Here is a 103,009-nt window from a genome sequence, read left to right on the forward strand (position 1 = left end):
GCCATGGCTTGCCCTGTTTATGAAAGTGTGTTCATCAGGAGTTCTCATTTTTCAAAGTATAGAGTAAAGAAACCAAATTGTGTGGGGGGAGAAGCCGCAACAGCTGAACTTTCCAGCATAAGCTCAAAGGGATTACTCATGTTCCCAGGCATGAACACAGATTCCTAGATGGAATTCCTGGACTGGGCAGGAGGGGACTTAGCAGAGTTGGTGCAAGAATTGGCTGTAAGGATAGTTTTGTTCTTGGTGAGTTGATTTTTGAGTCACGACTGAGAGCTCCCTCTGACAACCACTTGCATCCACAAAAAGCAAACAAAGCCACGTGGTCATAACACGATCAACCAGGCACATTTTTGATTTATTTTCTTGTCCTGAATGTTAAAAATGGGTAAACACATGAGAAAGAATGCTAAAATGAAAGAAGGGTAAGGTTTGTAGCACTGTAAAGTAACAAAAAGAAAAAGCAATATGGGCCAGACCCACAGTAGCTGTTGCTCTGTCAGTGACATAGAAATTCTGGGTAAGAGCTGACTGCTTTGTAGTGAGATGGATGTTCCTAAGAAGTCAAGGGAACGAGCAGGTGATAATTTCTCTGAGAAAGTTAAAATCACCTTTAACCGCACTTGTAAAATTCTTTGTGATATGAAACATCTCGATAGTGCAGAATTTTTTATTGTTACAGTGATTTAATATCAATAAATTGGGGTGGATCTGTATCAAGAGTTCTAGTTGGGATTTATGGTGCACTTCTGAAGTGCTCAAACATCCCTTCCTGCTTTACTTTATATTCCAAAGTGGTCTTGAGTGCACAACCTGGATTTCTCTAAGATGGAACTGTGTGTCCAATCCACCAAACCAGACTACAGTGAGTTTGAAGTGAAAAAAATGTACAGTTACAGTGTGGAGAGTCAGACTGACCCTTTACCTGCACAGATCCACTCTTGCTGTAGTGTATGTGGTTGTATCTAAGCGGTCTACACATCTTCAAGCACATTGGGAGGGCTGGATTTTTTCCACTATACTAATTTTCTATTCTTCAAGTTGTATCCCTTTTTAACATTAAGATAGGCTGTCTTGATGCCCCAGGCCTTCTAATCTCAAATCCACTGATTTTATGACTGGGCTTGCAGAGGCAAATCAGGGAGGCCTGTCCATGCTCAGCAGCACTGCTGGCAAGGACTGCCTTCCCATCAGGAAGTACAGGAGGCAAGTCTTCCTACCCCGTGTTACAAAATATTTGAGTGACACTTATTTTTATGAATTTTATGTTCCCTGAACCAAAATTGTGTTCTGTGGAAGCTGGTGATAGAAAACACAATAGATTTTCCATTGTTTAAATGGACTTCTATTCCAAGAAATAATCTCTGTGTTAAAATAACTATCAGAAGTTGCAACATATGAACTAAAATAATTCTGTCAGTCAGAGAAGCTTCAGTTTTAACTAACCCTTGAAGATTTACCCTCCCTTCAACTGCACAGAGCCCCTTAGCAACATATGGCTGGAGATCCATCCACTCATGCATCATTAACTAAGTAGATTATAAGATGAGAAAATGTATTTACTGAATCTCTCTGTTGCCTGCTCTAATCAGAAAAATAAAGCCAAACTGTAAATCCCAGGGGCATTGCAATAAAACCTCTGTCATCATCATAAACCAGTTAATGATGGACCCATTTAATCCCATCAGACATGGCCTTGTTTTACTATGGTCCTCATGTTACAAGCTGCAAGGCTACAAGCACTACTTTCCAAATGGATTCCTCCTTTTATTGTACCAATTGCACACCAGGATAGGATCACTGAAATAAATGGAAATCCAATAGTACAGAAATAGTATAATTTATGGCAAAGCAGACTCCAGAGACCTTATTTTACTTTCTTTGTCTCAATGTAACATATTGCCTGGAAGAGAGCCGTGTACAAATATGACCATGTTTTCTTCTTCTCTCTTTCCTTCGTGGAGCTGCAGGGTGAGAGTGAAATAAGTAGATAAGCCTACGCGCTTATGAACGTGCATTTATCTTCCTGGATCTTACTATAGGAAATTCTAAACGAAGGAAATATCCACCAACAATTCCGTTGCTCACAGCATTTTTTATTTTAGCTTAGTAATGCTTTTGGGAAACAGATCTAGGTGTTTCTGGACTTCACGGTTTGTCTCTGTCACAGACCAAATTTCCCACTGCAAAATCTTTGGCTAACCCTTAAAACCTAGTTTCCTAATTCACCATGTCTCTTCCTTTGCATGCAGCTACTTTTTGCTTGTGTAACTCCTCCTCTAACTCGATTGTCTTTCTACTGCGAATATATCTTGTTACAAAACTGATGGTTTTTGCTATATTCTGCACATGTTCTGTTTAAAGACTGGCAATATTTCAAGCCACAATTTAGTTATTCTGTGTACTTTATGCATTGATAATTCTGTATATTCAGATCTTCATGGCATGATGTATTAGAGTGATATATGGGTCGACATATATTTTTATCTAACCAATCTGATATTATTCATTACATCTACTCCCCACAATATCATTATGCGTAAAAGGTCTCCACATTACTGTAACTGGATTTAGGGGAAAAGGGTTGCTTCCTTTGCTATCTTTTCTCGGTGTTCCAAAACCAGATTCTTTCACCTCTAAGTAATACAAGTGTAATTCACTAAGAGTGTATGGGAATACCATCTATTTATATAAGTACTGAGTATTACCTAGCAAATAAAAGGGATGAATAATTAGGGGTTTGCTATTTATGTCCGCAGTGTAAGAATAGATAGGAAAAATGGCACAAAGTACTAAAAGGCTGACCCCCTCAAAGGTTCTGTCCATATGGAGTCATACTGAGAAAGCAAATACAATTTCTAGGACGCACTTTTTCTTTTTAGTTTGTTTTGTGAATGAGATGTACACATTTCGTGTGCACATTAGCAAGTTTCAATATCAGTAGTTAATCCCCCCCAAAGACCACAAAAATTAAGAAACCTATGTCAAAATACTGCTAAAGTGAGAGTGACTGGGATTGAATAGTTACACAATTATAGGCATTTTAAAGCTCCCGCTCCTGTTCCCATAAAAATTGTTTTGTTTTATTTTACGTGGGCTGCCTGTTGACACTCCTGCGTTTCTGCTGAGAATATTACAATTAAAGAATAACCCAAAGGTACGCACAACTACAGCACTTACACGTTTCAATCAGTGTTACTTCAAAAACGTAATATGTGTTTTAGTCAGCATTTAGTTGTTGGCTCTGCCACAGATGGTCCCCCCAGTGTAAGGTGAACAGTGACGTGGAATTTCCATGCATGGGACATGATACTGAATTTTTAGTACATCTGTACTGGTTCTGTAATTTTTCCTACCATGAAGACTCCTCATCACTCTCAGTAATCTGTGTAACAGCTACAGCCTCCAGACCCCTAAAAAGCTCAAATGGGAGTAGCCTGTCTGTACTTAGTCATTAGTTACTTGCTTGACTTAACATAACAAAGCAGCTCAGGAAAATAGTGTCTACCTAATTAAGGATTAGCCAGCAAATTGCTGGTTCCCCTATTAAAGGGAGCAAAACACTTCAGGAAAACCAATTTATCTGTATTTTTAGGAGGTAGTATCTCTAGAACAACATTCAGGTTGTATCCTTAGAACATTAATCAGCTCTGATGAGCCAAAATTGGCTTGCATCATACAGACACAAATAGAGAATCATCATGCTAAGGCCTCCTTTTAATATTTACTTTGAGACATTTTGCCAGAATTTAAAACATCATTGTTTGACAGCTTGGACTGATCCGAGCTGTGGAACGCTTGAGCTCTTTGCACCCTCCTCAGAAGATGCAGCTTGCAGCAGCCGTGTTTGGGCAGCCATGATCTATGTAATTTCAAGCGTGAGATTGACTGGAAAGTTGTATTGACCCCACAAAATGATGAGTTTCCAGCTGAGTTGTCTCCCTGGACTGTTCACTGTGTCTTTACCAAGGATGAGGTAACAGATGACAGTGACACCATTGGAGGCTGCGCCGCAGCAGCTACTGTCACACGTTCTGTTATGCAAAGGAAGTGTGAGGGAACTCGAGGCAGTTTGTCCTCATAACTACATCAAAGTGTGCAAAGCAGATTTATTGAGCATTAACCCTGTTGCACAGAAGCACTCTCTCACTCCCATTGGATTGAGACTAAATTTGGGTTTCCTGCTACCCACGACTAACCCAGTGCCTTGCTGTAGGCAGATCTGCACAGCAGGGAAAGCTGTACAGACCTCACTGCAAACACTCAGGTAATAAACATTAAAAACCCCGCAAAAATAAAGCAAGCGGTTTAAGACTTAAATGATATTTCTCTTACAAGTCTAAGGGTATCATTACCTGATTTCCAAATATATACCCAATTCCAAATTTTATAAGCAAGCAACAGTTTATGTCAAGCCTCTTATGCTCCACTCCAAAATCCAGTAACTGTTGGAAGGTGAAGACGAGTGTCCCTTAGGTGGTAAGTTTATAAGGGATCACAAAGCAATCTTTGGACAACTACCGTAATAGACCTGCCTAGAGAAAATTCTTGAAGCGTCAAAGATGTCTCTAACTAGGCTGGATATTCTTTGTGCAACAGCAAAGGTCACTAGAACTCTATATACTCAGCAATTTTGTCTGACAGCTCCTGTGCCCAGGCAGGGAGCTGATGTTCATCTCTCCCTGCAGGACTTCACAATCATATGCCTTTGACTTTATTATCATTTCAGTCTGTATGTTTGTTCCTGGTATACTGATTTCCAGAAAAGTTCTGTTTATTACTTTTATTTCTTAGTGGAAAGATTGTTTTGCCGCTGGCAACCAGCCACTGCCGGCTTTGCTGGGGCTGTTCAGCTCAGTTCTCATTTATAACATGTACACTGGTACACGGGGTTTTGAGTGCGCTGCTTCATCCTCTAAATAGAAATACTTTAAAATACAATAGCAAATAAAATTCGGTTTTCAAGTAACGCTGTCTGGGCTGCACAGTAAAAGTCACTAGATGGCACTAGATGAAGGGCTTTTAAAAGAACTGGGAGAAATTTGTTTTAAAATATTTAAGTATCCACAGACAGAGTAGTAATTGCAGACTTCATCAACGCAAAAGGAATTGAGTGTTTAGAAGCCAAGCTTCATCCCACTAATACGACGTACAAACCCTTTCCTAAGGGAACACAACCGCTGGACACCCTCAGCCAAGAGGGCAGAGAGAAGCAATGAGATTTCTCGACATTTAGAGTGCCATTTCAATCTCATTTTTCTATTTTTGGTTCTACCTTTGCCTCCAGTAGGACACGCGTACACATCCGCTGCCGAACGGCAGCCAGCCTTGCACAGCACCACTGGCAGCAAGCCGCTTCACTGTCCAGTGTTGTAGGCGCAATAGGGAAAAGCATGCAGCAGGGAGGACTTTCTGTGCCCTAAACTTTTATTTCTCATGTAAGTAAAGCTGCAGTAGTCTCCACGCAAAGCTGATCAAGGTACAGCTTTTCGCCCAAAGCAGTCTGGTGTGCCAGAGGCAGCTGCCCTCATGCAGAGCCCCTGCCTCTGCGAAACAGCGCAGCAGTCGGAGGGCGAAGGGAAAGGGAACAAAAAAAACCAAACACGGCAAGGGCGCCGCTGTGGCAACCGCCCCTGTCCCACGACGGACTCCCTGACCTCAGGGCCCGCCCCTTACTTCTGACCTCTCCAGGAAGGGCTTTCCCCCCCCTCTCTTCCCATTGGCTCCGCCGCTCCCCGCATGACCAAACACGGCTCGTCTCATTGGCTACAGCTCGGGATAAAGGGGCGGGGCGGGCGGAAGGTACGGCTGCGTGTGGGATATTTCCGGTATTGTGCGCCCGCTGGCTTCCGGGACGGTCGCGGCGGTCGCGTGAGGTTCGGGGTTTTCCGCGCGCGCTCCCGCCACCTCCTCTGCCTCAGACGGCGGCGGAAGGAGCGCTGGTGTCCGAGGCCCAGTGAACGGGGCAGGATGAGCGGCGAGGATGGAAACGAGGAGTTCTACCGGCAGCTGCAGCTCCAGCAGCAGTACGAGGCCAAGCCAGCCGAGGGCGAGGGCGAGTCCGACCCCTTTACCTACGTGGACCCGGCGGACGGGGCTGCCTATGAGTGGGACTTGGAGAAGAAGGCCTGGTTCCCCAAGGTAAGTACAGGGGAGCCCCGAGGAAGGGGGAGAAGAAGGAGCTGTTGATGCCGGATCTCGTCGGTACGCAGGTGTCCGCATTCACCCACCCAATCGTGTCTGCTGCGATTCTCAGCAGCACCAAAACATACCTTTTTACAGGCAAAACGACGGTGTCGTCTCCGTCCTTGACCGGCTGCGCTGTCGTGAGGAGCTGCTCGTTGGCTATGCGCCTGGGCAGAGAATCTGTAGAGTTGTTCGGGTCTGGGATGAAGTCACGGTTATATTTGTGGATGTTGATCAGAGATGGGATGTGCTTAGGTCTCTGTAGTTCACCGCTGTAGTCTCACTACAGTAGCTGTGGTGATCTCTTTGTTGCCAGTGTGGAAATGAATTAGTATGTTACAAAGTCTAGATGAAAATAGAGTAGTATTATATCTCTTTTATTGTTATCTGAGAATTATGTGGGATGTGTTTTTCCATCTCCAACAGTCTTAGAAGTGCACTTGAAAAATAAGTGTATTTGTCTTAGTGGTGTTCCACAGCATGCAGTTTTTAGTTTTTAAAAGTTTTGTTAAATGTTTTAACTATGAAGTATGGTCTTGCTATAATAACATGGATCCTCAGGGGGCGAGTGAACATAAATTTAATATTTTGAGCCAGTCTACTGATTTGCGAGTAACATAGTAGTTTTCTTATCATATAGCAATGAATGAGGGCAATTACTTAATTTAATATTAAGACATTTTATGGCATCTACTTGATGGATGTAATGTGCCAATTCTAGTTTGTGACTGTGAATTCATTGCAATCCAGAGAATTTGAGTGAGAGTGAAGCCTGTAGTGCCAAGTTTGAATGCGTGTAAACCTAGGAAGGTGTCTGTGGAACAGATGGCTTATGGAGGTGTAAAAATGTAAAAAATCAAAACTCAGAAAGTGAAGCAGTGGAGAAATGAGCATTTCTGACTCCGTGTGGGGTGTTATATCCAGTAAGTACAGTAATTTGTAAGAGGGTTCTTGTTGTTTTGCTCCCATTTCTTCCCCTTCTTCTTGAAATGTGTTTCTCTTTTGAAATGTGTCTCTTCTTACTAGCGTTTATCCTTCCTAAGTGCTTTTCTTGTCTGTTCCGTCTTGGAGAGGAGATAGCATTAAGGGTTGGACAGGTTAAATAGGAGCAGAAAAGTTCACTAGTGAATATGATGTGTAATAGAAGTTGGTGACCTATCCATGACCCACTGTTCTCCACAAAGATTCTTTACCCAGCTGGATGCCATAGAGTTTTTCTGATGATTACTAACAGAATTTTTTATCCAGATAAACTGAGGAGACAGTTGTAACCAGAAGCTGTACTTCTTTCTCCTTGGGCAGTTATGAAATTTTTAATCTCTGTTTCTTGACAAAAGATGAAAATATTCTGACTGGTCTAAGTAATTGTTGTCTATAGACTGGGATTGCACTGCTGCTCTGCTTTGGGAATACAGTGTCTGCTGAACTTCCACTAAAGCAAATTTCAAAGCAGTGCAAAAAGTGAATGATATTATCTGCCAGCATTCCCTAGAAAAAATTGGAGACAGTAAAGTATTTAACAGAAGCAATTGCGGCGTTGTTTATTATTTAATTATTTTTTATTTCAGTGGTACTGTATTGATGAATGCCAACTTTTTTAGTGCTTCACAGACATAGCACAAAATAACATGTGAAATTTATCTGCTGCTTGCATCACTTGCTGTGAAAATACAGACATTGGCTGTCATCTTCAAGCACAGGGTATCTGTTTTTCATTTGGTTATTCCTTTCCATTTCAGTGGCACCAGCAGTTAATTACACACTCACATGTTCTGTAGTATTGTGATTCTTTTTCTATAGGCTTAATCACCCCAAACTGCATGACTGTGTGTGTGTGTAGGTAGGACTGATCTCTGTGATGTGCTCCACCAGAACTGGATTGAAGTCCCCAGTAAGTAGTTCTGTGTCTACTTGTTTCTAGTGCCATTGGGTATGACAGGAGTTCCAATAAAAGCCTTGATATGTGTATAAACTCCTCTGTGCTTGTAAAAAGACATTTTTAAGGTGAAGTAGTGGTAATGGTTATATGGATGATAGTATTTTATGGTTTTTTATAAGAAACATCTTTGTTACAGAGTGGCAAAATTTTATAGTCTGTGGTAGATAATTTGCTAAGAATAAATGGAGGTTTACACAGAGTGCAGGTCCTCCAGAAACTGAAAAATAATGCTTTTGCAGGTTTAATCACTAATTTATGAGTAGGTTCTCTGATGTAAATTAATAATGCTGTTCACCAGCAAGTACAGAAGCTTCCTAATTCTCTGGATCTCATCAACTGTGGCGCTAAGGATTTGCTAAGATGGCTAATGTCTAAGATAATGTACCCGATTAGAGCAGAGTCTTCTTTTTTTCACTAAATGTGGTTGTACTTTGTCTTGATGCTGTGCTATGTCATACCTGTAAGAGCAGCCATTTACATTCTTCATTGAGGTGTGTGGCAAATCTTTAGCCTACTAGTTATTTTGTGTTAACCTTTAAGGTTATGGGACTCCATGGCATCTTACATTATTCCTGACAAGCCTGTTACTGTCAATTTTGCATTTCTGATTTGTCATAATGAAATTTTAAAGCTTGAACATCAAGTTTCAAATTACTGTGGAAGATAAGAGATTACATTTTCATCACTGACACTTGAAATTGCTCTCTTACAGTAGCTTAATGGCACAAAGTTTTGTTTCCTTTTGAATACAAATGAAGCAAGTGCAGCAAAGGTCAGAGTCAGATGAGATTTTTCAAAGGTTAAGGCTCAGTTTTGAGAAAAAATATTTCAGAATGTGCAACTTCAGAAATTACTCCATTACTCCATAATGTGGGGATGCTGACGAAAGCAGCTGTGATGTATCTCTTAGCCTGAGATTGCCAGTGGCTGGAAGTACTGTGTATAATTTGTGCGTTTTTTCTTTTATTTTTATCTCCAAAGAATAGGTGTTGGTCCATGTAATATTTTATCCAAATATAGTTTCTCTCTATCTATTTGTAGGATTTAATGTAATGCCTATTACCCTAGAAGCAATTTGTTAACATCTCTGGTTAAGTGCGATATTTACTGCCTGTCAACACAAATATGTGTCTTCTCTGGAAATGATTCCACAAAAAGGCAGATTCCTGCAATGTCGGTCATTCATCATCTGTGGATAAGTTGTTTGCTTACCATCAGTATCATTTTAGCACTTCACCACAGCCAGGAGCACTTGGTTTCTGTCCTTCAGGCAGATGCAACTCACATGGAAAGCAGAAAGCTTTGTTTGAAAAATGGCAGAACTTGTGAAATGCTTGTGTAGAAACTACATATGCATATGTATGGAATTTGTGCTTTGGTCTAGTTCAGGTAATGCCTGAACTGATTGTTCTTGTTGTATGTATGTCTTTGCAAAGATAATTTAAAAAGTTTTAAAATACTGTTATTTCCTATGTTGCCAGATCAGAAAATGACTGTCGCCTACCTAACTTTAAAATGCAAACCTGTATTTATACCTCTTTGAAATTTTATATTATATTTCCTAATTTCTTTTCAGATAACAGAAGATTTCCTGGCAACCTATCATGCCAACTATGGCTTCCATGCAGATGAGACAGATACTTCATCTGCTTCTGGTACAGCCGCTGAAAGTAAGCAACCAGTAAGTTCTAAGAAATCAGGAACACAGCCATCAGCCAATGAGACAGGACGAAAACAAGCAGATCCAAAACAAAAATTGGAAAAAAGGAAGCTAGAGCCAGGTAAGTGACAAAGCACTTCCCTCTGCGTAGGCTGTGACTTGTATTGTACTGAGGGAAAACTGGCAGTTGATTGTTGTTACCTGGTATAGCAAAGATAGGGTTGTGCTGGTAATTTGCAGAATGGTTCTAAAATTGTGTGGTGCTTCATAGGTATCCTCCTGAATCTGTATAGAAAAAGAAAAAAAACAAGGCATGTTCAGAACTTCTCTGTGAGCAAGCAAAAATTCTTATAAATCTGATGGAATATAAACATTTATGCTCCTATGTTTAATGTATTGCCATAACTGAATTAGACTCTTGTATTTAGGGTGGTTTCACGTTGAAGAAGATAGGAACACAAACGTTTATGTGACAGGTAAGTAATAGTGTTTATTTGTCTACTTTGAGTTAAAGATGGTAAAAAACTCATATATGTCTCTAATATTATCTGTCACTTGCAAGCTACTTAATGTTATAGTCATGATCGAGTAATGTCTTTGTGACCTTTAAATTGCACATGTGGGAAAGAAGTAGAATGGATGGATTCTATGCTTTTATCTGTTAAATGGGGTATTCTCTGAGCTGAGTCAGCCAAGGCACCAATTTATTCTTCTGTAAGAAAAACAGTTTCTGCAGGCTTTTAAAGGGTAGGATAATGACAAGTTTATGATGAGACAGCAGCTCAACTATATGCATCACTTAAGCTATAATTTTAATTTGCTCTAATAAAGAATTATTAGGTAAGGAGTAGGAAACAGTGAAAAAATGTTGGGAACAGAGTGAGAATTTCCATTTGAGCTTTCACATTACTATCTGCGCACTTATTTATTATGGTGTTTTTCTACCTCTTTTGGATGGTGGGGTGCTATCTTTAGATGCATATACTTAGCTACACTTGGTGGTTGTGAGCAGTCGCAGGAGTGCACATACTTGCATTTTTCACGATCATTTTCAAAAAGATTCAAAAATCTTCATGCAGGCCAAACTAGCATGGGACATCCACATAATTTTCTCATCCATTTTGGTTTTTTCTTATCCTCAATTCAGAGTTCAGTTCTTAAAATCTTTATACATTATCAGCTACTCTTTTTATTGAGTTTGTGAGTGAAGAAAACAGTTGTCTGTTCATAGGTTGTGTTCTTATGGGTTTGTTTTTTTTTTTGTCTCTGATGCCTAGAAGTGCAGTGGAACTTGAAGCTTGGGCAGGAGAGTTACATTTGCAGAGGCCTTTGTGCTCACTGCAGTGTTGATGATGTGTGACAAGCAATCTCTAGGTGTGCATATTAAGGAGCATGCAGACTTTTCTGTGCATTACACCTATTATAAAGTAGAACGATTTTCAGAATACTAGTATGAAGTAATGCTTAGAAGGTAAGGCCCAAGGGCAGTACTTTCTTGCAGTGTATGTAAGTTGTTGTCCTTTTTGATATCTTTAATTTGAATAAATGCTACGGGAAGATTTGTTCTAATGAAGCTTTTTTAAGAATAGATCATACTTAAGCCTTCTGTTTGAATTTATTTTGCAGGTTTACCTCCAGACATTACAAAAGATGAATTTGTACAAGTCATGTCAAAATGTGGTATCATCATGAGAGATCCTCAGACAGAAGAACACAAGATCAAACTGTACAAAGATAAGGAAGGAAATCTTAAAGGAGATGGCCTCTGTTGTTATCTGAAGGTCAGTGGTACACCGAAATGAAGTTTTCCATCGCTCTAAAGGCACATATGGCCATTGTTCCAGAATCACATTCAGAAGATTCTTGAAAATCTGAAACACAGTTCGGAATATAGCTGTCTGTTTTAAAGATTTACACAGAAATGCCCACTTAGCATCTTTCCAGCCTCACCCTTCGCCTGGAAATGGCCGTAATACCTACTGAACATGTTTCTACATGCTCCTGTCTTGGGTGCCAGAGATGATGGGCTGAAATGGGAGGATTTTCACCTTTTACTTTGAAAATGTGCCACTGTGTAACCAAAACCAGAGAAATAATGAGCCAGGAAGAAACGTACTGTAGTCCTATATTTACAACTTTTAATTGAGAACTGGCTTGGTTCAGAACTGTGCTTTCATTCTTTATTAACCCTAGATTAGGTTGCAGTACTATTTCCGTATGTGTTGCACTTGTGAATCCTTTTGAAAGTTGGTGATTGCATTTGCAGACTGCTTTAGTTCTGCATGAAGCTCAAGGCAGTAGTAAATCAAATGGCTTGTAGTCTGTGCTGTTTTTGTAATTGTAGTAGTTAGGACAGTGGAGTGCACAGGCATAAACACTGTCTTCACTCCAAAGGACTTTTAGGAAAACGTTAAAAATTACTTAGGAGTCTCAACATTTGCTGTTCTTGGAAAAGTGATGCAAGTTTTGTAGGAACTCGATCCACTGAAACCTTTTTATTCTTGCTTTTCAGTTCATCAGCTTGCTTAGATATTGCAGATTCATGTCTGTGACGTATTTGAATGAAGTATGCATCTTTTTTCCTAAGTATTAATCAATTACAACAGGAGTGAAGAAATACTGGGTTTTGATCAAGAAAACCAGTGCCAGCTGTGGCAGAAGACAGCATTATCATTTTCAGTGATAAGGACTTGATTATTAGCACAGTACACTTAATGACACATTATTGGAATACAATTTGATTTTGCTATGTGCTTTAAAGTTTGTACTGTGTTTTATCTTCAAATAGAGAGAATCAGTTCAACTTGCTTTGAGGCTTCTGGATGAAGCAGAAATCCGAGGCTATAAGTTGCATGTGGAAGTTGCAAAGTTTCAACTGAAGGGGGAGTATGATGCAAGCAAAAAGAAGAAGAAATGTAAAGACTACAAGAAGAAGTTGTCACAGCAGCAGAAGTTTGTATTTTTTATTTCAGTAAAATATTGCTTGACTTCTGAGTGCTATTAGTAAAGCAGTGCTTTCTTTCAAATATAGTGCTAAGTTTTGCAAAGGTTAAAGTCTTATCTGACGGTGAAATAGCTTAACTATAGCACATTTGAAGGAGGCAAACTCCTAAATTAAGTGTTTATAAGATGGACTTCTTTGTGATTCACACATTGAATTAATACACAGGGAGCAATGGTGCCTTCAGATGTAGAAGCAAATAATACTTCTGGGGAAGTAAGGCTCTCTTCCTCTTCAGTGGATGAGAGCGTGCAAGTCCTGTCACAATATCTGGGCTTACTATTGGAAGGTCATAACACTCTGGCTGCTCGCATATATTTAGTGCCATACTGCGGTAATTGCAAATGGCAAGAAATGTTTGCTGTTAGGAGCAAATACTAAATTATCTCTGGGGAAAAATGTTTGCTGTTAGGAGCAAATACTAAATTATCTCTGTAGATTTCCCCAGACGTCTCTCTGTTATAAAATATACTGGGTTTTGAGTTGTACCTTGATTAATTTTGACTCTTAAAAATTGTTCTTCTGCCTTTTGGAGCCAGGAAGATGCCGATTAAAGAGGAAAAAACTTTGAATATTTTTGATATTTCAGTGAAAGTAACATTCACTAAGCATTGTAAATAGTAATGGAGAAATAGTTAAGGGGAGCAAGGCTGCTTGATATCTTATCAGTTAAAGCCAGAAATATATCTGCCCCAAAAATACACTGATGGTTCTTGCTGTAAGAAATCTCCGGTGTGTAGACGAGTGTATGAAAATTATGAATTTGTATTTGACAGCAATTTGTGTGAATAAAAGGACTGTGTTCCTTTTGAGTTGAAGAGTTGAATTTACTGGTATAACTACTCTCATTGGAAATCCAAGTTTTCTTCAGCTAAAGTAGCAGGTACTTAAGAAGAAACTTAAGGTTTCCCCACCCCAGTGTATGATCTTGTGATTTAAAAGTGTAAGTGAACGTGTGGGGGTTTTTGTAATAGGATATGAAGTAGGCATTTCTATGAGAAGATTTGCTGTGAGAAGGCAAAGTCCTAGAACAGATGTGCTGGGTTATGTGACTAGTTTGTGTTAGTGGCTCTACACCGGGGAACAAAATAAATCTTGTAGTAATACCAGTGTAAGAGTTGATGTGTTCTTACATATTCTTTTAAATAAAAGCAGTTAAATTTTATCTAGGGGAATAGTGGATCTCATTTTTTCCAGAATAAGTTAGCAAAAAATGGTAAAATACTGACATTTTAATTGCACTTGAAAACAGATGGTTCTTTTATCTGAGTTGATATTAGGAAGGAATTCATACTTCATACATATTTTCTCAGTGTTTAAAAAATACTGATAATTTTTCAAAAATTATTTATATTCCCTCTATGAGCCTTTAAGTACCTTAAAACCTCAAATACTTTGTAGCAATAGTAACCTGGGTAATTACTGTGTTTTTTTAGAAGAATAACTTAACACTTTGTGTCAAAATATATATTAATATAGTGCAAGAAATGCGGAATTAATGATTTTTTTTTTTCAACGAATACTTGTAGAAACTGAAGAGGGCCGCAACAATATCTTCTTACTGTTGCTTCATTTCATTAGACAGCTGGATTGGAGGCCGGAGAAGAAAGATGGGACAACTCGAATGCGGCATGAACGCATCGTTATTATCAGGAATATGTTTCACCCCAAGGACTTTGAGGTAGGAAGATGCTGTTTGCTTCTGTAGATTGTGCTTTTAGAAGTTAACGTGTCTCAACTTTCTGCCATACAAATTGTAGCAAAATTCTAAGTGGATGAAAACAAAATTAAGCAAAATTAAATTGTTTGGGAAAGGTGTTCTCTTGTGCCAAACATCTGCTTTAAATTCATTCATCTCTCTGCAAAAGCAAGGAGAAAATGTTGATAAGAACGTGTTTTTCAAGTTGGAGTTTTTCACTGTCTGAAAAACTATATATCTGGTAATACTCTTGTCTGGGATGGAAAGGGGAGTAAACAGCAGTAATAGTTAGAATGGAGAAATGAGCACACAATAGCTTTATTTACAAGTAGTATTTATTAAATGCAAGTGAGAGCTGTCTGCCAACTTCTGGGCAGCTTTGAAAATGTAGCATAATAGCACTTAATTTATGGACTTTTAACACATGGACAGATGTGTACCACTGCTGATGGAGCTAAAATAGAGCTGAGAGAAGAGACTGCTTGTCTTTAGCTAAAGCTGTGTAATTGCTTTGTAGGAGGACCCTCTAGTGCTAAATGAGATAAGAGAAGATCTGCGGACGGAGTGTGAAAAGTTTGGTCAAGTAAAGAAGGTTCTCATATTTGATGTAGGTATTTTTATATGTTGCGTTGGCAGAATTGATGTAATGTGCAAAGGTGCAAAATGTTTAGGCTGCTGTAAATATGAGTGGAGCATTCGTTTGGGTGTGTTTACTTCATGAAAACTTGACTTAATCTTTCAGTACTTGAAAACTTTTAGATCTTAATGTCTAAGCACCTGTATACTTCAGCCTATGTAAAGGCAAGTAGCTCTTCCCAGGAGCTTGGATATATGTTATGAGTTTGAAAGTATGGATACATTATTTGTAGCTAAGCTAGCTGAAATAATTTTTGTTTTCTGTGTTCAGAAATTGTGTTCTATTTGCCAGTAGAACAACGTATGGAAACCTGAAAACTGAACTTTTCAAACATGATTATGTATGATCAGAATGGAGCTATATTCTGATTGATTTTATAAGACGATATAAAGGGCATTGGAATGAATGCATTAGTTACAATGTTATTAAATGCAAGTTGCCTGTCCTTACAGAGGCACCCTGATGGCGTGGCTTCTGTGTCATTTAAAGAAGCAACAGAAGCTGATTTGTGCAAGCTGACTCTAAATGGAAGGTGGTTTGGTGGCCGTCAGCTCAGTGCTGAAACGTGGGATGGCGTAACGGATTATCAGGTAGCTTTTTGTGGTTCCATTTTATCCAATGTCTTCCACGCAGTAAATCTCCTCAAATTCTAGGAGTCCTTGGCATTCCTGTCCCCATACCCTTCCCCTGCCCATGTCTGGGTTATCTTGCTTCTCTTCAAAAGCTGTAGAATGTCTCCAAAAATCATTCTCAGTTATTCAACTTAGCAAAAAATTAGAGGACCTGTTTGAGTACTGAAAACATCAACTTAGAGGATTAGCCACTGGATATACAGATCATTAGTTCACAGTCAACGTTGAGGTATTTCTGTAATATAAATATTTGTTTATTTTCATCTGTGTAAATACTCATTTTGACAAGTATGACTCTAATGATGTGTATAAACACTTCTTTAACAGGTGGAGGAGACTGCACGAGAAAGGGAAGAAAGGCTCAAGGTGTGGGAGTCATTTTTAGGGGATCCTGATGCAAAGGAGCAGCAGACTACATCTGATTCGGATTCTGCAGCAAGTAGTGTTAAATTGCCTGAAGGGAAACAACCTCCAGAGGTTAATGACACACCTAAGGAGGATGCAAATGATGAAACTCCTAAGAGGGAGAATAATGGTGGGGGTATTAATGAAGATGGAGCTCCTTCCACAGACAGCAGCCTTGCAGGCAGTGATGGTGAAGCTGATACATAACATCTTTAATGCTTTATGAAAGCATGATTTTTAGGGTGATGTTTGAGTGTATCCCTTTCTTCAGGGTGACTTCAGGCAAAATTCATACGAATATAGGTGTATTAGAATGTCATCAACTGTGTGCTTTGAAGTTTTCATTTAATGGGGTTCTAAAAGTTTGTATTAAAAGGTGAAGTAACTCAAGTTTTCAAGAGCACAGTAAAATTCATCAGGCTTCTTTTGTTCTAACTATGCTTGTCAGTGTTTCATGATGTGAGTGTGAAATATGTTCCAGCCCTTAAGTTTATGTAACTATACGTAACTTATGTAATGCAAAGCTTTTGCAGGATTTGTGGATTGTGCTGTTAATTTTCCTGTCAAGTTCCTTTGGAACTCAGTATTTCAATAACTTGTGTTCTGGTACGTTGGATCGTTTCATGGAACATGTGCCGGGATCCGGATAGGGTGAATGCATTTGAATGTGTTGCTATGTATTAGGTGGCAGATGAGTAGTATCAGGTCACAAGCTTAAAGAAAGTGGCAGACAGTGTTGCCACAGCAACCCTAAGGGAAACTGAGAGCAGAGAGGTTATTAAATCACAGCATTCAGCGAATGAAGTTTTCCTTCCCCTTTTTAGATCTTCTCTTGATGTTAGAGGCTGGAATTGTCTCGAGGAAACTAGGTGTGCATGAACACTTGTATTCTACGCCATAATAACATTGTTTTTACACTCTCATGGTCTGTATGCAGTAGGTATCAATATAGGCTTTTGATTTTTTGGTGGCTTTATTATTCTTGCTTTTATATTAAAGGTGTTTTGTAAACTTCATTAGCATGATGAATGTGAGTTCTCAACATTTTCATTTAGCTCTGTATGCTCTTCACAGTGGGGAGGATCTTCGATCTTTCATAAAATTTAAATGCCTTTGGCAGCTCAAACTGCAATTTATTGTGCAAAAGTTAGAATACTTTAAAATGTGCTTTTGAAGAATGCTCTTATATGGAAAAAGCAAGTGGTAGTCCTCTTCAAAATATTTCCCAAAGCAAGGACTTAGAATATCTTCTAACTTAAGATATTTTAGTAAGTGGCAGACTTTCAAAAATAACTGGGGGGAGCTGTTTTGGGCATAGTCATTCTTAATTTAGAATTCCACTGTTTTGATAAGTAAGGATAGAAGAACATGGATTTAGACACTGAACAATTAAAAATTCATAGTATGCTGTTTATATGGGTGACTACTGGTACACATTTGCAAGGAGGATCCTTTTAACTTTTTAAATTCATATTGGATTGCAAGAAACTATAGATGCTGTGTTTCCATTATGAGGTAATCAGAATACTCTGAAAATGTTATTTTCAAACCTTGTGCTCTGAGATTACCATACAGATTTTTTTCCTGAATTCTAGATGGTTGTCTAAGTTTATTTTGTTGGGATTTTTTTAATATATAGTCAATATGTGTGGGTGGCTATGCCAACAAGAGCATCTAAGTTAACACTGCCATTGTGGTTAAAAGTTACTTCTTTTGTGACAAAAATAGTTGTCATAATTGAATTTAGGAGTTAAAAGTCTGGGGTCTCATAATACGCTGATATGACAAATTTCCTATTTTGAGTTGCATTATAAAGAAGAGATGTAGCTCTTGCCAGCTACATCTAAAAAAAAGTCCATTTTCTCCTCTTCCCAAGTGTGTGGATTGTGTGTTTCAGTAAAGCAGGTGTTTGAAGAATTCAGGGAATCTGAAACACTGCCTGGTTAGCAGCTGCCCATAGTAGTGTGTTCAGACACATTCCTGGGTTGTGTTGGTTCTGCCTTAATTATTTTTATTGGTAAGAAGCACCACAGACCTTTGAAAGCTGGAAGTGTTTGCATATGAGGAGTGTAGTTTAGTGTGGTGAGTATTGGTTTCAGTGCTCCTTTTTTCCTTCCAGCTTCTAGATCTCTTACTCTTGCGTTTTGTTTGCCTTTTTTTTAAGGGAGCCCAGTTGTGTAACACTACACAGTTAGATCACTTGTTTTACAGTGGAATTACAACTGATACAGGGAAACATGTGGAAATATGTGTAAAACTTGTAAAGTTCTATGAAGTCTTACTGTGGTATCAGATATGGAGAACAAGGTTAGTGTTAGTATTTGAAATAAGACTTTGAAAAATAAGGAATTGCTGTATGTGCTGTATGTTCCTCTCTCCAGCTGATGTGCAAATTTGGTGTGGAAGTTCAGTGTGCTCTTAGTCCTTTCACCTTTTCCTTTAGACCTCACGCTAAAGTAGAGAACAAAGACTGAGACCAAATGCTTTACTGGCTTTCCTATTAACTAGGATTCTTAAGTAATAAAAGCTCTTTTTCCATGCAAATATGTTGTTCTCAAGTGTGGAATTATACTCAAACTTGTATTTTCCTTTTGTCTACCTCCATTTTTCCCACTAAAATGTAAAAATATATTTTTATAAACTATTCATTAATTTATTGGGGTGTCTAGTAATCTGAGGAGAGGTTAATGCAGCTGTGAGTCTTTTCAGCAGATTTTCATTAAAACCAAATTCTTTAGATATATTCTTTTTTGAATTTATTTATGAAATTATTTTGAATTTATGAAATTTGTATAAATCAGTCTGAACAAAAATCAAGAATTTTCACAGAAGTTAAAATTGCTATTTTGAGCTATGATTATGAAATTCTTAGAGTATAGAGCAGTAATGTTTAATGAGAAATCTTAACAAATCTGAGCAAGCAGAGTTGCTTTTTAAGCTTAAATATTTTTCTTAGTGATCAGCATCATACATAAATTGCTAAGAAATTAAAGCCCTAAAGGAATTCTCACTTTTTTTTTTCTTTAATTAAAAGTGTTTTCTATTTACTTTCCTTGCTCATTAGAAGTGAAAAAACAACCTTTTTACTCAGTTTCTAAGGGGTTTTTTTAGGTCCCGTTCCAGTGTTTAAGTATACTGCATGTTCCTCCATCCCTGTGCTTTTGGTGACAGGTTAATTTTAAGAGAATCTGTCTCCTTTCCTCTGTATATGATGGAAACAATAACTAGCAGCAGGCTGAAACAATTTGCGGATAATTATTTTTGCTCCGTTTTGAACTAGAGGAATAGATGTTTCTACCAGTTTTCAGTTTGATAAAATGGATTAAAAGCCACTTAAACACAATACGACACAGTATTAACTAATCCTTCAGCATAATTTGGCAGAATCACTTTCTGAACCATCCAAAATAATTGCTTAGCTTCAGGATAAATTGGTAGTTTGCTTTAAAATCAAATGCTGTTCAGTGGTTTGCAGGAAGGAGTTTTTATGGAGTTACAGGTATTCGCCAGACATGATGTGGCTGGAGGAGTATGGCCAAGGTAGACACCTGGAGACAAAATGCCTCAAATTAAAAGGCTTTTTAAAAGGTTTTCTCTTTTCTTTCAAGTTCTTGAATGTTCGTATACTGGTGTAAAGAGGGAATTAGTTTCATTTTGCATCAAAATGTTTATCTGTTTCTCCAGCTGGCTTTTTAAAAAATTTTTAATTGAATTTCAGTCCCTTGTACAGCTTAGGTTTTGTATAAGGATTGCAATTCACTTAAAATCTTTAGTATGTTAAATGCAGTGCATTTTAGCTAAAACATGTCCTACACATTATTCAGTTAAGGTTAACATATATTAACAGTTACAAATAATTAGCTTAATTCACTCAAGAAAACTTGAAGGTGTTTGGATGCTTCACAGAAACCCAAACTTGCCTTTCATCAATATTCATAACTGGAATTCTTGAAACTAAACAAAACTAAATTTGAAAAAAAAAAAACATTCCTATAGATTTTAGTTGGATTTTAAAATTCTTATTTTTACTTCTGCATTTGAGAAAACATACTGCGGTATGGTAAATGAATTCTGTGAGTTGTGTATTTGTGTTGATTTGACTTGTGTGTATTGTAGTGCTCATTATAGCTTGACATCTTACTGTCAGAATACTCTGAAAGTTCTGTAAAATATTTATAGAATTATGAAATCTTTTGCAGCAAACTGTTTTTTTGCTCATTCTGTAATAAGAAAAGTATATTGTTAGATTAAACTTTTCAGTAAGTAAACTCAGATTTTTTTTCCTGACAGGTGATTTTCTTTCAATAAATTAATCATTTTCATTTATCCTTTAAAAAGGCAACATTACAAAGCAAATGCTATTTGAATAATGTCTAGGATTGTGACAGCATCTGAGAATACCCTTTCTTTGTCTTTGATTTGTTTCTTAAAGGGGTTGTGTTTTATACTACCTTTTTAATAAACAAACTCATGAACAGAACAAGTCTGTGCTGATTAGTTTCAAGGTAATGTATTTGTCTTTTTTTCCTCGGTAAAAGATACCATAGCATTTGGTGCACAGGAGCTTCAGTTTGTTACGTATGTTAATGTGCCAGAGCTTCCAGCTGGACCCAGTAGACATGTTGCTGGAACTGTAAGTGGGAATATGGTATTTGTGGGAATATGGATTTGGTCTCAGCCTTCTTCCTGGCTTGGGATGTTAATGGACCTTCATGGAGAGAAAAGGAGCAGGAGGGATCACTGCAGACGCTGTAGTTGAAATTGAGATTGTGAAGAAGTTTTTAATAAGGATAAGTAGAATTTTAATTTTTATTCTCAAAGGTTTTTAAATTTTTTTTCTTCAAAGTTTTGACACTTTGCTTCAAAAGCACTGGAAATCAGTCATTCAATTCCTGTACTGAAGAATAGGGATGAAAATCCCATTTTACCATGTAGTTCTTTCTAGGAGCTTTAAACTGATGCCATCTTAACCTGAGGAGAGCTTTAATTGTCAGCATGAGAGGAAGATCTCAAATAAGGTCTTGAAAAGCTTTAGTGGAGGAAATCTCTGCCATATGAGGTGTGGAGAGCAGTGGAGATGTTGAAGACTCTTGCCCTGCTGGTGGACTGGAATCCAGTCTGTCTCACAATGAAAATGTGTTTGCGCAAACAGTGTGTCAATAGAAGACTAAGCACCGTCACGGGAACTCTCCCAGCCTGGTAGTTAAATTGTTCTGGGAAGGGCAGAGGGCGGATTCATACCTATTTAGACAGAGGGAATTGGATTGTGTTCCAGCTTTCTGGGTGAGTAAACAAACTCCTAAGCTACTCTGTAAAAGACATAATGTCACCAGTTTGTTGACTAGTTCCTCAGTGTGTTTTTTCCAGCTGAGACTGGCAAGTTTGCCCCTGTTTCAGCATTTCTGGAATGGCTGGAATTTGCTAGTTTTGGTAAACTCGCTACAGAAAAAAAAAAAAAAAAAAAAACCAAACAAAAAAACCTCTTTCCTGCTACAGCCCTTACAGAACAAGAATGATTTCTTTTTTTTTTTCCCTTCCCTGTAGTTATTAAAACAGATCCAGCAAAGAAAAGTGAGAAAATTTATTATCCCGTTTATCTGGGTTGAAAACAGGTGTTTGTTGTTACTAATTTAAGAGTGAATATTCTGTAACATAGGAAAAATCTTTTATTGTCCTGGACAAGCTTGGTTTATTGCCATATCTCGTTTATCATCTTACTCCAAACTTTTCCAAAGTCCACAGTATCCTCTTTATTGTATGCACATTGTCATAAAAAAAATAAATCCAAACAAACCCAAACCTACTTACAATCCTATTTTCCTCATTCCTGAAACCTCCTAACCTGGTTGACTCGTTGGAGTGCATTTCATGCATTCTTAGCAGATAGGCTGAAGGAAACGCCTCGTTCCGTGCAGCTGGAGGCTAGAAAGTGTGGGGAGTTCATGAACGTGGCTTGTCTTCTGCCGCAGTCGCTACAGTGCACGCAGAGCTGGCCAGGCCCAGGAAGGATCCCGACCTGCTGGACACAACATGAGTGTCCGACATCTGGAAAATCTGACTGACAGTGAGTTAAGGTAGGAGAATTCACTGACTTCCTCAAATGTTCCCTTATTCAAGGAGTAACTTGATGAGAGGGAATGCTTGCTTGTTAAATTGTGGTTTAATACTTGAGAAGTGGGAGTTTTCTTGTTTTTAAAACTGGTTTGAGCTACATGAAATCAAGAATGAAGAGTTCCCTGTCAGATGCTCCAGTGCTGCTTAGTTAATATTGCTGGCAAGCATGGGGAATGTGGAAAATACTGTAAAGTATTCGGTCTTGTGGTGAGCTGTCAACAGCCACCACTCACAAGCCTGTGTTGACCGTGGGTCCTTGTCCACTTGAAGGAGAAATAACTTGGACAAATACTTGCACTATTTTGCCATTATTAACCCATTCTAAGAGTAGCGAGATACAAGCTGAGTCCATTTCATCCTGAGCTCCACTTCTGCTCTATTTTGGCCATGGTTTGTGTCAGACACAAGTTGGAAGGATTTCTGCCTTTTGCAGACCTTGTGCTGGGTGCTGGAATAACAGGAAGTTCAGGTAATTGCAGATAATGAAGACTACACTGCTGCAAATTCAGGTCCTGTCTCCTGGGACATTAGAATCCTTATGCCCATATGATCACTGAGAGGACTGAGATGTAACCTAGGTTGTACCAAGCCTTCCTCTGCCTACTAGTTGGAAAGCACAAGAGATTTTTAAGGGAGACACTGGGGAAAAAAAGAGATAAATGACCTTTTTTCCTTTAAAATACTTTCTTTTTCCAGTATTTTAACTGGTCACAATCACACAAGCTGCTCCACACAAATAAACAATGCTAAAGGAGCCCGGAATTAATGTCAGGAGCTAGTTAAGCATGTTAATAAAGTGGTACAAAGACATAATGGCTTGTACTGATTGAAGAATGGGAAAAGTGATCCTCTGGGCCAGTACTAATGCTTCCTAAATTTTAGGTTGATGTGTAGGGCTGGCGCAGAGTAGGAAAAGCTGCTTTGCTTATTGCTGTCAAAATGACTTCTTGTCCTTTCTCAAGCCATCTGGTTGCTCATGTCTCTGCCAATTCTTGGATTGGAATTTTCAGTGGCAATTTTTGGCCACTGAAAATTCCAATCCAAGAATTGGCTGAGCTGAGCAATCGTAAAGTTCCCTAACCCAAATCGCAAGATGCTTTCTAAAACAAGACTGGGGAAAAAACAGCATCTCTTCCTGTGCTCAGTCCTTCCAGTTGTGTGGCTGGGTTGTGCTAGTTCCTGCTTCCCCTCATGACCTTGGAAAGGTGCCTGTACATTGGGAGGAAGTGTTTCTTTAGGTTTTCTATGTCTGGGAAAGCTGGGTCAGTTTTAAAGTTGTGAAATATTGTCTTCTGAATCAGTGTGTGACCTTGCAGTCCTGCTCCCACTGCTGTGTTTAGGTAAATCTAGGAGGATGGAGCAAAGCAATAGAAATTCTAAAATAAGGACTAAGGAGCTTTAATCCTGAGTTTGGACATGAGTTAGCAGTTGGTGATAGGAGATTATGGCTGGCTGAGCAAGTGACCATGAGTCGGGGAGAATTAAACAGAGCACATGGTGAGAGATGGAGGTAAACAAGCAAAACTAAATATGGAAGCAAATAATAAACATGGACAAGAAGTTTTTAGGTGAAGGCTTAAGCATCAGAATGGGGATAGATTATGGTTTGACAACCTTAATCCTCATGTTTCCTAATTCTTTCTGAATACTTGCAGCCTGAGCAGTTTTTTTTCATGTGCAAGAAAATTCTGAGAAACCATTTGTAGGCAAACTTCACAGGGACTTCAGGGTATCCTTTGAGACACAGATGAGTGCAGTGTTTATTGGGAAGTTTCTGAGGATTAGGGAATGTATGACTAGGAAAGAAATCAGATGAATGCATTGAACTGGGTTAAGCAGTGGTGTGCATTGCAGAGTTAGTTGGTTGGAAACACGTATCTAATGATTTGTGAGGTTTTATGTGGTACGGCTGGCTATTGGCTAAAGGTTGCCCTGATCTCTGAAAAATAACAGCCTTCCTTTGGCTACCAAGGTAAATCACTTATGCTATGCAGTGTCATGAGCTGACAATGAGACTAAAAAATTGAATAGAAACAGCAGGCACTTCGCTGCATTTGTAGCCTGAGTCTTGCTAAATATGATTTTGATTAGAGCAAGACCTGTGAGCTCTGGCTGGGAAGTTGCTCCCTTGTGGCCAGAAACTGTACAAATGCATGAAAATTATGCTTCTCCAGGGCATCCTTGTCCTACTCTTACCGTACCTGGCAGCAGAGATTTTTAAAGAGAACAAAAAGGAGCCTTATTCTGTTGACTTCCTGCAAACTATTTTAGTAGAGTTCCTGCCTTAAATCTGTAAATTCTGGTCAACCCACAGTGTGTGTTTTAGCAGTCTTGCTCCAAAGTTTTAAGCAGCTGGCAGAACCACCATGTTCCTAGGTAAGTTGGTTCAAATAAGAAAAGGTTTTTTCTTTTGCTGTTGTTTTGTGACAGTTTTTTGCTTGAATTTGGCATGATTTGAATTTCCAATAATTTAATCTGAATGTCTTTTTCCAACAGGTGAAGCAACTAATTACTCTTAGAAGTCTTTTTGTTTTGGAGATCTGTGCTGACAGTGATTAAGGTACTTCAGACTTTACCTTATCTAAAAATTATTATTTTCAGCTCTAATGTAGGATAGTGGGGTTTGGGTTTTTTTTGTTGCTCTTCTTTTAGTTTTTTTTTTCACTTTGTCATTGTTTTTTGAACAACAAAAAAACCTAAATTGGACAAAGCATTTTGATAACTTCACCCCAAACTTCATTCAGGGATAGTGATACCTCTGAATAATTTTTTAAGGTGTTTCAGTTCTTCCAGAGGGCACATTCACACAGTACTATGTCCTAAGCCCAGACTTTAAAAGTCAGGGTGAGAAATGAAAGCTGGTGGGTAGATATGCCCATTCTGTCCAAGTATTTCATTTTAGAAGTATCTAACAGGGAAATCAGTAAAGAAGAAGTGCATGGAAAAAGCAGAAAATAGAGAATCTATTCCTACTACTAAGTGTTCTTCTGGCCCCTACCATTTTTGGGAGGAAGCTGGGCTCACCACTCACTAGGCAGTTGAAGCTGAATATTGTCTCTTTGACCTGTCTAGTTTTTTTGGTTTGTGTTTTTTGGGTATTGTTTTCTTTGTCTGTTTTTGGTTGGGTTTTTTTTTTTTTTCCAGGGACTGTTGGTCATTGAAAATGGAAGAAACAAGGAAGCTTTCGCCCAAGCTGACTAAAAGCAAAGAGCCTGTGAAAACAGAATGGGGATCTCAGAGCGTGGTGTTCACTTATTTCCAAGGGGACATTAACAGCATGGTAGATGAACATTTTTCTAGAGCTCTCAGCAATGCCAAGAACCCCCAAGACCTGAGCACAAAGCACAAGGGTGAGACTCTTGTCCTGAAAAACAGTGAGCACCTTTCCATTTGTGAGCCTGGTGCTGGATGGGGATGACTGGCTTTTACGAAGGAATTTAAGATCCCTTGAGCTTAAATTTGAAACTGTTTGCAAACAGAAAGCAAGAGAGTCATCCTTGTAAAGCCCTAGTCTGTGTAGCTGGGAATTCCTGGGTAAATCCCTGTGATTGCTGGAGTGATTCCTAAGCTTTCCATGGGCCTCTTGGCAGAACTAGGTCATCATTTTCCAGCCAAGTGTCCCCATCACTGCTGAATGCAATAAGTACATTATGACTTTAGGGGTCATCTTCACAAAAATATATTTGTCTGAGCTTGCAGCTGTCAAAAACCTGCCCAAGTTGGTGGTTGTGTAGTACACATACTACAGTAGAAATACTTACTAGAAAGATTGGTGGTGGTTTAATCTGCTTTTATTATAAATTTGAGGCTGATTTTTTTAAGATAAGCAGCACTAAAGTGATTTTCAGATTCTGTAAAAATGAATATGCAATCTGGTAGCATTCCCTTAGAAGTCTGCTGGAATTTGCCTTGAGAAAAAAGTAAGAATTGATGAGACTCCAGATGCTTTTTTTCTCTTTTTAAGTAGACAGCATGTCTCCCCAGCAGTGGAATTTCTCGTCGCATTGCTACAAACCATATCCATCATCTTCAACAAGCATGGCAACTTCTGCTCTGAGTTTTTCCGCTGCTGGTGTGGTAGGCCAGTGCCAGCCATCATCTCTGCGGAGTCGTCCAGCTCAACCTGCAGATTTATGGCCCTTCCCTCCAACTGGGACTCCCAGTGTCACTGAACTCCCAGGTTCAGTGTATCCTCACACCCTCCCTGACCTGCATGCAGCTGATGAGCTGATCTCTGACAGGAAATACAGTTCTCTTCTTGGCCTTCTGCAGCAGGAAAGGTGCTTAACGTCCATGCAAGAATGCACCATGAAGCAACACTCAAGTTCTGCTTGTATGACTGGACCTGCGAGGTTACAAAATATCAGTCAAAGTTCAGCTCCTGGGGGAGGTAAGAAGATACTATCACTTTATTCTTTGATGACATCTGATGTAAAGTGACAGAATAATGCCATCTGTCCCTAAGCTTTCCAAGCTGGATCCAACTTCTGGCAAACTCTCAGAAATCTTTTACAATAGATAACCCTGGTGTGTACTGTGGTACTTGGAATCAATTAGCCATATAGTATGGGTTAATCAAATAATGTGCAAAAAATTGTGCCTACTCGTACAATATTTCACCTCTGGCTTACATTGGGGAGACATTTTAAGTGACTATAAACATTATTCATAGTGCTATCTTAATCTCTAATACACCTGGGTATTAGGTGTGGTGTACACCAGATGCTCCCTCATTAGGACCAGAAAGGGATGGCCAGGAAAGATCCTTGAGCAGCCTCTCTTACTGTGCAGGCTGTTAATTATGTTCTGAGTACAGGGTGGGAAACTGCAGCCCTTACCAGCATGGCCAGGGGTTTTTCCCCCTCCCAGTCTCTGTCTGTAGCTGGAATGGTGAGGGTACAGGGGCTGGTGGACCAGCCTTGCCTTGTCTTCTGGCTAAGAGCTCCCTGCCATGAGGTGCTGCTGCCCTGCCTGCCAAAGGCTATGTCTGCTCCCTGCAGATATCCCGAAGCTAATGCAATTCACACAGTGATGATTGTTGCTTATTATCCACAATTACTAGGAATCCAAATCCTAGGTACTACCAGTGCACAGCGGAAAGATGCCTGAAGTTAATTTATGTCCCCACAGCATCTATATCTGCTGCATAAAATTGTTCTCTTGTTAGTAATTCTGCCTTTGAGAAGGTCTCTGGGGTCAGGCTTCCTGGCCCAAGCAGTGATGCCTGTTGGGGTACATCTGCACTGCTGTTGCTGGACATTCCCCACGCAGGCAGCTTGACATTGGTCTGCAAGGAAAAGGGCTGTGAAATTGTTTAGGGAGTCTGCTGGAGAAATACAGTGCATCCTTCCTGGTGCTTCTAAACAAAAAACATTGGGCATGTGAAGAAGCAATCCTGAGGCTTTGGTTTTGAAAAATAAGCAGCTGTGAAATACCTCCTGGATACCAAGTTTCAAAACTGCATCTGCAGGAATTTGGCAGAATGTGGGCTAAAGATGGCCTGCAGATACAAGCAGGAGTTTATCTACAGGTCCTCTTATGAGGATACAACAGATCTATGTTGTTATGAGGACCCTGATCGTATGTGTTTTGCTAACTCATTACTGATAGCATGTCTAATGCCTGTCTGTTCATGTTAAAGGGAGAGTGGCTGTATCTTCAGCTGGAATGCAAACTGTCTGCTCATGGTATATGAGCAGAGGTTTTCTGTATATGTTGCATAGGCACTCACCCTAGACTTTGTGTAGGTAGTGAATGAGAGTTTAATTTCTTTAAAGACACTGTCTGAACTGGGATCTCATTTTAAGAACAAGGTAAGGTGCCCTCTTCCCCCAAGGGGGCAATGCAAGCCTATCAAGGCTTGGGAGCCCCAGGAACTGACTCCTTCAGAAAAAGAGCTATTTTGTTAAATTAGTCTTGTGTTGATATCAGGGAAGCACTACTAACAACAGTGGACTTTTTCCCAAAAATTCAGAAAGAAAATGAGTGAGGAAAAAATTGAAAATGAAATTGAACAGTTCAGTGTTCTCCAGCCATTAGCAGTTAAAGCTCTTTCTTTCAGGATGTATACAGGGCCTTTCTGGATATTCAGGAGCCTCTAAGCACAACACATCTAACACATCGTTGTGATAATCAAATAACCCAACAAGGATCTATAAGAAATGGCTGATCCATGTTCACAAAGAGTCTTTGGCAAATCCCTAGGATGTGTACATTTAGTTCAGCTGTAGGAGTCCTTGTTTCCTGGCTCTATCTGTTAAATATACTTCTTCTTGCTCTTGTGCCATGTTTAAGAACAGCTGATATTTATATTTATGGAAGTGTATGTTACTGTGCCAGACAGTACAGAGCTCCTCAGCACCTGTGCTATAGGCTGGGCTGCAAAAGTGCAAGATTTCTTTAGTAACTACGGTCTACTTTTAGCTCTGTGCTGAATCTCTGCCCATCCCCAGTATTTTTAATTTTTTTTTTTTAAGAGAGGAAAGCAAGCTCTTACCAAGGCTCAGAAAATCCCAGTGTAAGCCATGCCACTGCAGGTGAGTAAAGAAACCAACAGGTTTAGAACAAATCAGACAGCAGTCTTGCTTATGCATGTAGTATTGAAGATCTTTCTTGTTTGCTTTTATATTTCAAAAGCTCATTTCCCCCCCAGATAGAACCACCACCTCCCATAACTACATTAACAAAGAAAAAAAAAAAAAAACAAAAAACACAAAAACAAAAAAAAACCCAAACCACTACATTATACTAAAATGAGATACATTGGGTTTTTTTACCCCATCCACCTTAGTTTTTGTGCTCATACCTTCAGGCTGCCATTTCACAATGCCTGTTTTGCACTCGCTGTCCAAGTTTCAGATCTCAGAAAGATAAAACAGCCCTTGCTTTATACCTCAAGCATTCATGTGGTAGCACTGCTGCAGTTTGCACCAACAAACCGACCATACTCCTGGGTGAGTTGTTCTAAGAAATTATTCCCAAAGCATTCAGGCTTCCTTATTTTTATTAGTCTCTTGGTACTGGTCATACCCTGTTGTTGTTTCTTTGATGTGGAATGTTTTGGGGATACTTTGAATAGGTCATTCTGGTTATTCTAGTAAGGGTTCTTTTGCACCAATCCCAAAGGTGCGATTTTGTTTGCACGACATCTTAAGAGATTGCAGGGACTGTGCTGTTTGACTGTCCTGATGCTGCTGTGTCTTTCAGGTATTCAGATTCATGACAGAAGATGAGATTTGTACTTCTAGCAACTGAATGTTTCTACTTTGTTCTGAAAGAGAAAGTTATTTCTGTGAACTTTTATTATTTGCAACTGTGAATCAAGAAGAAATTTACTGCAGCTATCCTGTGTTTTTTTTTTTTTTTCTCTCAGCTGGAAGAATACATGTACTATTTACTGTCTGGGGAATGACAAAATAATCCTTTTCTATTCAGTAATTTCTATACAATAATTTCTAATGTTTGTGGTATTAACATGGGCAGTATGTTTGTTGTGGCCAAATATTGTCTATTTAAGGCTTTTCATGTAGCCTTCTTGAAAGGGCTCCTGCCCTTTTTAATCTGTGTTCATTATTTTCCACCTCCTGATAAGAAGTACAATTCTTATCAATGCAGCTGATAACCTGAAATACAGGGATGCAGTTAGCATAAATTCAATGCTGCAACTTCTTAGCTTGATTTGATATCTCCATATTGTTTAAAATAGTCTAGGCCACTGGCAAGAGACTTCAACAACAGGCCAGCAAAGCACAGTATTTATGTTGTGAAAGTGATGCAATTTATGACCATACTTGCAATTCCTAGGGATACTCTTCAGAAAGTATATAATATACTTATGCCTGAAGGCTCTGTTTTGCCCTCTCACTAATGTATCATCATCCTCTAGAAAGCAGTGAATGCATAGTAGTTCTGAGGAAACCTTGATTCTTATTGGGTGCAATTAAAATACCATTCAACAAAAGTCTGCAGGTAGGACTGTTCTATTTTCCCGGCCTCTCTGCAGGTGTAAGAGATTCTTTTTGTAAATAAGCTCTGTGGGTTTATCTTTTCCTTCTTCATTGGTTATACATTAATATAATAGAGCATGATTAGCTTTTTCTGACAGCTCTGTGTAGTTGCTGAAGGCAATTTGACCTTTGAGATGGCAGAGCTTGTGATTTTTATAGAACAAATCCTAAACTGCTATAAATGTTTATGACTGTTACATCAGATATCTCTGCTGCCACAGCTCCAGTTATAACACCTTGTGTAATTTTATAAATAATATGAGTTTAGCAACATCAGGTGTTAATGGTACTAATTCAAAAACTGAAATTTTTTTAAAGGGATTATTTTTTATATTTTACAAGTTTGCTCTAGCAGTTACATGTTCTACATCAATCTGAGATCACAAGGGGAACTGTTTTAACTAAACTAATAAAAGATACACCGATATCCTGTCTTGCTATAGATAAATACTGGAAAAAAACCCCACTCCTTTTAAATATTTCTACAAAAAATCCCCTTCCTCTCTTTTAAGTTTACAAATATTTATGCAAGTAGTTCTGTTATCCATAGTCACTTAATTACCTGATTTTTAAGGCTACATGGTAATATAATTTGACTTCCTCTATGAGCCACAGCAAAGATTTCCAACCTGTATTGTTTACATCTGTCATACTGGCATATGCTATAATTCTATTGAATTTTAATTCTATTACTTAAAAATATTGATTTGTTTTTTCCTCCCTCTTCCATCCCTTCCAAAGGAAAATGCTTATATAATTTCCCTGCAAGGTCTGAAAAGACAGTCTATTTAAATGCTCTTAAATGTAGTGCTTCCCTTGGGAGGCTGGGAATATTCAAGATTACTTATAAAACCCTTGTTTCTGGTGAATCAGGCAAGTGGGATTGGACATTGTGGGGGGGAAAAAACCCTTTGTTTTTAAATGTGCATCCCTTATTGCAAGAGCAGGAACTATCAGTGGCTCTGCCTTGACAGAGTCATGCTGAGCCATTGCTGCAAGGTTTGCGTCCCCATTGTCCAGCTGTCTGGCAGACCTGGGGAAAGGGAACAAGTGTCCAAGTAGCCCAAAGGTCCCTGGACCCCTTGCCAGTGCAGGCTCCACACCAGGCACATGGGTGCTTGCTTTCTTCCCTGACCTTTAGAGGAATGAGGATGGAATAGAGGGCTGTGGCACAGAGGCTCTGCTGTTCTGGAATTTTGTCTTATACCATGTCAGCACCATGCACCAGAGTGTGCCTGGGTTTATGGCATCTCACTTCTCTTCTGCAGTAAACATGGTTAACCCATCACTGCAATTTGCCTTTAATGATTTAGTATAAGAGAGTTTTGAACATTTCACAGCAGTTTCCTACATCGGGTAGGCTTTTCTTTGTACGTGTATAGATTAAAACAATATAGATATACAGAGAGGCTCCTCTAGAATACTGGTTGTCTGGAGTGGAGTGTTTCTTGCATTCAAGCCCAGGAGGTTGCTGTGTTCCTGTGCTGCCCTGGTGCTGTTATACTCCAATGACTATCTTCACTCCCATTCAGCATGTACTCCCCTTGCTGGCAAGGACTTGGCAACTGCGATGCTGCATCCAGCAGCTGCCATCTGGTGTAGCATCCTATGAACTCTTCCCCCTTGGTCAATCCCCAAGCCCTCAGCCTTGGAAACGTTAACTACTTACCATTAACTACTTCTCCCAAAGGGAAAAATAGTCTTCTCCCATGGACTTGGCATCGCAGCTTCCTCGGGTTTCTCCTTCCCCTGTCACCGGCTTGGTGCCCCCACTGGCCACCCTTCTACCCCTGGTGGCCAGTCCCCTCTCTCCACCCTTAGCTTCGCCCCCCCACCCCTTCCCCTTTATAAGCTGCCTGCTCCACGTCGTCCATCCTTTTTTCCCCGGGTTTGTCTTTTGGCAACTGTGTTACTCTGCTGGAATAAAACCTTGGAAAAGAGCATTTCTTGCCTCTATCGCTGAGCCAGCTGTGGTGAGTGTTGAGTGGTGTTTGACTGCATTGCCTGAATGTTAACTCAGCCTGCCTTTTGACAGGAAAGGCTTGCTGGGGACAAGAGATAGGCAGCAGCGCCTACCACTTTAACACCCGCGTTTTTAATCTGGTACTTCCCAGTTATCTTCGGTCCCTCCTCTGAATGCAGCAATCCTGGAGGTGATGGGAGAAGGGATGCTGGATGTTCCCCTTCCAACAGCTTCTGATCCCCTGAATGCCAGTGGACCTCTGCCAAGACTATTCCGAAGGATAGACAAGGGGCCAGGTGTTACATTCCTGTAAGTGTTCCTAAGGTGTGAGGATGGGGCTTTGGAGCTGTGGTTTAATGGTAAACACAGTGATGCTGGGTTAATGGTTGGATTTGATGATCTTGGAGGTCTTTCCAATGTTTTACTAATGACTGCTGACTATAAGTGTGCAAAGAACAGTCAGGCATTATTTTGCTTGAAAAGACAAAGGGTTGCTGGAAAAACAGCATTAAGAATTGTGCCACTTCTGGGTGCCCAAAAACTGAGTTTGCTGCATAGCACAAAGGTGAGTGTTTTACTCTGAGTAAAAGAGCAGGGGCAGGAGAGGCTGGGCCTGTCTCCACTCTGCTCCATGTGGGATTTAAGCACCCTCTTGCTGACATCTACATTTGCAAGCAGAGCATGAAATGATTACTCAACACTTGGACGATTTGGACTGTTTTTCTGGGTTTGTTCAAATCTGTAGGACCAGGATCATGGCTGCACCACTGTTTCCTACCAAAAAAATGATTACAGAGAATTCAGTTTATTAGATGGATTTAAGGCATAAAATCTGCATGTATCACCACTAAGGTGGTACATTGAACAGAGTTGGTCTGTGGGACTCCTTCCTCCTGCTCCACCCCAGGCCAGGGCTGATCTGCTGATAGGGCATGAGTCAGGACAGGGCTGGAGGATGAGCTAGGTCTGAAGAGGAGGCTTTAGGTCTGCCCTTCAAAACACACTGTTGTGGGGCTTGTCTTGCAGGAACACCTGTGGGATGCTGGGACAATAGGGAAGATCAGGAGGCAAAGTCACAGTGGAGCTCACAGACGTGGGCAGACAGTGAATCAGGGTTGTGTCTCATCCCTGCAAGGCATCCTGGGCAGCATCCTCCTGGCATAGGCCCAAACAGAAACCCTGCCTGCCCAGAAACCTGTAGTCTGCCCACAGACTGTGTAGAGGTATCCCAAAAAGCAGTTGCATTTGTTTGGGGTTTGTTTGGTTTTGATTTTTTTTTTTTTTCTTACTTCACAGGAAAGCAGCCTGAAACTACTGTTAAGAAATGACAGTTTGGGAAGCAGCTCTGGAGTCATCCTGCAGGGTGCTGATGCTGCAGCAGGCTGCCAGGCTGCTCTGATTCCAGGCAGTTTTCCCACACTGACAGGCTGCAGGGCACAAAGCAACCGTGTAAGAGTGACTAATGAGAACGGCTGCCTGTCTTTATGAAGAAGCTTGGGAAGGGGGGAGGGGTTTCAGGGAAATAAGAGCCTTCTCTATTGCTCCTCCTTGACTGGGAAAAATGCTTTCTGTCGTTTTGCAAACTGGGGAGCACAAGAGCCAGATTTATACCCCTGTACAAATCCAAGCCCTGGTCTCTCATGCACACATCTGCAGCAGGCACAAAAATCTGCTTTAATACAGGCTGAAAAGCCTAGGATTTCCTGGCCCGATTCTACCTTTTATGCTTATGGGGGCAGACACAGGCTCCCTCAGATGCAGTGGAGCATCAGGAGCTGCAGCTGTGGCATTCCTGCACATGCCTCTGAATTTGTTTAGGTCGATAAGAGTAGGAATGTTGCACATCTCTTTAGGAATGATCAAAGGAAGAAATTATTGTCCCTTGTCTCTCTGGCTCAGTTTGTGCAGTTCTAGGATTGTGTTCATTTTTTTAGCAACCTTAAAAGGAGAGAGAGAAATCTATAATTAAATCAATACATATGTAAATGAGCATCTGCCTCAGGACCACTTTTACTTCTTTGTGTAAAACATGCATTTCTGTTGATGCGTTATTTGTGACATAGTCTTTGTATATAAGGGTGTCATTACATTGGATTTTGGCTTGATTTAAGCAATTAAACCAGTCAAACCATTCTAAGCATTTGCAGGATTTTTTTAAAGCTGGTTCATTGGCTCTTGATGTGTCTTCTTGATGCTGTCTCAGCTGACAACTACTTTGGTGATTTATGGTTATTCAGAAGTAGGTTTGGATGAATTATTCAGGTAATAACCAGTTTAATGTGGTTGGATGTAAAACTAAGAGCCCTTCTTGCTAGCCTGCATTCAGATCTGGTTTGTTTCTGAACTTCTCTTAGAGCCCTTTGGAAGCAATGGCTTCACTCAGTTAAGTCTAATTCCTTGGTGGCTCTAAAATCAAGTAGCTCTATTTAATTCATCTAGCATACAGGAAAAATACTGAGAGTGTATAGTCTTTATGCCATGAAAGAAGATACTGTTATTGCCCATTTAGGAAATTAGTCTGGTCTTGCATTTTTTCTGAATGCTCAGTGCTGCTGTGTAACTGAATATTCAGGGATAAATGTGATCCATTATTTTTGGTTTGTTTTCAGAGCTTCGACCTCCCTAAATCTCTCTTCAAAAAATTTGATGTATTCTTAGCTGGTCTCTTTGGAAAAAGTTAGAGTGTTGGTGATTGTGCTGTCTGCGATTATTTATTCTGCAGGGACACTCCAGAGGTTGCTGGGCTTCTGTATTGTGCCTGGGTGCTGCTGGTGTGTGGGCAGCAAGGTCAGAGGATGAGCATCTCCTCCTAACTTGGGAAGTCCATCTGTGTCAATATGGCTTAGTCGGGTAGGTTGCTTGATCTCATCCTGTTATTATATGTATTTTTTCTGCAACAGGTCTTTACACTTGTGTATAGTCCTCTGTGTCATTGGATCAAGCAAATGCTGCATCTCTCTTTGCTTTCTGGGGTTTTTCTCTTTATCTCCTGCCTCATGTTACTTCCACCTCTAGGATGGAAGGAAAACAGCAAATCCAAATGTCTGACTACTTCTGCATATTCCAGCACTTGGCAATTGCTGCTCTGTGTGCCTGAGGGCATGCAATGTATTTGCCTCTGGTTTGTCAGTGTACTCCTGGTGCTTGGCAGAGATGCACGTGCAGCTCCTGGGTGACAGATGCCATGTCATGATGCTGGCATGTTAATTCCAAGAGACTCCATCCAGACAAACCTCATCTGCTGTGGAGATGTTCAGAATGAAAAGATGCTCAATGAACCCAAGGACTTTGACATTTGTCACTCTCTACTACTGCTGCAGTCTTTAAACAGTATATTGGCTGTATAAACAGTAAAAGACCCAAGAATTAGTAATGGTTTAGGGCAAGGAACACAAAAAATATCTTTTTGCCTTTTGATAAAAGAGGAAGATATTTGGTAAAGCCACCGGCGATGCCCAGTGGAAGAGGAATAATGCAAAGTTCATTCCTGCTCGAGGCACAGTGCTCTGCATATGCCTTAGTCCTTGAAAGGTGACAGTAACAAACTGTAAGCAAGCCATATCTTCTTCCCAAGGTCCAGTCTTCAACATCTACCATTGTTTCCCAGGGAGCCACATTGTGTCCCAGAGCTGCTGTCAAACAGTATAGTGTGGCAGACAAACTTTCCATCAGGTTCAGCTTGGAGAAGTGCCACATTACTGCACTTAATCAGTAACAAATTCTCAGGGCTGAGGAAATGAAAGTTGTAGAGCAGCTCAGCAAGGATCAGACTAGGTGAAGTAAAGAGAAAGAAGTATTTCTGTTGCAGTGTGAGACCAAACTGTGGTGCTTCCAGCTCAGGGCTGCTGTGGGGGACAGCAGGAAGCACAGGTCTCTCTGAAATGCAGCTCTCTAGATGTAACCCCCAGTGTAGGAAGTTACAAGCAAACTTTGATGTGCACGAATCCTTAATTTCCTTGGTTATCAGCTGCTCTTGGAGATCAGAATTGCATCTTTGATCCTAATGTAGGATGGGTTTTATGCCTTGTGTCTCCTGAGCCTCCAGCTGGGCTGGGCTGGAATCATACTCCAGCCCTTGCTCCATGTGATGGTGTGTACTGAGCATCATGCAACCCCATCTCACATCCTCTGATGTTGTGCGTGTGGACCAAAACCACTGGGCGATGTGCAGCCAATCCAGGTGGGAGCTCCTGCCATCACCACACCCTGCAGGAACACAGAAATTCAGGAATTGTGTCTGGACAATTGTGTCTAGTTCTTCCTTGGTCTTAATCACATCCCAGAGCATCAAATGTTTGGGTTTCATACTCACCAAGGCTGCACATTGGACAGATGTATGAAACCCTCAAGGGCTCCTCATAAATTTTGTACATTAATATCTCCAAGACAGCTATGGAATTTCAAGAGCATTTAATTTCCCAAGCAGAGTTCTGGCCTTTCTCCTGCCTGAGGCATAATTTTATGAAGGACTCACTGGCATGTGGCCACCCAGCAGGAGCCACCTCGTTGCAAAGGATTGTAGTGGTGGCGGTTAAGGAAGAAATGTCCTCTTCATTCTGGGGTCAAGCAGAAAGTTGCCCCATCCTATGAACACAGATTATCCACAGGCTATGAAGAGGACATTTCAGTGGAGGTTTCCAGGAAATATTGCTTCTCCTGTGCCATGAAAGCAGGGTGGCATGCCCCCACCTGTGTGAAGGGATTGTAAATTGTGCTTCTTCCCAAGTCTGGAGAGATATATATCAGGGTTTTGGTAAATCTGCTTGGAGCAAGGAGTGATTATCCAGTTATTTTCTTTGTGATAGTGCTTTTAGCAATGACCAAAGAGAACCTGATATCCACACCAAGTGGGGAACCTGGTGTGGATATCAGTGGGGACAATGTTTGGCAGCTCCTGAAATGGGCTTAAAGGACATAGTTTGTCTTAGAGATACCTGTTGCCTGCTGTCAGTCACATCTGATCCTTCCAAACAGTTCTTTCCAGGGCACCTTGGACTTCAGCTCCATTCTCCTGAGAAATGCCTGTCTTTCCTCACCAATCTGGGTGGAAATTTTGCTTTATGTCTTCTCCCTGTAATCTCAGGTATGTGAAGGAAGGTGCTGTGAGAGCTCTGAGTTTGTACAAAACTCTTTCAGGATTATTTGAAAACTGGGGCTCATTCTCAGAAACCTGAATCATATGCTTCTACCCTCTAGGACAAGCTCAATGGGTTTTTTGGCTATTGCAGACCAAGAGGTCCTTTCTACCTAGAGTCTCCTGAGGCTGCTGTAAGCAGCAGCCAGTGCTCAGAAAATGAACCTAGTAAACATTGGAAAGAGATTGTGTAATTACCTGGTTTTGTGGTTCTTGATAGTTTTGCATGGGTGGGCACTGTAGTGTGAACCTACTTTCAGTTCCATTGATATTTTTGCCCTGCAAAACTTAAAAAATCCCCACCTGACTCCTCTTTTCAAAGACCCCCAACAACCACTCCAGAGGTTGCATGCTCTGTTGTTATGAAGGGAATTTGGGGTAAATTTGGCTTCCCACACCAAATCCAGGCTGTGACTTAGAGAGTCTCTCTGCATCATGTGTCAGTGCAACAGAGCTTCACAGCTGTATGCTTGTGGCAGCACTAAGACCCAGCATTGCACTACATCATTAATAGCTGTAGTGATTCAGCTCAGTTCTTGGAAAATTAGGATGAATTCCTGGGTAAGGAAGTCAGGAAGAGCAGTGATGTTCCTCAGGAGCTGCATTGCAGAGTAGGAACTCAAGGGTAGCTCATGGGAGGGCTGAGACCTTGTGGTGGGTTGCCTTGCTGCCAGGTGCCCACCCAGCCACTCAACAAGTCAGTGGAGGAAGATAAGATGAAAAAATTTTGGCATAAGGGCTTGGATATGACTCTGGAATTACCATCATGTCCAAAACAGACTCAGTGTGTGGAGGAAAAAAATTTTTTGCTTATCCTGCAGCCTCACTTCGAGATACAATACACTTTGAAATTATATTGTTCTGCAGATTAGAGCTGGCATAGTGATTATTTTCTATATAGGCTGAATCTCTTTTACTGTTTATATCTCTGGATCTTTACCCAGCAACAGAGATGCCTCATTTCACCAGTGATGAAACTGAGACCAGGTGACTTTTCTAAGATATCATAAGCAACCAGACACAGGCAGCAAGAGAAAGTGAGTGTCCTGCCTTCCAAATCTCTCCATCTATATGCCCAGATCCCAAAGGCAAATAGGATCCACATCCTGCCTGGCCCATGGCCTGCAAGGGGATGCAAAGAGGCTGATGCTGAGGGCACAAATTGGGATGTGCTCTAGGTTTGCTCTCCTTCCTGTCTGACCACTGAACCCAGTTTCCGGTATGGTTCCCCCACTTACTGTCATAGAGATGACAACACAATACTTACGTGGGTAAATTTCCTTGTGGCTCAGCAAAATGGTGATTGTTGCATGTTCATCTTCCCCTCCCTGAACACTGGGGAGAAATGGTCCTTTTTTCCTTGTCCTTAGGCTTAGTGCCAGGAGTGTTTCCCTTGAACAGGGTGTCTGGGGTTTTCCTTTCACTATATTTTACAGCATCTGGCCATTCCAGCATTCAAGCCTCTCTGACTGCATCACCTCTGCGTAATACTTCCCTCCAGCTGTGCAGGGGGTTTCGGGCCAGAGACTTTCCACTTTGAAATAAGGTTGCTTTCATGCTAAAAGAGAATTAGAGCCCCTGGGGTTTGGTGACTCATTCAAGCGAGTGAGAAGAAATATGTCCAACAGCTTGGGCTTATTAGGGAGCTGCTCTGGAAAATAAACATGTGTCCTGAAAAGCACCTGTGTGTCCCTGGGCCAGGTCTCTTCAGCCAAAGCAAGGGCATGATTGTTCCAGGGGGGTGTGGGGATATACTACTGGGGACTCTGGATGAGCCTGGGCACCAGCAAAAAAGCTGAAATCCCATGGCCCAGCAATTTGATGTGGTGATCTGGACCCATAAGTAGCATCCACTCATGAGGCACATAGCCCTGTGTCTGATTTATTGTGCATGAGTTATGTTTGCAGGAGTCTTCTCCATGTGAAACTTGTTCTTCTGGTGTGACTTCATCCTGGGGGATCTGCGTGTGGATAATCATCTCTGTTTTGGGGTTTTTGGGTTTTTTTTAGCACCATCATCTCCTGAAACAGAGTGCTTGAACAAGCTATGTTTCTCTGATTTTTTCTACACAATTTTTTTCACATCTTATGGGAACGCTCTAGCAAGGATGAAGCAGCTGACACGTTCAGGGGTTTCCAGCCACCAGCCTGTCACAGCCTGAGTATGGTGAGAGAGAGGCAGGGCATGGGGATACAAGAAGGGCTGGTGTTCTGCAGATGCTACCTGGATGTACCCCTGTGATAAATACAAGATGAGCTGAGGTCTCCAAGCCTGTGTAAATAGACAGTGTGCTCCAAGAAGCACCCTCTATCTGCCAGTAAGAGCCTCTGGTACCTGGAAATTGTAGCGGCTTTGCTCCCATCATCAGCAGGACGCAGGAGCTGGGGCTGCAGCATCTTCCTGGAAATGACCTGCTTTCATGTCAGAGCCTTGCTGGCTGGGATCCACCCAGGCTGGAGCTATCTCTGATGGTTCTGTAGGATATTGTGCTGCTCAGATGTCTGTACTCAGCCCACAGTCAGGAGTTTCTACAAAAGGGAGGACATTCACTTCTGTCTGGAGGCTGTCTGTGCTCCGTTGGCCATCAGCAGAACCAGCTGAGCAAGGTCAGTGCTCAGCCCAAGCCCAGGCTTTGCACCCCCTGTGGTCAGGGTGTCAGGGCTGCCAGGCTGGCTTGGGGCTGTCACCCACTCTTCCTCACTGTGGCTGCTGGTGTTTGGGCTGAGCACACACTGAGCTAGCCCTGCTCACATGGACTGTGGCGAAAACCATTGTGAACCTTGACAAGGCACTCACCAATCATGAGGTGCCGCTTCCTTGCAAAGGAAACCTGCACCTGAGGTCTCTTCAGACAGAGGAATTCCTGAAACAGCCGTGTTTCATGGAAACCAGACTTCTTATATTCTCTGAGCAGGTTTTGTCCCTGGCATGAGAACAAAGAACATTGTTATGTGAGCAGCAGCTTTTGCAGTTTTACTTTGCTCTTTTCACCTCTGCAGCCTGAACTGTGGCTACATCCCTAGGCCCACTGGGCAGGTGAGGCAGGATGTGTGCTTGACTGCAGGGCTTCTCTGGCGTTTCCTGTGGCATCACATTCCAACCTGGAGACCCTTCATTTTTAGCCACAGTTTTCCAGATGGCTGTGTGAGGCAGCGAGGGAGATGTGGACTGAGCAGGGAGAGGAGCTGGAGGAATCAGTAGATGGCAGAGTTGTTCTCTGCTCTCTGCTGTTCCTCTCACAGGTTCACAGGGATTTTATGGGGGATTTGGTACCAAGATGATGCCCCAGAGCCGTAGGTATTCAGCCTGGCTAAGGAGCAAGCTCAGTCTGGAGCTGGGTTGAGCATTCCCATCATCATGCCACAGCTGAGACATGTAGGGAAAGGACTCCATATGATGCCAACATGACCTGCTCAGAGCACCCTGGCTTACAGCTCCGAGGCAAAAGGGCTGTGTGATACCACTGCAGTGTGTAAATGTGCATGGAAGGCAGCACTGCTCTGCCTTTGCATTGCTTTGCAAGAGATTCAAGACTGATTTTTCTGCCTCTGACCATGCATGCAGTGTCTTGGTTAGGCTCCCAGACTGAGATGGCTGCATGTGAATTTCCACCTGCCCCTGGTGCTGCCTTCTCCATGGGGTTGGTTAGTCCCAAGTAGGGGCTGAGGATTTCCTCCGCTAAGCTCTCAGGTCAGAGCAGTGTTCCTGCACACCTTTGGCTGCTCACCCTTCCTGGCTCATCTCATGCCACTGACAGCAGTGTCACCCGCTCTTGCTCACCTTGGGGCCATGTGTGACCCCGCTGGGATCCTAGTTATCTAGAGGTTGGAGCACAAGCCCCCCAGGAGATCCAAAGATCGACAAGGAGAGAGGATAAATGACAGCAAAGACTGAAAGGGGAGGAGTGAAGAGCCACAGATGTGATTCCCATAGCAGTGAAGAAAGCCCTGTGATGAGAGCCTTGTGGAGCTTGATGTGTGAAGGGTTTGGGAAAAGATGGGTAATTTGCATTAATATTTCCGCGGCAGGGGGATTGTGGTGTAATGGAGAAGAAACAGGCAAAAGATTGAAGAAGTGGCTGCCAAATCTGCCTTGGGAGATTGCTCATATCTTGGTAAGTTTCAATCAGGATCCAGATGATTTGCTGCAGGATGTGTCACTGTCCAGCCCCAGTGGAATAACCAGGCATAGCTAGCCCAGGACTCAGCCATGGTGCAGGCTCACTGCAAACCTCCACCTATGGTGGGAGGGAAAGGAGAGAAAGACTGAGTGGAACAACAGCTGATTCAGGTTGTGTCTTACCCACCTCCCAGGACACGAAACACGAACCCCCACGAAATCATTGGGATCCCATCCATCCCAGAGCTGCACGTGACATCTCCTCCTGGACTTTGGTCAAGAGCTATGAAGCTATCCAGGAGGCTCAGTGCCTTGATCCACTGACATGTCCCAGCCAGTGGCCAGGGACCCTTGTGGGGTGGTAGGAGCTGAGGTGGCTCTGCTGTGGCAAGGCTGGGTAGTGGTAAGGTTTATCTGTGGAGCCCAGTAAGTGCTTGGAGCCAGTTGTAGTCATGGCTGGACTGGGCTAAGCCCCACAGTGGGGACAGGAACAGCAGCATCCTCCCTCTCCTTCTGAGGCTTTTGTTTCATTTGTGTGTCCCACATTTATGCTGAACAGGCAGTTCTGTCTACCTTTTTGTCCCAACGGGACAGGCAGAGAGGAAGGAGAGATGCAAAGGTGATGCTAGGACCCTCCCCACCCACCTATCATGCCATGCTGTGGGAGGCAGCACTGGTACTGCCAGCCCTGCAGCCACCCTGGGTTTTGCTTTCCCCCACTCCTCCCTTCTCCTTTCACAACATGAAAAGGCAGAGCCTTGCCAGGGCGTTTCACTGTGGTTTTGATGGGTGCAGGCCCCCGCACCCCATGCAGAGAGAGCAGCTTTCAACACTTGACCGAGAATGGGGGAAGGCAGGGGATGTTCTGCTCCCTTCCGCCATGACTCAGGCAAGAGGGGCTTGTTTGGCAGGGCTGGGGCCGTGGGCCTCCCCACACTGGGCTCTATTTTTAGGAAGTTGGGAGAAGTAGGTGCAGTCTTCACAACAAGAAGTTTCTAGTGCCATTTGTGGTTTCGCAGCTACAGTAAAGCTCAGCATCAGCAGTTCTGAGGCCAGGTGCTCTCTGTGGCTCAGCACAGCAAGGCTGGCATTGTCACCCAGATGTGGCATGAAAACCACATGCCCTTCAGGGCCCTCCATCCTCTGTGGGGTCACTGGGGCTTGTTTCTTTGCGGTTCCCTGCTCTCTACCCACCTCAATTCCAACTCAGGGGAATAGTCTGGCTCGGGGTGCAACCATGGATTGTACAGAAGGGCAGGGAGGTGAAGGGGTAAAGGAGGGAAGGGGGCACAAGGGACAGTGATCCTTGGAACAGGGTTGCTCAGAGGAACAACAGCACCCCAGTGCCACCCCCTGTTGCTCTTTTTCTGTTGTTCTTTGCTGCTCTGGATGGTGGCAGAGAAGATGTCTGGAGGGGCAGATGTTCTCTCACATCTGCAGGGAAAATGCAGTAGAGATGACATTGTACATCTGATCTGATCTGATCTACCTTCTCTGTTCTCATCTGGTGGAGCTTGGAACTTTTGCTCATCTCCACATGGGTTTCTCTGTGGCTGAGGACCATGGCAAGCAATGGGGCTGCAGCCTACCATTGCCACCATGGTGGCTACAACCATATTCTGCTCTTCTCTTCCATAGGGGTATGTGACTTTCATGAAGATTGACATGTTTTTCTCTCCCTGAGACTGCTTCTTGCTGCTCTGTACTCCAAGAATTTTATCTTATTTGACTGAGGTAGATAGTGAACAGAAAGCGTAATGCAACCTTTCCTTCTCTGGATGCTGGTGGTTTTCTGTGATGCTCTGGCTATTTCTGTTCCCTCTTCCTCTCTGATGGCAGGGTTGTCCTGGAGACATGACAGCTCAGAAGGTACAGGAAAGTGAAAAATCTAAAGAAGTGAAAAAGCAAATGGCAGAAAAATTCAAATTTCCCTTCTGCCCCTGGCCCTGGACTGAAGGGACTTAATTTATGTTTCTCTCTTTGATTCCTTTCTGCATCCCTCCCACGGCATTGCAGGCAAACTCCTTTTCTGACTCAGAATAAGATCTTCTTTTCGAGTGTATTGTTCTTAGCACTGCACAACACCCAGCTTTTGTTAATTATAAAGAGCATGTGCAGCAAGCATCACATTTTAAAAAGCTAGTCAAGAAACCACAGCATGTACCCAAAAAAACCCAAAAAATCACTCTCTTCTCAGCAGCTTTCACCTTGCTGCCTTCAGAGATGCTCCCAGGCTTTGACAGATCACAGGGTCAGGCAACCGGATATTTTCTCAGTAAACAAAACTCAGAACCCCAAATACAAATGGAGACAATTTGCTGATCAGTGGAAATACCACAACTTGGGCAATAGGAATGCAAGCAATGGATCACATTTTCCCATCGTCTTACCCAAGGGTTATCTGGCTGGAGGAACTGTACTGGTTTGGGCTCACAGGTGGGTGTGTATGGTTACGTTCAGAGTGTTTGGGACGTGAAAGAAAACCCGACTGGTTTCTTGGTGATAGGCTCATCACCAGATGAAGATGTGACTTCATCTTCCCTGGGATTATCTCATGAAGGCAGACTGTTCCTTCTGGTGTTGGGTCCTCTCTTCCTCGCCCATCATCTCTCTGGATCATGTCCCGCTTTCCCTAAAACTGTATTCCCCGCTTTGCTACACTCCCCCATGTTCCTACAGCAGCCAAACAGTCAGGGATATGCATCCCCCCATCCCTACTATTCATTTGAGGTGGCAATAGAGCATGTCCCAAGGGGCCAACAGCCCCACATATCCTGCAGCAGGTCCCTGGGTTGCCTGGCTCTGAACCGCCACAGTGCCAGAATGGCTCATTGGGGGTCTGCCTGCCACAGGGCTTGGTCAGCTCCTTCTGCCTGATCCAACACCCCTGCTCTACAGCCGTGGTGGTCCAGGTTGAGCCACAGAAGCCTCAGGACCAGGTGCTGCAGAGTGGACAGCTCACAAGGGTTGCTCCCCGCCAGTTACAACAGCAAGGGGCTGGATTGCAGGTGTGGAGCAGTGGTTTCCTGAAGAGGAGCTGCTGCTGAACCTCTGCCAGGATCCCCACTGTCATATTTTCCACCTGGTTTCTCCTATCAGGGTGCTGCCAAGGAGCAACTCAGTTTCCTGGTTTGCAGCACCGGTGGCCAACGGTGATGTTCTGTGCTGGGTACCCAAAACTGGAGCCCTCCCCCATCCTCCTCACCAAACTTGTCAGCCCATCTAAGGCTCCAGCCTCCATCAAGGAGCATGCAACAGGACCAGTGGCATACTTGGTCTTTTCAACATTTCCTACAGGCTCTTCTCATTTCAGTGAAGCAGGTAGCTCTACAGAAATGTCTTTGGAAAGGTTTTGTCCACTGGAGAAAGCCAGGGCTCAGGAATAGCTGTGCAAAAACTCTCTGCAACACTCAGCACTGTGGTTTCACACGTTGTTGGTTGCCTCTGTCCCAGCACATTCGGGAACAGTATTAAATGATGACTTGTCATGTAATTTAGTTTCACATGTAGTGACTTCCCCCAGATGTGTTAAATTTAGAGGAAACTCTAAAGAGCCCTGGAAAATGCTGGTGTGATGGGTATAAGGCAAAGCATGAGAACCTCGGGGAGCTAGTGTTGCTCCCCACTGTGGCCTCGTGGCCCCCAGCTGTCTGGAGTATTATTGGGGATTTTCACATGGCTTTCTGCCTATGGCAAACTTGCCATGATAGGGACAGTATGCAGGAGCTTGATGTCAGACCAGATGCCTGAGAGGAGACCAGGCTGGGCCTTTCCAAAGATTATGGCAATTTTAAGGCAAAAAGAAATAAAATCAGGCATCTGGCAGTGGCCCCAAGCTGTGTGTGGGCTTGGTCCTCTGCACAGCAGAGCTGCATGCCTGAGGGACCAGGTCCAAAGGTCAGTGATGCTGAGGAGACCCTCTTTGGAGACACAAGTGCTGTATCCCCAGCACAGTTTAGGTCACCTTGTTGCTGCTGGGAGGACATTCCTGAAGAGACTGGAAAGCCCTGAAAGAGACTGGTGAGCTAAGCAGCAAGGCAGCCTTTGGATGGTCAGGGTGTGTGGGCAGCCCTCAGAGTATGGGGGAGGGGAGGGACTTTAGCAGTTACTCTCTCCTCTAGGAGGCAAAAGGGGAGCTGACCTCTGAGCTGGCAGTCTCTTCCCAAAGGATGAGCCCTACCCCTCCCTGCAGAGGTGTGACAGTCCTGGCAAGCTGAAGGGTTACATGACTCCAAAGCACTAGCCAGGGCCTCAACCCCATGGCATCCTCTGTCCTGTTACTCAAATGCTGCCCACAAAGACCCTGGAGCCATCCCACACTTGTGATTAGGATGTTACACTTAGGAGCACAAGTGACCTGCTAAGGTCAAACCCTGATTCAGTTGCAGAGGAGTTTGTGCTTTGTTACCAGCATTTGCATTTGCAGCTCACAACACCTTAACCACAGAGGGCAGGATGCAGGAGAGAAGGCAGATAGGGAAAGCAGATGCTGGACTCCATCCTGCAATGCTCTAAGCAGCCCCAAAAGGCACTATGTACCCTCCTCTCCTGGGACTGCTGGCAAGCAGGACCTGTTCAGCACCCCCTGCCAACAGGATCCAACCCTGTATTAGCTGATAAGAACATCTCCTCTAGAATACCACTTTCAAAACAACTCTACATGATGGTTGCTGAAGCCTTCAAACCAGTGCTCCAGTCCTCCTCAACACATTCTTGCAGCTCCACCCCTCCTCTGCAACCCAACAAACCCCCACATTTATTCTCTTTACGCGGAGAAAATTAGGTCTGTCCCCTGCTGCAAGCAATGAGGACCCTCTGGTATTGGTATATTATTTTAGCAGCGTTACATGTACTCATGAATGTTGGATTCCTGAAGAGCCGGGGGGCAGGACCTTACCTCCCTGCAGCCAGCTTGAGAGGGGTCGGGGTGTAGAGGGGACATGGGTTTCTCAAAGTTGCATGGCAGTGATGCTGGGAGGTCAGAAGCTGGCTGGAGTATCTGGCATTCCCAACAGCCCTTTTCATGCCTAGGTACATAGATAGAGGTAACAGGAATAAGTTGTGCCCTTGGGTACAGGGTGAGCACCTCACTAGGGTATCAAGAAAGCTGCTTAAAACTTGTCTCTGCAAACTAATAGCCATGCACCAAGCTTGAAGTCCCATTGTCTGCTAAGGAGCATAAAAGCTGTGCCCACACCAGGGTTACACTGTCTGTACGCATGGTCCTTTCTCCCAGATCATCCAGCCTACCCAAGCAGAGACATCATCCAGGGGTAGCACAAGGGAAAGCAGAAACCAGCACAACCCGCCTGCCTCAGCCAAACATCTTCACTGCAGAAATCATCCTTCTCTTAGAGGAAATCAAAAGGAAAAAGCTATTCTTCCCCTTTTGAGAAACAACCAAATTTCTGACTGCTTCCCAGCCCCTGGCAGCCCACAGTACTGCTCAGCAGCTCTGTACTCGTATTCAGTGTACATTTCTTTTAAGGCAATTTGCCACAGAACTTTCATGCACAACAGTAAAAAAAAAAAACCCACCAGGGAATATTTTTGAGTGATTCAAGGGCAGATATGAATATACAAAATAAGAACCTTTCTCTGTTTCTGGTAGAACAGTAGGAAAAAGCTTGGAAGTGCAACAGAGAAGAAAGTCTAAGCAACTTTTTTGTTGTTGTTTGTTCTGGGAGATGGTAGTGAACAAACCTACCCACTATGAAGAGCTTTTTCCAGGAAGTGTAGGTTGCTGTACCCTGTATCCCCTGAGCAGCAGGCGCTCGCACAACAGTTCTCATGCTACTTGCAAGCAGCGCATTTGGAGGAGCCCCAGCAACGTGCACGGAGGATGAACGAACCCTATGGCCCTGAGGCACCCCGTCCCATCAGCAGCACATCTCCTGGCATCATGAAAATGTTCATGGGCTTCCTCACTGTATTTATTGTAGTGCAGACCGTTGGGACTGTGCTCTTCTGTTTGTATCTTCACATGAAGATGGATAAGGTAAGCAGAGAAAGTTGTCTCTGTCCCTGCTGGATTGCTGGCATGCTTTGACTTCAGGTCTGGTGAGATCTGCTCACCAGGAGGATGAACATGGTGGAAAATTGTGCTGACCACTGGATGGAGGCAGCAGTATCATTTATGACACCCATGTTCTCATTTCTGCTTTAATTTGCCATGAGACGTATATGGGAGATCTGTTCCCCTTGCTAACAAAAAGAGAATGACCAAGAGAATCTCCAAGACAGACTTAGAATAAATCTGCTAGCTGATGGCTAGTCTGAGGGCAAGAGGGTGTGGCTTGTAGCGCTTATTAGTGCAGTGACATTAACTGAGAGAATGAAAGGTCCAGAAATAAAATTTTTTTCATGTTTCAGTGATTTTATCAACATCTCACCTCAGGTGCTGTCATGCAGTTTAGGGACGAAAAGACTGGACCCTAGTACTTCTTCAGTTTTTGAAGGTACACAGTACTAGTGATCCTGTCCCATACCTGAGACAGTATCTACCAAAAAGTTAAAGTCCAGAAAGCTGTTTTTGAGGTTGGCATGGCTGAGGCTGCACTGCATGATGCCTAAAATCACCAATCTAAAGCTGCTTTCCTTCAAGCAAGAAATGACTGCCTGCTAAAAAAATATGTGCTTAAAACCCAGAATGCACTTTTCTTACCTGATACACGGATACGGTGGATGTTACTGATTTTTACATGTGTCGTTTCAACTTAAATTGAAATTTAGATGTGTGGTTTCTGATCTACAAGGGTGGAGAACAATGTTGAGCTAGAGGGGCTTTAATAATAGAGGGCTTGAAAGGGACTTAACTACATGGAGGTTGCAGGCTCACACGAAGGAATGTGTGAAGGGTCTCTGGCAAAGGGAAATGTGACTACAGGGGGACATGGCCCAGGATCAGAGGCAGCTGAAGTGCAGTCACAGGTGGCAAAAAGATTTCAGTTGCCTTCAGAACTTGTGGCAGGGCTTAAAATCTGATCCTCCATATCCTAGTGCTGCCTGTGCTGTGCTCTCTGCCCAGCTGTGTGTCTTCATGTCCAGCTGCACTTCCTCTTTACCACTTAACTGAATGTTAGGTTTTTACAAGGAACAAAAAACCAACAAAAAAAACCAAACAGGTGTAAATATAAAAATCAGTGTTTTGATGCATGTAATTATTTTCTTATTGGCTTTCTGATTATTTTTTTTTTCAGTCTGAAGATCTTGTCACAATTCAGCCCCAGCCTACATGTTGTTTTGTTTTGCTGGCAATGCTTTTAGTCAATAAGCTAGAAGAAAAAATTTTAAACCCCTCTGAGTGGACAAGGTGGTGAGGGGCTGAGTGAGCATCCCAGCTGCCTGCTGAGGCCATTGGGGATGGACCTGCAAAACCCCTGAGCCACCCACTGGGATTTTTGTTTCTTTAGGAAAAGTTAGAGATGGACATTTAAATTAATTATCAAGGTGATAGAAGATAGATCCTTATCGAAAAAGCAGGGCAAGCCTGACAAAGGCAAGAAATTACGAGGCGCATTCCATCTTATCAGAAGGCTAGTTAATTACTTTATTATACCATATTGTTCTATATTACGTTACATCTAAACCAAATCTGCACAAGGCACTCGGCTGCACAGAATCTCATGACTATCTGTCAACAGTCCTGACACACACACATGAATTCAATTGGTCAATGAATCCAAATACTCACACCAGAATCCAATTACCAATTTCCTTCAGGTAAACAATCTTCCACAATGCATTCCACTTGTGAACAACAAGAGGAGCAGCAATTGAGATAAGAATTATTTTTTTCTTTCTTTTCTTTGCTTCTCTCACTGATTCTCTCAGGTTCAGAGAACGAGAATCCCACAGATCCTGAGCAATCCTCCTGTCACCTAGCATTATCATTCAGGGTGAGCTCCATGGGTTCAATTCCCAGTGGATGAAGGCACAGATGCTGTGTTGGGTGTCTGGTGGGAGCTCTTGCTGCCCACGGTTTGTCTGCCCACCTCATCCCAGTTCTGAACATCCAACCCCAAGCTTCCCAGGCTGGATTTATTGCTGGTAGGAATGTAGCATGGCTCTGCTGCCAGCTGTTGCAGGTTTCCTACTAACATCCCATTGACCCTCCCTTCTCTCCTCTGTTTGCAGATGGAAGAGGTGTTGAGCTTAAGTGAAGATTACGTCTTCCTGAAGAAAGTACAGAAATGTCAGACAGCAGAAGGTCAGAAGTCGACATTATTGGACTGTGAAAAGGTTATAAAGGGCTTCCAGAACATCCAGTGCAAGGTACATGCTGTTGGGTGGATAAAGATTTCACTGAAGAAGGAGGGGGTCCCAAACACACACAGAGCTTCACCCCAAGCTTTTTTTTAAAACCATGGGTGTTCCTTACTTTTAGGCTGTGTAGCACATGCTCTTTTTTATACTGTATTCTTTTTACACTGTATTGATATTATTGAGAAATCTTAATTGATTTTTTCCTAAAATGCTCTTAATCAGAGCACATCTAGCTGCAACATGCCATGGTGTGTTTGTGGCTTGTGGTGGGCAGGATGGACCTACAGCCACCTTGGCACTTCTCCCTGATACCAGTCTGAAAATTATTGATTTTCTGCTGTCTGGCACCTTGCTCCAGTCCTCTGCTGGGTGGCTGTGAGGATGCTTGTGGCCACCTGCCCCTGGGAACACATTTCTGCCCACTTTGCCCAGGTGTCAGTGCAAGGCTTGGGCCAGGAAGCAGCTACTGGCAACCAGTGAGGAGGAGCATGAGGGTGCTGTGCAAATTGTTTATCTTTTTGTTTGCAATAAACTTTACCCATCATTTTGATTGAATAAAACCTAAGACCATAAACCCTATAAACTCCTTGCTGCAAACAGCCCATGGTCATATGTGAAGCTGGGGAAGGTACAACAGGGGCTCTCTGGCTTCTGATATCCTCTGTCACGAGCTGACAGGGCTGTTGAAGCCAAATATCACCAACCTTAGCAATGACCAGAGCATCTTTTATATAGAAACTTTCAAAATCATTGATTTTGAAAAAAACCATATATTTTTGCTGTTGTAACAGGATGGACCCCCCAAGGAGCAGCCCAAGTTTGAAATGCAGAGAGGTGAGTTTCCTGGTGTAGCCAGTGCACTCATGGCTTGCTGGGGCAGGAGGAGTTCCTTGGCCTGGGAAGGGGTTTCCTTCAATAGCCCGTGAGTTTCTCAGGGCATGGTGTGGAGGCAAGGGATGGGTTGGGGTTTGGAGCATCCCCATGGGTGTAGGACTGAGCTCGGTGTGGGCTGGCAGAGGAGGACACTGGGCATGGCTATCTCCCCAGGGCAGGCAGTTCTGGGTGCCAGAGTAGGCAGTCTCAAGTTGTTGAAATTGAGCTTGAAATTAAATCTGTGGCCTTTTTATATCGCAGGTCCTGAGCACCATGAGCATTCCCATGTGACTCACAAGAACGAGACATCTGTGGCAGGTGAGGTGTGGGCACATCCAGCTCCTGTTCCAAGGGTGGGCGAGGTAGCACCATCTCCTCCACCAGCTTCATCCATCAGGGGCTTTACCTCAGAGGCACCTGCAGGTCTTTGCTGAGTGCAGTCCTGCCTCACTCTGGGCTGGGGGTGGAATCTTGAGATGATGTCTTGGCCTGTAGAGGAACATTAAGTGCTGCAGTCCCTGCAGAGGAGCCCTGGGGAAACAGTGAGTGCCAACGCATCAATAACACTGGCCTTTCTAAATTGCAGCAGAGAAGAGGGAGCCAATTGCAGTTCACCTGGCAGGTCAGCAGAGCATCAAGGCAGGCTCAGGTAAGACAGACTCACTTGGTCCTACCTTGACCAGGGAGCCAGAGAGACACAACAGTGTGCATTCCCAGTCCTGCCCATGGCTCTCTAAGGGCAGGGAACGGGACAGAACAACTCCGGCACAAAAGCGTGTCCCCAAAACACAGCAAACCTCCCAGTGGCCCCGTTGCCACGTGCACCTGTGCCATGTGGGGTTCGCGCATCCCAAGTGTCCTCAGTAGCCCTATGTGTGCCCTTCCTCGAAATGCACCACAAGGGCTTAATCTTTCCAGTGTTTTTTATGAGTAGAAGACTTTTTAGCGTTGTATTTAAGGAAAGCAACCTCCCAATTTTCTTTTGTTCTTAAAATTGACCTTGTTGCTCTCCTGTCCATCTCTTGCTAGGGTGGCTGCTGCTGGAGGGCTCTGCTTGCATTTGCGTCTGCTGATTTAATCCTCTTCTCACCCATAGTACTCCTGGTAGTAAGATGGGCTGGCTGAGGGCTTTACAGTTGCAACATAGGACTCCAAACTGGTTTAGTTAAGGTGCAATTATTCACAGCCATGGCCACATCAGGTTTGAGAGAAACACCTGAGTCCTTTTGCATTTGTGCATCCCACTGTTTCGACTGTGGTTGCTCTTGCTGCTCTGTCCCTTGGCTTAGCCTTAGCTGAGGGACTTCCCACAGCAGCAAGGCTTACCAAAGTGAGTATGAGCTTGCAAGGTCGGTTACTCCATCTGGCAAGGATTTCACAATCTAAGCACTTCTGATTTAATTCTGGAGTAACTGACAGTAATCGGCAACTGCTGTTTCCGTCTCTGATGCAACATTTCGCCAGTGCTCAGTCTACCTGTGGAAAGCTTAGTGTTAGATAAGATCAGGGAAGTGAGAAACTTGCTGTATTTTAAAACTCCCTGCTCAAACACTTGTTGAGCCTATAAAGCAGGATCCAGACAGCAGCAGTTGCTGTGAGTTCAACTCTGTGTGGGAAAATATCCCTGTGGGATGCTTGGTCAGGGCCCATGGGCTGCGTGGCTCTTCCAAGACTACCCATGGGGTAGTCGAACTCCTTATTCCCCTTGGAGCCAAGTTGCTCCCCCTGGCTGCTCTTCCAGGTGTCTCTGTAGGCTGGGGAAAGCAGACATTCAAATTCCAGAGGTCATAGCTGAGCTCAACCCCTACAGCCATGGCTTCCAGGTCTCTGTATAGGCTTATCTGCACTAACCACATGAGCTACTGTGATGACACCAAAAGTGTCCCCAAATCCACGGCATCACCTGATCTGTGTGGGCCATGGTCCTGGCAATGGCAAGCAGCACTCACTATGCTAAGCCCTTGCAGCTCTGCACTTAGGCAATCTTAATTTTTGCACTTCCTTGGTAAAACCTTGCCATATCCAGAGGCCGAGAGGAGGAAGGACTCTAGAGGAAAGGCAGCCCCCAGCTGGGAAAAACTGGGATGGGAGGCTGAAGAGCAGAGTTGCTGCATATTTTGGTAGTGCTCTGAGGGCTTGGAGGGTGTCCTACTAAAGTCCATGAAGGCAGCAAATGGAAGTGACACAGTGTTCGGTCTGTTCTGGTAAACACAGGCAGTCTTCCTCCCTAAGCATTTCCACTTGGCTGGATGAAAGAAGCTAAATATACCTCCACTCATGTATCTAGTCAAGGCTGACAAAGCCAGTGATCAGCAAACAAAGGTTAAATCTGCTCTGGCCTTGGGGAAGGGTCCCCGCTCCCCTGGGCTGGGAATGGTGTCCTGGGCTGGGTACCCCACTAACTGCACCTCACAGACAGACAGAGGCTTTGAGGCTGGATGTCTGCGTGTGTCTCCCCAAATCAGCCCGCCAAACTGGAAGTCTCCTTCTCTGAGCTCACCTGCCATGCTCTCTCCCTACAGTGCTGGAGTGGAGGGAGACCATGTATGGCCCCACAAACAGCTTGATATCCAACAAGGAGGGGAAACTGAAGGTGGAGGAAGCAGGGCTCTACTACATCTACTCCCAAGTCAGCTTCTGCACCACGGAAGTGTCTTTGGCACCCTTCACCCTCTATATTTATTTACATATCCCCAAGGAAGAGGACCGGCTCTTGCTGAAAGGACAAAACACACTGACCTCTTTGAAGACGCATGAAGAAGAAAGACACTTGAAGACCGTCTGTGGACTCCAGTCCATCCGTGTGGGAGGTGTCTTCAGCCTCCGAGAAGATGACATGGTCTTTGTCAATGTGACAGACTCCACAAAAGTGAGGTACAGCCACGGCAACACCTACTTTGGCATCTTCAAGCTGTAGTGAGGAAAGGGCTGTCCTGAGTTGGGAATCCAGCTCAACTTTCTTGAACAAAGTGCCTTTCCCTTTTTCCCTTATTTATATTCCTCTGCCTCTCTGTTTTTCTTATTTCTTAATTTGTATATTTTGTTATTTATTAATGAGGGCCAAGGGGCCCTGAGAACACAAATGGAACAAAGTTTGAAGCTGTTATTATTTACTTTCAGTTTTTTTTCTTTTGCAGCCAGTGATTTGGTACATGCTGGTGTTGTGTGTCTGGGTCCACTACATCCCACATTCCTGGCAGGGTTGATGTCCCTGTTATGTCATAAGAGCTTTTTTTACCAAACTCTGCCATCAATGTTTCTTTCCTAGAAACGTAGGATGGCTCAGGGTACTTCAGCCAAGCTAGGTGCATGCATATCTCTGGTTCCAATCTGCTTACAAACGTCAATGGAAAAACATTTAAAGGCTTAGGAACATCTTCTTTAAAGGAATCAGTAAGCCCAGCACTGATAGCTGCTGGTAAGGCAGTGTTGCCACCCCAGCTGTCGGCTGTATCTGGAGAACCCCCTTTTTTCCATCCATGCCTGTCTGTGAAACTCAACCAACTTCCTCAGGGTGGCACTGCCTTGGCTGGGTTCATACTTGGTGACAATCGCTCCACACCAGAGGGGTGACTGGTGGCTGAGGGAGGACTGCAGATTTCAAGGCAGAGTTTCTAGGGCACTAGTGGTGGTCTGCTCTTGGTGACCTGAATCAGTTCACCAGACTGTCCTCCCACCTCTGCAGGCAGAGGACCCTTTGCCTGTGGACAGTTTCACTACCCTGTGGAAGGGGCACTGGGCACCACCATCAAAACTGGAACTGCATCTTCTCCTGAGACCCCTCCTACCCAAGGAGGAGGACCAGGAAACCTGCCAGGGGGTGGCAGGACCACCTACTTCTTCCCTCCAAGACACATGTGCAGAGCATCTTCTGATTGTTCTCAGTGAGGACGTGTCCACAGGGGCATTTTTCCTGGAGCTCCAGGAGAGCAGGACTGTGCAGATGCCCCCTTGGGCAGGGGGTACCTGGGTGACACTGCACACTAGGGTCTTCTCAACCCTATTCTCCAGCTTGGTCTGCAGGGAGGATGATCAGAGCACAAGGACATTGATTCCATTTTAAAAAACCTTTGAAGATGACACATGTGACAAGCCTGGGGTTTTTGGTTATACCGGTCACACTTAGACTGTCAAAGTTTGGAAATAATCTTGGATGCCAACAAGTTTGCAAATGGAAGAGCTTCTAGATTTGGACAGTCTTTAGGCTTTGTTGTGCTGGAGGCTGCAGGTCTAGTCCTAACATAGTGCCCAAATGGCACCACTGGTGGGACAGAAGGGGCGTTCTTTGCACAGCTCATTGCAGAGCTCGGTGCCCAGCACAGCCTCCTTCAAAATCAGTAGAGCTCAGGGACTGTTTGGTTTCACAATGATTTAGTAAGTATTTTTTGGATGTTCTCCAAAACTACCTAACTTTTTTAGGGGATGGACCACTCTTGTCTGACATCTTGTATGAAGACTATTTAACTAAACCCATCTTATATTTGTAACCAGAGAGACTGAGTGCCAGAGGACTGTGCATTATGCTGTGTTTTGCAGCATAATTCAGGGTTCATGGTTCCCCCTTCCACAGTGTGGGGTTCCTTCCACTGATCACCCCACAATTAATACAATTTATGGATTCAGACATAGGTGGCTCTGTATGTTTTGAACACTGCTCACCCTTCTCAAACCCAGGCTGAGATTTCACAGGGTCCTGCTGGGTGTCTGGAGACCAAGAGGGCAGTGGGGTGGCACTGGGGGTCACAGTGGGGACAACCAGTCCCAGAAGCCTCCAGGGCCTCACCACCCTCATAGAGAAGAATGGCTTTCTAATAGCCCATTTACCCTGCCCTCTGGAAGTTTTGGACTTCATTGTTTTTCCATGATGCACCCAAGGCTACTGTTTCTTTTTTTCCTTGTTCTTTTTCCTACTCTGAAGGCTGTGTTTGGGGAAGGAGAGGAGGATCCAGCCTTCCTGCCCTTGATCCACCACTTCTGCTGTGGGCTGAGACCACAGACCATGGCATATCTCCACCAAAGAGTTAAAAAACTCCCAGCCTGCAGGAGACGTCCAAGTGGTGGTAGACCAAAGGAAATCCTGTCACCACACCTAATTGCCAGAAAAAAACACACACTAACTAAAAAAAAAAATAAAATCTCAAAGAGGCAGGAAGTCACTTATCTACAGCAACTGCCTGGTGCAGCAGAGCAGTCTGTTTTCCATAAAGCATCCTTGTGAAGAGAATGCACGTGGGGCCTGAGGGATGGAAATGCATCTCTTGTCCCGGGACCAGGTGCCCTTGGCCTACTGCAGGTATGGATGATGATGGGAGCAACAGTCCAAGTGCCAGCACCACCTTTCACACCAGTATTTCCACCAGAAAATCAGAGAGGTATGATGCTGCCATGGCATTTTGAGGAAATCAGTGATGCACAGAGCAAGCACTGTCTTTGCTTTCATGGCAGAAAGACAGGAAGCAGCTCCAAGGGCTAAGAAGTGACTTTTATCCTTTATTTGTTGAAAATGTCAATTAAAAAACTGTTCAAAATAAAAACATGTTAGAAAAGTTGAACTTGCATAAGTAGTTTACAGTAAATAAACCTACATGACAAAGATACACTGGAAGGCAGCTGACACAACATCCATCTAAAGACAGACTCACTGGAACCTATTTACAAAGCACTGTAAACAAAGTAAATATGGAAACATTGCTGTCCATCTGGCATGGCTTCTTTTCCTTTTTATTTTATTTTCTTGTCTTTTTTTGGCTTCTAGCTCTTGAGAAACGCTTGATCCAAAAAGTCCCAGTGTGCCCTGCATCACATTACATCTCACAAACATGCATATGTACATAGCATGGGTTCCAACTGAGCCTGGGGGCAGTGAGGACACATTTCCACCCTCTCCCTGGAGTGTCAGTGGCCTTGGTTTTCTCTGCATGTCAGCAGCCTAGTCCCCAGGCCAGCTTGGAGCAGGCAGCAGGGCCAGGCAGTACCCAGGGGTCTGGGCATGGCCTCCCCAAGCAGCAGTAAGTGCAGCAAAGGTCCTACGCCTGGAAAACAATTCACAAGCACAGCAGGGCTTGACTGCTGACCAAATCACTCAGCTGTGTGCCCAGGAGGGATGTGGGGAGCTGCCATCTGGCTGAGCTGCTTTGGGGATGGCAAATGTAGCCAGACCTCTGTTTTGCCCTAGAAATAGAATTTGCTCTAGAAATCCTTTAAAGAGGGTTTCTTACTTCACTCCTTGAGATGTTTTGGAGTCTATAACTCCTGAAACACCATTTGCAATGTCCTGGCTGAATTTTAATGGCAAGGAGAGAGTTGTAATTATTGCCTCTGTTATGTCCTTCACAACCAACATAATGGTGTGACTGTAATGAGCTGTGGTGCCTCTGCACACCCTGGGACCATGCTGCCCTGTGAGATAAATAAGACATAATTAACAGAAGGTTATTTTTATAATGCTGTTAAGGAAGGAAGGAAGGAAAACACCAGTTCTAAACTAGGGTATAACACCAAATAAGATAAGGAGAGCTGATACATATGCATGTTGCCTGTATGCTGTGTTCAAGGAGCTGTGCAGGAATCTGTGAGAGTGTTGTACATCCTTGCCTCAGGAGCGTTCCAGCTCTTGTCAAAGCATAAATACCTTCCCTATCTCAAGAGAAAGTTCCTTTTCCCTAGCAGAAAGTGCCTGTGGGGCGATGTAGGGAGAAGTGGCCACTGGCAACATTCCCAACCTTTGGGAAGGAGTGATGGAAAGCATGGAGAGGGCAGAAGGGAGCAGGGGACCAGCACATTTGGGGTTGCTTTTTTTGTCAAGCAGTGTTTACATTTCATATGGAGAAAAGCATGTCCTGCAAGAGGAAGCACAGCAAAATTATCATCTCCTAGGATACCTGGACACTCAATGTGAAAACAAAGCAGGGGAGAGGAATTCTACATCATGTGTAAGAAAAGGGAAGGGGGCAGAACAGCAGTTACCTGTTGTGCTAATCACGAGCTGTAAGGAGGCATCACTGTGCAAAATACCTTCCTATGTGCTCTGACAGGTGCTCTAGATCTGGCTTCCCCCAAGGAGTTCAAACATCTTCATGTTAATTGCACATTTTAATCAGTATCAAGGCCACACAGGAACCACAGTATTGCTGGGCTCTAGTTCGCTACAGTCAACTAATGGGGAGAAAGAAGACGGACGGGAAAAGCTTCCTCAGTTGTGATTATCTGAAAAGAGGAGCATGTTGCTTTTTTGGTTTCTGCTCAATACCACCTCAGTAACGTTTTCATTCAATAAATAGGTACTGGTGCTTTTGGAAAGAATGAAAGCATTAAAAAGTGCTTAAGCTTCTTCTAGGAAACTGCTGTCCAAGCCTTTGTGAGCAACAATCACTAGCAGAGTTTGTATTTGCTCCCAGTAGCAGGTACAATGAGGTATTAGTTGCTGCAGATGAATTGTGAATCATGGACTGCTTGCTTACTGGTTCCGTTGTGATTGATTGTTTCTGCTTTATTTCCTTACTGGATGGAAGAAAAACTATTTTTTCTCTATGACTTTTTTGTTGAGGGTTTTTTTTTTTTTTTTTTGGTAACAAAATACCCCAAACCAACAAAATAAGGAGCAAAAAGAGGCAAAGGATCCGGTTCCACTTCCCAAAAATACACCTGAGGTCACACACCACTGCCAGGAGCTTCTCCATGAATTCAAGCAATCAGAGATGACTTGCGCCCGGTGTCCTCCCTGCCACACTCATCTGTCTGTTTCAGCAGCCTTCTCACCAGCTTCTCCAAGTCCTTCCTGGATTTAAGCTCTTCCTCCAAACATTGTTTCATCCTTTTGTTTTCCTGCAAGGTGAAAAACAAAGGAATTAAGATGCAGTTATGCCCATGTTCTTTATGCAGTGAGGTGCTTCCATGTATCTGCTGCTTGATGCCTCAGAGGTGATGAAATAACAGTGACATTTGATAGAAGTTTGTGAGGATGAAGAACAGAAGTGGATCAGACCACAAGTAACCCAAACAGAGCCTTACTACCTCACAGACCTGCACAGAAGTTCCCTGACTTTGGGCAGACAGAAACATCCTCCCTGAAACCTAATTTTTTCTTGGGCTGAAGAACCCTTTTCCCCTCTGATGGCTTCTCCCACCTCCAGACTTGGGACTGGAGGGAAGAAGACATATTTCCTCTGAGTCTACAAGAACTGGTGTCCACCAGACCCCTATAAAATGAATGGTCAAGATGAAAGAGCTTTTGGAACAGGAGGAAAGTTTTTCATGTTACCACAAAGGCCAGCTATTCCTTCCCTCTTGCCTTCTCTAGCGCTCAAGCATGGAGGATGAGAGGAAGTGGTCTCCAGCTGCGCCAGGGAAGGTTTATGCTGGATATCAGGAAAAGTTTCTTCATGGAAGGGGTTGACAAACACTGGAACAGTCTGCCCAGGGAAGTAGTGGAGTCACCATTCCTGGGAGTGTTCACAGAATGTGTAGGTATGGCACTTCAGGACATGCTTTAGTGGTGAACATGGTGGTGGTGCTGGGTTGATAGCTGGACTCCATGATCCCAGAGGTCTTTTCCAACCTTAAAGATTCTGTGATTCAGGAAGGTAAACCAGAAAAAAACTAATGCTCATTTAGGAATTTGCAGGATTGGACCAGCATCAGCAAGACTTTTCCTGGCACCGACCAGCTGAAAATGATCCAGCACAGATTGGCTGGCTGTCACTCAACTCCCAGCACAAACAATCCCACCCAAATTACCTGCTTCAGCTCTTTGACTTCATCTTTCAGTGCATAAACTGTGTCAACAAGGCTTCTGAAAAAATAAATTAAAGAAAAAAGAAATTAGAGTTGGTGTGCAGGAAAACAGTGATAGTATGGAAGGTGCTGACAGGAAAGTTGCAGCCAGATTCTGCTTCCCAAGCATCAGGCTGCTGCCTGGGAGGGGACTCTGGAAACACAGCCCAGGAGCATTTATATGCTACTGGTCCAAAACTCAGGGCTCTTTTCTCAAACCTTGATACCTTGTTCTGCTTTGAGTTATCAGCAAAGGTCTGTGACTTTAGCTTCCTTGTTTATGCTATGGCAATAAATAACAATACCTTTAAAGGTGGAAATGCCTGAGTATCTTTTGTAAAGCAGCCTTGATTCCTTGAGGTTGTGCTGCAAAAAATCAAATGTGAAAGGAACACACTGACTGGGCTGGAAAGGGAGAGGCTCAACACAGTCATCCAGATGTAAAAGTTACAGAACAGGCTGGGAGCACTTGCAGGCAGGTGCCAGGCAGGCTCCTGAGGGGCAGCAACAGCTCAGTACATCAGTAGTTAAAAAAATAAGAGGCACTTGTTTGGTTCTGTCCTCACTGACCCCATTATCCTACATCTGGATAAGCCATAAAACAGGGATCCAGACTCCCAGAGGAATACAGCCATGTCAGGACAGCTGGGAGGGTGGTCCTGTCCTTAAAAGGGACAAAATAGCCATTGAAATTGTCTGGTGGTTCTTTGCCAGAACTAAGGCAGCAGCCAATGACACCAGGCCTGCTCCTCTATGGAGGCACAGAAGGAGAGGGCATTGGTTTTTAATGCCCTTCCAAAAAGTGACACAGGGATCTATATGCAAGCGGAGAGCAGCCGCACTTACTTTTCCTCTGTGACCGTCTGGCCATTGCTTCGTGTCTCCTCTATGATGATCTTCTCTTCCTCAGGAAGAAGGACTTGGGGGATGGAGTCTTTACGGGAGCCTGTGTACAAGAAATATTCATGAGGGAGAAAAAGGGGTAATCTTCCCTGCTGCCCATGCTACATCAGAGACAGAAGCTGTCATTCTTCCTGCTCCACCATCAGCCTGGGGCAGGCTGGAGATGTCGGCTACATCCCACTAACCCAGAGCTTCAGCAGCAAGTGGAAAAATTTCAAGAGTACTTATTGCACCTAAAGTTACATCATGACTTATAAATGAAACCATTCAACTAGGGTCAAGAGCTCCACAAAGAACCATGGCCTCCCTTTTTTCTATGTACCATTATTTGAAAGTTCACAGATTTAATTGGCTAATATCTCACCAGCAATGATAAATAGTTATATTTCCAGAGGTGAAGATGTTAGATAGGTTCTTATGAAGCAGGTTGTTCTTAAACATGCAGCTGATTAAGAGATAATATCCGTGCTTCCTTTCTAAAGCTGTAAGCAACCTGAGATTATCATCAGGTAATCACTGGTGAAATAGCAGTGTCTCATCTGCCCTCCTACCTGCTTCATTCTCTGTGTTTAGGAGAAAAACAATGGCAACTAAACCACTAGGCAGATGAAGCTTCCTTATCTCAAAGATTGAATGCTACAGTTTCCTAGCATGAGTCTTGTTGCTGTGTGATGCAACATCTGTTTTTTCCCAAAGGGGTTATCAGTGTTGTGGGCAGAGTAGGAGCTAAATCATGTGTTTGTGTGCCCACCTGAGCTGAGAGCTTGCTGGAAGCCTGCCCCAGTACAGTATGCCTCAATCACCTTCAGGATCTGAGCATCCTCCTCTAGCGCAGCAGTACCTGTAAAACATTGCAAACAACAGTACCTGTAAAACATTGCAAACAACATGCACAAAAAACAAGGTACTCTGGCCTTGTCTCTCCCAGTCTTTGCTCCCAAGCCCCTTAAGAGATCATGCTGTTTCTTTGGCTGACTGCTGTTTTGTGGAGAAAATCAAAAACTCTACAACTTTGTAAAAGTTGTAAAGCCGGTATGTTTATTGCAGTGCTGGGGATTACTCTCTTTAAAAGGCATGCGTACCTCTGGGATCTTCAGGTCTCTTTTTATCTCTCTCTCTAAATATATATGCATATAATTTCACAACAGGTTCATACATATTCATTTTACAGACTTTGCATGACATTTAGCGCTAGTTCTTTTGTTATCAGAAAGAATTCTTTGGCTGTTGTCTCCCCCCCCTTATCTCTGTCTTTCACTGAAGCATTTTCTCTGACCTCAGACTATACAGCTAAGATTTCAAGGCTTAACTAAAAGATGTATATTTAACTTAAATCAAAATGGATTTCTACGCTGGAACTTGGAAAATTTCTACTCTGTCTCACTGCCTCTGGGACTTTGGCCAATCTGTTTTGTGGTCCTTTACATTTTCTGGCCTTTGTGGCATCAAGTACCATGACCAAATGGTGTGAAAACTTATCTCTAGTTGCTCATCTTGGCAAAACTCAGGGGGTGATGCCCTACTTTGGGTGCAGGCAGCACCAGAAGATGGGCAGGCAAAGCAACCCTACTGTGGGAGGTCTGGTAAAACAGCACCAGAGCAGGACTTGGAAACATGCAGTGTTAATTTCCAACCTCCGCTCAGAGCCATCTTCTCAAGGGAAAGAGCTAATCCTGGAGCTGTGCATGGCAGCATGACCATGGCTTGACCATGGTGGCCATGGCCTTTCATGTAAAGCCCCCAAGGTGTGCCCCAAGTGGGCTCTAGGGAGTTCTCAAGACACTCCTCTTTGAACATCCCTGTTGGGAGGGGGACCTTTTTGTTTCTTAATTCCCCATGGACACTGTTCTAGGACATGCTGGCATGGCCAGGTAAGGGCTTGTCCCAGGTGTCAGACATATTTGGTGACTCCTGATGTGCAGTTTAATGCAGTTTTTAACTACTTGGAAGTAGTTCCTTGGCTTCATACTCAGAATAAGACCACCCACAACCCATGACCTTGTGCTAGCAATCACAAAGAGGCTGGTGGCATGTCTAGCAGTCATAACTGGGAGGGGAGGAGGAATCTGTCAGAGGCTGAGGACCAGTGCACTTCCAGAACTCTCCCATACTCAGGAGCATGTGGGCTCAGAGTGAGAGCATCCTGTCACATCCTGCACTGCAAGAAAGGGTGTTTTCAAAGTCCCATGGAGACCACTGAGAACACAGAAATCTCCAGAAACAAAAGAAAAATAGCATCACAGAATGGTTGGGGTTAAAGATCATCTAGTCCTAATCCCTGCCATGGGCAGGGACACCTTCCACTAGACCAGGTTGCTCCAAGCCCCATCCAACCTGGCCTTGAACACTTCCAGGGATGGGGCAGTCAAAGCATCTCTGGGCAACACTTACTTTTCCGAATAACAAACTCTTCATCAGATGGTTTTCTCTCAGTTTTCCTTTTTGGAAGAAATTTCTTCATTGTTTTTGGACTTTTGCTAGAATCCTACAGAGAAATAGACTCTTGTGTTTAACCAGAACCAAAGGCAGCTGGAACAGTGGAGCAGCACAGATAGGTGCAGCTACCCATGCTACACACAACACTTTAGAAAGCTACAAAGCAGACAGTGACAAAGTTGGGGAAAATTATAGCTTTTGCCCTTCACATGTACCAGTTGTTACCCACTGCTCCCTGGAACAGCAGTGGGAATTGCACCTGCAGGTTTGGGCCAGGACAGGCTCCTCTAGTAAATTCAGCTCTTCTCTAAAATCCTTTAGCCAAAGAATTCAAATACATTCATAGCACTTTTAGTTGCTTATGAACTCTGTGGTCTGTGCTAGAAAACCCTAAAATGTGGCTTATTCCATTGACTTAATTACTAATATAAAAGAGTTGGCAAATAGCTCTGCTTCTAAATGCCCACAATTTGAGAGTATAAATCCCATACACAAATATACACAGAGAACAGACAAACACACATAAAGTTAGTGTTTGCTATGACTCCATGAGTAAGAAACACAAGTTTTTATCTCCTTCACTCAGTTAAAAGTCTTGCTGATTTGGAGAGAATTAGAGTATTAGTAGGTTACGTGCGATTGGGATTTAAAGGAGAAGAGCCATTCCAGGAGTTTTAAGTACCAAAACACTAAATCCTTTCTGAGAGTTATCTTAAAATATATTTGCCAGCTGCTACTGACTCTGACCAGAACTTACTGATACAACTAGGCAAAATTAGGGTCATGCAAGCACAAGAAGCATTAAGAGGAACAAGCATTCTGTGCCACGACAAGCCAAAGAGATGTATCTACCCTTACCTTTAAGATATAAGACATCCTCTATAATGAATATGCAAAGAAAGAGAAGATGAGTGTGAGAGACTGATGATTTTTATCACCAAGTCCATTAAATCCACAATTCTAAACCCCATTTCAGTGTTAGTCCTGAGATTAATGCAGCACACCCTCTGTCCTGGTTTTAAAGCACTATCAACATGCAAAGGAGCACGGTGTCATGCAAAACTGAAAATTTACATGTGAGACACAGGATGAGTGGGCATTAATACACTCTAAACACAGAGAACATGCTTCCTCGGTTAGTAGTGAGTGTCTGTGGATGTTGGTTGCCTAAACTGGTGCTTACAACTGCAGGAGCCCCATATGCCTGGCTCCATCCCAGTCCCAGGAAGTGCTCAGGGCCTGCACTCAACACCAGTTCTATATAAGGGCCTCAACCCAGCCTAGTCAGGCTGCCAGGATGCTCTGCCCACGCTGGTGACAATCTCCTGGGACTCCATCTTTTCAAAGGGGACCTTCCATCCTCGCTGAAGACCTGACCATGTCGGGCATCAGCACTGCAACACCTCCCTGCTTCACTGGCAGGGACAGGGAGCTCCCTGCACATCCTGTGGAAGATTCCATCCCTGGATCCCATCCCTGGGATGCTTGACCCAGGGAGCCATGAGGCTCTCCTGCAGGTCTGCCCAGCAAAGTCCTGAACCCTGGAAACCCTTCACCTAATGGAAAGCAGCCAGTTAAAAAAAAAAAAAAAAAAAGTAGTAGAAGAAACTATCTATAAATCATTTTCCCTTTGCTAAATTGAATCCAGACACCCACAAAACTTACCTGTTCTGTCATTTCAAATGATTACTGGAAACAGAACAGGAAAAATACCCAATTTCAATGGAAATAACAAGAGTGGGGTGCCATACACAAGCAGGGTCTGAGGTTTCCTGAGCTGGGTACAAGGAAGTGTACAAGACTATGCCATCCTATCCTACACTATGAGAAGACAAATAAAGTAACACTGGATGTCTAAAAATCTCAGCTCATTTAATCAAACTGTCCCACTCATTTCCCTGCAAGTAACCTTTGAAATTTGTATTCCTTCATTATATCTTCATTATAGGAAGGTGCTTGCATGGAGCTGTCAGCATTGTTTATTTTGTGTTCTACTTTAATTAAAAAAACCTAAAATCCAGTGAAATAGGGATTCTGTCTAGGGATTAAGCATCCCAGAGGGAGAAATGAGACAAACATGGATCTGCTTGGACCGGCAACCAAATTTATTCTCCATCAGTGATCATAGGCTTGTGTCCATGAGTCTCTCCCTAGGCTCCGGCAGGACTGATTACCAGGCTGTGCCTGCCCAGCTCTGCTGGACATGTTGGCCTTTGAGTTTCTACTGACATGGTCAGCACAGCTTGTTCCCATAGAAGCCACATTTTTGGTCCTATGACATCTTGCAGGATACCATCCAGCATCCTATCCCTTGGGACTCGCTGTGGGCTAAGCCTCTGTGGCAAAAACCTCTCCCCCGCTTTTGACACAGAGAGTTTAATTCTGGTTATGAGTGGCAGGGGACAAGAAACTGCAAAGGACCATGGTATTAATTATACCCCTCAATCTGTGGCTTTTCTCACAGAAAAATTTCTCTTTTACCTCAAGCCAATATTTTTAATTGACCACACAAGCAAGAAATGGTTTAGCCTCCATTAGGAATCTGGAACATGCAAAGATTATGGGTCATTTTCAGTCTGCTCAGTTGGTATTACACCAATTTAATTCCCAAACTGAAATGTGTTACTTTACAAATTCTAATAAATAAATGCAACAAGATGCAATGAGGCTACTTAAAACCTCTACCTGGAGCAGCAGACCCACAGTTCTGCCAGCTGCCAAACTCTTCACAAGTGCTGGGAGGGCTGAGGGGATCCAAGCCCCTTCCCTGTCCCCATCCCCACTGGGCAGAAACACTCCCAGGGCTGCTGCACCAAGAAAGGCAGCTGACTCAGACCCAGAGTGCTCACTCAATAAGAAGAACATTACCTGAGATACTGGTGAGTAATTCAAAAAATTTAACATGAGGTAGGGAAGGAGAGCACTACAGTTGTGGTGCGGGGTGACAACAGCACTAGGCTGTGTTTTGGGTTTTCCCATGCAAGCTCCCAGGCCAGGATTCTTGCAGGTGAAGCCATCCCTCGGCTGCTGCCTCCCAGCAGGACCTTGCTGTGTAACACTCAGGTGGGTGGCAAAGGAGGGTCAAGCCCCACATCCTGCTCCAGCCACCAAAACAGGGTGGAAGACACAAGAAACATGGCCAGGCGTTTTGCCTCTTCCTCGTGGTGCACTATCACTTTTCAATCCTGTACCACTGAGCTGCTGCCACAGCTGGAGCTGGAACACATTCCAGCAGGGAGCAGGCCCCTGTCCACATCTCAGACCAAGGCAGGAAGGAGGAGAGAAGGCAGGTCCACCATGGCACTTCCAAAAAACATGGCTCAAGGGGATACCCAGATGTAGGACTGCTGAAATCCAGCAGCTGAGAGTGCTGGCTATGGCAGCCAACAGCTAACATCCAGCCTGCAAACACATGTACTCAAGAGTCCCGTGTAGCACAAAGCCCAGGACAGCAACCTATGTCCACCACAGGACTAGGGCCAAAGTGGCAGAGTAATTTCTCTCAACATCCCCAAAAACCTACATTTCTGTGTCCTTGCTGTGGGATATGAAACCTGAACACAAGGTCTAGAGATTGTGTGAAATCAGGGTCCTGGATAGGCAGGTGGGATTATTACCTCTTTGTAACTCAGTGCTGCTGAAGGTCTGAGTGGAGGAGCAGGACGGAGGCAGCTCAAGCTCCAGGGCTTGAGGATTTTGGGGGGTTCCAGAGGCCCACGGATCTGCCCAGCTGAACTAAATGTCTGAGAAAGTAGATGAGAAGCAAACCAAGACTGTTAACCACCAAACAAGGCAGAGAATTGTGGCAACAAAAATAGGGCAGGATACATGTAAAATGGTACAAGCACAACATGGTTACAAAGCAAAGGGCAGGATGTGTCTTACAGCTGTCATGTTACCTCAGAGTCAGGGTGCTGCTGAAACAGAGAGCTCAGGCAACAGTGAGGAACCCAGGCAGCAGAGGCCAGGAGGTGACACTTACCGAATGAGGGCTCCAGGACTGTGTTTTGGAGACGGTGCTGCATGTCCCTTTGGTCAGCCTTTGCAAGTGGTCAAGCCATTCGTGCAAGTCCTGGCTGGTGCTGCAGGACACAGTGATCCGCTCCATCATGTTCCCTGGGGCAGAGGGTTAAATAACTGTCTTTAGCAAGTGGTAGACTCAGGAGGAAACACAGGGTGAGATCAGCTCAGCAGAGCAGGAAATGGCTCCTCAGTCTGCACAGTCCAGTGGCTCCAAAAAGGTTAGGGCAAAGATAAAAGCATTAATCATTAAGAATCATTAAGGTTGGAAAAGACATCTAAGATCATCAAGTCCAACCATTAAACCAGCACTGCAAGGTGCACCACTAAACCACATCCCTAAGCATCTCCTCTACAATGATGATGTGAGTGCCCATCCTGCTCCAGGCAACCACTGACAGTGTGGGAGCTGCAATAAATGTGAAGGGAACAAGTAAGATGAATGTGTGAGGATTATTTAATGTTGAAGGTCATTAAACACAATACTTCCGTGATGAACAGGATCCTGACACCAAATACCACCAGCACAAGCAGCTGCACTGCAGCCCAGGCACTGAGCATGAAATGACTGTGTATACCTACAAGTAATGACATACACTGAAAGGGGAAATGGGATGAAAGCTCCCTCATGACCAGAACCACGTATCTGTCAATAAAGGAGGTACTCAGAGCTACAAGGCATGGATACTGGATGCAGACAGGGCCCACCAGTGCAGAGCAGCGCTACTGGGGCGAGAGATTTGTCCCATACAAAGCACTATGGTCTCCAAAGGCAGCCAGAGGAAGAGCTCCAGGCACTTGGAGGAGATTGCCTAAGCAGGACAAAGGTGCTCAGAAACTCAGACAACACATGGTAAAAGAGCAGGAGGAAGATCATGGCGGGGGTTAGTGGAAGGCAGACCAGATATCCAGTGGTAACTGTTGCTTGTACTGGGAGGACTGCCACAGGCAGAGGGCCCCACTGACCTGTGATTTCAAACATGTGCTCATTCCCTTCGGCATCTTCCAGCTTTGTCAGCATCATTCCTGTCAAAGGCAGCTTTCCCTAGGAGAATTGAAGAGCAGTCAGTGTCAGCAGGTGTTGTTCTGCTTGTTTCTGCTGATTCCTTTCTCTTTGGAAATCACCATTTACAATTAATTTGTGAAGGCTTCAGACTGCATGAAGAGTCTCCTTTAATGTATGGAACTAGATTTCCGCGCACAACTAGGTCAAACCCCGGAGATGAGGCTCCCATGACAACTGAGTCATGCCCGGCTCATCTGCCACCCTTTCCCTTCATTCAGTGCAAACCTTTTTTACAGTCAAGTCAGAAGGATCAGTTTCCCTGGCTTTTTCTGAAAGTCTTCCCCATCCCTCTGATTTGCATGCTGAACTGCCTGTTCACCTTACTCCCACCAGTGGGTCAAGCCAGAAAACCCAGCCAAATATTTCCCAAATCTTTCTCATCTTCCTTGCTACAACAAATGACACATCAAAACAAGAGCATCCTTTTCCTGGCAGTATTGATGGTTTCAGACAGCTGGAGAAAAACCAAGCTCTCAACAGCCATTGGATGGTATGGAAAATGGCAAAAGACAAGAAATGCAGAGTTGTGTGTAGTACCTCATGGAAAGGAATTTTCATGCACTTTGCAGTGGGCTTTATTAGTATTTTCCAGAGATGACACAAAACTGAGAGCCAGCTGGCTGGTTGAAACCCTACAGCTGGATCAGGACACCTTACACACAGACCCTACTCTCAAAAACAGCAGGCAGAACAACAGGTTTTAAGGTTTTTGTAAATTTTTTTTTTTAATTTCACAGCATTCACTTACCAAATGCTGCTTAACCAATTATCAGGACAAAGGCATTGACTACCCTGGCACATGGTAAAGCCAAGCCCTGGTTCCCAGTCTGGGGTGTTTGCATCACAACAGAGAGTTCAAACAATGCAGAGGACTCAAATTTGATAAGAACTATCTGTTTTGCGCTTTTACACCGATCGCCTTGCAACTTCAAACTAAGCAGGCCTACCTGATAGATGAACCCACTCATCCGTGGGCTTGCAGACAGCATCAGCAAAACATTGGAAAATAACAAGAAATACCGCTCCTCTTTCTCCTGGGGGGATAAGAATTTAAGTTAGTCCAGTCTGCAATGCATCACAAGCACCTGCCTCTAGCAAACTGAACCTGTTGCAGCTGGAATCACAGCCTGTGAGATTACCCCCAAACCAACTATTCTAGCTTTTTTTTCTTTACAATATCTCATTTATGTACCAGTTTTCCCTGCAGAGATTTCTGTCTGCATCCTGCTAATCCTCTTCCAATCATTGCAGAGTGCCTCAGAAGGCCTTATGTTCCCCAGCATCCCACATCCCAAACAAAAAAGACTTTTGGGACTAGATACTGCGTAGGCTTGTTTTGCAGGTCTTCCCTTCCCAGGGAAAAACTGCAACAGCAAACAATTCAGTGCTAACAGGTACTTTCCCACACTGAGCATGCAGCACACATGGCTTTAGCACCACTGTGGAAGGTCTGTGTCAGGCACTGGTGTGATGCATTAGGACTAGTAGGACAAGAATCACTCCAGTTAGTTCCAAAATACAGTCAGCTCCGGGGTGGGGCGTCAGAGCAGCCCCTGTGATGCACATAGGACATTTTCTAGTCACTCTCATTTCTCAGAGTAAGCCACAGAGGAGAAAGAGGGAAATGTGCTATATGATACTGAGATACTTATTTTTTGAAAAGTGGGCCACCAAAGGCCTGAAGCTAAGCCTACGGGGTTCCTGATTCACTCCAAAGACATGCACAGTCCCATTGCACAGCTCCTCCCAAGGTAAAATTATTTATCAGCATTATTTATCATCAGTTTGTGGCTTGGAAGGAGAGGAATTACCGTCTCACATCACTTACCCTGGGAGCAAATGAGTATTCAGACATGAAGTCTACAGCCAGCAGAAGGAACACCACACTCACCTCACTTCCCCCAGACTGCACCATAACCTGGGACATGTAGATGACGTTTCCCATCATTTTTATGTCCTCTCCTTCCCAACGCTGGATGGATTCAGAAAGGATTTGCAGCTCAAGTTGTTTCCTCTTCCTCAGCTCCTGGCATTGTGACTGGGAATCACAGCAGAGCTTTGTAAGCTGAAGGGCAGAAGACAACCTAAACCATATGAGTTTCTCCAGCAACAACTCACACAACCCTGTGGGCTCAGGGATGGTCATGTTAGGGATCAGGAAAGCCTACTATGGCTCCATTACATGAAGTCTGTCAAAAAATCACATCCCAGTGATTTATAAAGTAATGATTACATTCAAATGTCAAGGAAATTGCAAACTGCACTGAGCAAACTTTTCTTTCCAAACCAGCCCTACCTCTAAGAGTTCAGGGTCAAAATTTCCAAACCAAGATGGCTGCACAGTTAAATGTCTCTAATTTTGCTACTGCTTAGAGGAATTTTGCCAGTTTTGTCCAAACAGCAGAGTTAAACTTGTAGCACTGCAAAGTCCCTACAGGTCAGATGGGTGGATATTTTCTAACCAAAATCTGGGAACCCAAAAGCAGGACTAGGTGGTACTGTAGATTAGCACAAAAAAGAGTCTTCTGAAAGTGCTGTTATTTAAAAGACTGCACCAATGCTGGGCAGCTGGGGACTGGAGAAGTTCCAGGCAGTGACCAGTATCTCATCAGCTCTCCACAAGAGAGGACAATGCTGACTGAACAGAGTCCTGCAAATCCAAGCAATGCTTTCTTTAACTGACCCCTCTGCCAACAGGGAAAATTGTTGCAAAGCTAAACCAAGGCTCTTTTCACCAACTGCTTGGTTTTTCCAAACCCCTTTATCTGACAGAGATTTTCCTCCTTTCCAATTCACTGACTATCCAGCTCTTCAAAGAGAGGCTGCATTGGGTCTAGATTGAAACCACACACATTTGAACCAAACTGGGGTTTACTCTGGTTTTACAACTATTGCATGTTTTGATGGCTCCCCAAGTGTCTGAATCCAACATTCCCAGGATAAAAATCCAAATATAATCCACGGGAGTTCATCACAGTCTGAGCAGAGGCACTGCTGTGACTCACAGCAGCTCCTTGGTCCCTCCTGGCCTTTGCTTGGGAGCCTTCCTGGTCCTATAACAGGACCACATGCCCATCACAAGGGGCATCTCTGCCTGCCTAACCTCAAATTCACACAGAACCTCTTTAGTTGTGTCATAACGACATTAAATTACTCATCACCCAAGTACATATTTCAAGTAAAACCATCCACCACTTACGAGATTTCCTAAAGATTAATGACACCTTGTAATTTAAATGAGTTATTCCCCTATTAGCTTTCAGAATAAATGGAAAGGGTGCTGAGTTTCTAAGTAAATGCAACATAATCGCCCTTTCCTGTTTTCTATGAACTTTCTCCTCCCCATCTTTTATCTGCACTGCTAAACACTTGCATCTGTCACAAATGGGTGACACCTGTTGTGCTAAAGGAAGGAAGCTGGACCATATCTGGCGTGGTTATAGTGAAAGGTTCTCTGTGGCTACAAAGCGAGAGAGACTAGAGCTTTTTTCCATAAAAAGCTTTTCCAGGTAAAACCTTTGTGCATATGGGTGGCTTTTCCCCCTCTATTTCATCTCAGTGCAGCAGGACTTTGACAGGTGTAGGCTACAGAGTTCACAGAAATGGCTTTGTTATCTCTGACTCATCCATTCTCTCTTCCCCACCAATGGCCACAAATTACCACCTGGAGCCACAAATCACTGGAATGTGGTCCAAGCCTCCTGATGCCTGCGGAGCAAACCTCAGCAAAACCAAGAGTTACTCCATGGGCTCAGAGGGGAACTTCCCATTGGCACCAGCACTTGGGTCTGTCACAGCCATGCTAACCTCTCTCTCAATGAGCAAGGGGTAGTCTAGTTTCAGGTGGAAAATGATTGGAGCTTGGAGGCAACAGGACATGAAGGGGAGCCTGCTACCACAGTCCACATGTGGCTTTCAGTAATAGAGGAGAAACTTGGAGATCCACCATCTCTGCTCTGGCACCATAGAAACAGCATGTATTTGCCACAGCCAGAGGAGCAGCTCTAGGCTTGAAATGTGAAATTAAGTTTCTTTGTAACCCATCTTTTCCATTCCAAAAGACCTTTTTTCCTAATGAGGAGACAAATGTCAGGCTTGACTCATTCTTTGTGAAATGCAGACCTGAAATGGAGAGCTCTATTTTAAGAATTGCCACCTACCACAAGGGACTTGAAGGATGTGATGGCTTTCAAAACATCTTCATGATCTGCATGCGCCTCCTAGTGAAGGAAGAGCAAATTCCTCAGCCATCAGCAGCAGCACCACCCACCCTGAGCATTAACCCACCCTGAGCATCACCCACTGTTCCACTACATTCAGGACTGAGGATACAGGCAGTAGGTCTTCAGGAGGAGGTCAAAATCTCCAAGGTACCTTCCCCACCACCCACTTTTGCCCTGCGTGGCAAAAGGCAGGTATGCAATTTACTGATACCAATTTAATGAGCGTGAAGTGGCCAGAGCAAGAGTAGGTATGACTGGACTTAGAACAAATCTGACTTGCAAATTAAAATCAATGAAAACAGGCAGTGGTGCAGGGTGCACCTTCAGGAAGGATACTTCTGCTGCAGTGCCAGATATTCCAGCCACTGCCCATCAAGGGTGGAAACCCACCACCATCAAGGGGGCTTCACTTCTGGCTTTAAGAGAGGGCATGTCTGAGCAGAGAGCTCTTGGACCAGGTAAAAGCAGGATGGTGCCCCTCATCTCTGACCCCAGCTGTATGCTAGTACTCTCCCAGAATGTTCTCCTGGATTCTAAGGCCCTCCTCACCACCAAGTCCTCATGCCAAGCAAATCATAAGGTGTCTAGGTTGTGATGGACCTGCCCCTGCAGCCTGGCATTGCTCATCTGCATTGTGGGATGAGTGGCTGCCCTGAACACACCTATCCCCTCAGCAGCTCTGCAGCAGTGCAAGGAATGCTGTGGTGTACATCCACACTGCACACAGCCATCCTCTTCCCACAGCATCACAGCTTAAACCTCAGGCCTACTGATTCATGCAACAAAACTCCCACACTCAGCTTAGAAACCAAGACAAATAGGTGACGTGTGTGTCCCCAAACCCACTGCTGAACCGCCTGCCAAGAGCAGGCAAAGAGCTCAATGCATATCCTGCAAAGAGCACATCCCCCCTGCATGGGCATGGTGCCTGCAGCCAGGCTCAGCTCAGTTCCTGCAGCTCAGCTCAGCCAGGTGAGAGGGAACAGGTAGGTCTGGAGTGTGCCTACTTTGCAGGCTCTCATGCCCTCTCCTATGCAGGAACATCCCTGGCTAAAGCATAGAAGTTTTAATCCTTTGGCTTGATTGTAGGTCATAGATAAATGTGCTGAATTAACTGGTAATTAAAACTGGATGAGGAGAAAAAGGAAACTTGCTTAAAACCAGACTGTTACTTCTTTTTTCTTCAGCCCCTTGCACCACCCCTGAGTTTTGCCTTCCTGTAGCTGGAGTGCACCAGCAGTGAGAAGCAGAGCTCCAGTGGCAGAGATCTCTACAGTCCCTGGGGCAAGAAATGTCCTGAAGCACACTTGCTTCTTGCCAAGGAGTTCTGTGCCCCTGACTGCTCTCCCTGCTCCCAGGGGCTCACTGTCTACCCCTGTGTCTGTTCTGGCGGCCAGATCCATGTCTGTCTGTGCAGCTCTGCTTCCAGCCAGGAGCACAACCCTGGGGCAAGGGGTGGGAATGTGCCTGCGAGCCACAGGCCAGGCTTAGGAATCTCATCAAATGATAACAAAACCACAGATTTATTCTTGGCTGTGCAAATAAACAGCAGCTGTAGCCCGACCCTAGACTGCTTTCACTTGTGCTGGAAATGGCCCATCTTTGAGGAAGGGCTGGGGTGAAGAGCAGGTAATGTGCTTCCAGAACATTTCTCAGACTCTTCCACCAGTTTCTCACTTTTAATCTGAAAGGTGGATAATGTATGGGGAACATGGGACATCTCCTTGGAGATGTGGTAAGTACTTTTAGCCACATGATGCTCAAATACCTAGAGGCAGAGGTGTCTCTTGAAGCTCAGGGAGCAGCTCTGGCAGCATCCACAGGCAGAGCCTGCCCAGCAGCCCCACACCCCACCTACCTCCATGTGCCGCTCCAGCTCCTGCAGCAGTGTCACATATTTATCCAGCCTCAGGAAGGGTTTGCTGAGGCTTGTGGTCAGGATGAGAATGCCTGGGCTGGCCGCACCTTGGCTCTCCATGAACTTCTCCAGCTCATCACTACAAAAAGAGACAACAAAAAAGAAAAAACAACAAGGAGGGCTCTCAAAGCTGAGCGCTGTGTTTTGCCCATGCTCTCCTGATGGCCAGGGCTCTGCACTGAGCTGGGCCTCCTTAAAGGCAGCACAAACTCCTCTCTGAGTACCCCCCACCCACTCCAGGGAGCAGTAATGGAGCTTCTACCCAAGCAAGACCTTCCTCCTCTGGAAAACAGGAGAGGATGTTGTGTGGCCACAGGTGTTGGAATGCGCAGCTCCTGGGGCATTGGTGCCAGCAGCTGGTCCCCCAGCACAGCAAGGTGGCACAGGGCCAGGTATCTGTTGGATGGGGAGAGGGGGGAGGCAGTGGAGGGGGCTGCATAGGCTGGTGTTGTGGTGGAGGAGGCTGCAGCAATGCACTGGGACCCTGCTGGAAACTGTGATGCATGTACATTGCTCCAGAGAACATGGCTTCTGTGTGTCAGCACATTTGCCAAAGCTGATTCTTTGGTTGATTTAGGAAAAGGGGTCAGTCTGAGGAATCACAAGAATGAGTCATTTGCTGGAGCCAGGCTTGTTGTTACACTGAATTAAAGCTGGATTTCAGCAGGTAAGTAAATACATTGTGAGTTCTCATTGCAGAATGGGAAGACTTAAACACTATGCATGTGGTCCTGGCTTTCCCATCATTGCAGGGAAGACAGCTAACCTGCATTAGGGATGACACAGTTGTAGCATCTTGGCTTGGCACACTCTTGAGCTGGACATCACACAAATTCAAGTGTCTACTCATGTGGGTCACATTGAAGAAAGATGTTATTAATGTGATCTACTAATGACCCTGAAAATCAACGATTTGGTTGAATAGAAGCTCAATGAATAAACTGGGTAACTGAGTGACTCAATGACCATCCTCCTTCTGCAGTGATGTGCTCCCCACTGTGGTGCCACAGGGGAGCACCCTCCCATCTGTCAGTGTGTGAGCACTTCAGCAGTAGATCTGAAACAGCATCTGAGTTGTTTAGCAAGTAACAATCACTTGAAGATTGTTCTTCAAGTTGTTCATCAAGAAGATGCTACTGCCAAAGCTGAGGCTGCCTGTTTGACCCAAGGTGGGAGTCCTGTGCAAAAAAGGACCTGTGAGATCAGCTCTGAACATGAGCAGTGTGAGTTGTCTTCATGCTGAAGCTGAAAGGCCCTGCTGAAAAGCCCAAAGTCTCAGCAGCAGGAAATACCCTTGACCTATTGTCAAAAGATAGGTCAACAGCCATGCCAGGCCAAGTATTAATAAAAAAAGTTGACTTTTTAGAGGAGTCTGAATCTCCTTCTCCATCACTCACCTGTGCTGGGTGAGGACGTTCACTGCTGAAGGGTGGTTAGCACAGTAGGTCAGGTACAGGGAGCGGAACTGGGGCATCAGGTTGATGAAACAGCCTCCCACACGCTGCTGGTTCTCAGGGAGCCTACAGACACCAACACACCAGCTATGTTAAGCCTCTTGATCTGCACCCTGCAGCTACTGCACTCTCAGGGACATGCCCAGGAACTACCCACTGCTCAGGGACATTCCCAGGTCACCTCATAACTGCAGCACTGAGCAAAATATCCACACCTGCCATCTGGGGAGGAGGAAGAGGGGGATCCTCGGGTGGGTCTGGGTTCCTGTGGTGCAGACAGTGAGCACCACAACCCATTATCAGCCTCAGACAACCTGTGACTCAACCTGATATGTCTCACCAGCAGAGCTACAACTGGGATGATGAGGATGAGGATGGAACTAAAGGCAGTGTGAGGGTGGGGGGTACCACTCTCTGGGCTGCCTAAGAATATGGAAAGACAGAGAAAGAAGGAGAAGCCACAGCCTGAATATATTCTCAATATTCAGTCTTTCCCCATCTCTTTTCAGCCCTTAGCTAAGGTTAATTATGTCTGTCAGCTTCCCTGCAGGAAATCACTTCTAATAATTTGCTCTTTGCCACCTGGCAATTCCCATCTTCATACCTGCCAGATCTCCCACCCTGCATGTGCCTGCATTTTTGGGTTAGGCACACTTTTGTGTCAGTTCTAGTGACACTCATTCAGCAGATGCCTTAACACCAGTAATCTCAGAGCTCCTTCTACCTTTCCTCCTGCCAAAGCACTGCCTGCAACCTTTCCTCAAACCTGTTATTTTCTTCTATATTTAACAAGTCTAAGACAGCAGCCAGGAGAAATATTAATGAACATCCCTTTCTATTATTTTTAGCTACAGTTAAAAAGCTTAACAACCTCCGTGCTATGACACAAACTTACTTTGCAACTTCTTCCAAGGCTTGGTTCAGTGTTTGCTGAAAAGCAGAGATTTCTTCCATGTTTCCCAGCAATGCTGTGATGTCCCCAGTGCTGAGCCTACAAGAGCCACATCACCACAGTTACCATCAAAGAGAAGTGGCTCTCAGGAGCACCCCATTTTTATTCATCAGCAGCCCTTCCAAAAAAGACACAAAAATTTCTTCTTCCCCAGATACAGCATTGGACAGAACACAAAATTCATGATCTATGAGCTACAGACCACAGTCTCCTAAAGAAGAAGTCTGCTGCCAAGTATTATCTTAATTGGATTTTAATCACTTAATCCCACTAATCTTCTCAGATCTTTAGCTATCTAATAGACATAGACAGATGGGATTTCAGCCAGAGGTGTGGAGGGAGGTGTGTGCACTGACAGAGAGTTTTGTCTTCAGGGATTCATGCCATGGGTTTTCCTATGGGAGGAAGGTCCAACAGGTAGGGGCTTCTTTGCTCCTTGAGTGAGGCTGGGTGTTTACAAAGCTAATGTGCCTGTTTCTGTCATCCTAAGAGTCATAACACCCTCACTTAGGCCTACAAGGCTGAGAGCACAAAAAATTTTCCCACATGAAGATTTTGGGAAGGGAGAAGTGACTGAAATACAGAGACCTTAGAATACGACTCTCCCATCTCTCCTGAATGGACAATGTCTAAACACGTGCCCTCTGTCCATGACACCCCAAGGCTCCCACAGTGTGGGAATGGACAATGTCTAAACACGTGCCTGAATGGACAATGTCTAAACACGTGCCCTCTGTCCATGACACCCCAAGGCTCCCACAGTGTTCTCTCCACCTCAGATGCCCTTATATCTTACTTATCATAAGACTGGAGGGGTCTTAAGTAAGTTCCCAGAAGTGACTGTAGTTCCTTTGCATAATCTCGTTCTGTTTCCAGAATATTTTGCAACACCTAGGGTGAGAGACAGAGCACTGAGAAGATCTTTGTACTAGAAAACTAGTCAAAAGAACATGACATCAGCTTCCAAGTCTGGCAAAGCATGGAAGCGTATTTTAAGTCCAGAAATTACATTTCCTAATGCAGAATCCAGAACACTCAGGAAGTCCTGGCGGTCAAATATTGAGATTTTAATTTGCAAACTTGGGGAGGCCTGGAAAGCAGGTGTTAAAGGCTGCACCAAGGATGGCTTCTGTGGCAGATCAAGCAGGGCACACCTCATTTGCCCCTTCAGGGATGTAATGATCTAGGTTTGGTCCTATTAATACATCTCAGCACCTGGTTTGTCTCTGGCTGCATAGCAGACAAACACAGTGCCTGCACATTCCGAGTCAGCACTCCAGCTTCTCAGTGTGGATAAGCCCTCGAGACAGTGGAGGTGGTTTCCAGCTCCTTGGACATACTGCTTCTGCTTTGCTTTGCTTGATACACATTTAGACATACTGATGAGCAGGATTCCGCTGCAGCACTGAGAACCAGGGATGCTCACATGAAGCATCTGCACTCTCTCACCCCACAGCCTGGACACAGGGGTCATGGTAGCTGCCCTACCTTACCAGACCTCCTTGCTTCAGCAGCAATATGGAAAGGAGGGGATGTTTCCCTAGCCCTTCTGCAGGAGCAATTCCTGGCCTGGCAGGCTGCTCCAAAGCCAGCCCAGTTACCGACCCAGGCCATGAGCTGTGGCAGCTCCCGTTCTCTGAGGGCTGGCAGAGGCCTAGGACAGGCACCATGGGGTGTAACATCTCCAGCCAAACCCAAGAAAGGGGCCAGAGCCCTGACTTTGCTTGCTTACACCGTGACATTATCTCCCTGTGCCTTCTCCCCTTGCATTGATCTGAAAGCTGCCACCTCTCCTTAGTTAGCTCAGTTGTCTTCTTCAAGTCTCTACTTCTGACATCTTGCAGCCACTTCCATTTGTGGTTTATTGTGTCAATGGCCTTGAATCAAGGAATTGGAAACATCTGCATTTAAACACAGACTCACCTTCCCAAATTGTTACAAATTGCATCAATGATTTTTAAGGGAAGGAGCTACTTCATAAGATTATTAACATGGTACTTATTAAAATGTATGATCAGCACTTTAAAACTTACCACAGGGTAATAATTCTTTGTCATCTGAGTGTTTTCTAGCCCTTTCAATGCTTTGGGAGAGAGTGGTTTATCTGTACAAAAAAAAATCATAAATACATTACAGTGCACGGCTCTCGTTATTCCATCAGGAAAAGACACTGCCAAATTATGTCCAGCAAATATAACTTCATCCCTCTGACCACAAAACTCCAATTGCAGGGTTTGTTTCCCCATTTCAAAAAAAACTAGGATAAAACCAGTGGCATGCAAGACACTGACAGTGGCCAAGAGAGTCACACCAGAAGCTTTGTGCAGCCTCTGCCAACCAACATCCAGGTTTGTTCCAAAATCCCTGGCAGCAGCCCAGTGTCTATCAATGTTTGGAACTAAAGTGTTGCTTCACCTGGCCCACTAAATTGTTTTTAAAACTGGGTGTCTGTCAGAAATGACGGATACTATCTTTTTTAACAGGTGATTCACAAGGCACTTGAAGCCAACCCCAATAAATATGCTGACCTCCCATCCCCACAGTCACTTGTGATGCAAAATCCTTCTATGAATGAAGGTAGATTTAAATTAAAAGCTCACAAAACCCTGGAAATCAATTCTTATTCTGCATTTAATAAATCTCTGTGGATGCCTCCAGCTCTGTACATATGCACACACACACACACGGACAAATCCCTGCTCCAATTTTCCTCCCTAGAGAAGCCTCTTCCCTTCCAGCAGCATGGCTTTCCCAGCAGCACCATGCTCCCTCTGGACTGGGACAGGCAGGCAGTGCAAGGCTGCCCCAGTCCTGGCCACACTGCACATACTGAAACAGCTCCGTGCCAAGTGGAGCAGCCAGGCTCTCCTGGCTCCCTGCAATTGCTCACACAAGGCAATTACTTGCACACTGATAGCAGGGAAGAAACTTGAAATTGATAAATTTAGTTTCTTTATGTACTGTCTAAATATTGCCCTTGTAATGCTTCCTGTCACTTCCAGCTAAAGGCTCATAAGAGCTCAGTTCCACAGTTATTTCACAGAATCACAGAATATTTCCACCCAAATGGCACACCTAGGACACAGCAGAGGTTTTCAGACACTGCTGAAAAACAAGTAACTACATTCACAGTGTGTCTGAAACCTTACACTGTGGAGGTGGGAAAAGCAGCTCCCTGGGGGCTGCAGCTCCAGCAGCATTCCTGGGGCAGGGAGGGTTTACTGATGGTCCCTCATTCCTCACTTGCAATACAGACACATCTCCTGAGCATGCAGACACCAGGGCAATGAACCCTCCTGTCACATGAAACGGTGCTGAGAATAGGATCTGGAGGGAAAAGCTCTGCAGACAGAAAAATCTCATGGACTCTTCCATCAGGATCGATGGGAGACTGGCCCTTCACTTCAGTGAGGTACTGTCATATTATGCAGCTACCATCTCATTTTCCCTTTAGGACTCAAGTTTTCTCTCCTTTGTTTAAAATATCTCTTCTCCCCTCACTGAGTTAATTAGTGATTCCTGAGTTGTGCCAGACAAGCCTTCAATCCCTGCTACAACTTCCTGCTCCAGCTCAGACATCATTTCCCAGAGGGAAACAGTGGGAGATGAGATTATTTTTTTCATTTAGAATCAAATAAAAACTGACCTAATTCTAAGCACTATATCGTCAATTTTTTCCCCTCCTTTGCTTTATTTTTGCAAGAGTAGAAGAAAGGATGTCTAGCAGGGGCTGCACATGTTGCAGCTACTTCACAGACCCCTGCTGGCATCTCAGTGTTTGAGGCCAGAGCAGACCCTGAGCCATAGAAGCAGCATCAAGTGCACAATTGATCTCTGTCTATGGTAAGTGCTCAAGGCGCACTAAGGAGTTAAGTTGCATCTTGCAAAAAACCAGTTGAATTTCACACAGAGGTCTGGACAGGGGTCAGCTGTTTGAATGGATGTGTAATGCCACAGGGCAGTTGGGTAGGGGCTTCACATCATCACCACCCTATGTCTGGGTAAAACCGCATCGCAGAAAATGTTAAGGACACTCAAGACAAAGCTCAATAAAGGCAGATGTCATCAGACAGATCATCCCCTCTCTCTTCCTTTCTCAACATAGCAGCAGAAGCATCTGGGGAAAAATGTACTCTGTGAAATCAACCATCACTATTGGACCAAAATATTGACAATGCCCTGTGGCCATGCAGTTTTTGTCGGATTCCACATCGTGATGTTGAGCATCCATTCCACTGATGCCTGAAAAGCCAGGATCAAATACAAATACATTGCCTGACCAAGGTCTCTAACAAAAAAGCCAGTTTTGAACTCAGACATTTGAATGACCTGACAGCTCTCCAGGACAAAGGGGACCCACATCCATCTCTGTCCTCATCCTCTGACAATATCCCTGCTTCCATGCTGCTGGGGCTTGGGGGAAGCAAGAGAAAGGCGCAATGTGGTGGGAAGAGGGTGAAGCAGCTCTCAAGCAATTCATCCGAAACACTGCGCTTTACCCTTCCGTTCATCCTTCCATTAGCCCAGCTGCCTGAAGTACACAAACAGTCCTTAATAAATAACAGCAATTTCCCAAAGGCATGAGGGTCCTCACTGCATTATGCCACTGTCATTCAATCAGCCCTTGAAAGCAATTTGCTTACCGGTAGATTTGATTTCTCTGACGTAGTTGCTTGGGAACCAGCCTGTTTTTCCATTCAAGGTGCCTTCCCACCAGCCCCCTTCTTCAACTCGAGTGACATAAATAATGTCTCCTTTGTTAACAGAGAGTTCATCCTCATTGGTCTGCTTAAAATTGAACCTGGCCTTTACCACCAGCTGGTGACTGCCATTCTCGGTCATCTCCTAAGGAAAGAAATGTGGAAAAACATCAGTAAATCGTCAAAAAAAACAGAAACAACTAGGACAAGCCATTGTTCTTCTCTGTTGTGACAGCTGTTTTCTCAGTATTGCTCTGTATAACAACCAATAATATGTTGCTGCTGTGTAAACACTGCCTTCAGAGGACCACAAGGTCCCTCCCAAGCATTAATTTAGTTTTCCAGTGCAATGGGTGGCAGATAAGAATCACTCTTCTCACGTCACACAGAGAAACACTGCAGTTTGTAAAAGCTGCGGAACTCTCTCCAACTGAGACAGCAAACCCATGAGGGAGATCAGGGGAGAACAACCTCTGGTGTTGACACAGAGGCACCAATCCCAACCTCCCCCCAAGACCACCAAATCCACGATTACAGTTAAATAAAGGGTACCACAGGCTTGGACTGCCTCCGTAACACCCTTGCTGACTGGGAGGCTGTGCCCTTGGAGTCACTCTGGGGGTCTCCAGCCGCGGAGTTATCAGAGGACAGATGTGAACATGGCCCTTTTAACAGCTGATCTGGGGAAAGAAAACAACATCTGAGTTTTACTCAGCTGTCCACCATCCTTCCACATCACAGCAAAGTAAAGAGTAAAGCCTGTAAAGAGAAGAGGAACAGGGCACAGCAGTTCAAAGAGCATCTATGAGATCAAGACAGCAAGTGCACGGCATCTGCAGCGTGGGTACTCCCAGTCAGCAGTGAGGGTGATTTTCTGGGCTGGGATAACCCTTCCATCATGCAAGAAGTTGAACTGCATCCCAAGGCACTCCTAGGTTGTGCCAGCTCTGCAGCCACACATCCACTTGCAGTATTTCTTTGAAATCCCCCTTAAAACTGTAGAAAAGTAGAATAATACTCAGTACTGTGATTTCCCACTGGGGGTGTTTCTGGGATCAAAGTAAGTACTGTTGAAGGTGTGGCAAAATTTAGCTCTCCAGTGAGCGCTCTTAGGTCACCTCTGCAGCTGCAGTGTGGGCTATCCCACTGAGCAGGGAGGAATGCTGAACAGCTGGTCAACACAATCACTCCTCTGTTTAGAGGAGTCCTTCTGGGTTCATTATCCAGCTGAAAGAGGCTAGGCACTATTTTGATTGCTGTTCATGGACTGCTGCCATTAGTCATGTGAGACAGGGATTCAAGCCATGCTGAGGAAGGACAGGAGTGTCATCCCCAGGAGATGAAATGCCCATGGAAAGGCTTGGATCATTCCAGCAGCTCCTGGAGCTGCCTCCTTCACACTCAGAGCTCCTGGCTCTGCAAACCAGTCTCTAGGTTTGTTTTTCTCCCCGCCTGATGCTGGCGGCAATGCTACTGCTCTGATATATCTGTTTTTGTAATTAGTGATTTGTTTCTATATTAATACCAAAAAAAATTGCCAGAGGGTGAAAAGTTTCCTGGTCCTAACTATTCAGAGACTGAGTCAGTAGCCTTGTTGCTAAGAGCAGTTCCAGCTCTGGCAGAATCTGGCAGCACTGAGCCCCAGAATCCTGTTGGATGCTGCAGAGGTGTAAAAACACGGGATGCAAGCCACACAGCAATTCCCAGAGCTTCACTGCTCCTGTACCCCATATCACACTGTGGGACACCCTCAGATCACCACCTTTCTGGATCCCATGGTGCTTAAAAGACACAACAGCAGATATCATCATTTCAGTAAACTGCAAAGGACCTTTAAGATTGGTCTTGTAGCTTCTCTTCAGATTCTAGGACCTTTCTGCATTCCAGTGTTGCAGTTTTCCACCTGCAGTGGGGACCACATGTGTCCATGGACCTCAAAAGCAGAACAGAGCAGTCTGCAGGAATCCCTGTGCTGGGTGTGCAAGTCCAGGGACCATGTTTGGAATTCTGCCTTGAAAATACTGCAAGAGGAGAGGATGATACAGCTATAAAACATGTGAAGAAATCAGAAAAGACAAACTTCTTTTCCTCCATTCTCCTCCAGTCTGAATGTCAGCATGGAAAACTCATTCTGAAGGGGAAGTTTGTTAGGAGTTACAGGAACTCAGCTGGGCTTTTATTTTCCTCAGAGGATTTTTATTTCAATAGGAAAATACCTCATCCTTAGATTGGACCTGGAGCAACACAAACTGTGAGCTCTTGGAGAAGGGACTTGCTTTGTCTCTCTCCTAACCCTTGCACAGTGGGGACCAGGTCCTTGACTATGACTGCCAGGTGCTGCTGCCTTACAAAGCCCAGCCATGCCATACTCACACACCAGTCTAGCCAGTCCACACTCCAGAGATGGACAACATCCATGGTAAAACTTGTGTGCTGTCAGTGAGTCAGTTTTCTTCTCTTGTCCTGCTCATTACACAACTGCCTGACAGCTGCACGGTGAATTCCCATCTTTCTGGGCTCTGGCAACTGCAAAACCCCTTCCCATGTAAAACCCACTTTGCCAACAGAGTGGGTTTTTCTCTCTGAAGCATCCTGATATTTGAGCAGGAGTGGTTTTGGCTGCTCTTGGTGACTCACAGGCCAGGGGTGTGGCTGGCTGCCAGTGTGAGATATTCTTCCCCTGATCCCTTCTAAAAGGGAGGGCATAAATCCTGAGTCCAGACTTCACTTATTCAAGTCATCAGCCACAGTCCCACGGAAATTACTCCATTACTGTAGATTTTATGACTCTCCCTGCCCCTCCCAATCTTCCAAAGCTTTTATAAATATCTGCAGAAACCTAGAAACAAATGTAAAACTGCCTTTGACAGTTTGGCAGGAAAGTGTATCATTTATATGGCATCATGACAGTGTCCTATTTTATGCCTGGTCCAGCACAGAACACTGCTGCCATATGTTGCTTAAACTATGGTTAAAATAGCTGGGTTTTCTGCTCGCATTCCTACACTATTTTTGGCACATGAGCCTTGTCTGATCCAGCACAGCTGGTTTTCCTCCCCTGCCCTCTCTTGCAGACAAAAAGCATCAAGCATCTGTATTGCTGTGTTTTAATGGACAGCTGCTGAAATACAAATATATCCACTACAAAATGATGCCTCCAGTTATTTACATAGAAAGATCCATGAAGACACAAGGATTTGGACTTCAAATGGATGCTCAGAAATACAGTCCCACAACCTTTCCTTAGCTGGCACCTACTTCCCTCTGCCTCCACCCAGAGTGCTGGGATGCAGCAGTGCTGCGGGTGTTGGGATGTGCAGGCATGTCAGAGCCTTGGTGACAGCAGCAACTGTAGTAGCTGGTACCAGGCTGACCCTGATGCTCCGTTCAGCCGGTGGCCTCTGGCAAAATAGACAAACTGGACCATCTGCAGGGGCAGTTTGTAGGACACAGGCTCCTGCTCCTCAGGAATTTGACTAAGCCACCAAAAAGTAAATGTTTGAGACACATATTTATTTTACCCTGTACTTTTCCCAAGGGTGCTCTCTGCCTGAGCAGTTAATTATATCACAGGCATTGCGCTTTTTAACATTTAAACACAGAAAGCATATGTTCAAACAGATGTTTGCCATGAAACCAAAAGGATCCCAGCTTCTCTATAGCCTTGTCAGTAACATATGACAGGAACTATTCCCCAGCAAAGCCCTGTCCCGGGCTGAGCTGGCACATGGGTGGCTGGAAGTATGGAGCTGGGACTGTAAATAAGGGGATGGATGTGAAAATGGCATTGCAGCATTTCCACCCTGTCAGCACATGCCCCATCACACACCTCCAGCAACAGGCAAGGACAGAGGCAAGAGTTTCTCTCTCCTTTTGCTTTCAGATTAATGAAGCAAATATCAATCATAACATTTGCATTTGCAGAGGCTGCTCCCAGTCCAGTTAACCTACATTTCATATCCCCCACCACACTGAACTGCAAGAGCTTCTACACATGGTCAGCGGGTGCTGTTGGTGATTGAGGAGGTGCTGAGGCTGGCCGAAGCCAAATTCCCATTCCCAAACTTCTACAGAGTGAGCTGTCAGCAGAGCTGAGCTCTGGCTGCAGAACAGCATCCTCAGAACCTGAATTTCTTCAGAGCAGCGTTATACACAGAGACAGACACACACACACACACATACACACATATGTATGTACAAATCATTGGGGGTGGGAGGTGGTTTACAACTATATACTATTATTATTATACATTATATATTATTATTAGACATATGTTATTATTTATGCTGATGTACGATATATGCACAATAATTAATACACCAGTTTATATAATGTATAGGCATAATGCAATAAGCTAAAAGAAAAGCCTTCCCATGAGAGGAAAGTAATGAGTTTTCATTTTGAAATTTCCTCCTTTAAACCATCTCAAATGTAACCTGCAAGCAGGAAATGGAACTCTTCTCCTGGTACTGGACTTTGGTGGGTGAGCAGGAGTCTGTCCTAACCTGCATGTCTGTCTGTCTGACCTGCACGACAAGAGGCTGTGAACTCTCCCCAGCACCAGGCAGACCTGCTCCTCATCATCTCAGAAAAGAGACTCTGATCCCCTCACCCCTCCCTAGAGCACCACTGTGCCATCATCCCCACCCCCCGTTGAACTTCTCCTTTCACAGACTATGCTACTAAACATAATTTTAAAGTACTCTCTAGGGAACATCTACATATCTGGGATGCAATCAGGATAAGGTGATTTGTTTTGCTTCAGCCTGCTCCTGCTCCCAGGGATACAGGACAAGCCATCAGCTTGCTTCCCAGATCCAGAAGCCTACTCCACGGAGCCAGGGAGAGGAGAGAGAGAAAAACATCAATAGAATTGACTGGGCATCGAGCAACAAAATTTATTTTGACATTCAGGAAAGGTATTATGCAGATTAAACTGTTTTTCTCTTCAGCTTTAAAACACAACTCTTTAAAATCTGATATTTGCATTTTGGGAGGTGCATGTTCATTTACATTGAGGATCACTTATGCTGACCTACTTGGAGGTCCCTTAATGCTCAAAATTGAGCAGAGGTCCCTCAGTGTAAAGTGATAATTGAGCTCTGCAGAGTTCATACAGCAGCTCTGAAACATCACATTTTAACCCAGAGTTGGCAGAAGCCTGAAAGGTCAATCCTGCCATCAGTCCTAGGAGCACAATTTGGCAAACTTCCAGAAATCACCATAAAGTAGGAATTAACAAAAATTAAAAACCAGCCCTTCATCCTCACAAGAAATGTTTTGAAAGGACAACAGAAGAACTCCTTTTTTTCTTACCTTCAGTAGCCTTATTTACAGCTGTTAATGTGCTCAGGACCTTGGAGAACTGATCTCCAGTGTACAAATCATGTGGATCAAACACCTGTGAAAGATGAACTCAGTCAGTCAAGCCCAAACCAGCTCACACTGGCTGCTGGAGCCACCCATGGTGCTGGAGAGTGACCGTGGGGATTAGGCAGCCCCTATGTCTCTACAGGGAAAGGGTGATCATTCAGGGCTGACAAGTCCCATTTCCTTTACAGCCAGAGAATTCCTGGGGCACCACTGGCAGGCAGCATGGGAAGGGCAGGGGAACCCAGAAGCACCTGGAATGTAAGGCTGTGAGCAGGGAAGGAATCAGCGCTGTCTGCAGAGTAGAGACTCCTCTGAAAATCACTGAGAAGGTTATTGCTGGCCTTGAGGGAAAGAAAGATTTTGTTGCTATTTTTGTTATTGAGAGCTGAAGAGACTGAGGCTGTGTGTACAGATCTAGGTATAAACACACATTTTCCACAGCAGAATTAACACTCATGGAATTTTCTACTATTGCAATATATAGTTTATTTACACTTTTTTACAGGAAGACAAACCCAGTTATCTTATATAAAAAAAAATTAACCCTAAAGAATTTGGTGTTGCTAATCCTCAGTGGTGAAACAGAAATACACGGTTAGCAAGGGCTTATTTTCCATCACTAATAACCTGAACCTTGTACACTTCAGAAATCACCACTAGAACAGTGAGGGCAGTTTGAGTTTCCAAAACACTTTGACCCCCTCTAACACCTGAAAAATACTTTCAACTGCATACAGACTGTACAAATCCCACCATTAATGAAGCAAAGATAAGAGTTACAAAAAGTCTGTCTGGTTGGTACCACCATGGCACCATCTGCTAATCCCCAAATGCATGTTGTCTTGCAGATTGAGACCACAGATACACAAATCAGATGAACAGGAAAGATGACTTTAAAGCTCTCCTGGCAGACACCATCTAATTACAAACACTTCCAACACACGAAAGAGTGTATCCTGCGTAATAAGGACACAAGTCTCAATTACCTGTAGGCTAATACTGCCCTTTAAAACAGCCCTTTCCTGCATTCCACACAGAGCTCCTTGAGTACGCTTGGCATATTTCAAATAGGAAAGGCACTGTCCTCTCTCACAGCCCTGGATGCTTGCGGCATCTCCTCCTCTTCAACAGACGCACCAGAGCAGCACCAAAGCCCAGCAGGGACAGTACGAAGGCTGGTCTTTGTTGAGAATATGTTTTCAGATTGACTCAGCGACTCAATACTGCGAGACACGTTCTACCCTAAAGAAATTTAATCCATGCTTAGCATGGCGACAGTTTGCTGTCATTACAAATATTTAAACCTGAAGCTCCACAGCTCTGATTTCATCTACTGCTCTGCACATTCCAGGGACATACCCACCTACCTTGGGCTGTTTCTGAGCTGATCTATCACCTGCACTCACTTGGGTTAGCTCCTTCAGACCATTCAAGTCCCATCCCCTCTGCCAGCTGGTGCATGGAACCAGTTTTCCTGCCCTGCAGTTACAGGCAGCGCCACGCAAGCACAGCCTTCAGCCCTAAGCGACGAGGTTCCCATCTCTGTGGAAAGGGAGACGGTAACAGAGAGCTCCGGCGTGTGCTGACCCCATTGGCAGCTGCTGCAGCATGGGATGTTACAGTTGCACAAGAGGAAAGCGAACAGCCAGGCTGGGTTGTTTGCATGCATCTCTCTGGTGTGTCATTTTTTCATCCATATCCTTTTTCTTCCACTTCAGTAATTCCAGAAAAATAAAGTCCTGCCTTGAATTAAGACCTTTTTTTTTTTCCTAAGGAGCAAAGTAGAAACTTGTATCCCAAATCCTTCAATGTAAAGAATAATGCAGGAAGCTCAGAGTCATCAGTCTGACAGTCCAGATGAAAATGGTAGGAAGAAAGATATGCAAAAAATTCTAGCACGAAAGCAAGTAATAACATTTAGAACTTCTTCATGGGGAAATTTTCTGGAACAGCTACTGTGGAACAGTGGCTATGTGGGGTTAGCTACTGTAATGTAAATATACTCTGCAGCTTGTTCCAGAATAAATTCCTCATACAAAAAAGTCCTCATTTATGACCTAAAATTTACTTTTTCCAGCACAATCCATTGATAATTCCATTTATAGCTAAAAGACAAGCTGCAGCTAGAAGATAGAGGCAGAAAAGGCTTTTTCACTTGTAACACATGGAAGATAAGGTGGATGTAACTAAAACCCCATTTAAATCTACACCTGTCATCTGAGGATCTCCATTAAAACGCTATTCTGACTTCCAGAATCACTGGAAGATGGGAGACTGCAGCTCCCCTCGGTAAAACACACTGGTTGTTTCCATCAAGTATCGCACCGGGCAAGAGAAGCTCTGCACTGCCGCACCGCCAGCCTCCGCCACAGAGAACGAGGGGATGAGCAGGAGCCGGTGACTCGCGACCAGAGCGCCCGGCTCTTTGGGAAGGACGAGAATAGGAGACCAAAACCCGGGTGCGGCTAGCAAGTTATCCGCACCCAAAATCCCAGGCCCGCGACGGCAAGCACAGAAAAGTTAGGGAAAGCCGGGTTGTGTTTCGAGTCCGAGCTGTCCACAGTTGGACAGCCCCCAGCTGGATGCCAAGCCCGAAGCCCGGCGCGGCCGCGACCCCTCCAAACCCGAGGACAGGGGCAAGAGCCGCCCGTCCCCCAGCGATGCGGCGCTTCGGGCGCTCGCTGACCTGGCTGCTCCCACTGGATTTGCCTCTGCCTCCAGTGGGAACGGCGGTGCGGCCGGAGCTCCGCCAGCATCGGCGAGACACAGCCGAGCGGGCGGCGGGAGCGCCGTTGCCCCCGCGGAGCACCCGGAGCGCAAGCACCGCTCCGTCTCCGGGTGCTCTGCTCGGGTGCCGCGGTGCCGTCACCCCCTTCAGCGGGGACACCCGCGGCAGCTGGCCGAAGACACCCCTGCTGAGCGGTTGGGACACCCGCGGGGACCCCCGGGCCAAGGAGGCGGTCGGTACTCACGGCGGCGGGCGGGCGGGCGCGCAGCCCCGGGGCATGGCGGCAGCGCGGGCGGTGCTGCGGAGCGGCCGCTGCGGCTCTGACCCGGAGCCGGATCGCGGCGCGGAGAAGGGAAGAGAAGGGAAGGGGAAGTGACAGGCGGTGCCACCGCCCCGCTCCGCCCCGCCGCTTGCTGCGGGACGCGGCGCGGCCGTGCGGCCGCAGCTCCCTCCGCCGGCCGCGGGCCGGAGGCACCGGGAAACCCCCGGAAGAGCAGGAAGCGAACAGCAAAGAGCAAAGAGATGGGAAAGAGAAGAAGAGAAAGGCCGGAGGTGGGGGGGAGGGAGGAGGAAAGAAAAGGAAAAGGGGACAGGGAAAAAATAAATCAGGAAGGGGAACGGAAAAGGGGGGAAGGAAAGGGGAAAAGTGAATGAGGAGAGAGGGAAAGGGAAAGGATGATGGCGATAGAAGAAAGGGGAAAAAAAGGAGGAAAAGAAAACTTTAAAAAGACAGGAAAGGATAGAACAGAAAATGAATACCCACACTATTGGAAGAGTAATTGCAGCATGTTTGCGCCACTGTGAAGAGAAACACTGCAGAAGGGCCCATAATGGGGCACAATTCAGCTGAGGCAGTGAGACATGTCCTCTACTGCCTGTGCCCATCTGTTTGGGGAACATTCTCCTACAGGGAACAGGAAAGTCCCTAGATATTTCAGCACACCAGCAGGCTGCAGTGTGGACAGGGAATGGAGCACTGCACTCATGTCCAGGGTGAAGCCCAGCTGTCCCAACCCCATGCAGGGACAGACCACACACCCTGGAGCCAGGGGTCTGGTCTCTGGTACACTGGGTCACTCTAACTGCAGACAGACCCATTCTCCAGTGCTTGTACTGGTTGGTGCTGGGCAGGAGCTCTCGCTTCTGATGTTATGCAGCTAGGAGAGGTAATGTCACTTTGGAGTGAAGCCAAAGCAGAGCAGGTTTTGGGAGTGAATGGATGGGGAGCTAAAAGGGCGATGATCTCTCACCTGCTCTTCCACGCCTTCAATCCAGGTAGTTTGTTGGAGGTTGCAGGCACCTCCAATAGACAAATAACCTCTGTGCTGCCTGTGTTGGTAATTACCCTCTGCATATTCTACCATTGTTCTGGACAGCCAGGTTTAATCCAGCTATTGATTTATCTTGCATATACCGTTCTTAGTTCACAAAATCCAGACCTTGCCAGAAGTTTTATAGTTAATAACAATAAAATGCGGCTGCTGAATGAAGGTCTTGTGCCTCTTCACTAGCAAATGATGCTTAGGTATTGATCTACTGTTGTTATATGCACACTGGTGTCAAGAGCAAAAGCAAAGTTCCCATTTTTGTCCTCAAGAACAAGCTAGGCCAGGAGCCTTCTATGATTTTTCTCTTTAGTCATGATCTCTTCCCTGTCTCTTCTACACTAGACTGCACTTGGCCATCAGGACAGAATTTTTTGTTGTCCACTTTCCACCTCAACCCACCAGCATCCAGCTGGCATTGCCTTAGCAGTGCTCACTCACTGGACCAGCTCTTGGGTCAGATGCACAGCTCAGATATTGAAGCCACAGTGTAAATGAAGCACATTCAGGATTTCTGCACCGTTCCTCAGTCCAAACCGTGAAAGAATCCTCTAAGGACACTTAAGCTCCAATGAAGTGCCCATGTCTTTTGCCTAGTCCTTTGCCTTAGCAGAGCTGGGTTGACTGATATTCTTATAACCTGGATCAAATTCTATCACTGAAAAGCTGTTGGAAAATTTTGGACACAGTCTCATTATTTCACCTAATTAAAACATTTGCCTGGTTAGAAGGATGGGGTGATTCCCCTGCTTGCCATCTCTTTTAGGACTAACACACATGAAACAGCAAAAGATTTCAGACTTCAGTCCTGGGCTGAAGCCAAGGCTGAAGCTAAGTTTTGTTATTTATACTCTGCCATGAGGTGGATTCTTCCAGCTCACACCTCCAGCCTGTAGAATAGCTTCACCTTAATGGAGCCAGGTCATAGCAGGAAGGTCAGTGTCCTTCTACCCCTATGTCCAAATGTTTCACTGCACCTGTAAACAAGAGAAGTTGCTGTTTGCCTCACTGTGTCTTTCTTCCACTTCCTGAGTTACCAGGACAACAAAGGGTAGGAGGGAAGTGCATATGTGTAGCTCTGAAAGAGTAACCTCTATGCATTCCCTCCTACTGGGAAAGACTGGCAAGCAGTGTGTGTTTCAGTGGGAGGTGGGACTTGAGTTTCCACCAAAAGCTGCTGGAAACCCTACCTTCCACACTGACCACCTTTCCTGCATGCTGGCAATGTCCAGTGAAATGGTGTATTACATGGCAGCTGCACAAACACCCATGACAAAAGCAAATGAAAGGTATTCCTTCTAATAATGAAGCCAAGGGATGACAGGGGATGGCATGCTAATGTCATGTTTGAGATTCCCCAGGATAAGGCCCTTTTGTACAAGTCGGCATCCAGAAAATAAGTCATGAACTAATTTTCCTCAGAATACCCTCTTTAGTTCACATCTGCAACAGGAACAGAATACTTGTCAGTCTCAGGACAGGGCAGTGGCTCAGGTCCAGCCCTAGGGTACTTCTTCACATCGAAGAAGCAAGCGTTCAATGTGGCATTTGGAGAAGGGCAGAATTTGAGAGAACCATCGAGGTTTGATTTTCATATCCATGGTCTGGGTAAGCAGCAGGATGGCTGTCCCAGAATTAAAATGTACTAAGCCCAGACCTTTCGTGAAGTCACTCTTTCCTCAGGCTGTTGCTGAGGCAGAACAGAACCCTATTCTGTGCTCATCCTCCTTTTACCTAATACCTGATCACTGCAAGTTAAATGCTGATAGATCTTAAAAGCAGAAGGTTCTCTGCCTGTTCTGATGCTCCAGACACGCTTCCAGAGTAAATGTGACGCAGCAAACCCCCTCCTAAAGGGCAATGGCCCTTTCCAAGGCAAACTAGGAATCAGGCTTGAGGGAGGATCACCGGTAGGAATGCTGCTTAGAGTCTCCTTGTCAAGATGTTCCTAACAGAGCAGCTTTTAGAAGGAACAGATGGCAGAGGCTTTGCCTGAGAGGACTCAGAAAAGCTGGCAACATGGGAGAAGAGTCGGAAGGAAGCATAAGCACTCTGCCTGTGCCATGTCTTGCCCACCATCTCAGCTGTCCTAGCTTGAGCCTTCTTCTGCATGAGGCTACAGAGGAGCTAGGAAGAAGCAAAATTCAAGTCTTGGTGTTCTAATATGACAATATTTTGATTTTGGAAAAGAAAAAAAAAGAAGAAATTGTTGTCATTTCACTGCAAAATTTAAACTCAAGTTAGAGAGGTTCGAGTTTTTATCCAGCTTTTGAAGTCTCCTCTCACAGCAAACAGGAGCACAAACAGGAGCATAAGGAAATTTACGGAAGACTCAGAATATTTCAAAGATGAAGTGGGTTATAAATCAGAAGAAAAAAGAAGCCAGAAGCTTTGACTTTATTAAAGGCAAGGAAGAAAAGGCACATGGAGAATCAGAGGAACACCTAGAGATGGACACACCATGTTGCCTGAGTATCTGAAAATTGTGGAGTGTGACTGCAATATTGCAGAATAAGCTTCAAAGCTATGAGATGGCAACAGGTGAGGACTGTTCTCCTACCTTTTAGATGTTTAAGATTCCCATTTTTAAAAACACCTTCCACCACAACCATTTTATTATTAGTTTGAAAATAGAAAACTAAACTCTCAGAAAAATGGAGGAAATCACATGGTCAGTACCAGAAGACTAGCAACAAGTGATTTCTGATGCAATAGGCCTTCAGGGATTATAAATCTCTCTCTATATACGTATGGTCTTAAGACTGTGCTGTTGCAGCAGGCTCCAAGAAATGCATCACTGGGCAACAAAAGACCAGGGAGGCAGTACCACATTTTCATACTGCTTAGCTAAAAAGCTCTAAAGAGAAGAAAGGCTCTTTTCTTGTTTAGACCTTCAGAGGAAAAAATGCAGGAACAGAGCTATTGTGGGTTGGACTTTTCTCACAGTGGTGCATGAATATTCTGTGTAATGCCCAAGGATTCTGTTCCTGCTTCTGGCAGACTTGTCTTCAAAAAAGTTTTTTCCACAATCTTGAGCATATTTTAAACAAGATAGTTACAGGTTTCTTTTTTTTCTTTTTTTTTTTTTTTTTTTTTTTTTTTTTTTTTACTGTAGGAATTTAAGTGTGACACAAAGGTCTTTAGAAAGTAACAAATTTGATGGCAAAATTAATTGAACCCCGAAGTGATTAATTTAGGCTCTGATCTTGCAAATATGAGCTATGACTAAGCATAAGAATCTACACAGACTGGATCAGGAACAGCCACAAGAAAGGTATCTTTTGAATTCATTAGGATTATTTTTTTTGTGTAAGGAACAATTTAACATGTGTTTTGCAGAATCTTACTCAACAGTTGCAGGGGATGAAAAAATAGTACAGTATAACGAATACTTCACCTTCCCATTAAAGCAGGGCTAAAATGTGAAATTCCTTCTAATAATGAAAAAAATAAATTATGAACAGGTACAGGTTAAAGTCTGTTTAGACAGATCTCCTGTTATTGCTGCATGCTTTGTCTCAGAAGACGAGAATCTGTTAAGCTCACAGTTAATACACTGTTTCCAAATTACCCAGACTGAATATTAAATCATCCATGCTCAGATTTATGTTATTAATACAAAAGATGATGAATTGATACCAACTTTTTCCCTCTGATATCTGGCTTCCTTTGAGAAGGCTGATCAAACTGGCATGTTACAATAAAAGAAAGGATCTAAGTTGACTTACCTCCACTTTCAGAAGTGTGCAGCCTTTCAAGAACTCTTGAATATTATTGATGCAATCAGCTTCATTTTTAGGCTCCAGGCAATACTAAAGAAAGAAAATCCACTGATCTCATTGCATTGCCCATACTGAGAAGGCCTGCATGAATATTGACATGTGCCTTTTATACTGAATTAGGGAAGCTTCTTCAGGGGGCGGGTGGGGGTGGCAGGCAAGCTGTTGAAGCAGGAAGAAAGCCACTGGAGGAAGTGATGCACACATAGAAACTGTCGGCATCTTGTTTTGAATGCCAGCATACGACAGTGCCCTAACTGACAGTGGGAAACTGATGACCTTTAACAACATGCTGCCCCGAACCACCACAAGTAAGAAAAAGATAAGGAGCTAGCAAAATTGATTTCTGCATAATGAAAGGCTCCCAACAACCTGTTGTGCAGTTGCTTTTTTAAAAGCTTCTCTTCTGTGTAGCCAGTTCCTATCTCTCATTGGACTCCTTCCCTTTTTCTTCTCCTTCAGATTCTTATCACACTTTTGGACTGTGAATACACGCCTTGTCAAACTGTTACAAGAGGCATTCACATGGCTTCAGTACCAACGGATTTGTTGGTCTTGGGACAGACCAAATGGCACAGATGCAAGTGTTATTTGCTTATTCCTGCTCCAATCTGCTTCTCCAGTGCATTTCCTGACTAACAAAGCATTTTGCAGTAAGAGTTCTGAAAGAGTGAATATATTTACAGTTGCAATTAATTATATTGATGGAAATACTGACACACTGCAAATCCTTCTATTTAAAATCAAGATATTCTGATCTCTGGTAGGCCAAGTATTTCCTGCCACTGACTGAACGTGGGTGAGTCAACCACAACCTTGCAGGGTTTATTTGTCTGGATGTGGAAACAAAATCAAGTAAACAAAGCTACAATCATACTTGGCTCTCGATTAGAAACTTAAATGTAAAATACCTCTCTCTGAAGCTCCTTGCTTCTCTCACCAGAGTAACTAGGCCTCAGAATGCTCAGGGCAGGGTTTCATTGAGCAGGACTCTGTCTCAACATAGCAAAGTACATCAGAAAGCATTACCTTTTCTGCAGATCCCGGAAGAAGCCGATTAATGAGTTTGCAAAGCACAGTTCCATCTTTCAGAGAAGTTTTCAGGAACCCCTCTGGATCATCCACTATTTTCTTAGGGGAATTTAAGACTCCTAGTGAAATAAGCCATGTTACAATCTGTTCTTCTGGATTCATGGCGGAGAGATCTGCTGCCAGAGCTGTTCTCCTGTACAACAGCGTACTGGAACCCACATCCGTGATTACATCTTCCTGCTGCAGCTCAAGTGTGAAACTACCCTTTTTTTTTTTTTTTTTTTTTTTTTTTTGGGCTTGATAGAGAAACCAAATCTTAGGAACTAAAAGCAGCTACTCTAAGGTGCAAAACTGTTGTCAAAATAAAAGTTTCTAACACTCAGCAGGAAACAGGGAAAGCAGATTGTTAACTACATCTTTGCAAAAATATTGAAAATGCAAGCATTTTATATCAATAGTTATTACACCAAAAATATCTGACATAGGGACTTCCCCCTTGTGACAGCTGGCACCCTACCACCTAGAAAATTTAGTCTGAACTTAAGGGTATCACCCAAAGAAATAAATTTCTTAATACTGTAAATAATGATTTGTTTCTAGTGTTAAAACAGAATTCACAATGGTGATATTTTGGAGGAATGTAGGACAAAATAGAGATTTTTCAACTTTATGTGGCAAGCCTAATTATTAAAATTGCCTTTTACAGTAGTTTTCTATTGTCTGATTTTTGAAAATAAATTCTGATCATGCACTTCATGTATGAATAATGCCTCTCTTCAACTGCTGTGTAGAAGTCCACATATAATCAAAATGGTTATTTAGAAGATAATAATCTCTAAAAACAATTATCTGGATAACTTCAAAAAGGTCAGGAATTTAGTCATCCAAAGCTGAGAATAAAATCCCCAACTATGTTACTTGTCTTATTAAGATGTCCCTTTTACCACCACTGCAGGATCTACTGAAGGCAGTTTTCCACCCTGCCCAGGGCAGTATTAACCATCACTACTTATCACAGCAAGTCAAAAAATCCAGTCATCTTTATAACTGTCCTTTCACCAGAACAGATGGAAAATGAAGCAATTCTGTTGATGATGAAGCTGGAACATCATGGCTTGAAGAATCCAACGGGAACAAAGTATCCTAGACACCAGAATCTCTTGGTTACGGTGTTCTGAGCCAATTCCTATCCTCTTACTTAAAGCAGCTTTCAAGAACCCAGTGTTACCAAACTAATGATTTAAAGGGTCGGGAAAAATAGAGCAGCAGAACAATAAATTGTATAGAGAAAAATGGGCATGGTTTCACCTTTGGTGAGTACATGACTGTAAAATAAATGGAGCCACAGGAGCTAGCTTCTCAGCCGGATAGCTGGTTCCCCGCAGGGTAAGCGCCCCAGGCGAGCGGCCCAAGGCCGAACACCTCAGCCCTCTGGGGGCTGGGGTGCCCTAGGCCAGACAGCCTAGCACAGCAAAGACCCCGAGCAAGCTCAGTGATTTCAGCTCTTAGTGAAAGTCAGCTCTTTTGTGATTTCAGCTCTCAGCTTGCTGTAGGGGCTGCGGCTGGCCGTGGCTCCTGGAAGGCAGACGAAATGAGAGAGGAGAAGGCAGCCAAGAGCGTTCCACGATGTTTATTCTGAGGGTCTCGCGAAGGGTCTTGAAGCTGCTCTTCTGAGGAAAGTGGGCCCAGACAGCCTCTTTTATAGAGTTAGGGAGGATTGAAAACTGACCAATTGTAAGGGTTAGGGAAACCAGCCTATGGGGTCACAGAGAGATAAGGAGGACCAGAGTGAGGACTCTTGGTACAATTCCTATGACTCAGCAAATACCTATCTCTAAACATCCCTCCACGGAGCTGTAGCAGGCCCTGCGTCTGCTACACATGACTGGTATTGGGACCTACCAACAGACCAATTTTAAGAGCCGCCAGTAAATAAAAATTGTCCTTTCAGGGTTAGACACAATTCTGACCTTCTTCAGGACTCTGGGGTGAGTTCCAGGTCTCTGGAGTGTGGAAATACTCCTAACACATGGCTGTAGGCACTGTGAATAAAGTGGGCTACAGCTCAGTCACAGCTCTACTCTTTGGTGAGGCACAAACACACGCACAAAATATTTCAGAATTATGACTAATCGGCAATTCAGTTGTTTTGGGTTTTCCAGTTGTCATGAGCACTACTGCTTTGCAGAAGGAAATACATACAGTATCCATAATTTCTTAATTCTTTTTTCAAATCTGCCAAGACAACTACTAATGCTCATTAATCAATGGGGACTTGCATTTGGATATAGAAGACACCTCAGTCACCTCATCAGAACACAGCAGTTTCTGATGTAAAGAGAAATTCTTCCAACACTGGGAGAATTGCACACCCGCTTCTTGGAAGTAAGCGTTACAAACCTGAACACCCCAGTACTTCACCCACTCCCTCCTCTAAAGGAAACCTTTGGTATAGATGGGCGGGTTTAGTTTTATGATTATTTCACATGCAGCTGCTGCAGCCAAGGAGATATTAATGTCTGCAACTACAATTAAATGAAAATACTTCCCACATCTTGAACACTTACCAAATGCTTGAAAGACCTGCAGGTATAGATATTCACAAAGTCCAAAAATTTGTGGAGTTTTTGATTAACCACTTCAATCCCAACCTCACATCCTTTAGAGCCCTTTTTCAACACATTCCAGCTTGTTTACCCACTTCCACAGCAAAATTAATTCTGTGGCAAATGCAAGGTATGAAGGTAGAGCCTCTAAGGAAGGAACAGTGTCTGATCTGGTCCTTGGAAAGACTTCACCTTTGTCTATTTGCTGACAGCAACAAATCAAGTGAATCATCGATCACCTCTTGCAGAGGCAACTTAGTTAAAAAAACTTATTTACAGCCTGATTTATACCACAGTTATTTTAAAAGGAGGTGACTTTACCCAACTACCAAGTGACTCTGGCAGCATACACATCAGAACAGCACAGTGACAGGAGCAAGGTAAGATGAGCAGTCACATATTCAAAAACCATTTTTGATTGGTTCTTCTCGAAGTCACATGTTTAAGTAATTCACTTTTTTCCAGCAGAGGGAAAATACTCAACCACAAAGAACAGCACTGGAGTATTTTTTTGCTGCAGAATCCACTGATACATTTCAACTGGTAGCTTTTACTGACAAAGTTTGACTCTGTGCATGAGCTAATACTGTAGATCATTGTACATTCTCATTAATTAGAATTTTAGGCAGGAACTGATCACACAGTAGCTGCCATTTTGGCATTACACTTTAGGAAGGATGATCCAGTTCAGCCTGAACAGCAGTGCTCAACTCTACAAGCTGATGCTGAAAAATAGTAAATGTTACTCCTTCTGGCAGAAGAGATACTGAGATCACTTTGTAACAATAACCTTACAAGATGTAACACTAGTGATCTTGACCACCATCCAAGTGTCTCCGAGAAGAATATGTTTTCCTTTTAAATAAGACAATAAAACCCCAAACCCATAATACTTGTTAACAATAAATTTATTTGCCCTGGGAAATACTGCAATTCTACCAATGTGCCACACAGATTTACTCCTAGAATCTGCAGCCCGTAACTGAAGTTTAAAGTGATATTCTCACCCCAAACGCAAAGTTTTAAATCTCTAGACAAAGTAAATATGCTTTTTCTTTCTTAGCTACTCATAATTAACTGAGGGTTGTTTAAATGAGATCAGTTTATGTCTATCACAGAAGTCAGTATAAATTTTATTATCCATGATTGTTTATGAGTTTTCTACATGGAATACCAATGCCAGAGGATTCCTCTCATATACATTGGCCCATCAACATGTATGTAAGAGAAAAATGCATCAAAATCAAGACAAAGTTCTGAAGGAAGCACCAAGATGTGCGGTGTTCATAGAGGAACACTAATTATTCTGGCCATTCATCACTAACATTGTCTCAGCAGCAGAACTTTGCGTAGTTTCTTGGTGAAATCCTCTGTATTCAAATGAACTAAGACCTACTTCTGTGTAATTCGCTCTTTTTACCAACGTAAATGGCAAGCACACACGTAAAAGGCAAGCAAAGTATTTCGCTGCTCTAAGATTTGTGTGCAACGAGCAATGAATCAGCTCACTCTGGACTGTTGGAAGGTGTGAGCTACGGCAGACAGCAGTTGGCTTCCACCAGAAATTTTATGTACGTCCAAGAGATCAGTAGTGCTACTTTTAAAGGCAACTCCTGAATGCTTACACATTCCTCTAGAAAATGGCGGGCAACACTACACTCAAAAGCCAGGCTGCATCAGTTGTGATTTGTTATCCTTTGATTTTCCAATGCACATCCACTGCTGCACTGCCACCTTCTAGTCACTGTAACTGGAAAAAGGAAATGTAAGTTAGTACCTTCTCAGAAGCCAAGAGAGAAAAATGCTAGATTATCTTTGCATTCATTTTATAGATGCAGTTAATACATTTGGATTGTATCTGATCTGTTTCAACAGTACGAAAGCACATCAATAGCTAACCACAATAATCAAAATGCCCCGAGGACAACTTGTATTAATGCACACTGCTTGTGTAACACCGTCTCCAGGGCAGGTACTAAGAACTGCAATTCCTGAGTGAATTCCCCCTTCAAATTCTAGTCACCACAAAATTCCGCCATGCTACTCAGGAGTTCTGTAATACACTGGTATACATACTGGTATTAATCTGTAAGTAATAATGTGCTATAAATAAAATCAAACTTGTAATCAAGGGAAGGTATACAGCTGGCAATTCCATCTGCACCCTGATTTTCCACAAGGCTATTGTTACCTTCCTTGCCACAGGATCTATTTACTGCTCCCTTAACATTGGTACCATGCCTGTTAAGAATCAGGAAACATTTAGAAACTGAAGAGAAGGCTGATAGAGTGTGCTTTTGTCTCTAATACCTGTGTTTATTACAACATGGTCACAACAGATTTACTAAACTGAAAAAAAGCACCTATTTTTTTTTTATAAAGGGAAACTTTTTCACTTTTCAAGAATAATTAAGCTTCAGCTTCCCAGCTAACAGAGAGAACTGTGGTGTACATACTTGATGTTTAAAACGTTCTGACACAACCTATATGATGATTTGTCAGTATCTTTTGAAGTGTCATCTCTTAAAACACTGCATTAAAGACAGCATCTCATCTCTTCATTAGAGAATTTAAGACATACATCTGGGTCAAAGTATAAATTTAAAAACTGACTCCTGATGGTTTTTTGCAGGTGGGTGGGAAAATAAAAGGGAAATGCTACTTTTAGACCTACTTCCCTAATCCACTTTAGTGGCACACCAGTGACATCAGCGATTTTTGAATGAAAAAAGTGTTTCTAAAAGTTAAGAAAACTGAACCTATTGTGAAGTGTCCTTCCAGTAAGACTCTAATTTAAATATTTCAACAGTCACATCTTAAAAGGAAAACAAAAGACAAGGACAGCATTTGCTGGTTGAAATTTTATCAAGTGTCAGAAAAATAAAAAGCTGGTAGGGCAGTAGCTTCTATTTTGCTTAACTACATGCATCCCCTGAATAGAAAACACTCATGATGATTCTGTATTTTAACTGAAACACATTCCAGTACCATGAAACAAAGCATATTTTTCCTTTAATATCAAGGTAACAGCATAAATTAATCAGGAGTATTTATAAAACATTATTAGCATGTTCTGACAAGGGCATTGCAGTTACTGAATTGCTGTTACTGACACTGTATAGGGAGAATGAATTGTAACCCAGGTGAGACTACAAACCTCACACAGTATACAACAGAACCTATCCTTCCCACAAAATAGAATCTCCCCGGTAACAGTGACCAGCTGTCAGATAAACCAACTATACAAACTACAGCTTTTTCTTTTTCACAATTTTAAAGTTGGTTCTTGAAAGCAGAATTTGAAACTAACAGCAAAATAGGTTCTTACATTACAGTGACAATAAAGAATTACATAAGAGAGGGCACATGCTTCTTTACATAAATGCTTCTCTCAGAAAAGGTAGTTGTCCTTTTCCTTTAATCTGTACTAGATTTCATCGAGTTCTGCACACACTCCAAGTTACTTCCATTCTTTTAGCAATTATTTAATATAAATAAATTTTATTTTCCAGAAAGCTAGATTAATATGACAGCCACTATCACTTTTTTTCTTCTGAGTTTTCAGAGAAACAGGAGCAAGTCACACTTTCACATAAAATCCAAAGACAGCTGTTCTTGAATCTTCTTGAAAAATTTTAATAGCGTAGGCTTTAGAGCCACGAAACATGGCTATTCTACAGTCTCAAACCATTCTGGAGGCCCCTGAAGTCTGCAGCTTAATCCCAGGACCTCTGCAGAGATCAATTCCTAATCCAAGATTATACTCACTCTGACTGCTAATCCTGCACATTTAACAAGACTGATTAAATGTTGATACTAACATTTATTATTACAACTCTGATGTTTATGGTCTGCTCCTATAAAAATTCATACTCAGCACTTTCTGCCACATGACTTGAAGTGCAGTTGTAAACATGTTTTTCTTTAGCTGTACCCAAATTGGCCCTGTTTTTGCAGACAAGTAGTGTCTTGCTGCCATTCATAAACTGGTCAGTTTACAAAGCCTTCTTAAGCCTCCTCCTCCAAAATTTAAACAGAAGTCAAAAACAACACTTAGCCATACAGAACATCCATTCAAACCTACGAACACAATGACCAGGGAACTTCCTTGCAGCTATTACACTGCTGTAATATTTACCTTACGTATTGGTACAGGCACCACTCACGTCTTCCATCAACAGATGAACCAGGACTATTTCAGTGGTATCTTCTAGAAGTTATCCCCCTGCAATTAAGAAAAGATACAACAAATTGAGAAAAATATGTTTTACAGCACGAGCTAAACTACAGTAATTGCCCCCATTTCAAAACAATGGCACAAGTCTGGTTTGCAGATTATTCGGTTCCAAGTTTTTACTACTTCTTTAAATGGTGGAGGATTCACTCACTGGCTTGGAATGGTCTGGAATGGCTTAGAGAAAGGTTGCATGGCTTATGGATTCTCATTTCTTTTCAATGGTGCACTGCCATGTTAAATCCATAAACTGAACGACAAAATTTACTGAGGACTAAACAGTAGTACAAAGGTTTTGGGTTTGTGGTTTGTTTTTTTTTTTTTTAGTTGGAAGTCTTCATGTTTACCGTATTCAAGAGTCAAGAGTATCTTTTGAACTTCATGGCTTCACCCAAATTATAACAACTTGCCACAGGCTCTGCCACATGCATCCCTGGGTATCCCTGCAATGCAGTGTCAAACTAAACAGTTAAGCATCCAACTAAAGATCAAGTCTGCATTTCTTGCTTCCAACTCCCAATAGCTGAGCTGATATATCTCAATCTTAACCAATTCCTGACTTTGCAAGGCTCAAATTTTGTTAATATGCTGCATATGCAGCCTCTTTAAGCATCATCACTGAGAGATATTGGTCACAAAATACTCCCTCCCCACACTACATGGCAATACTGTGTCTACAGTGAGCTGCATTACAGCTTTAGTTTCAAAGCTGGTGCCATAAATGTTTTTATCCGAGGATTGTTGAATTTGGAGAAATTCTAATGTATTGGGGAATTTATTTTCCATTTTTTTCTTTAATCTAGACAGCACTTCCATTGCCACGACATGCAGCTTGTCTTACTGTACTAGAAGA

At 43.8% G+C, this 103,009-nt stretch overlaps 4 protein-coding genes across 14 annotated transcripts; 3 read left to right on the forward strand and 1 right to left on the reverse strand.

Annotated features, from left to right (window-relative positions):
* The first annotated feature begins 5,812 nt into the window (after nt 1–5,812).
* HTATSF1 (HIV-1 Tat specific factor 1) lies at nt 5,813–20,431 on the forward strand. The gene is made up of 9 exons (XM_009090459.4): nt 5,813–6,141; nt 9,702–9,906; nt 10,214–10,261; nt 11,412–11,566; nt 12,574–12,737; nt 14,368–14,467; nt 15,003–15,092; nt 15,575–15,712; nt 16,082–20,431. The coding sequence occupies exons 1-9, from the start codon at nt 5,971–5,973 to the stop codon at nt 16,364–16,366; spliced, it is 1,356 nt and encodes a 451-aa protein (XP_009088707.2). The 5' UTR covers nt 5,813–5,970; the 3' UTR covers nt 16,367–20,431.
* Nucleotides 20,432–21,684: 1,253 nt separating this feature from the next.
* Nucleotides 21,685–29,612, forward strand: VGLL1 (vestigial like family member 1). 3 transcript variants are annotated; one of them, XM_050974378.1, is made up of 6 exons: nt 21,687–22,233; nt 24,770–24,833; nt 25,418–25,623; nt 26,238–26,663; nt 28,750–28,809; nt 29,480–29,612. In XM_050974378.1, the coding sequence occupies exons 3-6, from the start codon at nt 25,437–25,439 to the stop codon at nt 29,503–29,505; spliced, it is 699 nt and encodes a 232-aa protein (XP_050830335.1). In that variant the 5' UTR covers nt 21,687–22,233; nt 24,770–24,833; nt 25,418–25,436; the 3' UTR covers nt 29,506–29,612. The 3 variants fall into 3 exon arrangements, with proteins under 3 accessions (XP_050830336.1, XP_050830335.1, XP_050830337.1); XM_050974380.1 differs by having other exon boundaries at nt 21,745–22,233; nt 26,241–26,663; XM_050974379.1 differs by having other exon boundaries at nt 21,685–22,233; nt 24,770–25,623.
* An 11,637-nt stretch (nt 29,613–41,249) lies between these two features.
* Nucleotides 41,250–58,380, forward strand: CD40LG (CD40 ligand). Of its 3 annotated transcripts, none has more exons than XM_050974625.1 (7): nt 41,250–41,491; nt 47,184–47,494; nt 49,633–49,770; nt 50,553–50,595; nt 50,896–50,952; nt 51,221–51,283; nt 53,157–58,380. In XM_050974625.1, the coding sequence occupies exons 2-7, from the start codon at nt 47,339–47,341 to the stop codon at nt 53,549–53,551; spliced, it is 852 nt and encodes a 283-aa protein (XP_050830582.1). In that variant the 5' UTR covers nt 41,250–41,491; nt 47,184–47,338; the 3' UTR covers nt 53,552–58,380. The 3 variants fall into 3 exon arrangements, with proteins under 3 accessions (XP_050830582.1, XP_009088706.1, XP_050830583.1); XM_050974626.1 differs by lacking the exon at nt 41,250–41,491 and adding an exon at nt 49,330–49,545 and having other exon boundaries at nt 47,369–47,494; XM_009090458.4 differs by lacking the exon at nt 41,250–41,491 and having other exon boundaries at nt 47,089–47,494.
* ARHGEF6 (Rac/Cdc42 guanine nucleotide exchange factor 6) lies at nt 56,105–95,548 on the reverse strand. Of its 7 annotated transcripts, none has more exons than XM_050974618.1 (22): nt 95,314–95,548; nt 94,234–94,317; nt 86,396–86,480; nt 81,631–81,758; nt 81,022–81,223; nt 78,412–78,482; nt 77,175–77,269; nt 76,322–76,417; nt 75,370–75,492; nt 73,913–74,051; nt 71,992–72,051; nt 69,723–69,896; nt 68,779–68,865; nt 67,732–67,810; nt 66,728–66,861; nt 66,363–66,488; nt 63,604–63,624; nt 62,701–62,794; nt 61,061–61,150; nt 60,253–60,352; nt 59,371–59,425; nt 56,105–58,458 (listed from the first exon to the last, which is right to left on the reverse strand). In XM_050974618.1, the coding sequence occupies exons 1-22, from the start codon at nt 95,476–95,478 to the stop codon at nt 58,318–58,320; spliced, it is 2,349 nt and encodes a 782-aa protein (XP_050830575.1). In that variant the 5' UTR covers nt 95,479–95,548; the 3' UTR covers nt 56,105–58,317. The 7 variants fall into 7 exon arrangements, with proteins under 7 accessions (XP_050830575.1, XP_009088702.2, XP_050830579.1 ...); XM_009090454.4 differs by having other exon boundaries at nt 69,723–69,869; nt 95,314–95,547; XM_050974622.1 differs by lacking the exon at nt 95,314–95,548 and adding an exon at nt 82,910–83,099 and having other exon boundaries at nt 94,234–94,387.
* Between the last annotated feature and the right edge of the window lie 7,461 nt (nt 95,549–103,009).

The sequence above is a fragment of the Serinus canaria genome, chromosome 4A (assembly GCF_022539315.1).
Source record: "Serinus canaria isolate serCan28SL12 chromosome 4A, serCan2020, whole genome shotgun sequence".
In the NCBI taxonomy this organism is placed as follows: Eukaryota; Metazoa; Chordata; class Aves; order Passeriformes; family Fringillidae; genus Serinus; species Serinus canaria.

What these genes read in the sequence shown, in the direction of transcription:
- VGLL1 (XM_050974379.1), top strand. Translation starts at nt 25,437, where the DNA reads ATGGAAGAAACAAGGAAGCTTTCGCCCAAGCTGACTAAAAGCAAAGAG. An exon ending in AAGTTCAGCTCCTGGGGGAG is followed by an intron (nt 26,664 to 28,749) that starts GTAAGAAGATAC and finishes TTTTTTTTTAAG; the next exon opens with AGAGGAAAGCAAGCTCTTAC. An exon ending in TGTAAGCCATGCCACTGCAG is followed by an intron (nt 28,810 to 29,479) that starts GTGAGTAAAGAA and finishes TGTGTCTTTCAG; the next exon opens with GTATTCAGATTCATGACAGA.
- CD40LG (XM_050974625.1), top strand. Translation starts at nt 47,339, where the DNA reads ATGAACGAACCCTATGGCCCTGAGGCACCCCGTCCCATCAGCAGCACA. An exon ending in TTCACATGAAGATGGATAAG is followed by an intron (nt 47,495 to 49,632) that starts GTAAGCAGAGAA and finishes CTCTGTTTGCAG; the next exon opens with ATGGAAGAGGTGTTGAGCTT. An exon ending in CAAGTTTGAAATGCAGAGAG is followed by an intron (nt 50,596 to 50,895) that starts GTGAGTTTCCTG and finishes TTTATATCGCAG; the next exon opens with GTCCTGAGCACCATGAGCAT.
- ARHGEF6 (XM_050974618.1), bottom strand. Translation starts at nt 95,478, where the DNA reads ATGAATCCAGAAGAACAGATTGTAACATGGCTTATTTCACTAGGAGTC. An exon ending in TTCCGGGATCTGCAGAAAAG is followed by an intron (nt 94,318 to 95,313) that starts GTAATGCTTTCT and finishes TTCTTTCTTTAG; the next exon opens with TATTGCCTGGAGCCTAAAAA. An exon ending in CAGAGAAATCAAATCTACCG is followed by an intron (nt 78,483 to 81,021) that starts GTAAGCAAATTG and finishes TTTTTTGTACAG; the next exon opens with ATAAACCACTCTCTCCCAAA.
- HTATSF1 (XM_009090459.4), top strand. Translation starts at nt 5,971, where the DNA reads ATGAGCGGCGAGGATGGAAACGAGGAGTTCTACCGGCAGCTGCAGCTC. An exon ending in AGAAGGTTCTCATATTTGAT is followed by an intron (nt 15,093 to 15,574) that starts GTAGGTATTTTT and finishes CTGTCCTTACAG; the next exon opens with AGGCACCCTGATGGCGTGGC. An exon ending in ATGGCGTAACGGATTATCAG is followed by an intron (nt 15,713 to 16,081) that starts GTAGCTTTTTGT and finishes CTTCTTTAACAG; the next exon opens with GTGGAGGAGACTGCACGAGA.